We start from the raw sequence: 144179 nt of genomic DNA on the forward strand, positions 1-144179 counted from the left end.
GGAGTATCAGAGGAGGCGGATGATGCTAATTTTGACAGTGCATCCGCCTGGTTGTTTTCTGATCTCGGCACTTGGATCAGATGGAAATCCTCAAGGGAGCCGACTGCTTGTCGGACCGCCTGTAAATACTTGATCATGGCCGGATGGGTTGCTTCGTATTCGCCATTGTACTGACTCACTATCAATTGTGAATCGGAACAGGCGTCTATTTTTCTTGCCCCTGCCGCCTTGCACATGCGGATCCCGGCTAGTAAAGCTTCATATTCTGCCTCATTGTTTGAAGCCTGAAAACTGAAGCGTAGAGCATACTCGTACCTGTCGCCCTCTGGCGACTGACATATGACGCCTGCTCCACAACCATTTGAAGTAGAGCTTCCGTCCACATATACCTTCCATACTTGGTCTGGAACTTGAGAGTCAGGAGGACGAGTCATCTCTACAATAAAGTCAGCAAAGGCTTGCCCCTTCACTGCTTTTCTAGGCTCGAAAGTAACTTCGAGGCTCTGTATTTCTATGGCCCATTTGATCATTCGGCCTGACGACTCCATGATGGTAAGGGGCCGCTTGATAGGTTGGTCTGTATACACGACGACTGCATGTGCCAAAAAGTAGGGCTTCAATTTTTTAACAGCCATGAAGAGTGCAAGACCAAATTTCTCCACTAGGGGATACCTCAACTCGGCATTTTTCAGTACGTGACTGACAAAGTAGACCGGGAGCTGACAACCGTCTCTTTCAGCAAGGAGAACAGCGCTTAACGCATGATCAGAGACGGCCAGGTACATGTAGAGTACTTCTTTGAGCAAAGGGCTGACCAGCCTCGGCAAGGAATGCAAGTGAACTTTCAATTTCTGGAAGGCGGCCTCAGCATCCGGCCCCCATTCAAACCTTGCCTTTTTCTTAATTGCCTGGAAAAAGTATAGGCATTTGTCGCCTGATCGGCTTAGAAATCTTCCCAAGGCCGCCAGACAACCTGTTAACTTCTGAACTTTGACTGTTCGATCAGGACGTGAGTCGTCTAAGATCAGGTCCGCATGCTCACCAGCCGGCTGAGGGCGGAACTCATCCGACCGCTCCTCTGCCACTGATTGCTATTTTCTTTCTTTTCTTGCGGCCCCTGCTTGGGATGCCTTTCTCTTCTTGCCGCCTGCTTCTTGAACAGGGGCACTGTCCTTGACATTGTCAAGGTCTGTTTTTTCACCGCATGACCCAGTGGCCATAACAGTGGGCTTGATATCCGAGAGATAGCACTCTCGGGCCATCCTCTGATCTCCCCTTAGGGAGCCGACTGTTCCATTATCCCTCTCAAACTTGAGCAACATAAGAGATGGGATTATAACAGCCTTGGAATTATTCAGGGTTGGTCGACCCAGAATCATGTTGTAGGCCGAGAGTTCTTCCACTACCAGGAACCGGACTACCATGTGTCGTCCTTCCCCTTTTTCACCCAGGCGGATGGGTAAATCCACTCGTCCCAGTGGGTGGACGACTCCTCCTCCAAACCCTACTAAAGGGTGGGAGGCCGGATGTATGCAATCAGTCTGATATTTTAGTTTTGACAGACATTTGCTACTGATGAGATCTGAGGAGCTTCCGGTATCTATGAGGATTCGGCCAACTCTCTGGTTGGCCACTTTACATTCAATAACGATAGGGTCGTCATGCGGCCCTCTTACCCCTCCTAGATCTTCTTCAGTGATGACAATCTCAGGAAATGAATATTTGGACGGCCGTTCTTGGTGAACGGAATTAACATCTAACTGCCTGATATTGTCTTTGTTGCCCCTAATAGTGGGGCCGCCTCCTGAGAAGCTGCCTGCAATGGTGTAGACGACTGCATCATTTGTATCAGAGCTGTCGGCCTGTTGATTCTTTTTGGCCGACTGCTTTTTTGAGGAAGTGTTCCCCGTAGATTTCTTGACATAAGTGGCAAGATCACCTTGCTCAGCCAGGCGGTCCAGATACCGCATGAGACTGATGCAGTCATTGGTGTGATGACCAACATCATCATGATAAGCACAGAATTTGTCTTGGTTCCGGTTGTTTGCAGAACCCTTCATGGGGACCGGCTTCTCAATTGAGATCCGTCCCTTGATTTCTTTTAGGATAAACTGGTTATCCTTGTTAAACGCATACTTTGGGGAGTATGGTTTAAATTCTTTTTTCTTTTTCTGGGCCGGCTGTTTAGAGGAATCAGCCGCCCAGACCTCTTTTCTCTTCTCATCTTTGTTTGACGACTGTTTCTGTCGTCCTTCTCTTTTGTCGAACCTTTTTCCGTCCGACTGTTTTACCGTACAAAGATCAGTCGCTTGTATATAGGCTTCTGCTTCAATCAAGGCCTCTTGAAGAGTCGCCACCCTCTTTCGAACCAAATCAAATTTGAAGGTAGACCCGTCTTTGAGACCTCTGAAAAAGTCAGTATAGGCTACCTCATCCGGTAACCCTTGAATCTGTATTCTCATCAGGTTAAACCGCCTGATGTAAGAACGAAGTCCCTCCTTCTCGCCCTGCTGAATTGTTCCTAAATCAAGGGTCGTTTTCTTCGCAGGGATGTTCATGGTGAAGTTGGAGGTGAATAAGTAAGCAAGCGTCCTGAAGCTATTTACACAACCAGTCGACAGGTTGCCGAACCATTGTTGTGCGATTCCTTTGAGAGTCGCTGGGAAACACTTGCACCAAGTGGGATCATCCAACCCTTGAAGGTACATCAGGTTGGTGAAGGCCATAAGATGGTCTTCTGGGTTAGTAGTGCCGTCATAGGTGCCTACTAATACATTTTTCACTTTGGTCGGCTGAGCGGCTTCAGTAATTTCCTTGGAGAAGGCCGACGGCTGTTCACCAAGTCTAAGCAACCGTAGCTGCCAGTCCATAGGTTGGACGTTTTTTGCTGCATGTCCACCAAACGGAGGTGGATGTAAAAAATACTGTTGTTGCGGTACAAACGGTAAGTTTGGTACCGCCTGGTCGCTATGAAAGCCGGACTGACGGGAGGTGTCGCCTGACTGACTCTCATGATACGACTGAGTATGCCTCATATAGGTATTTCACAGACTGTCTTGGAAGTTTGAAGTAGAGGTCGACTCTAACAATCGGTCACTCTTCTTCTGCTCTAGCAGTAGCCGAGCGTCTGTGTATGATTTCCTCGACCCGTCCGCCTGAATATGACGAACGGGTTTCCTATTTCCTGTAGGAACACGGAATTTTGTGAAATCAAGGGCAGGCGGCTCCCGCTTCCTAGATTTAGGATGAGGAGTCGCCTCTCGCCCTTGAACTGGCTTCCTCTTCAGTGAAGTGGAGGGTTTCTTAGCCGACTGCTCCTTGACTGGAGCAGGCGGCTTCTTGTTGATCAACTCTTGAATCTCTCCCTTGAAGTCCCTCATGAAGGTCATGAGTTCGTTCCTTGTGATGGGAGCAGACCCATTAGTCGGCTGTTGCCGAACAGGCGGTGCGCCTGCTGGCTCACTTCCAGTTTGAAGATGTTCCCGTTCCCTCCTTTCGGTATGACGGGTACGTCGGGCCCTTAGGGTCCCGTCTGAAGCTGTGTGAGCTTCAACTTCAAATTCACTCTCGGTATCATGGTCCGACTGGACTTGAGGGTCGTCTAGGGGACGCCTCTCTTTAGGAGTCGGTACAGACTTGGATGCCATCTCAGAAGTACTCTCCCCACAGACGGCGCCAAATGTTTCGGGGTTTTCTGATGTCCTGCGGGAGAGTTACAATTCCGAGACTGGAACCGGACGCCTATACCTGCAAAATAACGGAGACTCCTGGGAGCTCCGCCTCCAACGGTCAAGTTAGTACTTGATTAAGGAGTAATTAATGCGGAAATTAAAGTGGTTGGGTCTCTCTAGGTGAGAGTGTTTAATGTAGGTAATCTGCTTTGTTAGCGAGATCAGCCGGTTATTACTGTGTGTAATTAATGTGTTTTTTCGTTATGTTCCCCCTTAATGAGGATTAAGGGAGGTATTTATAACCTTGGGAAACGTGCCCATCCTAGGTTTAGGTTAACCTAGGGCTGATTGGGCTTCCCTCGGAAGTTGGGCCTGGGTGGCCGGTTTCTCCATTAGGCATGGAGTATGCCACATGTCATGACATAATAGGTCCAAGGTGGACGAATAAGCGCGTGCCACGTGGAAAGCCCTGACAGTTCCAACTGGGGGACACTTGGCAGGACCTGATTGGTCCACGTGGCGCATTTCGATTGGTGGGAGAAAAATCCCCTAATCACAACCTAGTTGCAGGTTTCACGCGACGTTTCAATTTAGACCATGAAAGTGCAAATAAGCATAAGTAGAATAGAAAAATATTATAACAATGTTTGACTTTTCATTCATTTGTCAAAATTACATTGCTGTGGCCGTACGGCTCTAATTACATTGCTCGGTCAATAGACCTAGTTGTATATACAACTTTTTGGCTTAGTACTAAGAAAAGACTTAAACATAATATTTTTTCAGATTGTCAGTGTTCCACGTTTGTGGAATATGGCGGCCATCTATGGCTTCAAGACGGTACATGCCATCTTTAACTTCTTCCCTGATTCGGTACGGCCCTTCCCAGTTTGGGGTCAATTTGCCATCCTCATTGGCTCGGCCAAGAGCTTCCATTTTTCTGAGCTCAAGATCCCCTATCTTTAGCGGACGCTTAGACACTCGCCGATTATATGCCCTTGTCATCTTTAAATGATAAATTTCATGTCTAAGCGTCGCATTGCCCTTGGCCTCAAGAAGAAAGTCCAGGGCGGTCTTCATAGCCTCCCAATTGGCTGCTTCATCATATAGCATCACTCTAAGAGTAGGCTCATACATCTCAATTGGGAGAACAGCCTCAGCGCTGTAGACCAAAAAGAATGGAGTCTCTCCCGTGGAGCTTTTTGCTGTTGTCCGTATGGACCATAATACATTAACCAACTCATCAACTTGTTGTAGGCCTCAACTTGGCCGCTAGTTTGGGGTCGGCTGACTGAAGCAAAGCAATGAGTTATGCCTTGGTCTCCTAACCATTCCTTGAGCTGGCGCGTTTCAAACTGAGGTCCATTGTCGAACACCATTGACTGAGGTACTCCGTAACGAGTAATTATACTCTTCCATATGAAGGCTGACACATCCGTCCGGACGACCTCGGCTTTGACCCATTTGGTGAAATAATCCACGGCCACTAGCACATAACGTCTTTAGCTGGACGCTGGAGTATACGGCCCTAGAATGTCCATACCCCATTTTGCAAAGGGGAGGGGACTGCTTATGGCTAGAGTTGTTCATGGGCAGTCCAACCCGATAGGCGGCCCAACCTGTCCGACCCGTTAAAATTCGGGCCTGGACACCTTTTTAAAAAATCAATAAATTAATGGACGGGCCAGGCCCGACCCGTTTGTAAAAATGGCCGGGCATGAACAATGGTATTTAAATTTCGGGCCGGCCCGTTAGCAAATTAAATCAGTGTTGTTTTTTTTTTTACAAAAAAAAAAAAATACAGTCGACACAATTGTACAAGTACTTATCTAGAAGAGTCTTTGTCTCTTTGAATGCCATTTACTCTCTCTCTCTCCACAATATAAACAAAAAAAAAAACCCTAGATCTACAATCTACATTTTCATCTCTCTTTACTTCATAGTTCATAATCTTTATATCATACTAATCATAGTGAAAGGCATCATTTTTCAAAGCACAAGATCTACGACGTGAATAGTGAGGTAATTCTAATTATCTAGTATTAGGTAATTTGGTTGAATAATTGTCTAATTTTCTATTATTAACTTTATTCTTTACTAATGTGAACTAAATTAGATAATAACATGTGAATTTATTTGTTTTTACTCCAATTCGACAACCGATTCAACTTTAAGGTTCATATTATGGCTCCTAATAGTCCCCTAGTATTTAATGGGGTTGTAAGTCTTGTAATCAATTAATTAATATATAACTTTGTTAATTTGGTTCAGTAAAACTATATAATTTAGTTTCAACTTGTTCCTATTGATTTCTTGTGCTAATTATATTGTTGTGCTATTGAGTATAATTGTATGTGTAATATTTAATTCTTTTTTGTCGGCCCAATTTAACAGGTTTTGTGTAATAATCATGGAAGGGAGTGTCAATTCTCCGGTAGATGTGTTGGATGATGAAGATGAACTTCCTTGCAATAATCAAAGCCCTCTAGTTAATTCTAAAGGTAGGAAGTTAACTTTCCCTGTTTGGCAAAATATGACAAGACAAGTCTTAAAAGATGGGAGTGTCAAAGCTACTTGTAATTATTGTAAGATTGTAATGAGTGCTAATAGTAATAGTGGCACATCTCATCTTGCAAGACATATAGGCAAGTGTCCTAAACGAATGAATTATGACATTAGAAATTTTTGCATTTCTGGTACTCCATCAGTGGGTGGTAGTAGCAACTTGTCATTAAAAAATCCTAGTATTAATTTTGAGGAGGTTCGTAGAGCATACTCAAGATGAATTTATGTGCATAACAGCTCATTGGGTTGATATTAATTGGAAATTGCAGAAGAGAATAATTAAGTTTGGGGCCTTAACACCCCCATTTGGTGGAGTGTCTCTTGCTGATGAGATTGCATTATGTTTGAGTGAATGGAAAATTGATCACAAGGTACATACTTTTACCGTGGACAATGCATCGTATAATGATAGCATGATTTCTTCTCTTAAAAATTATCTCCAAAGAAAAAAATGTTTGTTTTTTGGTGGAGAATTTTCTCATTTTCGTTGTGCTTGTCATATTATTAATCTAGTGGTGCAAGCTGGGTTAAAGCTTATAGACGATGTTGTGATTAAAATCAGAAGTATAGTTAAGCATTTTCGACACTCGATCCCAAAGAAGAACAAGTTTTATAATATTGCTGAAACAAGTTTTGGCATAAAATCAACTAAAAAATTGCGTGGAGATAATTGCATAATGTGGAATTCAACTTTTTTGATGCTTGGTCGGTTTATATATTTTAAAGATGTCATTGATCGTGTAGTAAGTTGAGATAAAGATCTGAAAAGCTTTAGTCTCACAAAGGATGAGTGGGATAGAGTTGTTGAGTTGCATGCTTTCTTGAATATTTTCTATGATGTAACTAATACATTTTCATCTTCTAAGAATTCCACTGCAAATCTATTTTTTGGTAGTGTGTGGAGGGTACATAAGAAATTAATTGAGGTTGCAGAAGGACCTTTGGGTAACTTGTGTTCCATGGCTAAGGATATGCAAGTAAAGTTTGATAAGTATTGTTCTGAATATAATATTCTTCTTTCATGTGCTGCTGTTTTAGATCCTCGTTTTAAGTTGGAGAGGGTAGAATATTGCTTTGCGAAGTTGTATGGGGAACATATCCTAGTGAGATGGTTTCACGTATTAGAATTACATTGTTTGATTTATTTGACAAGTATAAAGGAGTTGCACATGGCTCATCTTCTCCTACTTTTGCCACAATTAAGCTCGAGGAAAACCAATATTTCTAACAGTGTAAGTTGTTCTGGTGATCAAATGAATGAAATGATGGAGTATAAAATGTTCTCAAGTAAGAAGAGAAAAGTAGATAGTGAGAAGAGTGAACTGGAGCTCTACTTAGAAGAGAAGAATTCTGATGTCATGGAAAAATGTGATGTATTAGCCTATTGGAATAAGAGCTCAGTTCGTTATCCAAACCTTGCATGCATGGCTCGTGATATTTTAACCATTCCTATCTCTACTGTTCCTTCTGAATCTGCTTTTAGTATGAGTAAACAATTGATAAATCCATGGAGAGCTTCCTTGGGGGAAGAGACAATTGAGGTTCTTGCATGTTACGAAGATTGGTTACGTGCAAAAGGCTTTACATTAGGTAACTTTATTTAAAAAAAATCATTTTTTGTACATGTGTTAATTTCATATTTGTTTATCCTTTAACTATTATCTGTCTTTACCTTCGTAGGACTGTAGGAGGCTCATCGAGCTTTTTTAGTTATGGGAATTCAGCTCTTGGGGAAAAAGAAGAAGATGAAGATGACTATGAATCCAAAGACGAGGATTAAACTACTATTGAATAAAATTATTTAATTAAGTGTGTTTACACATTTAATAATGCTTTTTTTTTTTAACTTATTATTTATTTCTTATTATCTTCTAACTAACTACTAATTTAATTTTAATTTTTGTTTTGATAGTGGGCAGGGGTCTACATTGGATTTTGGATTAAACTAGTAAGCTGGAGGATAATGAGCAAATGGCATACGCTACTGCTTGCAAAGTTGGACTATTAAGCCTGTTTTAATTTTGTGTAATTAATATATACTATTTTGTAAAAATTAAATTTATAACATGCCCTGTTAATATTTTGCTTAATGCATTATCTATTTTAAGATTCATACTCTTATTAGTTAAGGTTTTAAACCATAACAATCATAAGTTACAAATTTTTAAGAAAATAATCCACCAATCAGTTGAAAAATAATGAAGGTTAATATTAGGCCCGTTAACCCGCGGGCAAGCCCGACCCGGTAAATAGACGGGTGTGGGCAGCATATTAAGCCCGTTTAAAAGGGCTTGGACTTCCACATTAAGCCCGTTGGACAAAATTATAGGGTTTGGCCCGGCCCGTGTCCGGCCCAAACTCGCAAATGAGCATCTCTACTTATGGCTGACAAGCTATTAGCCGGCTGATGGATTAAGGTCGCAAACTTCTGGCACTTGTCACATTTTTTCACCATTTTCATGGCGTTCGACTTCAGGCTCAGCCAGTAATACCCCAAATGGGTGGCTTTTTCAGCCAAGGCTCGTCCTCCAATATGGGAACCACAATGCCCCTGATGGAGGTCATCCAACACATCATACCCCCTCTTTGGGGTGATACACTTAAGGTAGGGCCTCACAAAATCCTTCTTGAATAACTCCCCATTCTTCATCTCGAACCAGGCTGCCCTCCTCTTCATCAGCCAACTTTCTTTAGGATCATCCGGAAGAATTTCATTCCTTAAGTAGAAAATAATTCCGTCCATCCAGGTTGAACTTCTATCTATAATCTGAACAGGCTCGGCATCAATACTCCTCCTTTCTTTTACTTCCCAAAATACTGATTTAGGAGTGTCACATGACGCCGAGGAAGCTAACTTGGAGAGCGCGTCTGCTTGATGATTTTCTGAACGAGGAACTTGTCATAAAGAAAAATATTCTAGGCCCTCGGCCTCTTCCTTAACCATCTGCATGTATTTCATCATGGCCGACTCCCTTGCTTCGAAGCCACCATTGACTTGGCTGACTATTAGCAGAGAGTCCGAGCAAACTTCAACTTTGGTTGCCCCGGTCGCCTTACACATTCTAAGGCCGGCCAACAAGGCTTCATACTCAGCTTCATTGTTTGACGCTTGGAACTGAAATCTCATTACATGTTCAAACTTATCTCCTTCAGGAGACTAACATATGATACCAGCGCCACACCCGGTAGTTGTCGCACTACCATCCACGAACACTTTCCAGATCTGGTCTCCGGCCGGCTGAAGATTAGGCCGAGTCATCTCAACCAAAAAGTCTGCAAAGGCTTGCCTCTTGATTGCTTTTCTTGGCTCGAACGTAATGTCAAAGCCTCTCAGCTCCAAGGCCCATTTAAGCATACGGCCACTGGTCTCTAAGGTTGTAAATGGCTTCTTCAGAGGTTGGTCTGTGTAGACCACAATTGAATGTGCCAAGAAGTACGGCCGCAACTTCTTTGATGCCATATACAATGCTAGGCCAAATTTTTCAACAGGGGGATACTTAAGCTCGGCGTTGTGAAGTACATGACTGATAAAATAGACTGGGATCTGGTGGCCGTCCCTTTCAGCAAGCAGGACGACATTTAGATAGTTTTCAGAGATGGCGAGATAGATGAATAATTTCTCATTCTTGAGTGGACTGACGAGCCAAGGTAATGTGTGCAGATGGATTTTTAACTGTACGAGCGTTCCCTCGGCCTCTTCTGTCCACTCAAACATGGCTTTCTTCTTGATAGCTTGAAATAAATAACGACACTTATCTTCTGACCTTGACAGAAATCTACCAAGTGCTGCTAAACAGCCGGTCAACCTTTGCACTTCCTTGATCGTCCTTGGTGACTTCATGTCTGACTTGAATTTTTTCAGGGTTGGCCTCAATTCCGCGTTGATCAATAAAAAATTAGAGAAATTTACCGGACTCAACACCAAAGATGCATTTCTTAGGATTTAACATCATCTTATGCCGCCTGAGTTTGATAAAAGTTTCTCGCAGATCCTTCAAATGGTCGGCCGACTCTTTCGACTTGACAATCATGTCATTGATGTACGCCTCCATATTACGGCCGAGCTTGTCTCTAAAGACTGTATTAACAAGTCATTGAAAAGTGGCACGGGCATTCTTGAGGTCGAATGGCATAACTCTGTAACAGTACAACCCTGCTCAGTTACAAACACTATTTTCTCTTGATCTTCTTCCCATAGGGGAATTTGATGGAATCCTAAGTAAGCGTCCATGAAACTCATTAGGGCATGCCCGGCCGTTGAATCAACCAGGAGGTCGATTTTAGGCAAGGGAAAACTATCCTTAGGGCATTCCTTGTTCAGATCTGTGTAATCCACACACATTCTCCAAGCTCCATTCGGCTTCTTCACTAAAACTACATTAGCTACCCAGTCTAGGTAATAACATTGCCGAATGAAATCGGCGTCCAGCAACTTCTTCACCTCAGTCGCGACCGCCTGATTCCTTTCCTCTCCATGATTTCTTTTCTTCTGTCAGACAGGTTTTATTAATGGATTCACGACCAGCTTATGCACGGCCAGGTCAGGGTTTATTCCTGGCATCTCACCAACTTCAAATGCAAATACATCTTTGAATTCTTTCAGCAGCTGAACTAACTCATCCCCAAGCATACCCGTGCCTACACTAACCGTCTAACCTGGCTGATCGGGGTCAAGCACTATATCTTGGTGACTGCCGACCGGCTGGGGCCTTAACTCTTCTGGCCGGCCGACATCCATTAGCTGCTATGCTTGCTCTATCTTGGCCGCCTTACGCTTGTGGCCGACCTAGTATGCTGGGAGTGAGGTTCCTTCTTCTTTTGGCTAGGACGATTTTGGTCCGCGTGTGGTAGGCTTAACGGCCAACTAATTACATTCCTTAACCATTTTATGACTTCCTTGGATTGTTCCAATTTTACTGTCCGTCCTCTCGAACTTTAGCAGCATTAGATGAGGTACAATGACTGCCTTAGCTGCATTCAGCGTAGGATGGCTGAGTATGACGTTAAACACCTGCGTATGACCGAATCTTTTTCCTTACCAAATCAAACTTAAAACCATTATGCCTTAATCCCCGGAGAAATTCAGAGTATGCCATTTCGTCCGGAATATTATGAATTTGGGCCTTTTCTTGGTAAAACCTTTGGACGTACGAGCGTAGTCCTTCATTTTTTCCTTGCACAATTGTTGCCAAGTTGAGACTTGTTTTTCTTGGTGGAATGTTGTAAGAGAAATTCCCTACAAACAGCAAACTGAGGGTGGTAAAACAATTAATGCACCCGCCCAGAAGGCTATTGAACCAATCCTGTGTCACTCCTTTTAAGGTGGCCTGGAAGCATTTGCACCATGTAGCATCATCTACACTTTGCAAGTACATCAAAATCCTGTACGAAGTGATATGCTCTTCGGGGTTGCCCGGACCATCATAGGCACCCACGAGTACGCTCTTGACTTTTGCTGGTTGAGGTGATGTTAAGATGTCTTGTGAAAACGGAGGCGGCTTATCTCTAAGGGTCAGTAAGCGCATCTGCCAGTCAATTGACTGTGGATGCGCGGACGGTCCAGCCGGGTAGGGAGCTTGACCGTACGTCTGTCCGTATGGCCCATACTGTCTGAAGACTTGGGGACTCTGCTGCATCAAGCCATTGAAACCCTGAGGTGGTTGATATTGGAGTTATTGATATGGGATAGGGGTTGGAGTGCGGACAGCTTGACTTCTGCTGGAGATGGACGTGTTGGTATGCTGGGAGAAAGAATGATTTGAGAAATCATCCGGCATTGTTAGAGTTGAGGCTGTGTCCGAGTAAGCGGCACGTTCCCGCTGCTTATGCCGAAGGTAATCCCTTGCATCCTTCCACCGTCTAGATGGCTGAGGCTCTTCTCTTCGAGGCTGCCTACTCCTCTCCCCAGCCGACTGGGTTTTCGCCAACAAGTCAGAGAAATTTGTCCGCGGTACCCTTGGGGACCTTCCAGTCGGCCTACGAAATGGGGTGTTCCCAGCGTCTGTTGCATTAGTCGCTTAGTTTTGACCTTTCTTTGGAGACCTCTCCCCCTCCTTCCTGGGCAGCTGCCTAGAGGTAGAGGCTCTGTTGCTCTCAAACTCCTTCCGGAGCTTGTTGAGTGCGGCCTTCAGAGAGGCTGCGGTAACAGGAAGGTCGTCGGCCTCTTTAAATGAGGCGGTTAGAGGATCGCTGATAAGGATTGTAGGGATTATATCCTCTACATGCCCGTCCTCGCCTGAACGAGGGCCGGGATTAGGTGTCTGATCGTCTATTGCCATAACGGACGAGTATCCCCACAGACGGCGCCAAATGATTCGGGTATTTTTGTGATCTCCTCAGATACTGGTCACGCTCTTTAGGAAATGAGACACGGACACCTGCAAAACAACGAATATTCCTTTACCGGAATATTCGCCTCCGACGATCAAGTTAGAGATCGGGAAACGGAAAGTTTAGAGAGAGAAAGTAGAGAGAAGTTGGAGCTCTTTAATGCTCTTTTTTAGGTTATGTCAGCATTCACCCCTCCCATCATAAATGATTGGGGTATTTATAAGGGTGAGATTGTGTGCCCCTTTAGGGTATGTACCCTAAAATTCCGTGACATGATTGGCTGCGCAATCAGAGAGTGCCACGTGTCCTATGGGGCGCCGCTTTGAGGCTTTTTTCAATGGTTTTCCTCGGGATTTGGGCCCTGATGTAATAAGGGCCCTTTCTCTTGCTGATTTCAGGTGCTCTTTAGGGCATCTGAAACGCGTCATCTTCATATAGGGACACGTGTCGCCCTTTGACTGGGCCACGTGTCACTACGGGATTGGACCACTTTTTGGGATTATTTTTACCCTAAACAATTACTATTTACGTAAGAACATCAATCAATAACTATATAATTTATTGATTGGTAATTGTTAATTATATATAAAATATAACCAAAATATAATTTAAAATAGTAGACACCCAAATGTGTCTCCCCAAAAACCAAACCCGGTGATGAATACCTTTCGCGCCGAATCATAATCGATTGAAGTGAAAGTGTGAAAAGTTTAGTGTTGCAGTTAGTTTTTTTTTTATTTAAATCTCTTCTTTTTGTTTTCGAAACCTATTGTATTTCATGAAAATAGTTAATCCAGTTTATTTTGCTCCATGACAAAGGTCCAATAATAGTGTAATTGGAATGGGTTTAAAAAGAGCTTTCCAACGATATATTATAAGCCCAATTCCGGTGAATAATGAAGAAGTTATGGCCAAATTACTAAACTGGGCCCGATTTGATTTTTATATGCGGCCCAATGATCTAGAGGAGGGCCTATTGTGAATTATCATTCCTAATGCAATTAGGATTGATTATAGTCTTCTAGAATCTTATAGAAGGTTCTTTTGAATCCTAATGTGATTAGAATTGATATTAAGTTTTATGAGTTTTATTTGGAATAAAAGAAGTGTTTTACATGAAATTACGATTTTTCCCATCGTACGGACTTTTACGATTTAATTTTATCAAAAAATAGAAAACGTGTGGGAAAATTGCCTGCAACGCCGAACGTCAAGCTGTCGCCTAGCGAAAGACTCTGTCGCGCGGCGACAGGGGTTGTTGTGGCGACAGCGACGTGCTTTATTCATTTGCAAACTCCGATTCATTTTTTTTTTATCATATCCGGACTATTTTCATTCTAAATAGCATCCTTAGACCTCGGTTTTTAATCATCAATTCTCCATCTAATTCTCATCAACTCTCATCATGAATTTCTTAATACTTTCTCTCTCTCTCTTTCGAAACCAACCTTTTTACAAACAAAATTCCGCATTCACAAGATCTAGAAACACCTAGCGTAATTTGAAGTTGTCTTCGCTCTAGACGTGAAAGGTTTGATATTTCTGAGGGTTTGGTACCAAATCTCTATTTCAATTATTTAATTTAATTGTTAATTTTATATTTTCCTTGAAGTTACTAACGCGTGTATTTTGTTATTAGAAAGAGGTACGAGGTATCCAAGTAAGTGCTTTAATTGTTTAATTGATATTTTGATATAGAAATCATGTTTAAGTTGTTATTTTGATTCCTAGTATCATGTTAGGATGTTTTATTGCTTCCTAGTATCATGTTTAGGGTAACAACTAAAAATTCCTAATATCAAGTATGATTTCTATGATGCTTCCTATTGTCTTTCCTAATATTCATGTTAGTATTATGTTAGGAGTAAAGCTTTGATTTTTATGGTTTAGTGACATGCTAGGGTTTGTTATTAATCTTGTTATTATCATGCCTAGGATCTTGCTATTATTATGCTTTATTGTTAACATGATTATTTTTATAATTGTTATAATTATTGTTATGATGATTATGATTTATGATGATTATTATGTTGCTTGATTATATTTATTGTTATTGCTTGATCACACCTTTTATGCATGTTTAAAGGGAATTTGTACTTGTAATCACGCTTAATTAGATAATTAATAATCTTGTTTAGGGTTAATTTGATTATAATTCAAGTGATCGCCAATAATAGTTTTATTTGTGCATTAATATTCAACCAACATAGATAAACAGGTTTAGGGTAATCCTAATGATTGCATGTTAGTCAGAAAGCGCACATGAATACGATCAGAATGTAAGGAGGGTGATCCCATCGTAAGGGGTACTCTCCTTTAATGCCCTTGGCCACTTAAAAGCCTAGGACTTTACACTTGTTAGGGTATAGTAGAATTTGAATTCCTGAATGTTTGGGGGACCTTGAATTAGAATTAATTCCACCATCACGCTTTTTTGTACGAAACAAGTAGGAGTCGCCAATGAGTTTTAGAAAAACTCATAAACCTCGTTCATGCCTTTCTTCCATGTGGAGTTCATGGAATAATTAGCACAAATCATAAATTTACCCATGCCCAAATTGGTCTATAAACCAGAAATGAGTTCGGGAGTGAGGGTACTAAGATAACGTTCCTTTTAGAGGGGAATCGTCATCCTAGCCCTAGTACGACCTCTACTAGCTCTTCCTTTTTTACAATCTCATCACCAAACAATATATGCAACGTGATTCCTAAAACTATTTTAGTTGATTTTATTTACAAACATTAATTCACGTAGGAATTACATCGTAATGTCGTTATTCTTATTTAATTAAATTCGTGAAAAGGACAAGAAAATAAACAAGATTCGCCTTGGCTTAAGTGATAAACCAACAATTATTTAATTCAATTCTAATATTTACTTAAAACAAGATACTATGTAGAATTGATTAATTAATTATTTTAAAGGTGACCAAACAACACTAATAAATTAATTAAAGTCCTTTTAAACAAGAAAATAAAGGTGATTTAGCTAAGTGCTCGGGAATTTACCATTTCTCTTTGCTAGATCTCCGTTTAGAACACTTATGGACTCCTTCTTGTTGGGGAACCTCCACCGTAGTAACAAAGTATCGAAAGGGTGAGTTTTTAGGACAAGAGGGCTAGGTTGCACAAGTTCACAAGTTATTTCGCCAGAGTTTTAGGTTAATTTCTGTCTGTTGAAGCCTCGGTTTAAGCTCGTATTTATAGGGAATGATTAGGTTTAGGGTATCTAGCATTCTTCCGCAGCAGGTGTCACGCGCAACAGATAGTGTTGTGCGCGGTATCCCAGCACAAGTTATAGAGTTGCGCTGCTATGTGCAGCGCAACTAATTGTCTTGCGCGCGGCTTTATGGTAAGATTCGATTTTATATTTTCCGTATAATTCCGAATAATTCTGAATCTTCCGCAGTGCAACTCTGAAAGTTGCGCTGGGTGTTGCGCGCAACCGAATTAGTTGCGCGCGGCAGCCCAGCACGACTTTGTGAGATGCGCATGACTTTTTCTGCGGCAGCACTAAGTTTTAACCTAGGCGCTCCTAAATCCGTCATTATTAGGGTTTAAGCACGGGCTTAAGCCTAATTATGATCGAGTTTAGTTAATTGGACCTTTGTTTTGGCTTTTTCTTTAATTTGGGCTAGTCTTTTGTGTTTTGTGGCTTAACTAGTTATCCATAAGTATTCTTCACTTCGATCCAACACGAAAATGGTTTTATTTATCGTCATTGCACTTCCTGTTGGGACAGGAGGCCAAAAGTAGATGTCTATAGTTAGCCTCCACTTTGATCGAGTCTAGAAAAGACGATGATCAAAGTAGTCAAGGAAATAAATCCCGATCCGAGACTCATTCTGCGAAGTTCTAAGGATAGAGAATCTTTCAGTAATGTTTAAGGATGTCGAAACAATCCTTGGTTTGCTAAGTGTTTGAAACAAGTAGCTATTGAGGCTAGAAAAATTCCTTCCTAGTCTTAACGCGCTAAAGAATCTAGATTGATCATTTGCAATTGTTAAACACTTTTACAAGTAAAAATGTTCTGGGTGATGTCAGGTCATGAGAAGAGATCGATTTTAAAAGGATAAAAGGGGAGGATTTCCTCTCATGTCATCATTGGTCTAAAGTCCCTCGATATGTCATTGAAACTTTAGCCTGACTTTAACAAAGTAAAAGATGAAAAAGGGGTTTTCGGTATTCGAGCCGGAAGTCCACAAGATAGAAATACATGTCTCAGGACTGGAGGCATATATCCAAATTCAGTGAGAGGAAAGAAAGTCAGCAACTCTATCATCAGTTTTGTCCACAAGATGAGTACACGTGTCTCAAGACTAGGGGCACGTGACTATATGGGCACGACATCGTCTCGTCGCTTCTTTATACAGGGGTTGGATTCGACACCCTAACTGTCCGGTAAGTTAGTAAGCGCATTAACTACCGTATCGATTCAAGAAGTGCCTGTTCTTGAAGGTTCGGCGCGCCTGTCGACTTGTTGAGCTAACGCCTACAGTAATTCTCTACCTTTTAGTACCGAGAGGTAGATATCGCAAAGCTTGGGCTGAGTGAAATTTTATGCAACACCTACACCGTACAATTTTGCGCCGTACGATTCGCCATTTGCATTTTTACGCTGCATGAAAATGCCTTCCTTTTTGCTTCGGACGTGAAAAAAGAAGAAAACCCGGACATTTGTAATGTCAGTATAGTAAAATGATAAACCTGTCTATGGGTGCTTTTACGTAAAGCACCACAACGGAACGTCTCAAGGCACTCTTACGTAAAACGTTCAAAACGTATGCTTGGGGAAAGCACAAAGCACGGTGTGCATGCAATATGATGCAAAAAACTAACAAAAAAGAAAATAAACTACAATATGCAAAGCAATTAAAAAGATTTTGATAATTTGCGCGCCATTACGTCTAATAACGAGCAAAAACCGTTCAAAAAATGATCAAACGAATCAAAATCAAAATCCCGGTCTTTTAGTGACCAGTATCCGCGCGCAACTCAGAAGGTCGCGCTGGCCAGGCGCGCGCATCTTTCTGAGTTGCGTTGGAATTTCACGCGCAACATCTTAAGTTGCGCGCGACATTTATGTCAGTAAAGTGAAAATCTCAGACGCGATTTTTCACTTCACCATTTCTCCTTCCTTCTCCATTTTCGACTCTTTCTCTCTCTAGGAAGCTTAGTTTTTCATGATTTTTGAAGCTAAAGGAAACACATTTCGTCCTCAATTCATATTTATCGTAATCCAATGTAAGTTTTTTGCTAAAATTTGCTCTTTTTCGGCTGAATTCAAACGATTTTCGAATCGTTAAACCCCAAATTTTGAATTTCGGGGGTTTTTTTTATTCGGTTTATTTTTCTTGAAATTGTTTTCTCCATGTTGTTATGCTATTTTTAAGGAGTGTTTAGCAACAAATTTCATGAAAAATGGTCAAGTATTGAACCTTGTATGAGCATTTCTTTGTTCAAGTTCGTTCTTTGCAATTCTACTCGAATTTGGCTTCATTTTCTGTTATTTTGTTTGCCCATTTTGGTTATACTTGTTAATTATGCAACAATTGTAGTATTGGAACTAGCTTTGCTTCCATAATTAACATTTTGAAAATTTGAATCCAAAAAAAATTGGCGCAAAGTGTATACTTAGCCTATTTTCGCCATATTCGAACTCCAAAATTGTTTGGTAGACGATAATTATGTTTATATTACTGTTATTCGTCTAGAATTAGTTTATTCTTTGAGATTTTGGAATATAATCCCTTGAATGCTTAGTTGAAACTGGTATAGGATGGCTTTTGTGGGTGTTAAAAGCCCCCATTTACTGAGTTTAATTGCATGTATCGTAGCCCCCAAGTATGGGTGGGATTCGATTTTTGTGTTTTGCCCTGTCAGTAGCCGTTATGCTGCCGAAATGGGTCTAGAATACGTATATTAGTTTAGTTTAGGAAATAAAATAAACTAATTAAAGAAATTTTATCCGTCATAGCATGGACTCGCCTCCGTTTGTCGATGCTGAGGAGGTTCTCGTTGGTCCGGACGAGGCGGTTCGCCCTCGGAAGAGGGTGACCTGTCCTCGAGAGGAGGTGCGCGAGCGACGCGTCGCGACCGATCGACGTCGCTAGGAGGAGGTGGTTTGGGAGGCTCCTCCCAACTGGGACCCTAGGGTCCTTAAGTGGGACCCAGAACACCACGTTCGATCAGAGGGTGGCGCGGCATCATGAGTTTTCCGCGCTTTCGTTTCTTTCTCTTTTCTTTTGTTTCTTCTCCTTTTTAAACCATAACCGTTTTTTTTATTTCTATTCTTTTATTTAGAGTGAGCCTAGTATGCGTTTGTACGGCTTTGGTGACCTGCGAGCCCGTTTTAAGAGTTTTCCCAAGGTGGCAAAGGAGATTGTAGCACTTTCTGGGATTGACTCCCAGCTGGCGACTCTTCGGGATTTATTGAGCCAGTCTTCATCGTCAGCTTTTCTCCGTGGTTTGCTGGAGTTTTGGTGGGATTCCACCAAGACTTTCCATTTTCCATGGGGAGAGATGACGGTTACCCCTTTCGATTTCTCTATGATTACGGGTTTTCCTTTCGGAGGTGAGCCTGTAGTTATAGAGCTCGTTAAGGGGTTAAACGAGAGATTGCGCGACCTTGTGGGGGACCGTCTTGCGTCGGCCCTTCACGTGTACGCGCAATCTTGTCCGTAATTGGTTCTTGCCGATGAGTTGTCGGGTGACGAGCTTGACCGACAGTGTACACCTGAGCAGCTGGCTCGGATATACATTGCCCACGTTCTTTTCGTCACCATCTTGAGTGATCGAGGAGAGCGTTTCGCCATTGGGTTACTTATTTGCCTCAGCGATTTGGGGCAAGTAGGTGACCTAAGTTGGGAAGAGGTGTCGTATGTCTGTATGCTTACGACTATGGGCAAGGCGGCCCGGGTCATGGATTCTGCGGCAGCTACTGAGGTTCTCGGATCTCGCTTACATGGCATGGTCGTATCCTTGAGGTACGTGTTTTAAGCTTTTTCGGTTATTACTTTTGTTTTTTCCTTTAGGCTTATCTTTTCTCGATTTCAAGCTTGGGGATACTCGTACCTGACTTTCTTAGCCCCCAGGGTGATTGGGGCTACTCGTTTTCCTATCGGCCATCAATTGGACGCGATTAAGAGGAGACGAGCTACTTCTGCCAGCGACTTTTTCCAGAGGATTCTTTCGGCGACTCGTGCATCGGTGAGTATTCCAAACTACATGTTCTCTTTACGTTTTTTGATTTTTATTCATTTTCTAACGATTTTTCTTGTGGTTGTGTTTTATAGATCGATCTCCGTCCTTGGAGTTTGATCGTCGGAGTTCCTAAGGCTATCCGGTCTAGCATGGTTCGTTGCCGTTTCCGGGCCCTCTATACGGAACTCTCGGTGTTCCAGAGGACCGACGCTTGGTTTTTAGGCGAGCGTGTTCTCTGGCAGCTTTCGTCCGAGGAGCCTTCGGTTCCTGCGGATCCCCCGATCTGGATGCTGCGTCTGGACCTGTTGTCTACCGAGGATCGAGCTCAGGCAATCCTTGGTTATCCCCACTACCACACTCACTAGGTGTGCCCTCTAAGGGTGGTTCGTGACCTCCACCCCACAATTTACTGTCGTCGGGATCATTAAGAGGCATTTCAAAAATACTATTTACATATATACCTCAACCTCAATATTGTCGTGGTTTAAAATACACCTCGCCATAGGAAAGGGGTATATAAAATTATAAAGTGGTGTATTCTAGTCAACTAATAACTTCGTTGTTACCCATTGAACTCCTTTCATGGGATCGCCAATTATTAGGAGTTGGGTACCCATTGTTGTGACTATATTATGGGCTTTAGTCCCATTCCTGGATTCCCCTTGACAACTCAATAACTTGTTGACGCGCCAAACCTTTTGTGAGCAGACCCATAAGATTATTTTCAGACCTGACAAAGTCAAGAGAAATAACACCATGAGAAATTATATTTCTAATAAATTTATGTCTTACTCTCAAGTTCCTTCTTTTCTTATTAAAATTTTTGCTAGTAACTTTAGCTATAGCAACTTGACTATCACAATCCATAGAAATGGCATGACTAGGTTTATTAAGCATAGGCAAATCTCGCAAATGATTTTTTAGAAATTCAGCTTCATTACTAACAGAGTCTAAGGCTATTATTTTAGCCTCCATAGTAGAACGAGAAATAGTAGTTTGTTTAGAAAATTTCCAACAAATTGCACTACCTGCCAATGTAAAATACATGTCCAGTAGTGGATTTCATTTCATTCAAATCAGAATTCCAATTTGCATCATTAAACCCCTCAATTACGGAAGGAAAACCAGTATAATGATACTATAATTAATAGTTCCTTTAAGGTATTTAAATACCCTCTCTAAAGCACTCTAATGAGAAAGATTAGGATTATGAGTGTATTTTCTCAATCTACTTACCGCACATGCAATATCGAGCCTAGAGTAATTTGAAAAATGCAACAAAGAACCAATAATTTGAGAGTATTTAAGTGGAGAAACACCTTCACTCGTATTTTTCTTTAACTTAAAAGATGGGTCATACGGTGTCGAAATAGGTTTCACATCAAAATAATTAAACTTTTTCAGTAACTTCACCACATAATGAGATTGTGTCAACACTATGCCATCTTTATTTTTAATCAACTTTATGCATGCCCAAGATGACATCCACAGGACCAAGGTCTTTCATATCAAAGTTGATAGACAAGAAGCATTTCACACCATTAATAGCATCTAAATTACTACCAAATATAAGAATATCATCTACATAAAGACAAAGAATCACACAAGAGCCATTATCTTCTTGTTTAACATACACACATTTATCACTATTATTTATTTCAAACCCATATGAAAGTACAACTTGATACAATTTATCATGCCATTATTTTGGCGCTTGTTTTAAACCATAGAAAGACTTAACAAGTTTGCACACTTTTTTTTTTGGGCTCTACAAAACCTTCTGGTTAGTCCATGTAAATTTCTTCCTCTAGGTCACCAGTTAAAAAAGCGGTTTTAACATCCATTTGGTGAATTTCCAAATTAAACACACAAGCAAGTGCAATCAATACTCTAATAGTAGTTATTTTAGAAATAGGAGAAAAAGTATCAAATAAATCCATATATACCTTCTACTTGCTTATAGCCAATAACAACAAGTATAGCTTTATACTTTTCTTTAGACCCATTGGTTCTTAGCTTTTTCCTAATTACCCATTTACATCCTATACTTTTGCATCCGGGAGAAAGATTAGTTAGAAACCAAGTTTATTTGTTTTTAAGGAATTCATTTCATCATTAATGACTTCTTTCCAAAAAGGTGCATCTATAGACCTCATTATAGGATTTAGGATCATCTTCAAGTAGAAAAGTACAAAAGTCAAGACCAAAATCTTTAGCCTTCTTTGACCTCTTACTCCTTCTAGGTTTAGAGTCAATTTCTAAATTAGTATGACTACTAGAAGGTAAGTTAGAATTAGAAACATTACCAACATGTTTAGGCACATCATTCTTTAAAGTAATAAAAACATTTTCAAAGAAAATGACATATCTAGATCCCATATTAGTATTATTAGAAATATCGGCTATCTCCGAATTAATAACAAGAAATCTATAAATAGTACTATGCAAAGAATAACCAATAAACACACAATTGTGTGCAGCAAAGGATCCCCAAACCAAATTATACCAATGCTCCGTAATAATTATAATATTGCTTTTAATAAAAGGTGGATTTTGTAATAAGTATTTCGTGAAAATATTTTAAATGTTTTCTTCCGTTTATTCCTTGACTAAAACATCATGTATATATAAAAGAAAATAATAGATAACCGTTTGAAGTATGTTGTGATTGTAATATTTCCACTAATTATTCCACTATTCGGCCATACAAAACAATCCACTAACATTAACTTAATTGTTGCTTCCTTTATTGAAGGAAGAGTACACAACAATCAAATCATAATAAAAATTAATAACGGCTAGAATCCAAAGTTAATGATAAATATATCTTTAAATTTTAATTAAAATAAAAAAATAGAATTTCTTTCCTACATAATATTGTGTGTTTCACACAAATATTAAGTATTTCAATAATTGTTACGTAACTAGCATAGTGCCCGTGCGATGAGCGGTTTACAAAACAACATATTAATTTACTTAATGATTAATAATGTACTATGGACTCACTAATATTAAAAAATTAAACATTCATCATTGTATATACACACAAATAAAGACGTATATACAATAATAATCAATGGACAAATTAGGAAATGACAATGTAAATTCTACGTTCCCGTATATAAAAACATTTATCATTGTAGTAATATTTTACGTTCCCGTATAAAAATAAAATAAAATTTAAGTTATTCTCATTTCTAATTTATTTTTAGTTTTTCCACATTGTGGGCTTCAATCAAGTGGAAGAGTCAAACTAATAATAAACATCGTAATAAATTTTTTTTTTCCTATGAATAAAGGCTTTATGTAGGTTTTACTTACAACAAAAAATTTAAGTTTGAAACTAACTCTATTTTTTTATTAGCTGCAACTAAGAAATTTTTTATATTGTATAAATAATACCCCCTTGTTACAACTTGCGAGTAAAAGAAGCGGGGGTAACATTAAAAAACAAATATGTTGAACATTAGTATGATTTATATAAATTTTAGAATATGTTCAATCAAGTACCTAGCCAACCCTAGTACATGCTACTCATCATGTGTTTTTTTTTCAACAAAATTTCTATTTTTAGACCCCGCATGATACCCGTTACTCCCGCCTTCACACTCCTCTCTGTCTCACTCCTTACCCTCTCTATCTCACTCCTTACCCTCTCTATCTCACTCCTTCCAGACTCCATCCACCACCACCACCATTCCATTCACTTTCTTTTTAGTTTTTATTTTTTTTTTAATTTTAGTTTCCATAGTTGCTCCTGTTTGAGGCTGGTCGTGGATGGGTAGGGCTGCTCGTGCTTTTTTTTTTTTGCGGCTGTTCGTGGGTTGTGGGTTGGTCGTTGCTCCTGCTCGAGACTACTCGTGGGTGGTTGCGGCTGTTCGTGGATGCTGCTCCTAGTTGCTGGTGGTGTTCGTGGGCGTAGGGAATATTTCAAGCATTACCCCAAACTTGAACCCCACTGTGATCATACACTTAAGCATGGTAGCGTCCAAAGGGAAAGACGCTAGAGCAAAAGAGTCACCAACAAGTTTTAGGAACTTGTAAATCGTTCACAGGGTGAAGGTTACACCCCTTAACGATGCAGGAGATCGTTAACTCCAATAGCAGGTCTAGAACCAAGACTAGAAGTTCGGGGATGAAGATACAAATCCAACCTAAAAGAGATTGAACCTGCCCTAATAATAGTCCTCTACTTTATTCTTCTCGTATTCATGTGCGCTTTCTGACTAACATGCAATCAATGGGTTTAACCCTAAACCTGTTTAATCTATGTTGGTTGAATATTAATGCACAAATAAATCTATTATTGGCGATCACTTGAATTATAATCAAATTAACCCTAAACAAGATTATTAATTATCTTATTAAGCGTGATTACAAGTACCAATTCCCTTTAAACATGCATAAAAGGCGTGATCAAGCAATAACAATAAATATAACCAAGCAACATAATAATAATAATCATAATAACAATCATAATTAAAATAATCATGTTAAAGCATAGTAATATCAAGATCCTAGGCATGATACTAACAAGATTAATAACAAATCCTAGCATATCACTAAACATTAAAAATGAAAGCTTTAGCCCTAACATGATATTAACATGCTATTAAGAAAGGAAATAAGAAGCATTCTTTTAATCATACTTGATATTAGGAATTTTTAGTTAACCCTAAACATGATACTAGGAAGCAATAAAACATCCTAACATGATAGTATGATACTAGGAATCAAAATAATAATCTAAACATGATTTCTATATCATAATTTCAATTAAACAATTAAAGCACTTACTTGGATGCCTCGTACCTCTTTCTAATAACAAAATACACACGTTAGTAAATTCAAGGGAAATAATAAAACAAACCAATTAAATTAAATAATTGAAATAGAGATTTAAGGACGTTTAGACTATATTTGGGACCAAACCCCCGGAAATATCAAATCTTTCACGTCTAGGCGAATGCAACTTCGAACTTGGCTAGGTGTGTCTAGTGCTAATGTATGAGGAATTGTGTTTGTAAGAGGCTAGGCTAGAAGAGGGAGAGAGAATCAAGAAATTCTTGATGAGAGTTTATGGATTGAAAAGGGGGAGATATGACCTCTATTTATAGAAAAAAAGAGGGTCGAAGAATAAGAAAAGAATCCTAATTCGAATCGAAATAAAATTCGATGGACAACAGTTTTTGCGGATTTTGTTTTTATCATATCTTTTGATCCATAAGTCCAAGTAATGCATATAATATGTTGTTGGAAAGATCTTGAAGTCTAATTTTCAACCTAATTAGAATAAGATTAAAATCTTTTGTATTTAAAAGATATGGCCGAAATAGTGGAAGGGTGTCAGTTTTGGATAGAGTTTCATATTCCATTCATATCTTTTTTGTTATAGCTCGGAATTAATATTATAATATATCATTGGAAAGATAATTTCAAGATCTATCCAACCATATAAAATTTGGATAAATATTATGAGGCACAAAAATTATATATTACTGTCTTTGAACATCTTTAAATTCAAATAGAATAGGATAAAAAAAAGGAAAGTTTTTTATTTAACTCAAATTCTTTAATTTTATTTTTTCAAAAAGGATAATTAAGATCTTTTAGAAACTAAGAGCAAGTTTATCCCCAAGTCTTAATACTTGGATGTGACATCATTTTTGGTGGTCCCCATTGAAAATGATGTCATCAAATTCTTATTAAGACTCACTAAGATTTACACAAATTTATCACTTTAGCCCTAAGACTTAAATATTTGACATATTATATGTAGAAAAGTGTAAATAAAAAAGGATAATAAAAATAAAAATTAAGTGGGTGAAGTAGGTCCCAATCTCAAGTCTTAAGTTGAGTCTTGAAATTTCAAGACTCAACTTGAGACTTGCTTGGGATTTTTGAAGAAAAAATGGGAAAAGTCTTAAGTATAAACCTTAAGACTCAAAATGATGATGTCAGCCCAAGTCTTAAGACTTGGGGCTAAACTTGCTCTTATAGAAGCTTCTAATTAATCCTAATTAGTTTAGGAATAGGATTAGACCTTTGGACCCTCCACATGATCATTGGGCCGTAGGTAAAATCCGGTTTGAGCCCAGTTTAGTATTTTGGCCATAACTTCCTCATTATCCATCGGAATTGGGCTTATAATATATCGTTGGAAAGATCTTTTCAAACCCCATCCAACTACACCATTATTGGACCCATATAATAGACCAAAATAAATTGGAATGCACGTTTTTCAGAAATTGGGTAAGAAAAGAAATATTTTCAAAAACAGAAAGAAGAGATATTTTAATAAAAACATCCTCATCACTAGACTTTTCACACTTTCACCTTGTTCGATAATAAAATGACATGAAAGGTATTCATCATTGGGTTTGGTTTTGGGGAGACACATTGATGTGTCTATTTTATATAGTGTTTTACCCCCGTCCCTTGGTCGTTATTAGTAGTGTTTTTCGCTCTTTTGGGCCACTTTTATTACTAATTTGTGTTTTCTAGTGTTTTTGTAGTTTTAATTGTATTTTACAGGAAATTTCACTCTTGGAGCATTTTCCCGGGCTTTATGGATCGACTACGGAAGCTAGAAGGAAACGACCACTTTTGAAGCCTAGTATCGGTGAGAGCCGGTGATTAAGGGCTCGGTAATTGGAATCCTGAGGCTTTGGACCGAGTATTCAAGACCCGAAGAGGAAATCCGGTTTGGGCCGAGAAATCAAGCCCAATCGAAGTCCGAGCCTCAAAGTGAAGCAAGCGCCCGATCCTGCGAGCGTCTAGCACGATCGGACGATGCTGCGGAGAAGGAATGCGAAGAAAAGGGTGGGCCCGATCAGGCAACCCTTCGCCCGATCGGGTGCGTGTTTTTATATAGCCTGATTAGTTTAGTTTTAATTTTGTTTTAGGAAACGTTTATATACGAGTTTTGTACGGAATTTGGATTATCTTCTTTCTTAGACTTTCTCTCTCTACTTAGGATTTTTTTTTCTCTCTTAACTTTTCTCTCAACCTTGTTCTTGATTATTTTCCATTAATACAGATTAGTTTGGTAACGATTTCTCTTCTCTTAATCTTGGTTATTTACTTTACTCCTTCCATCATGACTTGTTTTATTGCTTTGATTAGTTTAGTTTTTAATATATGTGAGTAGTTCTATTTCTAGGGTTTATGGGGATCCATAAATAATATGAAGGGGAAATTTATTGTTGTTGATTATCAATGCTAGATTAATTTCCTATTGATTGATTTAATGCTCTGTGATTAGATTAGGCCTATCTTTTATGCATGAGTTTGACAACATTGATTCGAGATTCGAGAGATGAGAGTTGATGTTTAGGTCTAGTTTCAGTAGGCAGATTAATTTATAAATGGTTAAGTCGAGATTCGAGAGATGAGATTTAATACCGGTAAATTAATTGTGTGATTGTAATACGTAGCGAAAGCCCTTTACAATCTGGTTAATTGATGCATTGATGATTGACTATTATTGATTATTGGTATTGCATGATAATTTCTTATTGAATTGTTTTAACGTTTTACAATTGCGGCTTGTAAAAGTATAGCAATATTAAATTGATGAATCGAGCAGATGTTAATTTGATATTGAAGGCTATTTTCATTAAGAACTTAGATCTAGTAAATTGCGAGAGCCTGTTAGATCTATGTTGATTAATAAATTGCGAGAGCCCGTTAATCATGTTATTTATGCAATGTCAATGATTGATTACTATGTTTTACCCTGGAGTATTATTTAATGGTGAACCTATGCCCTATATCATTTCATATATTGTTTTCTCTCTATTCTCAATCTTAGTAGTTTAGTTTCTTATTCGAATATAAATATTGGTTACTTAGATAATTTAGATTATAATAATTAATTAGGAGTAAAAAGACTTGTTTCCCTGTGGAGATCAACCCTACTTCCCTATCTACTTTAGTTGGAGGACTTAGGAATTATTTTTGATTAGGGGATACGACTTTACCCTATTAAAATTTGGCGCCGTTGCCGGGGAGACGGTTTTATTTTTATTTCTGATTGTTTTTGTAGTCTAGATTATTTCCCTTTTGTCTCAGAGAGCGTTAATTCTCTGAGACAAATCTCATATTTGCTTCTAGTTTTTGTTTATGCCCAGGTGTTCCAGATGATAGAGAGGAAGCAATTCAGTGGAGCCAAGGGTGAAGACCCGAATCTTCACATTGTCGACTATTGTCAATATTGTAACACCATCAGGCAAGCCGGGGTCACTCAAGACCAAATTAGGGAGATTCTCTTTCCATTCTCTTTAACTGGAAAAGCTAAATTGTGGTTTAATGGCTTGAACAGAACTACACTTGGTATAACTGACTGGGAAACTCTTGTTTTGAATTTCTATAACAAGTATTACCCTGTAGAGAGAATAGCCGTACTACGGAGTGCGATTCAGAACTTTGCCTAAGAAGCCGATGAATCTTTATATGAGGCTTGGGAGAGGTTCAAGGATTTACAAAGAGATTGCCCTCACCATAATTTAGCGCAATGGCAGTTAATCCAAGCCTTTTATAATGGCCTTGGAAATTCTTCTCGAATAATTTTAGATTCTGCAGCTAGTGGGAGATTTATGAATCTTGATGTTGAAGATGCAGGGCAGGTTATTGAAGACATGGCGATACACAATTCCTAATATGGGAACCCTAGAGGATTTGCGAACAAGGGGAAACATAGTGTTGACTCTGTATCCTTTTTGCAAGCTCAACTGACCTCTATTTGCCAAAAATTAGATAATTTGAGCACTGCTAATGTAGCTAACGTTTCTGCAATTAATAATAATTCTAATGAGGCTTTCTGTGAAAATTGTGGTATTGTAGGACATTGGGAGCAAGATTGCAGGAGTTCCGTGGAGCAATTTAATGCCTTCCAAGCTTATAGGCAGAATAACCCATACCCCAACACCTACAATCCTGGGTATCGGAATCATCCGTACCTTTCCTACCGGAGCACTAATGTTCAAAATCCACCACCACAAGAACCACAGACGCCACAACAGCAGCAGCAGAAATATTATCATCCCAATGCTAGCCAGAAGAACCAACCACAACAACCCTCCTCATCTTCTGACCTTTCTCTGGTGGAAATTAGAGCAATGTTGGCTAATATTCAAAAGCACATGGAGAGTAGAGATGCGACAATTGATCAAATTTTAGCGCATAATAAAATTGTAGATAATCAAATTGCGCAACTCTCTGCTACCCTACAAGCCCGCCAACAGGGAGCCCTGCCGGCACAGCCGACTAGGCCTACGGATCAAGCATTTGCAATTACTCTAAGGAGTGGTTCAAACTATGAAGGTCCCTCTATGCCCAGAGTTGATGAACCTGTTTTATTAAATATTGCTAATCTTGATTCCGTTAAACCAAACAATGTAGTTGATAGCCCTGCAGGGATAAAAGATAATATTAACATATCTAATTCTACATTGCAGGGTACAACTCCAGAGAAGGTGGCTACTCCAGACAAGAGTGATAATGCTCCAAAGCCAATTATCAAACTTCCATTCCCCAATCGTCAATTGAACACAAACTTGGATAAGCAGTTTGGTAAGTTCCTGGAGGTGGTAAAAGATTTGAAGGTAACAGTTCCCTTTACTGAATTAATCACACAAATCCCCTCGTATGCAAAATTTATGAAGGAAATATTGACGAGGAAAAGGTCTATTAGTGAGGTAGAGACAGTAGCTTTCACTGTAGAGTGTAGTGTCGTACTTCAAAATAAGTCTCCACCTAAATTAAAAGATCAGGGTAGTTTTTCTATCCCTTGTCATATTGGCAATCTTTTGATTGATAATGCACTATGTGATTTGGGTGCAAGTGTTAGCGTCATGCCATTATCTGTGTGTTCTAAGTTGAATATGGGTAAATTAAAAGCTACCAATATAACTCTACAAATGGCCGACCGTTCTTTCAAATACCCCTTAGGTGTTTTAGAGGATGTCCCCGTTAAAGTAGGTAAATTTTACATACCTGTAGATTTTGTTGTCCTTGATATGGCTGAGGATATGAAAACCCCAATTATTTTGGGTAGACCATTCCTTAACACTGCAGGAGCAGTCATAGATGTAAGAAGTGTAAGTTAACACTATCAGTAGGGGATGATAAAGTTGTTTTTAATCTGAATAATGCGCCTAAAAGCTCCATGACTGAGGAGAAATGTTTCAGTGTTAATGTGGTTGAAAATTATTCTAACAAGCCTCAAGCTCTTGAAAAAGATCCCTTGGAGGCGGTATCCTGTGTTGCATCCCTTTCAGATGAGATAGACAAGTGGCAGAAGGAATTCGATGCAATAGAAAGAGCGCTTTACACTGTTGGTCTTGGAACCGATCAAGCAAGTTGTGCGAATCGAGCCTGCGGTATGTGTTTCGTCAGATCGAGTTGCAAGTGTTGAACGCAATCACAATTTTGAAGCAACCTTCGATCGAAGAAGGATTTTTAGTGCGTAGCATTGAAGATCCCCCAGTCCAAGTTAAGGAGGATCCGCCAGATAAGGTGATTTAGTGTCCCACAGGGTATGTCAGAAAGCCGCATCGCAGCCTAAACACCGCTAGACCGGGTGAGAAACCACCCGATCAAGCGTTAGGCCAAGGGTCCTAGATATTTTACTTGGTAAGAAGGTCGTGCGGGACCTAGATAAACCAGCGCTTTACGGGAGGCAACCCGTATTTCTTGCTTTCTAGACTAGTTTTCCTTTTTCTATTTTTTTTTTATTTTAGAGAGGCGAGGAGAGTGAAATTTCACCGTTTATAAGTGTTTTTGTACAGGTATAGGTTTAAGAGGTCAAAAGACTTAGAAAAATTTGAAGACAAAGAAAAAGCTAAGGAAATCTGACTGGGCACGGGCCCGATCGGGCGCGCAACCAAGGGAAATCTCAGCTTTAATTTCGCTCGATCGGGCGTGGCTGCCCGATCGGGCGCGAAAGGAGACCTGGAAGTCGAGCAATATTTCGCCCGATCGGGCGAGGTTGCCCGATCGGGCGCGCAAGTGCGGTCAGAAACTCGAGTAAATTTTTCCCGATCGGGCGAGGTTTCCCGATCGGGCGAAAATCGAGTGAAGGAAAAGATATATCGGGCGAGCGAAAGGGAGAAATTTAAGTTCGTGTTCGCGCCTGATCGGGCGGAGCTCGCCCGATCGGGCGCGCAACTAAGGTTCTGGAAATAAACATTATCCGCCCGATCGGGCGCGCCTATTTGGCCGTCCCCTTTATACTTTTCCTCTTCTTTCTTTCCTCACTTTCTTCTTCTTTCATCTTTTTCTCCATTACTTTCTCTCTCTAAAACCTCCATTTTTACACCTTTAAACCCACTTATTTTTCAAGATCTTCTCCAATCCTACCATCAAAACTCAAAATTTTTTGCATATTTTTAATCCTTTCATCTTTCTCTACAATCTACACCCAATTTCTACCAATTTCTCTCCACTTTCTCTAAACCCTAAGAGAGAGAAACTATTCAATTCCTATATTTTCTAATCTCAATGGCTCTCAAGAGATCAAGAACGGTAAGGGGGGAAAGCTCAAGGCAACAAGAGGCCAGAATTGACCTGGATTTGCAAGTTCTGGGATGGGAGAGGGTGGTCATCACCACCCAAGAGAAAAAACAAAGGATGCTCAACCTCACTACGAGGAAGGTAATTCCCACTCATTTCATTCATCACCCCTCCCTTATTAGACTAGGAATTGATAAGCATGTAGAAAAATTGTTCAAGGGAGTTGGCATGAGTGGTTTCTTTAACATGCATTACGATACTTATGATTATTTAACCTTAGAATTCGTTTCTAATTTAATGTCATAAAATCAAATGCTTTAATCTCTCGTGTTCAATTTCGATTATTTAATAATGATGTTAGATTGACATTGAAAGAATTTGGTAAACTTTTTGAGTTGAAATCGGATAGGCCCCTTGAACCGCCCCAAGACAACATTGTCGTTGTCTATCAATCCCTTACGGGGGATCCTAATTTGAACCTCCAACATGCTAAGGGCACTTGGATACAACATCCCGTGCCAAAGATTTGGCAACGGTTTGTTGGCTTTACCATTTTTGGAAGGCATGAACCTGCCAATGTTAGGCGAGATGAGCTTGAATTGCTAGGGTCACACATGATCCCTAGGAGTGAAAAGCTCAATATAGTCCACAAAATGGCCAACCACTTCCAACGGGTGGCCAATGCGGCCGAGGTGGGTAGGTCTAAGTACCCATTTACTTTGGTGGCCTAGTTACACACATAGCGGTCAAGCACCTTAGCTTTGTCCCTAACAATGACGGTAAGGTAGCCGGCCCAACTATTATGGACCTACCCTATTTAGGTGGCCTTAATTGGATTAATGTCATGGGAGGGGAGACTTGGTGGGTGATTCAACGGGAATCGGGTAGGAGGGATAATGCTTTCACTTTACCTAACCCCACCTTGACCAAATTGGAGAAGGGGAAGCCTTCTTACACTTTCGAGCTTAACGGTCAAGGTGAGGTTCAACCACCTCACCCTTCACCTCAACCTCACCAATCTCCCATAGACCACTCACCTCATCACCATTCACCACATTATCAACCACCTCCACCCTTTACATACAATATTCCCACTTCCTCTACCAACTACAACATAGACCCCAACGCCCCTTATGACTTCTCGGTTTTTAGGAGCCAATTAGATAGGATTGAGATGGGGCAAGGGAGAGTTGAGGGTTTGGTTAGGGATTTGGACGCTAGAGTAGGGTCTTTAGATAGAAGGGTAGGGTATGTGGAGAGGAACCTAGGGAGGGGTTTATACCCCATGTATGATGACTACGTCCGTCGGGGGGCTATTCCCCCCGATTCACTTGTCCCCGATTGGTTCCAATATCCACAAGGTAGATATACGAACCTAAGTGCCTTTGGTACCTACGTCGACTACTCATCGGCCCATGGTTATGGGACCGATGTACCTTTTGGTGGGCTTGGGGGGAATGTGGACCCTAACTACTTTGCAGGTGGTTCGGGTTATGGAGGCGGTAGCTCTAGCCATGGAGGAGCCGGTTCTAGCCACGGAGGGGGCTATTCGAGGATAAATGAGGATGAGGAGTAAGCTCCACTCGCAAGTCAATTAGGGCATTGCTTGATTTGTCTTGGGGGGTGTTCTTTCGCTTGGTAATTCTCTTCCTTTTCTCTTTTTATTTTCTTTCTAGTGTAGTTTTTATTGCTTTCTTATATATGAAAAATACAAAAAAATTGAAAAAATAAAAAAATTCAAAAATACGTACCAATGAATTGTAAATTATGCTTCCCTGTGCCCCTTACTTGAGAAAAATTGTTTTGATTCTTGGTATTTGATGATAGGCATTGTGGATTAGTTGATCATGATTTAAAGTTTGATTGGCTTGAAACCTTAACTTGCGTCAATTTTTGTCCATCTACTTGTGAATATAGTGCTTGACTAGTTGATTTGGTAAGGAATGTGTGATAGTTCCATAGTTCCTGGTATGTCAATGAATTTGAGTATTGGTTTGCATCTATTAGTAATATTTATATGATTCATTATTATGCACATTGTGGAGGACGAAGGCATTTGTTCTTTTAGGTAGCCTCCAGACATTGTAGATACATTTGTTCCCTTCTTGATACCCATGTTGTTGCCTTGACTTTTTGTTGTTTACTAGCCATATTACAAGCCTATTTTGCCCCATTGGTTACTAGTCCTAAGCTTGGCTTGGGGGAGCTATTAGTGAGTGAAGTGAGGGAGTTTGTAGTGTGCTTATTATTTGCACAACTTGGGTGGGATTTTGAGAAGTTGTTTTATTGTTATTCATGTTTATTTTTGATGAGTTTAAGAGTTATATTTTCTTGAAAAAAAATAAAGCATAATGTTATGAAAAAAAATAGAAGTTCAAAGAAAAAAAATTGTAAAAAATAAGTGAACTTCAAAAGAAAAGAAAAGTGTTCAATTGTTCTAGTTGGAGGTTGATCAAAGAAAAATTATAGAGCTTCAATGAAAAAAAAATATTCAAGTTTGAAAATAAGGTGATTATTCACTTCACTTCTTCATTATTATATTTTTATGAGTGAAATTGTAAGAGTTGAGATTATTTATTATGATTGGAGTATATTTGGTTGATGTTGGAGTTGGTTATGTAGGAGATGTATGATCATTATTTATTTTGATCATGGGTTTTATTAGGATATGGCTCCTTTAAGCATAGCTTTTCTCTCACTTATTCCCAAATTTATCCTACCCTTTACCCTAGCCTTACATTACAAGCTTTAAAGACCTTCCGACCTTTGTGCATAGAATTGTATGAATGTGAAAGTGTTGTTTATCAATGCAAGTTATGATTTGGCATATTTCGAGTCGACTAGTAGGATTGAGTGTTCATTGTTTTATACACACGAGAGTGTGAATTGGGAGGGCATTGTTCACATAAAGGGGTTGGATGGAGAGCGATCGAGTACATCTTTCACTCGCCGCAAGTGCGTGAGCACTAGTCTTGAATTCTATATGCTCTTGTGGTTTACTTTGTTTGACAATTGTTAGGGAGATTGGTAATTAGAATGGATTTGATTGGTTGACTTTGAAGCATGTTTATTTGATTTACCCTGGATCGTTTGTGCTTGATATTTTTACTTTTGGGGTGAAGCATATTTATTGATTCATTGATGAGATCTTTGCTTAGGGACAAGCAAAGGTTTGGCTTGGGGGAGTTTGATGTGTCTATTTTATATAGTATTTTACCCCCATCCCTTGGTCGTTATTAGTAGTGTTTTTGGCTCTTTTAGGCCACTTTTATTACTAATTTGTGTTTTCTAGTGTTTTCGTAGTTTTAGTTGTATTTTACAGGAAATTGCACTCTTAAAGCATTTTCCCGAGCTTTATGGATCGACTACGGAAGCTAGAAGGACACGACAACTTTTGAAGCCCAGGATCGGTGAGAGCCGGTGATTAAGGGCTCGATAATTGGAATCCCGAGGATTTGGACCGAGTATTCAAGACCCGAAGAGGAAATCCGGATTGGGCCGAGAAATCAAGCCCAATCGAAGTCCGAGCCTCAAAGGGAAGCAAGCGCCCGATCGTGCGAGCGTCTAGCACGATCGGGCGATGCTGCGGAGAAGGAATGCGAAGAAAAGGGCGGGCCCGATCGGGCGCGTGTTTTTATATAGCCTGATTAGTTTAGTTTTAATTTTGTTTTAGTTAACGTTTATATACGAGTTTTGTACGAATTTGGATTACCTTCTTTCTTAGACTTTCTCTCTCTACTTAGGATTTTTTTTCTCTCAACCTTGTTCTTGATTATTTTCCATTAATACAGATTAGTTTGGTAACAATTTCTCTTCTCTTAATCTTAGTTATTTACTTTACTCCTTCCATCATGACTTGTTTTATTGCTTTGATTAGTTCAGTTTTTAATATATGTGAGTAGTTCTATTTCTAGGGTTTATGGGGATCCATAAATTATATGAAGGGGAAATTTGTTGTTGTTGATTATCAATGCTAGATTAATTTCCTATTGATTGATTTAATGCTCTGTGATTAGATTAGGCCTATCTTTTATGCATGAGTTTGACAACATTGATTCGAGATTCGAGAGATGAGAGTTGATGTTTAGGTCTAGTTTCAATAGGCAGATTAATTTATAAATGGTTAAGTCGAGATTCGAGAGATGAAATTTAATACCGGTAAATTAATTGTGTGATTGTAATACGTAGCGAAATCCCTTTACAATCTGGTTAATTGATGCATTGATGATTGACTATTATTGATTATTGGTATTTCATGATAATTTCTTATTGAATTGTTTTAACGTTTTACAATTGCGGCTTGTAAAAGTATAGCAATGTTAAATTGATGAATCGAGCAGATGTTAATTTGATATTAAAGGCTATTTTCATTAAGAACTTAGATCTAGTAAATTGCGAGAGCCTGTTAGATCTATGTTGATTAATAAATTGCGAGAGCATGTTAATCATGTTATTTATGCAATGTCAATGATTGATTACTATGTTTTACCCTGGAGTATTATTTAATGGTGAACCTATGCCCTAGATCCTTTCATATATTATTTTCTCTCTATTCTCAATCTTAGTAGTTTAGTTTCTTATTCGAATATAAATATTGGTTACTTAGATAATTTAGATTATAATAATTAATTAGGAGTAAAAAGACTTGTTTCCCTGTGGAGATCAACCCTACTTCCCTATCTACTTTAGTTAGAGGACTTAGGAATTATTTTTGATTAGGGGATACGACTTTACCCTGTCACACATTTGGGTGTCTACAATGGATTGTGAATTTTTGCCTCACCACAACACCTCCCTCTTTCTCTCTCTCTCTCCCTCCAACTCTCACCCCACAATCCTTCTCTTTCTCACTCTCAAATAAGGGTGAGTTCTTGCTAAATTTTACTTCCATATGTATTAATTGGTATTAATTGTTTGTTTATTCCAAACTTTAAAGTTAGGGTTTCAAATGTAGTTAACACAATTTTATTTTAATTGTTTGTTTATTCCATAATGTTAATTGTTACTTTAATTGATATGATAAAATAGTTATTAGTTAACATTTTAGTTTGTTAAATTTGGTTAGTAAATTATAATGTATGAATGAATTGTTATGAATGAATGAATGGATTGTTAAGTAACCTTGTTTGATTGTAGGTAGTTTAATTAGCACTATATGAATGAATGAACTTGTGTATTGTTGAATGTCAAATAAATGCAAATTATTGAATGCTTGCATCATCATTTGCCTAGATACACGTTCGAGTTTTTCTCAATAGGAAAAAGTCTTGGACAGTCCTCGGTTGGGACTATTCTTGTACGTGTAATCTCACTTAGGTAGTGAATGTATGTCTCTTTTTCGATTTTAAGGAATATCTCGACTCATCATTTTCTCACCATGTAATCTGGGTGCATATGTAGGTAAGTAATTACCTACATTGTGTACTTGAAGAACTGAGGGGAAATGCTGCCGGATTTTTTCTTAAATTGAAAAGTTGACATACATTCACTAGTGAGATTAGACGTTCAAGAATGGGTTAAGTTGGAGTGATAAGGGCATTTTGGGAGCATTCATATTTATGCGATATGGATGATATATATGCTATGTACTTTGATTGACATAATATATGTTACATTTATACATTGTTTGAAATGTGTTGGTATGTTTAAAGACAATTTAAAACGTCAATGGATCGCGGTTGGATGTATAGTAGACGTGATACATTGGAATTCATTAATGGGGTTCAAGAGTTTTGCAAGAGTGCTTCACAGTATCAGTTCAGAACTGGTGTCATGAATTACCTTTATTGTCCTTGTGTCAATTGTAATAATGTCACATGAGTCGATAGTGTTGATACCATCATGGCTCATGTACAATGTCATGGGGTTAGGCCTCAATATCATGTGTGGGTTTGGCATGGTGAAAAGGGATCGTATAGAGAAAATGTTGTTGGGAATGAGACGCATGATAAAAGTGCCGAGATTCATGTTGAATAAGAATATGGGAGTGATGATGGTGGAGATGGGGATGAGACCGAGGATGGTGGTAGTGATCACTTAGATGAGATGATACGTGATGTTGAAGGTGAATTTGGTGACTGATTTGATGTATTTGAGTCATTATCAAAGGCTGCCAAAAAACCTTTGTATCTTGGGCCCAAAAAACCCTAAAACTTAGTAAAATGCTCTTTTGATATGATTTCAAACAATAGACACCTAAGATGAGGTAATACTGACATGTTATGATAAAGAAATAGTTCATTAGATAGCAAATGTAGAAAATGGGCAAAATAGAAGTCATACAGGCCTTATTTGGGCGAATTTAGATAAAAAGCGTCCTAAAACTTAGTAAAAACCCTCTTTTGATGTGATTTCAAACCTTAGACACCTAAGAGTAGGTAATACGGGCATGCTATGAGAAAAAAATAGTTAATTTGATAAAAAAAAATATAGAAAATGGGCAAAGTATAAGTCATATAGGCCTTATTTAGGAAAATTTTGATAAAAAGCGTCCTAAAACTTAGTAAAACCCTCTTTTGATGTGATTTCAAACCTTAGACACCTAAGAGTAAGTAATATGGGCATGCTATGACAAAGAAATTGTTCATTTGATAGACAATGTAGAAATTGGGCAAAGTAGAAGTCATGTAGGCCTTATTTGGGCCATTTTGTGAAAGAAACAAACCTATATATGTGGCCTTTGAAATAGTTGGCATACATTTGGTTTGAATTTTATGTAATAAGCATGATGTATAATGTTTGGTTTTTTATTTCTTTTTTTTCCAAAGGTTTGCAAGATTCAAAGGGAAGGCCCGTTAACAAGCAAAGAAATTGATTAAATTTGCGACATGTGGGCTTTTTTTCGTGACATTTGATGGCATCTAGTATTGTCGGAGTGGGTGCACACACACCGAATTAAGTGAGCTTAATTTTACTTATTATGAACAATATTTAATTTTTTTTATATATATTTACATTAATTATATATAACTAGTACGTAGTATATATTATTTGTGAGTGTTATCTTTATGTATATTGGTGTACTTACATATTATTGTTAATTAAATATATTATTGATGTTACTTTTGATATGTATATTTATTTCATGTTGTTATTGTATTATTATTCTTTAATTTGTAATATTTTAATTATTACTAATTATTAGTATTATTAATAATAATATGGATAATTAATAATAATAATTCATAATATTTACATATTAGTATGTATATTTAAACAGGTCACTAATACTATTATTATTAATTAATACTAATTTTGGGGAAAAAAATCAAATGGAAAGCAGTTTGGTGCCAAAACCGCTTGCCATTACACTTGACATAATATTATGTCAAGTGCAAATGGCAAGCTGTTTCACCCCAGAACCGCTTGCCATTCTCCCCTAATGGCAAGCGGTTTTGAACCGCTTACCATTTAAATGGCTAATGGCAATCCCATAAGCCCATGCGGTTCAAAACCGTTTGCCATTACGTTTTTTCTACTAGTGATAGTTATAATAAAATTAAATATATAGGTTAGATTTGAATCAATCATTACCAAAAAATTGTTTGCATATTAGCATTAATTTATTATATATAAGTTGCCATAAATTAACTTATTTCCAAATAGTTTAATTTCTATCAAATTTTATTAACAATATTCTGAATCAAAATGATTTATACAATAAATTTAAACCAAAATTATTGTTCTAAAATTTATTTAAATTATTATTTTTATCATTATAAGACAAGCAAATCATAGAGCGGCATGTGTGAGAATCACATTGATTTGCTTGTCTTTTAGTATAATATATTGATTGATTGATAATTATTAACAGTATTCTGAATCAAAATGATTTATACAATAAATTTAAACCAAAATTATTATTCTGAGATTTCTTTATATTTTTTTTACCATTATAAGACAAGCAAATCATAGAGCGACATGTGTGAGCATCACATTGATTTGCTTGTATTTTAGTATAATATATTGAATTGATGATTGATTGATTGATTGATGATATATTGATGATGATTGATTGATTGATTTGTAAAATAATCTCATTTTTTGGTGAAATAAACAATTAATCGAGTGTAAGCAATTGTATATTACAATATTAATAATTGTATGTTATATTATATAGTCAATTATTATCTAATTTTAATATTAAGGAGCATAATTTCACCTTTTTTTTTATAAGAGCATAATTTCATTTATTGGCAAAATAATTGATATAGATTTAGTAGTTGTATTATTATTAAAGAGCATAATTTTATTTTTTAAAAAATAACAATTATTGATCGAGAGTTAGTATGTGTATATTACAAGTTTATAATTTTTTTGTCTTTTAATATTCGATTATATAATATTAAGGAATAAGATCACATTAATATTGCAAACGCATAATGAATGAATAGTTTTTTTTTATTTAATATAGTTAGTAATATTCTTATATGATGAGAAAAAAGATAAAAAAAAAACAAAATTAATTAGAGATGTTGTTACAGAAATAACATAGTTAGCATTTAAACTCAAGTCGACGTCATCAAACGTCAACCTACAAGTGTCACACACGTGTCATCGTCAAGCTGTGGAACTGAATAAATAAGAGGATTTAGTTTATTTTATTATAAACTTTATACAGAGATTGTACCCAAAAATAAAATACTAATATAAATTCATTTGTTACTTTATTTCCCAACTTTATTTATTTAGACTCGAAATTTGTGAAAACAAATTTTGGCACGCTCGGTGGGACAATTTTCGCTCTTTATCTCCGCTCTCCAAATTTCAAAACTCGTAGATTTAATGGGGCATGTCAAATTTGCTTTCAAATTCTACAGGAAAGTTTCGAGACCAAGTTGCATTCGATGTCAAATCTCCACAACAGGTCTCAAGGGGGCATTTGTTGCACCAAAATTTTGTTAATTATTAGGTGTCAGATATATGTAAATAAGGAGATAATATCAAAAAAAATATAGTGTATAGTGTGGAATATAGTATGTAAACAAGTCAAAAAGACCCTATCTCCTCCCTACTACCAAACATTGTAGGTATATAGTGTGGAATAAGCCGACAAGGCCCCGTACTATAAACACATATCAAAACCCTAACCCTTTGGAGAGAGGAATCAAGAGATCTACTAGAGGTGTAACCCCACAAATTATCAATGAAATAATTGTTTTTGTATATTTCCTACCTCCTTAATTATATTTTGCAGGTTTAAATTTTTATGGTTTACAAATTGGCATGCTCGGTGGGACAATTTTCGCACTTCATCTCCGCTCTCCAAATTTCAAAGCTTGTAAATTTAATGGGGGCATGCTAAATTTGCTTTCAAATTCTACAGGAAAGTTTCGAGACAAAGTTGCATCCGATGTCAAATCTCCACAACAAATCTCGAGGAGGCATTTGTTCACACCAAAATTTTGTTAATTATTAGGTGTCAAATATACGTAAATAAGGAGATAATATCAAAAAAATATAAGATATCTTCTTCAAGATCTCGTAGAATATTCAGGTTCTCTAGCATTTTTCACCTTATCGGCATACAACTCTGGGTGTTGAAGTCCAAGAGATAAATGTTGACACATCTCTTTAGGCAAATGAAAATTTTGCCTCCATCCCATGCGTGAAGGAAGAGCATCTAAGACATTAGATATTTTTGGGTTTACTACCACCTTATATTGTTGTAAAGCTAATTTTGTTGATGTTTCATTATCAACTTGTTCCTCCTCACTTTCAACAAAGGAAACCGTATTCACCGTAACCATAGCAAAGTAGTCTTCCGGGAAACTCCTCCAAAGCTACGGGACACAACGACTCTTGGTCAAGCAAATCTATTGGGAGGACCTTTTGCTTGCTGGCTTCCTTTTCTTTCTTTATACCCTTCGAAAGCTTAGGTTTTCTCTTCCTTTGCTGCTTTCTTCTACGATGTGAAGGTTGTGATTTTGGAGTATGCACTTGTTTCCTTGGCACTAATGTCCACCCTTCGTCATCATCTTCATTCCAGGAGTTAAGATGTGTAGGTTGTTCAACCTGGGATGATACTTCATGTCGAATAGGTTAACTCTCCACAAGTATGATCACAAGATCCAAACTTCCAAATTGCAAAGTTTGAGCCTGAAATGATGGTGCAAGAGCTACTGTGGCATGATTGGATGTTACTGGCTCGTCGACATCTAATTCGATTGTCACATCCTTTGCCAATTGCATTATTTTCTCCTTAAATGTTATACACTTTTCAATAGGATGATTGATCAACCTATGATACGGACAATAATTGGGATCGGATGTCTTACTCATCTACTCAGGGCTCTTTGACTCAGGCAATTGAATGATTTTGTTTTCAAGCAATTTGTCTAACATGCCAGACAAGTCAGAGTCTGGGAAAGGGTACTTTTTAGCTTAAAGCTCTTTCAAAGTAGGTTTATCTTTCTTGACAAATCTTGAAGATGTACCCTTACTTTCTTCTTTCTTCTTTACCGAAATCTTGATGGGTGCAGAAGAGGTAGTCACAGACAACGTCTCCTTAGTTGAACTTTCGGAGGACTTGTCGCTTTTGTAATATTCCTTCTTTTCTTTCTTGGCTTCCGAAGAAAGGCCCTTCTTCTTCTTGTTGTAGGCGATTGAGAGTTCCATATCATGAGCTCTCGTCGCCAACTCTTGAAACGATCCTGGCTTGATGCCCTTTAGGATGTAATGTAGTTCCCAACTCATCCCATTAATACACATCTCGATGGCAGAGGTTTCAGTCAGGCGATCTTTACATTCCAAACTTAGAGCCCGCCAACGGTTGATGTAATCAATGACTGGCTCTTCCTCCCATTCCGCGGTTTGGGTTAGGTCAATCATGCTAACGACACACTGAGTGTTGAAGAATCGACCTAAAAACTCCAATTCCATTTTATCCCAACTTTCAATGGATTCAGCCTCTAAGTTGGTGTACCAGTTAAAAGCGGTTCTTTTAAGAGAATGAACGAATTGTTTAACCAGCAACTCACCCCTGGTACCACCATTGTTGCATGTCCTTATGAAGTGCACAACATGTTGTTTTGGGTTACCCTTTCCATCAAAGAGTTGAAAATTTGGAGGTTGATATACAAACGGCATTTTCAGCTTATCTATTCTCCTAGTGTAAGGCTTCACATAACGTCGGCTATTGTATGAACCTCCACCTCCAAGTTGGCTCTTTACAGTATTAGATATCATAGCTTGAACTTGTTCAACAGTGATTGAATTTTGTGGCCCATTTGGCTTTAATTCCATCGATTTAATACTACCATCTAAGTTGTAATCGCTTTCAGTCTCAATCGGTTGTTTCTCAAGCTTCTTTGTCAAAACAACAATTTGTTCACTTTGTTGTTTGATTTAAGCATCTTTTTCCTCCCCATCTTTCTTCAACTGTTCAAGGATACTGCTCATTATTTCAGCCAGTTGTTGTTCGACCGTCTTAGTATGCGTCACCATAACAATAGCAAAAGTAGGCTCAAGTGAACTCACACTAAACTCATTGTCATGTTCTTCATTAAAGTGATCGAAGGATGAGTTTGTGTGCATGACAGGCTCGAACGAACCAAACACAAGACTCTCATGTGATTCGTGAGTGGATTGGAGGATGTGAGAGACCTCACAGAAGCAGCAGGACGAGAACGACTTTTTCGTGCTTTGGTTGGGACTGACGCGACACGCAAGCTTCTTGCGGCGGAGTCAACAACATCTTTCTTCATCCCTCTAGTAACGATGCCCTCATCAGTTTGGCTATTAAGCATTTCAGCCAATTCAACAACCCTTTGTTGAGCTGTAGCAGAGAACCTTTTGGCGACAGGGGTCTTTGAGGTCATTTCAAGTTTTATTTCTTTTTTTTTTAACGTACAAAAAAAGAGATGAGAGGCAGATATAGTCCCACCGAGTATGCCAATTTGTTAACCATAAAAATTCAAACCTGCAACATATAATTAAAGAGGTAGAAAAATATACGGAAACAATGATTTTATTAATATTTTGTGGAATACAACTCTCGTAGATCCCTTAATTCCTCTCTCCAAAGGGCTAGGGTTTTGATATTTGTTTATAGTAAGGGGCCTTGTCAGCTTAATCCATACTATGTACCTACATTGTTTGGTGGTAGGGATGAGATGGATCTAGTGACTTATTCCATCTGAGCCTAATTAAACCTTAAAAACAACTCTCTTTATATAGAGTGTCATAGAGTAGTAAACAAGATAACTATCAAATATTCCACGAGATCTTGAAGACAACATCTTATATTTTTGGATTTTTCTAAGCTATGCCCCCAAGGTTATTGAGTTTCTAAGGTGTGCCCATGCTTATTACATATTTTTGATTTGATATTATCTCCTTATTTACATATATCTGACACCTAATAATTAACAAAATTTCGGTGCCAACAAATGCCCCCTTGAGATTTTTTGTGGAGATTTGACATCGGATGCAACTTGGTCTCGAAACTTTCCTGTAGAATTTGAAATCAAATTTGGCATGCCCCCATTAAATCTACAAGTTTTGAAATTTGGAGAGCGGAGATGAAGAGCGAAAATTGTCCCACCGAGCGTGTCAATTTGTAAACCATAAAATTTCAAACCTGCAATATATAATTAAAGAGGTAGAAAAATATACGGAAACAATGATTATATTAATATTTTGTGGATTACAACTCTCGTAGATCCTTTGATTCCTCTCTCCAAAGGGCTAGAGTTTTGATATTTCCTTATAGTACGGGGCCTTGTCAGCTTAATCCATACTATGTACCTACAATGTTTGGTAGTAGGGAGGAGATGGGTCTTGTGACTTATTCCATCCGAGCCTAATTAAACCCTAGAAAGTAGAAACGACTCTATTTATATAGAGTGTAGTATAGTATTAAACAAGATAACCATCAAATATTTTACGAGGTCTTGAAGACAATATCTTATATATATGTTTTTTGATATTATGTCCTTATTTACATACATCTGACACCTAATAATTAACAAAATTTCGGTGTCAACAACGGCCATCCCCCATTACCACCAATCGCAATCACAATTCGCTGAGCAGCCTTAATTTTGACCCACTCTCGTCCCAATCTCGCAAGCAATGTATATGAAGAATGCCACATTTCAGTGGGGGGAAAGGGGGTGGAGACGACGGCTAGCGAAGGAGCAAAATGGTTTGGCCGGCATGGGAAGGGGTTTTTGGCGTCGGCCGGTGGTGGTGGGGTTGCTGCCGGCAAGGGGAGGGGTTTCCTTTTATCGTTTTTAAAAAATTGACTAATGATATTGTGACACGTGTCACAGGTAACCTATTGAATAGGTTACGAACTAAAAGGTTACCAATAAATCACATTTCATTTTTGGCAAATGTATGTCTAATGTCATTCTATTTTAAAATAAACTAAAAGTCGTTCTATATACTACGTATAAAAAATCGGTGAAAGATGGTGTTATTTCTAACAAATTTTCCAAAACAAAATGGAAATAATTAACAAAAACGTAACGACAGCTGATGGTTTATATCGTTGCTATCTTACTCAAACATTAAAGTATTCCCACTTTCTCATTTTCCAACACAATAAGCCAACAACACCCACACAATCCGTTAAATTAAATCTGAAAAAAACCCCACCATTTTTTGTCATCGTCTTCTTAGAATCCACCACCATTTTCTCTCTCAAAACCTTCAAATTCATCCAAAAATGGCGGCAGCACTACGAGCCACATCCTCCGCCATTTCACGAGCAGTCACCTCCAGAACTCCGCCGTTGATTGCCGGAGCTCGGTGGTCGTCGTCGTCGACGTGGTGGGGTCACGTGGATCCGGCACCCAAAGACCCTATTCTTGGTGTCACCGAAGCTTTCTTGGCCGATCCTTCTCCCAACAAAGTCAATGTTGGAGTTGTATGTTTTTTTTTTTACTTAGCTTATGATTCATACATGGTTCGATTTGTTTTTTTAATTTTTGCTATTTCTCAGAATTTAATTTGATTTTTGTGATTTTTTGGTTTTGGGGTTGGTTTTATTCGAATGAATTTTCAGGGTGCTTATCGAGATGATGATGGGAAACCTGTTGTTTTGAATTGTGTACGAGAAGCTGAAGCTAGAATTGCTGGTAATTTAAACATGTAAGTCCCCTGTTTTTGAATTTCTATATTTTGTAATGTATAAATGTTTATTTGCAATGAAATGTGAATTAATGTTATAATCTTTATATGTTGCTTTTGGAGTTATGGATGCATGTGGGGTAGCTTAGACGCAGAAACTCAAACAAATTTTGTCCAATTCTTGTTTTTTATTAGTATAATTGGGAGATGTTTAATAGGATAAAGATGTTTAACTTATATGTGTTGTTGAGCATTATACTGTTTTATGTAATGATAAGTTAGTGAAAGTAATTTGAAGATTTACAAACATGTACTATCTCCATTAGCTTTTAGTTGCAACTTTGGGTATTATTTCGGAGATATAAAATATTTTAAAATTGCAACTAGAAGTCAACGGAGGTAGTAATTTGGTTTAATTGAAGCTGGTATAAATACAGTAAGCTTTCAACAATAGATTTTTCGTAATTTGGTTTATTTAATTTTGTATTTCCATTGTTATTTCAAATTTTTAGTTTATGTAGCCAACCGCACTTATGGGATTTAGGCTTTAATTGATTGATTGTTACTTCAAATACCCATGGATCTTAGTTAAATTAAGGTGATAAACTAGTGGAAATGTGCCCTTTTTTCCGAATGAGATAGAAACATTGAAAACCTACTTTAGAATCTGGTAAAGAACAAAGCAAGGGTCGTAAATAAGAGGGAAGCTTGTGTATAGAAATTCAATACGGGTAACTTGACCCATTGAAGTACTTTGACTACTTTTGTGGTTTGATTTTTGTGTGACTTTGCTTTAAGGTATGTGTAATCCATCATAGGTGCTCCTTGATTTCATTCAGACTTATGCTAGAAATTTGATTTTTTTTTGTTGTTGTCATTTTTTGTTCTGTATTATCTGGTGTTGGCCTGTTGGGTACTAGATACGTATTTAGTTTACACCTCTTTTGGATTTCCATACAGCAAAAGCAATCTAGTAGTTTTTTAGCCTCCATAAAGAATATAAATTAGGAATTGCACCTAGGGCATGCCTGGATTCCCTTGACTAATTAAGGGAGAAACAGTTAGTGGTGAAAGTTTGCTAAGGAATTATTAAAAGGATAATCTTTCCTATCCTTGAAGTTTAGCAATATTCCTTGGGTAAAATCTCCCTATAATTATCTTCAAGCCACTTTCATGCCCGATTGCACAAAGTTACTGCTGCTATCCCGCCACCTCCTTGCAAACCAACTCACGGACCACTGGATGTCTAGAGAGAATGAGAAATAGTTAAGGGGGGAAAAGATTACATGCGTATGGGTTGGGGGAGGGGGATGAGTAATTTTTACCCTCGTTTGGACAAGAAATCATTACTTGTTGAAAGTTTTAGTAATTTTAGTTCCATATCAGGCATTTTTTTTTTTTAAAAAAAAACAGAATTCTTTCTCTGTTGTTTTTCCCACCTCCATTACCTATACTCCAGGCATGCTCCTAGTGTTAATCATATGATCTTCAAATTATCAGTGACTATTTGCTCCATAAAGTACTTCCTTGTGACAACTCTATCAAGGTACACAATCTGAGCATGTTACCTAGGCAATTTAGGCCTTATTAACCTGAATTCAGCTTATTTCACAAAAAAATAAGTTCGTATAAATAGTTCAGGAAGTGAAATTCAGTTTAGAACCAAATGCTCTCTTATCTGAAATATAAATTCAACTTATTTGGTCAAACATAGTGACTATTGTGCCTTGAATGCTTTTTGTTTTGATTTTATTTTAATGAAATTGATACTTTGAAGTAATGTTGAACAATTTGCTTAATTTCTATTTATTTAACCAAACTTTGAAGCTAACCAAATTATAGACATGTACTTTATGTCATGAAGTACTCCCAAATGAACCAACTCAGAACATGAACTAAGCCTACAACTACACTTTGTAACACCCCCAAATTACTCTCTAATATTAACAATAATAATCCAACTTTAGGGAGTAACATGGGAGTATTACTGCCACGTGATTACGTAAGGCTTAACAGTGTTTTGCAGCGAAAAACAATACTTGTCTTTTATTAATAATAATAGTAATAAGAATAGTTAGATACACTTTCAAAGTAGCTACACCACTAATACTACGTTTACTAAATTAAACTAGGTGATCACCGCCCATTATTCCCACTGCAGCATATAGTTTCACGTTGTCCGATCGCCATCACCTATCTACTTATCAAAATGATAAGTAGGGCCAAGCCAAAACAAAACAAATACATATTAGCCAAAATGCTAAATACATACAAATGCTAGACAGGTAAAATCAATTTAATTATTTAAACATGCTTTCGAAGAGATTTAACTTTAATAAATCATAATTTATCCAAACCATTCATGAATAGAAATTCATGTATAAAAACTTGTCAAAAGAACCAATTTCTGAAATAACCAACTTTCCAAAGATGATTGCGAATAGGATGGATCAGTCCATATTTTCATAAATCATTTTCCCACCTAAGTGTGCACACCCCCCAAGCTAGTAACTCCTTTACATAGTGCTATCAAGGGGAAAGACTAGGTCATACAAAGTCCATAGTCTTCAACTTACTCCGCGTAGTGGGAGTTAAAAATCCAAAGATCCAATAAATCCTGATAAATAACTTTCCAATATCTCATACTCGGGATAAATTAAAACAATAAAACTTCCTTGAATATCAATACAAGTTTATAATCAACCATATAAAATATTTTAACATTTAAAAGCACTTAACATGCTTCACCGAAATATATTTCACAATTATTTATACATGGTTTGAAATCACTTAACATGTAAAACACGTTGCATTTAAAAGCCACTTTTTAAAAGATCTAGCCACATGTACGTATCTTGATCCTTGCAGACAAGTACGAAACTCTTAATTTCGAACTCGAAATTCCTCCTATAACAAACCAATAATCCTAATCAAATACTTTTCAACCCATAGACACAAGAACTAAGACTATCGACTTTGACTAGTTGTGCATGAACAATTTATAATCATAACCCTTTTATAAAATTAACACTTGTATTCATGAAATTATCTTTAATAATCCGTAATAATAATATTTATAATTTAAAAGGTAGAAATAGTAGTATCATATGTACGTAATAGTATACTACATATATGTGTAGATAATTGTTGCCAGCTAATAATAATAATAATAATAATAATAATAATAATAATAATAATAATAATAATAATAATGAGTAGTAGTAGTAGTACGTGAAAGTGAGAGTAAGTAGTAGTAGTGTAGTAGTAGTAGTAATATTACTAGTAGTAGTAATAATTATAATAGTAGGAGTTAAAGTGGTGTAATAGTAGTAGTAATCTAGTAGTAGTAGTAGTATATATATATATATATATATATATATATATATATATATATATATATATATATATATATATATATATATATATATATATATATATATATATATATATATAGTAGTATATAGGAGGGACTTACGGTAGAAACAAGAGGGAACAAGAGGGAAAGGAGGTGGCAGCAAGGTGGTGTCGTGGTGGCTCACGACCAAAAGGAAATGGAAGAAAGGAGGATATGAGGAGGTTATAAAGGAGGAGAAGAAATATGGAGTAAGAATGCCTTACTTCCATGGCTATTTATAGCCTCCAAAGTTATTAAAATCGGGATTCTACTTTGAATCGGAAGGGGCTATCAGAATCGAATCGTAGAATCGTAAGATTCTACCAACATGCATAATCAAGACGTCAAATATAAATTTAATTAAATATATTGAAATTATGAGTTTGAAACCTAATTATTGATAGATAATAGTTATTTAACCATTTAGCAATCAATACTTGACAATATTTATTTATAAAAACCTATATAAACATGTTTTTTACTTGTAAGGATTTCGCTAGTTCAGAAAAATATGTAAAATCGGGTAGAATTGTAAATCGAATCGTATGATATAAATGAATCGTAAAATCGTAAGATTCTAAGATTTAAATCGGGATTTTAATAACAATGATAGCCTCCAAAAACTTCCATCATCAATGTTGCCATAAAGGAGATGGATGGTGATTGGGTGGTTTACTTGGACTTTGACTTTGAGTGTTGACTTTGACCATTGACCATTGACGGTTGACTTTGACCATTGACCATTGACTTGGACTTTGACTATGGAGTAAGAAGTAGATGAGTGGTAGTTGGGTAAATTTGACCAGGAAATAAGTGTTTGACTCGGGATTTCGGGCATAATACTAAAGGTTAAAAATTCGATTTTTGGTTATGACAAATTTTAACATGACTTGTATAATTAAAATCATTATAAAATATAGGTATAAAATTATCATATAAATATTTTGTATGATAAAATATTTTGGAAAATCCATTTTTTCTTTGTGACTTGAAAATACTGGGTATTACAATCTACCCCCCTTAAAAGAAGTTTTGACCTTGAAACTTAAGTTGAAAATAAGTAAAATTATTTGAATTGTTCAAATTGACTCATGCACAACCTACAATGACTTGGAACGACTCAAACTACGACTTAGGTATAACACATAACAATTTAAAGTGACTCAAAACTAACCAAAAAGGGCAAAATTGTGAAACTCTATCGCATTCTACCCCCCTTAAAAGGAGTTACGCCCCCGTAACTCGAGTACTGACCTCAGAAAACAAAGATACCTCTTCCAATCAATTATATGCCAAACTCTCAAAGTGCGAGTTTTGGTTGGAAGAGGTAGATTTCCTAGGTCATCTGATTTCTAAAGAAGGAGTATCGGTGGACCCAGCAAAGGTAAAGGTTGTAAGTGAATGGCCGACCCCGAGGAGTGTGTCAGATGTCCGGAGTTTTCTTGGGTTAGCAGGTTACTATAGAAGATTTGTTAAGGATTTCTCAAGAATTGCAAGGCCTATGACGAGCTTAATGAGGAAAGAATGTAAGTATGAGTGGACTCCGGAGTGTGAGAAGGCTTTCCAGACATTAAAAGAGAAGTTGACTACGGTACCTGTGTTAGTCCTGCCTGATGGAAGTGAGCAATATGAGGTGTATAGTGATGCGTCAAAGTTTGGGTTAGGTTGTGTGTTGAAGCAAAATCAAAAGGTGATTGCTTATGCCTCGAGACAATTGAAGCCTTATGAGGTGAATTACCCGACCCATGACTTGGAGTTAGCCGCAATTGTGTTTGCATTAAAGATTTGGAGACACTACTTGTATGGAGTGACATGTAGGATTTTCACCGATCACAAGAGTTTGAAGTACATATTCACTCAAAAGGAGTTGAACATGAGACAACGACGATGGTTGGAGTTGATTAAGGATTACGACTTGGAGATTCAGTATCATGAAGGGAAAGCGAATGTTGTAGTTGATGCATTAAGTAGGAAGTCAAGTCATGCAGTTAACACGATGATCCTACCAGATCGATTATGTGTGGAGTTCCAAAAGATGAATTTGAAGGTATTGGAACAAGGAGAGGTACAAAAAATTTTGGGTGTCTTGTTGAGCAAACCGTCGATTTATGATGAGATTCGAGAAAGTCAGCCTGGGGACGAGAAGTTGAACAAGATTAAAGAAAAGATCCAGGAAGGGCAAATATTGGACTTTGTAACAGCCGATGATGGAAGCATGAGGTTTAAAGGGAGATGGTGTGTTCCACATAATCGAGGTGATTTGAAGCAAAGGTTGATGGAGGAAGCTCACAGTTCTCCTTATTCAATGCATCCCGAAGGGGATAAGTTGTATAAGGACATGAAAAAGAAATTCTGGTGGCCGAATATTAAAAGGGAAGTGGCAGAATTTGTGGCTAGATGTTTGACTTGTCAAAAGGTCAAGATCGAGCACAAGAGACCCCAAGGAAAAGTTCAATCCTTGGAGGTGCCCAGTTGAAAGTGGGATTCGATCTCTATGGATTTCGTAGGAGCTTTGCCGAAGACTCGAGGAGGAAATGATACAATTTGGGTCATAGTGGATCGATTAACGAAGTGTGCAACGTTCATACCCATGAGGAGTACGTGGTCGATGGATCAATTGGGAAGAGCGTATGTGAAATTTGTGGTGAAATACCATGGTGTGCCGAAGGATATCATCTCGGATAGAGACTCAAGGTTCTTATCTAACTTCTGGCAGAGTTTACAAAAGGCTATGGGGACTAAGTTGTTGATGAGCACTGCATTCCACCCCACAACCGATGGTCAAACAGAGAGAACAATACAGACATTAGAAGACATGTTGAGATCATGTGTTATGGAGTATCAGGGTTCGTGGGAAGACCATTTAGACTTGATAGAATTCTCCTACAACAACAGTTATCATGCAAGTATTGGGATGGCGCCATTTGAAGCTTTGTATGGGCGGAAGTGTAGAAGCCCAATATGTTGGAACGACATAAGCAAGACATTTACACTTGGGCCAGAAATGATTGAAGAGACGGTGAAACAAGTAAAGATGATTCAGGAGAAAATAAAAGCCGCACGAGATCGTCAAAAGAGCTATGTTGATTTGAAGAGGAGGGATGAGGAATACAAAGTAGGTGAGAAAGTTTTATTGAAAATATCTCCGATGAAGGGAGTAATGAGGTTCGAGAAAGAGAGGGAAGTTAAGCCCGAAGTACATTGGACCGTACGAGATCATCCAAAAGGTGGGAAAGGTAGCATACAAGTTGGATTTGCCTAATGAGCTAGAAAGAGTTCACAATGTGTTCCATGTGAGCCAAATTCGGAAGTACATACCAGATGTTTCCCATGTTTTACAGTCGGAAACCATCGAGATGCACGAGACCCACCTGACTTATGAGGGAAGACTTGTGAAGATTTTGGATAGTAAAGTAAGAAGCACTAGAAACAAGGATGTTAAGATAGTCAAGGTTTTATGGTCAAACCATAAAACCGAGGAAGCTACTTTGGAAGGCGAAGCAGATTTGAGGAAAAGATATTCAGAGTTGTTTTCTGAAGTCAGTAATCGAGTTACGGGGGCGTAACTCCTTTTAAGGGGGGTAGAATGCGATAGAGTCTCGCGCTTTTGCCCTTTTTGGTTAGTTTTGAGTCATTTTGAGTTGTTATGTGCTATACCTAAGTCGTAGTTTGAGTCGTTCCAAGTCATTGTAGGTTGTGCATGAGTCAATTTGAACATTTCAAATAATTTTACTTATTATCAACTTAAGTTTCGAGGTCGAAACTTCTTTTAAGGGGGGTAGACTGTAATATCCCGAATTATTTTATCATACAAAATATTTATATGATAATTTTATACCGATATTTTATAATGATTTTAATTATACGAGTCATGTTAAAATTTGTCATAACCAAAAATCGGATTTTTAACCTTTAGTATTATGCCCGAAATCCCAAGTCAAACACTTATTTCCGGGTCAAATTTACCCAACTACCACTCATCTACTTCTTACTCCATAGTCAAAGTCCAAGTCAATGGTCAAAGTCAACAGTCAATGGTCAAAGGTCATAGTCAACACTCAAAGTCAAAGTAAACCACCCAATCACCATCCATCTCCTTTATGGCAACATTGATGATGGAAGTTTTTGGAGGCTATAAATAGCCATGGAAGTAAGGCATTCTTACTCCATATTTCTTCTCCTTCTTTATTACCTCCTCATATCCTCCTTTCTTCCATTTCCTTTTGGTCGTGAGCCACCACCTTGCTGCCACCTCCTTTCCCTCTTGTTTCTACCGTAAGTCCCTCCTATATACTACTATATATATATATATATATATATATATATATATATATATATATATATATATATATATATATATACTACTAGATTACTACTACTATTACACCACTTTAACTCCTACTATTATAATTATTAATAAGATTATTACTACTACTAGTAATATTACTACTACTACTACACTACTACTACTTACTCTCACTTTCACGTACTACTACTACTACTACTAATTATTATTATTATTATTATTATTATTATTATTATTATTATTATTATTAGCTAGCATCAGCTATTTACACATATATGTTGTATACTACTACGTACATATGATACTACTATTTCTACTTTTTAAACTATAAATATTATTATTACGGATTATTAAAGATAATTTCATGAATACAAGTGTTAATTTTATAAAGGGGTTATGATTATAAATTGTTCATGCACAACTAGTCAAAGTCGATAGTCTAAGTTCTTGTGTCTATGGGTTAAAAAGTATTTGATTAAGATTATTGGTTTGTTATAGGAGGAATTTCGGGTTCGAAATTAGGAATTCCGTGCTTGTGTGTAAGGATCAAGGTACGTATACGTGGCTAGATCTTTTAAAAAGTGGCTTTTATATACAACGTGTTTTACATGTTAAGTGATTTCGAACCATGTTTAAATAATTGTGAAATATATTTCGGTGAAGCATGTTTTAATCGTTTAATCTCAAATGTTAAAATATTTTATATGGTTGATTATAAACTTGTATTGATATTCAAGGAAGTTTTATTGTTTTAATTTATCCCGGGTATGGGATATTGGAAAGTTATTTATCAGGATTTATTGGATCTTTGGATTTTTAACTCCCACTACGCGGAGTAAGTTGAAGACTATGGAATTTGTATGACCTAGTCTTTCCCCTTGATAGCACTATGTAAAGGAGTTACTAGCTTGGGGGGAGTGCACACTTAGGTGGGAAAATGATTTATGAAAATATGGACTGATCCATCCTATTCGGAATTATCTTTGGAAAGTTGGTTATTTCAAACTTTGGTTCTTTTGACAAGTTTTTATACATGAATTTCTATTCGGGAATGGTTTGGATAAATTATGATTTATCAAAGTTAAATCTCTTCGAAAGCATGTTTAATTATTTAAATTGATTTTACATGTCTAGCATCTGTATGTACTTAGCATTTTGGCTAATACATATTTGTTTTGTTTTGGCTTGACCCTACTTATCATTTTGATAAGTAGATAGGTGATGGCGATCGAACAACGTGAGTTATATGCTGCATTGGGAATAATGGGCGGTGATCACCTAGTTTAATTTAGTATTAGTGGTGTAGCTACTTTGAAAGTGTATCATACTATTTTTATTACTATTATTATTAATAAAAGACAAGTACTGTTTTCCGCTGCAAAACTCTGTTAAGCCTTACGTAATCACGTGGCGGTAATACTCCCATGTTACTCCCTAAAGTTGGATTATTATTGTTAATATTAGAGAGTAATTTGGGGGTGTTACAAATAGGTTTACATGAGAGACCTTGAGCAAGCCTGCGAGTGTATTAAAAAAAAAAAGGCCAGCTTTCTCAACTGTTGAGCAAATCGTTCGTCTCTCCAAAATATGACTGCTATTGTTTGAATGAAAATTTGCAGTAGTTTAATTCATGGCTTAGTATGGTTGCATGCCAACATTTAATTTTCTGTTCTGGCTCATGAATTGAACACATTAAGTCTTTTCACTAAATATCTAAGAAAATATTGCAGATCCATTGACTGCCTCCTCTTATACTTTCAATTGGGCAGTATTATACTATCATGCTTTGTAGTAGGCTTTTGGACTTTCTAAGAGGCATGTATTCATTTGTTTCTTCTGAACTATCTTAAAATGCTAAGTACCATACATCACTGACTCTTAAATGAATTCACCCCATTTTTTGTGGTTGACAGGGAGTATCTTCCAATGGGTGGAAGTAACCACATGGTTGAGGAAACATTGAAGCTTGCTTATGGTGAAGATTCTGAATTTATAAAAGATAAACGGATTGCAGCAGTGCAGGCTCTTTCTGGTACTGGAGCATGTCGACTTTTTGCTGACTTTCAGAAACGTTATCAACCTGAATCTGAAATTTACATTCCTGTTCCAACCTGGGCCAAGTGAGTTCAGCTCCCCTGCTCCACAACCCCTTCCCCCCAAAAAAATAAATAAATAAATGTCACCCCTCTCCCTATGAAAAAAAAAATAAAATAAAAATGATGTGCATATTTGAGTTGTTTCTCAATACACCGTCAGATTATATGTATTTATTATCCTATATTTGAACAGCCATCATAACATCTGGAGGGATGCAAACGTCTCACAGAAAACATACCATTATTATCACCCAAAATCAAAGGGATTAGATTTTTCAGGAATGATGGATGACATTAAGGTATATGAAGCTGGAAACATCATCCTTTCTTCACTAAAAGAATTGATACTTGTTGCTAAAGCTAAACGCTAACACTCCTTCACTATAACTCTGAATTTTCAGAATGCTCCAAAAGGATCTTTCTTTTTGCTTCATGCATGTGCTCACAATCCTACTGGGGTTGATCCTACAGAGGAAGAGTGGAAAGAGATTTCGCAACTGATTAAGGCAAGAAATTTACTGACCTCTTTCTTTGTATATTTTTTACATAATTACTCCCTTTTCCCATTGCATTATCATAAATCTTGTGGACTATTTCCAGGATAAAGGGCACTTTCCCTTCTTTGACATGGCCTATCAGGGGTTTGCTAGTGGTGACCCAGAAAAAGATGCAAAGGCCATTAGGATTTTTCTACAAGATGGTCATTTACTTGGAATTTCTCAATCCTTCGCAAAAAATATGGGTCTTTATGGTCAGAGAGTAGGCTGTCTTAGGTGATTGTTTACATACTCTGATCAATTTCTCCGTCTAGTTATGCTTTTCTCTGTTGTGCTTTATGAATCTGTGCTTATTAGTCATTTATAGTTATAGAATTGATATGTTAAAATGGAAATGAGTGAATCAATACGACCCTTGTCCATATGGCTTATGGCTTATGGCTCTTTTCTCGATGAGAAATTTGCTTTGGCAATTTTATTCTCTAAACAATCTCTTAGTAGACCGGAAGTTTTGAAATTCAAGTGACACCTTAGTCATTTGGAATATTAACAATGCCCAGGACTCTGTACACAACTTAATATCTTCATTGAATTGACTGTTTTACCCTTCTGAATCACCCTATTTTTATTCTTCCTCTTTTTCGACCCAGTCTTTTGCAAAAGCATCACTTGGCAGGAATCAAAGGGATAAAATAAGCTTTCTCTCCTCTCATCCCTATGATAAACATTGATAACATCAAATCTTTGCTTTACCTTACCCGAGCAATTAAAGTTGGGAGAGGCCAACAGCCATGCTTTTTTAAGTTTCTCTGTGACTGATTATAGTAAATTCCTGGACATTTTCATACAAATTTTTACTTATTTGGATCTGATTTAGTGTGGGAACTATGATGGGATCTGGAGAAAGCATTAGAGAGGATGGAATGATTTTGATTTTGATCAAGAAGCTACTTCTCAAGGCAGATGTTCAAGCAAATCTTTTAAATGATGGCTGGATAGTGAACATGGCTATGTCTTACAAAGGAAAGAGAAGTTGAAATGGTTCAGATGATTTTAGCCGATGTTGGCAAATTAGTTTGTGGAGTTAGATACTGAAGTTCAAGGATATAGGAGAAAAGGATTTGTAGGTTAGTCATTTAAATTTTTAAGGCCGGAAGAAGACAATATTAGACCCTCTCTAATGGTGAGACTCATGTGAGTATTTTTAAGAGAGAGAGTATTTTTTTTGGAATGTATACCAATAAGTTGTATCTAACTTAGCAACTCTAAAAGAAAGTTGCTAAGTTTAGATACTCATCTTTGAGTCTCATCTGACAAAAATTGTGGGGCCCTTGTCAATATTCTAATATATTTTGTAATTTACTTTATTTTTACCTTTTTTTTTTTTGTTTTTTAATCTTATAATATTTGATATTAAAAAAAGAAATGGATTTAGTAGGTCATAAATTGGAAGTGACATTTGTATATTTCAAGAGAGTCTCACTATTGGGAAATTAGACTTCACATGAGTTGCTAAATTGAGAAGTGGGTATGGTATCACCATTTGAGGTAAAAAACAACTCATTTTGTATTTCAATACTAAAACTTGAGTCTCACCATTGAAGATGGTTGGAATTTTGGAAAGATGGAAAAAAAAAAGAAGATAAGTTGGATTCACTGCCAAAATTAACCTTTTCTTTTAATATTGTTCTCTGCCAAAATTAAGGAAAAAAATGTTCGAGAAGACTCGACACTGAGGGATATGGGTTATGGGGGTATTAACAAATCAATTAAAACCTTAATCCCATAAGTGGGGTCGGCTACATAAACCAAAAGTGATTATTCCATATAGTCATCCACAAAATCATCCTCCTCCATCCCTGAGGATCAAATACCTCGTTCTCACTTAAATCCATATGCTTCATATCTTTTCTAAGCCCTTCCAACCATGTCATTTTAAAAGCAACTGAAAATATACTAGGTTGCTGTGCTCTTGTCTAAGTTGATAATATCATAGGTTTACCAATCATCTGTATGGGTCTTTATTTTCTGTCTTCCAGATATCATGTTAAAAACTCTAACTGCAAGACAATAAGACATGATGAAAAATCCGACTGCTAGGCAATGCATGTATATATTGAAACAAAATGTTGAAACAGGGAAAGCACCTAACTTGATCTCCATAGTGAGTATCTGATTTGTGATGTACCATGTGAACTTCATGTAGACTTATTCTTTTTCTCTGACTTCTTTTCTGATCCCAATTCTGCAGTGTACTTTGTGAAGACGAGAAACAAGCTGTGGCAGTAAAAACTCGATTGCAACAAATCGCAAGACCTATGTACAGCAATCCCCCTGTTCACGGTGCCCTTCTTGTTTCAATTATCCTTAGTGATCCAGATCTAAAAAATATGTGGCTCAAGGAAGTTAAGGTAAGGAATGCCTAGGCTACTTGATTGGTTGTTTTGTTCACAAATTTTGCATTATATCTTTACTGGTTACTTGAATGTCAATGCATGTAAGTGACATTGTATTTTTAATACTTGGGGTTAGAGCTTTCAATTCGGGTAAACGGGTCGGGTAAGAGTGGGTCGGGTCAATTCGGGTTAATGCCGTAACCTATACGGCTCGGGTTCGGGTTGGGTCATGCTTGAGTCGGGTCACGTCGGGTCATACATTTTATCGGGTTTGGGTTAGGTAAAGGTCGGGTTAATAACAGGTCAGGTTACATTTGGGTCGGGTGAACAATAGGTCGGGTTTAATTTGGGTTAAAACGGGTTAGGGTGATTCTCGGGTTTGAGTCGGGTTCAGTTTAAGTCAGTAATTTGCAGGTTAGAATCAGGTCGGGTCATTCTTAGGTTTGAGTCGGGTTCGGTTCAAGTCAATAATTTGTGGGTTAAAATCAGGTCGGGTCATTCTTGGGTTCAAGTCGGGTTCGGTTCAAGTCAATAATTTGCGAGTTATAATCAGGTTAGGTTATTTCCAAGTCGGGTCATTCTCGAGTTCAAGTCGGGTTATGTTCAAGTCAATAATTTGCGGGTTAGGTCATTTCCAAGTCAGGTCATATTCGGGTTCAACTAACTATAAATAGATAATTATCATTTCTATCAAGCTAATTATTTCCTTTGACTGTAATATGTATGTAACATACGAGGGAATTGTAGTCTATAATTTAGGAAGATAATTATCTCCTTTAACCATACAACAAATATATACTATATTTTACTCTTAAATTTGGGGATGATGCTTCTTTCTTTTCTTTTGCTGGCCTGGATCGACTTGGTCTCCCTAGACAAAATGGTTTGATTAACAATAATTAGGCAGTCTAACTTGCATTTTAAGGTGATTTGAAATCGGGTCAGGAACAATTTGCCTTGAATTTAGGTCGGGTCAATAACAAGCCGTGTTGATTTCGAGTCGGGTTAGTAATAGATCGGGTTGAATTTTTGGGTCGGGTTAGTAATAGGTCGGGTAAAATTCAGGCCGGGTCAATAACAAGTCGGTTGAATTTGGGTCGAGTTAGGAATGAGTCGGGTTGATTTCGGGTCGGGTTTGTAACAGGTCGGGTTAAATTCGGGTCGGGTTGAATTCAGGTCGAGGTTAGCAACAAGTCGGGTTAAATTCGGGTTTTGATGGGTTAAAACAGGTTTAGGTCAATTTCAGTTCAAGTCAGGTTTGGTTCAAGTCAATAATTTACAGGTTACATTCGGGTCGGGTCATCTCCGGGTCGGTTCATGTTCGGGTTTGGGTCTCACATACTCGAGTCAATTCGGGTCTAGGGTTGGTTTTAGGTCAAGTCAGATCAGGTTTGGGTCACCATTTTTTCGGGTTCAGATGGGTCAGTTAATAATCGAGTCCGGGTCGGGTCAGCTTTTGACAGCTCTACTTGGGGTGAATGGCATTTATGGCAGTATCAGTTTAAAGAGATGAGAGACCATGCACTTTAAAAATAAGAGTAACATTGAGGGGATGAAATTTAATTACCTGTTAGAGCATTAGGGCCATGTTGTGTTAAACTTATTTTGACTTATTTCAGGAAAAAGTTGCAGATTGGTTTAGAGATAAAATCGTCTCGTACTATTTCATACGACACTAAGTGTATTTCAACCAAAATACGTTTATTTGCTCGATATATATATGTATGTATATTTTCCAAGACAAAATGAGTTTTTATAAAATAAGTTGGGACAAAATATTTGAATACATTAGAATTTAGGATCTTCCCATCTAGGTTAGGGCCGTTGCACCTTGCTGTAAACCCACCCGTTAGCAGGGGATGGGATGGAAAGGGAAACAATACTTTTAACCAAAATTAAATAAAGTTTGTGTTGAGGAATTAGGTGATGCCTAGTTAATACAAATTTAAACAAATTGAAAGTGCGCATCAAACCTAGTATTTTAGTTGCGTGTACGGCCTTTACACCTTGCTGTAAATCTGATAGCTAGGGATGGAATGGAATTGAAAACGGGACTTTAAAGAAACATAAAAGGTAATTTGTATTGAGGAATTAGGTGACGCCTAAAGAAAAATTTGCACATAATGAAATCGTGCATTAAATTCAAATCTAGTATTTTAGTTGCATGTGGGGCTTTTTTGCCCATACGAACTTGGGGAGAGGGGACTAAACACTTCAGTTAGATCAATGAAGCTAGCTCATTTCTAAGCTGCTGCTGCTTGGATGCATAAAATGTTACATTTCTTATGTCTTGTTCAAATTATGCTTCTTTCTCTACACACCCACTCACGCACATCTTGGTAAGAGAGGATGGATTGATTATATACACATATGATGTTAGAACAGGTAGTACAAAAGGAGAATTCCAACATGAGATATCTTGTACCATATACCACATGTTCTTTTCATGCCATCATCATGAAGAATCTCATTCTGTGAATTTAATTGCAATCAAGTCATTTAATAAAATGAATTCAGGTCATGGCAGATCGTATAATTGGAATGAGAACAGCTTTACGTGAAAATATTGAGAAGTTGGGGTCACCATTATCGTGGGAACACATCACTAAACAGGTAGAAAAAGTTGTGAACTTGAAATCAGCAAAAATGATGCATTTAATTATGTTATTAAACATGTCTCATCGGTCAGAATATTTCATAAACCTATTATTTGGATGAACAGATTGGTATGTTCTGCTATAGTGGGTTGGCACCTGAGCAGGTTGATCGATTGACCAGTGAATTCCATATATACTTGACCCGTAATGGCCGTATCAGGTAATACTGTTTTACAATCAGTTTTTTCCAGCCACCTTTGCTAGTTCTTTGTGGCAAATGTTAGCTCTATCTTATGCCTTTATCTGACGATGCAGTATGGCTGGTGTTACAACAAAGAATGTCGAATATTTGGCAAATGCTATTCATGAGGTCTCAAAATCTTAAGCGCGTGTATTGGCACTCCAAGCGGCAGAGTTAAATGTATAATGAAGAGAATAATGTTGTATTTTTATATGCCAATAAGATAGATGTTTTAAACATCTGATCTGAAGTTTTTGTTACCCTGATAAATGAGATCAGGAAGGGGACCTTTAATGTTGTAGTGAATCGTGGGAGTTCAGTAACTGAAGATTCAACTTCAGCTGTTCTGATGCTTGAAGTTGTGCTTACTAGATTTGTCTTTGGTTTTTACCCTGCAAGCCTGCAATTATGGGGAAAATGCAAAAATATTGTTATGTGTTGAGAAGCTGCAATTCTTACAGAACTTATTTCAATAAGCAGAAGCTGAACCTTTCAATCCTTTTATCCCTTGGGTGTTATTTTTCCACACAATTTATTTAACACCTTTGAGAAGAAAAATTTCAGAGGATGCACTCATACGTATAATCTTCTTACAATCACTAAAATTGACGTTTTATTGGAAGAGACACCATTATCGAAGCTTTACAACTATTAGCTACCTCTAAATTTGTTTTAATAGTAAATTTCATTTATTTATCAAGCCCTTAATTAGTTTGTAAAGGTGTTTTCATCTCAACTTAAAACGTATTGATGTTCTACATACCTTTATTATTAAATTTGCTATGAAAACAAATTTTGGTATAAAATTTACATTAATGATTTTTTTTTTTTTTTTTTTTTTTTGGGTTATAAAAAATAGCACTATGTCTGTATACGTGGGGTACTTTAATTCTCAAATTAATTCTCAAATTTTTAAAATCTAGTTGCTGGACATTCTTAAGAATTGGTTTCAATTTTTTTTAAAGTAGACAAAGGTTTTTAAATATTGCATCTTAATTATTTAATTATTTCTTTGGCAGATTGTTGATAATCATATAATGATGGAAGAAAATGTGCATACATGTTAGTTTTGTTTAGTACACAGTATCAATCGTGAATGAAGAACTCCTTGAAGATGTATCAATCGTATTTGGAGTTGAATTAAAGAGATTTTAATTGGAATATTTAGCTACTAATATTAAGGCAACAAAATATTACAAAGCATTTTATTGAATAAATAAGTTTGACATATTTAGATCCTCAAAAATTACGTGCTGCGGGTAGATAATTTGCCTTGGAAGTGGCTCTTTTGCCTTGGCAATATCAGCGCCCTATTATTAAGCTTACTCAACCTAAACAATCATTATCATTTGACTCTTTTAAAATCTTTTCCATAGCCATAGCCCAGCCAAACTTTAATACTTTCACACACACATACATTGTCATGAAATTTTAATTCAACACCACGCATACTATACGATGTATTTAATTAAATGACAACTTCTTTGTACATATTATTTATACAATTCAAATCAAGATAAAAAAAAAACATTTTGTATTGGTTAAAGTTGTAAATTCAAAACTAGAAAGATTATTTTACTTTTGTTGCATTAGAATACTTAGTTTTATGATAAAAGAGTTTAGTAAAAATTGTTGTAAAATAAACATATACTACATGAAGCTCGTGCGATACGCGTTTTATTTGTATTTTCAAATAAATATTTTTTATTAAAAATAGATAAATATAGTCCTTCACAATCAGAGTTAATAATGCAATATTTGACTCCAAATTAAGCCTATTAAATGCATAGAAGGCTTGATGCATTATTATATTGATTTATGCGCCACCCTAGCTTGAAAGAAGTCTTAGGTCGTCTAAACGACAGGGGCGTCTCTACAAGACTTGTCAAATTACACGTAACGTCTTCCTCTTTGATCGAGTTCTCAACTTCAAATTTTTGTATGTGATGCCACCAACATTTGTCGCAACTTTTCTCACAATTTTCATCTTGAGATTTCTTCGCTAATTTTTGACACATTTCCTAAAAATCAAACATAAAGTAAGCATTGTCGTCTATTATTTGAACTTATCAAGTGAATGAATGATCTATTACCTTGACGAAATCACGTTGATGACCACAAATAGTTGAGGTGGTTGCACGAGTGCTCCAAATCAAGCCATCAACGAATCCAACCGGAATATGAAGATGCCGCAGGTAGATTTCTAAGTGAACATTTTGCTGTCGTAAAGCCTCATTAGCTCCAAATTCCTTGGGAGCAAAATCAACCTGGCAAAATCAAATTAAAAGCCTGCGGTTAACAAAATAAACTACTGATATATTGTAAAATTTTAAGAAACAGAGAAGATTTCAGATAAAAATCACCTTCTGTACAAAACAATCTAGATTGAGACGAACCACACTTCCCAATTGAGCCATCAGTTCACTTAATCCCCTCAACTGGATAAACCACTGGCTGGTGAAATTGCAAATCATACCAAGTCGAAAATAAATGTCCTCCAAACACGCAGGTGATGAGTTAAACACTGGCAACACTGGGATTTTATCCCCGACATAGTGGAACTGCCTTAGGCTGGGACAGTTGATGAAAATCTGTTTCGGATCACCACCATGAAACTCGAAGAACTCCAAATTTGGACAATCAATATCGATCTTCTTCACTTGAATACCTTCGTAAAATTTACGAATAGACAAAAATAATCTCCTCAGATGATGATTAGCTGCTCTAAATGTATTTGCACCATCCAAACAACTCAATTCTATACTAAGCTCGGCTTCCTCAAGGAGTGGAAAGGTATCTAGGTTTACAAAAAGATCAAGCGGACTAACGGAGCTTTGACAGGACAAGATCAGCTCTCTGATACTACCACAACCAGATGGAGTGAACTCACACATCGTAAGAGCATCACTCTTGAAACTCTCAAGACTAGTGTGATCAACAACAATAATATTATAGAGCCAATTATAATTTTCAAGAAAAGCAGCCTTCTTTAGCCTAGGAAATACCGAAAGCTCAAGGGTTTCAATCCAAAATGTGCAATGATCAAACTCTAAAGTTTCAATCGCTGGACAAGAGCGCGTTATATTCATTACATCATCCTCGTCGATCACTGCATATGTTAAGGACAAGTGCTGCAGTGAAGAAAAGGCAATCGACATGCTGCTAGAAAACTTGCATCCATGTACATTAAGAGAACGCAATCCTTTAGAAGCCAGAACAGAGAATGGGATGCTGTAATAAATATAATCCTCTTCGATTTCCTTCCACCCTGCGTCTTTTGTCTGTACAAACAAGCACAATTCTTCAACCATACTTACTTTAGTGACCAACTCAATCAAGTGATCAACGCGGGAGAAACATATGGAATCACTTACTGCCACATACAATGCTAACTTATGTACGCGTAATTTATTTTGTACCAGTTGGAACAAGTCATCATCCACAAAATCTATAAAATTCTTCCTTATTTCATCAATATCAGGCTCTTGCACACTTTCAAGCGATTTCAGTCCAAATAAATTATGATCCAAATTTACGAAGGGTGTCATGGGGTATGAACTGCAAACACTTTTCCAGGTCTTGGACAATACAGAACTTCGAGCTGCATCTTTCAATGGAAGTTTATCTAGTATCACATGGAGAACGTGTTCCGGCAACCATGAGATCCGATCCAAGCTTTCATTCTTGCTCATAATGCACATCCTCTTCTCACATATCTTTAAAGCTACTCGTTCTTCTCTATTCATCTCTTTTTTTTAGGAAAATAAATAATAAAGAATATAGATCAGCAATACATATTTTTAGGTGAAAAAAAAAAGGTCCAATTTCATAGTTTCATCCAAATATCAAAGATAAATTTAATTGAGTTGTACGATTAATCTCGAAAAGGCACATAATTTAGTTCTCTAGCAACAAAATCAATCTTTATACCAATCAATCGTTATGAGCTATCATAACGAGATCATAACCTTAGTAATAATAGCCAATAGTTCAATTATCGAATTTAAATTGAGCATACTACAATAAAATTAACAATAAATCCTAGATTGTAAAATTAATATTTCATTGTTACAAAAAGAAAAATATATTACCTCAGCTTCAATGGAGGATACAATTTTTTTTATTTTTTATTTTTTGGGTGTTCCACCCGATTTATCCTTTAGGGTAATCCGAATTCGGAGATCAATTCTGAGTGGTTAGGTTTCAGTCCATACTAAGTGCTTGATTAAATTATATTGAACCTCACCATCTGTGAGCTTATTGTCATTGGAAGTAGATATTCCTTTACCTTCACGGCTTCATCGTACCTTTTGGTAGACAAACTTGATTGTTAGTGGTATAGGTTTAGTAGGATTAATTTTTCTTACGAAAGGATAAATATGTGTATTATTGTATAATTTTTTAAATAATAATAATAATAATTTAAAAAAAAAAAAAAACAAAACAAAACATGTGAGTATAAAGGATTTTTCAAGACAATAACCCTCTAAATTTCACTTGTATATCTAGGGGTGTCCATTATTCGGATAAAAACCGAAATCTGATCCAATCCAAACCGAATTATTAATTCGGATCGGATCGGATTGAAATTTTTTGAAAATTCGGATCGGATCGGATCGGATTGACCTTGTTCGGATCCAAAAAAATCGAATTAATCGAAATGTGAAACCATGCTTTTACAAATAAGGATACATTATAATCATGTAAAATTTTGTTGATAATTACATTAATATAAATTATGTTTTTAATATTTGTATTAATCATAAGAACTATGAATTTAAGACTAAGGCTTTTTATAATTGCATTTTTATTATCACTTAACTCCTTAAAAAGTTACAATGTATTTTAATTAGGATTTTCGGATCGGATCCAAATAACCGAATTTTAATTCGGATTGGATCGGATTGGATTCATGAGAAATTCGGATCGGATTGGATTTAAAAATCAAAAACCGAATTTTATTTCGGATTGGATTGGATTGGATTTGGCCTAAATCTAAATCGAAAACCGAATAGACACCCCTAGTTATGTCCCTTCAATTAGAACTTTCCACATTGCAAACCCAAAATACCCTTCAGCAGGTTCTGATGCGGTCAGCCGCACGTTGTGGCAGGGACCCAATAACCCCTCCGATCTAGTAACCCCAGACCCAACTAGTAACTCTTGACCGGTTTAGTAACCCTTGATCGAGTAACCCTAACCGGACCTAGTAACCCTTGACCAAACCTAGTAACCCCGACCAAGTAACTCCTGTCCGGACCAAATAACCCCTGTCCTAACCAAGTAACCCCTCCGACCTAGTAACCCCCCTAGTAACCCCTAACCAAGTAAGTAAACTCTAACTACCTCAAAGCTTAAACTCCACCACACCATCACCAACTCCCATACACACTGCCCCACGCCACCAGCCCTAGCCCCTAATAATGCCACCGGCCCTTAACCCAGATCCACCCACATAAAACCATTACCCAAAACCACCGTAACCCTAACCATGACCGAACCCGAACCCACACCCTAAAACCACCCTAACCCTGACCGAACCCATAACCATACCCACATCAGCCCCTAACCCACGACAACGAAACCACCCTAACCCATGACAACGATAGCTGTAGATCGGAGAAGAAAAAAGGAGAGAGAAACGAGGACGACGGTGTGGGTTGGAGCTTCAAGGAAGTCGGTACGGTGCGACAAGGCGCATGTAAAACTTTGTGAATACCCTTAGTTTCTTGCCATAAACAAATTCCTTTGTGGGGCCCACTCTCCACTTATTAATACAATATTTTTTTATCAACTTGTGTGTTAGAAATTGTTCCGGTAAAGATTACTCGAATGAACAAGTGGAGTTTCTTATTTTTAAATTACTTGATTTAACTCGTATGATAATTTTGGGTTATTTTTTAAAACCTTCACGGGAATTTTCCAATGAGCAAATCGATAAAAAATACTACCTCCGCTTCAAGTTACTCGCAACAAAGTACAAGTTTGCGAATACCTAGGCAAAAGATTGAAAGCCTGATTATTGAAAAATAAGGGTATATGCTTAACTATTAATCCAACCAAAATAAAAGAAAAAAAAAACAAATTCAAGCAAAATTTAATAAAATAACCCACCACCACCGACACCACCAAACATCACCGAAACAAACCACCACCACCCAGCATCACCGAAACCACCCACCACCACTACCCAGCATCACCGAAACCACCCACCACCACCACCCAGAACTGAAATCGACGAATCCGACACCAGAAGCACCACCGACGCAACCCAGCACCACCACGAACCGAGCAAACCCAGCCGCCGCAACCCACCGTACCATCTTAAAACCCGGAAAACCCACACAACCACGAAAGCCGTAGAACCCACCACCACCACCAACCAAGCGAAACCACTCAACCTTAAACCCGCCACCACGAAAATCCGAGAAACCACCACCACCAACCTACAAACCACGAAAATCCTAGAACCCACCACCACCACTACCAACCCACAAACCACGAAAATCCTAGAACCCACCACCACGAACCCACGATGCCACCGCACCCACGAATCTAGCAACTACGAACAAACCTACCACGAACCCACAAACCCTTCTCTATCATCGATTACAACATTAATTGGTCAAATTTAACCATCAATGCTCTTCAAAACTCTAGATTTAGAGTTTTGATGGTTAAATTTGATAAAAAAAACCTTCGTTGAGAAATAACCAATGAGGAAACAAAAAGGCAAAGGAAGAGAGAGAAACCAACGTGGTGATTTTCATTGAAGATGGTGGTGGTGGTGGTCGGTGGCAGTTGCGGTGGTGATGGTGGTGGTTTCCATTGAAGGTGGTGGTTGCCATTGGAGGTGGTGGATTATGAAGGAAGAGAGAGAAAACTTATGAAAGAAGATGTTGCAAGTAGATGGAGGGGAATGAATTAGGAAGAATATGGTGGTAAGGTGAAATTAATTAACCTTAGAGATTAATGTAATAAGAACAAGTTTATCATTTAATTAGGATGTTTAAGAAAAAGTGAGGGTAAAAATGTCATTTCATAGTGTAGACACCCATTTGTGTCTCCCTAAAACCAAACCCAGTGATGAATACTTTTTATGTCATTTGATTATCAAACAGATCAAATGTGTGAAAAGTCTAGTGATGAGGATATTTTTATTAAAATATCTCTTCTTTCTGTTTTTAAAAATATTTCTTTTCTTACCCTATTTTTGAAAAACGTGCATTCTAGTTTAGTTTGGTCCATGATAATGGTCCAATAATGGTGTAGTTGGATGGGGCTTGAAAATATCTTTCCAACGATATATTATAAGCCCAATTTCGATGAATAATGAGGAAGTTATGGCCAAAATACTAAACTGGGCTCGAACCGGATCTTACCTACGGCCCAATGATCATGTGGAGGGTCCAAAGGTTTAATCCTATTTCTAAACTAATTAGGATTAATTATATCCTTCCATAAGTTTCTAAAAGATATTAATTATCCTTTTTGAAAAGATAAGATTAAAGAATTTGAGTTAAATAAAAACTTTCCTTTTTTAAAACTTTCCTTTTTCTTAAATCCTAATTATATTAGAATTTAAAGATGTTCAAAGACAGCCAGATTTTATTTTCGTGCCTCATAATATTTATCCAAATTTTATATGGTTGGATAGATCTTGAAATTATCTTTCTAATGATATATTATAATATTAATTCCGAGCTATAACGAAAAAGATATGAATTAGATATGAAACTCTATCCAAAAACTGACACCCTTTGACTATTTCGACCATATCTTTTTATCTACAAAATATTTTAATCTGATTCTAATTGGGTTGGAAATTAGACTTCAAGATCTTTCCAACGACATATCATATGTCTTATTTGGACTTATATATCAAAAGATATGATAAAAAACAAAATCCGCAAAAACTGCTGTCCATCGAGTTTTATTTCGATTCGAATTCGGATTCTTTTCTTATTCTTCGTCCCTCTTTTTTCTCTATAAATAGAGGTCATATCTCCCCTTTTTCAATCATTAATTCTCATCAATAATCATCAACTCTCATCAAGAATTTCTTGATTCTCTCTCTCTTTCTAAACCAACCCTTTTACAAACACAATTCCTCATACATTAGCACTAGAAACACTTAGCCAAATTCGAAGTTGCCTTTGCCCTATGCGTGAAAGGTTTTAATTTATGAGGGATTGGTCCCAAATCTCTATTTCAATTATTTAATTTAATTGTTTGATTTATTATTTTCCTTGAAGTTACTAACGCGTGTATTTTGTTATTAGAAAGAGATACGAGGCGTCCAAGTAAGTGCTTTAATTGATTTATTGATATTATGACATAGAAATCATGTCTAGGTTGTTATTATGTTTCCTAGTATCATTTAGGATGCTTGATGTTTTGAATGACAACAATGAATTCCTAGTATCATATTTAGGGAAAAGATTATAATAACAAATATGCTTATTATGATTCTTGTGATGCATTTTATTGTCTTTCCTAATAGTGTTAAAGCTTTGATTTTTATATGTTTAGTGACATGCTAGGGTTTGTTATTAATCTTGTTAGTATCATTCCTGAAATCTTTCTATTATTATGCTTTAACATAAACATGTTTATTTCTATGATTATTTTGATTATGATTATTATTATTTATGATTATTATTATATTGCTTGATATATTTATTGTTATTGCTTGATCACACCTTTTATGCATGTTTAAATGGAATTGGTACGTGTAATCACGCTTAATAAGATAATTAATAATCTTGTTTAGGGTTAATTTGATTATAATTCAAGTGATCGCCAATAATAGTTTTATTTGTGCATTAATATTCAACCAACATAGATTAAATAGGTTTAGGGTTAACCTATTAACTGCATGTTAGTCAGAAAGCGCACATGAATACGATCAGAATAAAGTAGAAGCCTATTATTAGGGCAGGTCCAATCTTTTTTAGATTGGATTTGTACCTTCATCTCGAACTACCAGTCATGGTTCCAGACCTATTGGAGTTGACGATCTCTTGGATCATTAAGGGGTGTAATCTTCACCTCGTAAACGGTTTACAAGTTCCTAAAACTTGTTGGCGACTCTTTTGCTCTATCTTCTTTCCCTTTGGACACCACCGTACTTAAGTGTATGATCACAGTGGGGTTCAAGTTTGGGATAATGCTTGAAATATATTTGTTGCGAGTATTGTGAAGCGGCCATTTTAGGAAATTGTTGCAAGTAATATGAAGCAGAGGTAGTATATTATTAAGTGGAGAGTGGGCTCCACTAACGGAATTTACACAATGTAAAAAAGTGAAATTAAGAGGGTTATTATATAGAAAAGGAAATTTTTTAAATTACCACCCAAAAATGTAACCATTTTCGAACTAACCACTTGTTTAATTTTTTATTTTAATTTACCACCCCTGAAATTAAATAAATGCTTAGATTACCACCCATTTCAGAAATCCGGTGGATTTTCCGGTTGTGTGCCTCACTTAACGTTTATTTTGACCGATTTTTCCCCGATTTTTCTCTTTAACGCTCTCCTAACTTCAATTCACATTTTTCTCTTTGAAATTTGGTAGAATTTGGTGAAGAAAATGTGAATTAAAGTATAGAGAGCGTTTTTAAAGGGAAAATTAGGGGAAAAAATCAGTCAAAATAAGTGTTAGGTGGGGCCTACAGACAAAAAAGCCACCGGATTTTTGAAATGGCTGGTAATCTGAGCATTTATTTTATTTAAGTGGTGGTAATTTAAAATAAAAAATTAAACGAGTGGTTAGTTCGAAAATTGTTACATTTTTTTGTTGTAATTTATAAATTAACCTATAGAAAAACCCGAAAATTATTTATACTAATATAAATCAATTTGAATATGTAAATTTTCAAAAAAAAAAAATACTTTGTATTAAACTTTTTTTTTTAAACCAAATTAAATATTATTAAACTTGGGACTTTGTGATTCTTTTATACATCCAGGTGTATATAGTGATGATGAATTTGCATTATTGGGATATATTTTAGGAATGATAATATTGTGAAGGATATCTTAGAATATATTGTGATTATCTTAGGTTATTTGGCCTTGCCCTCCAAGTATACCTATATATAAATATTGTATGTGGCCAATGTGGATTAGAGAAATATACAGTGAAATACTTTGAGATCTTGAGATTAATTTAACATGGTATCAAGAGCTTAGGTTTGATCCAAATTTTTTATATTTATGTATAACAAAACTTTCAAGATCTTGCGACAATTTGTTTGAGAGTTCACAAATTTTTTTTTTCACTATTTGCGGGAGAATTGTGAGAGTTCACAATCATATTTGAAACTATTCTTTGAGAAAAGTTTTTGTGTGGTTTTTTAATTGTGAGAAATTCTTGAGTGGAGTTTATTGTGGGAGTGTACTTTTTGGTGACAGATTACAAATTATTTTTTGTGAAATTTTTTACTTTGAGACATTGTGTGATTGGGTGTGATGGCTGATGGTGGAAGAAATACTTGTACCCACTGCCACCATCATGGTCATGTTAAGGCCACTTGTTATCATCTACCTGACTTTCCAGATTGGAGTAGTGAGAGGTCTCGGGGAGGCCGCGGAGGTGGAAGTCCACGAAGGCAGGGTAGTGGACCGATTGGGGTAATTCCCAGTTTCTCTTCTTGAGAAACAAGGAGCGTTTCTCATGAGGGCAATTTGGTCTGTTTTTGCTGAGATATGAGGGTATAACTGACATTTTCGTATGACTGCATATTTTCATTGATAAAAGCCGTTAAGTCTCAATTTTGACGGAATGCTCAGTGTTTTAACTTGTAATTTTTACCCCCTTAAGAGTTACCTCCTCCATCTCTGTTCGTAAAACTTGGACAACCGCAAGCGGTGCTGTTTGCGGCGGTGATCAGACTCCGTACGTGGGAGCTATAATGGAGAAGGGAAAGCTCACAAGCGTCAAAAATTTATCCATAAGGGGTTAAACATACCCTTAATTTCAATATTTTTTTTAGGGTTTTTCGTTTAATTCCGACGGCGAAGCCGCCATTCAATGGAGAAATTCGAGCTTTGGCGGCGAAGCTTCAATGGAGGACGATCACCCTTACCCTTTGGGTTGACCATGCCATAAATTTTACCCTTTGTTATAGGGTTTTTAATTTAATTTTGGCGGCGAAGCCGCCTATGTTCGCCGCCGATGATGGTGGTTGTGGTCGATGGAGACGATTTGACGAAAGAGGAAGAAGATGGTGTTAGTGTTTGTTGTCGGTGGAGGTGAAAGACGAAAGAGGAAGGTGATGGTGTTGTCGGTGGAGGTGAAAGACAATTTTCAGATCTGGAATTGTTGGTTTGCTCCGATTTGAAAATCGGTGAATATGAATGATGATTTTTTTCTTTTGGTAAATTGAATGATGATATTTCTGCGGTGGGATAACTATAACTTTGACAAATTTTGAACAAACGTTGTTAATTTCACCGTCTACAATGGTCCACCTCACCATATTAGTGGAACCCACAGCCAGCAAATATTCAAATTATAATACTATTTGTTTACAATTCCCAAAGTGTTTTTATTACATAATTGCCACTAGAGAAACTCTTCTTGTTTCTCAAGAAAAGCAACTGGGGTGCCCCCGTCCGATTGTTGCTCCTGTGAGAGCCAACAACTTAAGCGGGCGGCCTGCATTACACCACAACAGCAGCACCGCATCATCAGCAAGAGATGGAGCAGCTCTTGTGGGACTTATATCTGATCAAGTCCAGCAGATCTTAGCCTATTTGAATAGTCTAGCATCCAAGACTAATGGTAAGCATTACCTAGGTTGGATCATTGACACCGGAGCATCAAATCATGTCACTTGCGATTTATCTTTGTTGACGAACGTTTATAATGTTCAAAATTGTCCGGTAGGACTGCCGGATGGCACTAGTAGAAAAAATGTTATTTGTAACGCCCTATTAGTAATTGGCGTATGTTATTCTAGTTACGAAAGCATCAATAGTAACCGACTAAGATAATGCCAGTTAAAATATCATGACAATAGTAACCGGCGTAGTAAATGTTAGTTACTAATACGTAGTCTATCATTGTTTGAAGTTTTATTAGTAACTGACTAAATAAATGTCAGTTACAAATATTAAGTCAAAGAACATTTGACTTAAAAGTTTGTAACTAACTTATAAACACCAGTTACAAATATTAAGTCAAAGAAATGTTGACCAAAACATTTGTAACTAGCTCACAAACGCCAGTTACAAAGAAGAAAGGAAACAATTTCTCGTTTGAACCGGTGGCAATTAAAAAAACCACCCCTACCTTTTACTTCTATTTCTCCGTTTATTTTTTCATTATTTTCGACCATTCACACTCTTTCGAAACTCCTCCTCTTTCGAAACCTCTCATCATCATCCTCCAAGCCTCCAGTCCTCTACTACCGCTGTCACCTATAACGTCGACTATGGTTCCCACTTTCACTCCTCCATCACTGTCGTCACTACAGCCGCCACCGTTCTCTCTTCATTATTCTCTTAAATTAGCTTCACATCCACGAGAACTTCCTGCCTAGATTTCCCCCCGTCACTGCCGCGAGAAGCTCAAGCCACCTACACCGGAACCCCCTCCATCACTACCGTCACTTGCCCTAGAATTCTCCACCGTTTTCTCTTAATTTTTCTCTTAAATTAGCAGTGAGCACCGGAGAAGGATCCTGAAAACTCCGTGGTTGGATTTGATGCTTCAGAACTTAGGATTTATAAAAATTGGGTTCATGGAATTCAGTTTTCCATCAAAAGCAACCGCAGGTATGAAATTGTTTTTAGGGGTTTTGTAATTTGGGGTTTTTTTTAGATTTTAAATCTTGGTTGCTTTAAATTTATTGATATGTTTCTATTTAGGGTTTAATTGAGTTTGACACTCGATTGCATGTTGCTGTTGCTACCTTTGATTTGTTTTAATAATGTCGTTGTCTAGTTCAGACCTTCCGATAATGTATCAATTGCTCGCTAATTCTTTTGATGCTATGATGCTGTTAAGCCAAGACGCCTAAGAGTTCTTTAGTGATATTTTGATTGTTTGTTGGGTAGTAAGTCTAGTAACTAAAAATTAATGTAGAGTTGGTGTCTGTGAATGCCTGAGTGGTGGTGAGTAGATCCAGCAACTCTATAATAATATGTTTTTGTTACATTAAATGAATTTACCAGTCAACCTACACCTAGATTCTAGAGTATAAAGATCAGTTGGTATCATATGTTACATATAACTGAACCTATGTGTAATTGACCCTTTATTGTAATCCAGTTTGAGGCTTTAGCTGTTCAATTAGCCAAAAGGGAAGGAGAATTGCTTGATGAAAAGGAGGAGGTGAAAAGGCTAGCACACTTTTTGAAGCAGGTATGCTTTTATTTTATTTTTTTCTGAGCAAACTTGAGTTTCACTTATTCTTACTCATCATGCATTATTAAGTGGAAGAGGCAAAAAGACATTGAGCGGCCAGGTATAATGCTTTCTGTAGGCGTCGCTCGAAGTGCGCCTACGTTAAAGCATGTGTGAATATGCTTGGCACTCATAGGAAGTGAGAACTGACATAGTAAGATTAGGGACAAGGAAAGTAGGGAGCCGCCAACAAGTTTTTAAGGAACTTGTAAACCGTTCACGGATCATAAAAGGCAACCACGATAAAGGGACAACGATAGGCAACAACGATTGACCCATGAAGGTTACACCCCATTCATAATCCATGATATTACTAACTCCATATGGTTCGGAACCACAAAAGGAGGATCGGGGATGATGGCACGAAGTGAGTCATGGAGTCACATTCGCCCGTATTGGCATTTACTCGATTCTTATAGTGAAAAGTGATTCTTGCGATCTCAAAGGCATGCAAACAAAGATTAAATTTGCTCCAAAATATTACTAAGCTAAATTGGTTGAATATTAATGCAACATATAATTCTAAAATATTGTGATCACTTGATTAAACAACAAGATTAAAAAGGAACCTAAACCGGTTGTCCAAATTATCTTATTAGGCATGATTTTCAATTACATATTCCCTTTAAACATGCAAAATGGTGATCATAACAATAATAGAATAAACATTAATATTGGAAGCAATTTAGCAATAATAGCGTCAGTCCAATCAAATATAAAATAACCCTAATCATGATACTAGCAATATTAAAATAAAATAAGAGTAATTAAATTAATTAATTACTCACATTCCGCGCGTTCCTTTAAACTGCTACATCATGAATAAATTGTTAGTAACTTCAATAAAAATATAAATCAAATGAAAATTAAATTAAATTAAGAAGTAGAGTTGATTTGGTCCAAACCCTCAGTTAATTCTATCTTTTCACGCCTTGGTTTTAAGTATAGAACTTCAGGTAAAGTATGGACTCCTTGGAGTGCATAGGGGATGTATTTTGAGAGAATAGGGTGGCTAGTTTTTAGGCTAAAGAGGGAAAAGAGAATTATTTGATGATTAATCTTGTTGATGACTGAAAAAGGGTGATATGACCTCTATTTGTAGAGAAAAAAGAAGGTCGAAGAATCAAGAAAAGATAAGAATTCAAATCGGATAAAACTCTTGCGATAGGCAGCAATTTTTGCGGTTTTTGTTTTTATCATATCTTTTGATCCAGAAATCGGAATAAGATGAATAAAATATCTTTGGGAAGATCTTGAAGTCTACTTTCTAACCCAATTGAATTCAGATTAAAATATTTTGTATAACAAAAGATATAGTCGAAATAGTGAGACGGTGTCAGTTTTGGATATAGTTTGACATTTTATTCATATCTTTTCCGTTATAGCTCGAAATTGATATTATAATATATCATTGGAAAGATAATTTCAAGGGCTATCTAACCATATAAAATTTGGATAAAAAATATGAGGCACGAAAATAATATTTGTCTATCTTTGAACGTCTTTCAATTCTAATAGAAATAGCATTTTCAAAAAGAAAAGTTTTATTCAATTTCAAACTCTTTAATCTTATCTTTTCAAAACGGATAATTAAGATCTTTTAGAAACTTATAGAAGCTTCCAATTATTCCTAATTGGTTTAGGAATGGGATTAAATAATTTGGACCTTCCACATGATCATTGGGTCGTAAGGTGGGCTTAGGTTCGGTTTGGGCTCAGTTTAATATTTTGGCCATAACTTATTCGTTATAACTCGGATTTGGGCTTATAATATATCGTTGGAAAGCTCTTTTCAAGTCCCATCCAAATATTCAGTAATTGGACCCAGATTATGGACCAAAATAAACTGGATCAAATGTTTTTATAAAAAGTACACGAAATGAATGATTTTAAAGGACACGAAATGAATTATTTTGGGTTTAAAGACACGAAAAGAGCAAAATAAGTTATGGTTTGGGGAAATGGGATAGAAGTTGGGTTGGTTTATGAAATGAAAATATGGATTTAAGCACTCTAAGATTAAATACTCAACCCGACCAATAATGGCGGTGAAAGGTTGTTCATCATCGGGTTTGGTTTTGGGGAGACATTTTTAGGTGTCTACACTTTCCTTTGGTATTTTCATCTGCTCATTTTCTACTGTAGGTGCTCTTGTCATTTGCACTCTTTGTTTTTGTGTATGATATTCCTATGAGGGTTTTTCCAGCTCTGTTTTCTCCCCAGCCAAGATATTATCTTGCTTTTGTCTGAGACATTTTTACTAATCTTGACTCTAAATTGCTTGGGATTTAGTGTATACGCCAGCTATGGCTTGACCATATTAGAGTCAGCTAGTGGTGAAGTTATTCATTGAGCTATTATTGTGGGGAAGTTTTCTCTGATAGTCATAGGCATAGGTAGTAGTATTATAGCGATACAACATATGCATGTACATCAGTACCTCTGCAAGTAAACATAACTACCTTGTACAGGTGTATGAGTTTACTATGACCATAAACTAGGTTGTATTAAGTGTTAACCACGAAGTCTAAACTGCAACATCTTAGAAATCAAAGCTGAAATTCATAACTGAAGCTCAAAAATTGAATTTAGAGCTGAAATTCAGAACTAAGATAAGTCTGAAATTCAGAACTAAAGCTCAAAACTGAAATTCAGAACTGAAATCAGTTTGAAATTCAGAACTGAAGCTCAAAACCAAAATTCAGAACTAAGATAAGTCTGAAACTCAGAACTGAATTTCAGAACTGAAATCAGTCTGAAATTCATAATTAAAGCTTAGAACTGAAATTCAGAACTAAAATTAGTCTGAAATTCAGAACTGAAGCTTAGAACTGAAATTCAGAACTAAAATTAGTCTGAACTTCAGAACTGAAGCTTAGAACCGAAATTCAGAAATTTGAATCCCTTTATTAATAAATGTGGTTGTTGTGATTCCTGGAACACGTTCTATTAAGTACTCTATACATCTTATTGTAATGAATTCATGAAAGAGAGAACAAAGGTGAAAGAAAAAAGGACTAAACAATATAAAGGGCAATTTGTTTATCAGCCACAAGTTGATAGCCTTCTGTCTGTTGCTCCCGCTAATAAATATGTATGAAATAAGTAGTGCAGTAGGTCATATAGGGGTGATTGTGTACATATACACACACACACACACACACACACACACACACACACACACACACACACATATATATATATACACACACACACACACACATATATATGTTGTTCATGTAGATCTCAACTCCAAATTTAGATCTAGGGTTAGGAAGTGTAACGTAGAGTCCATATACCCCCTTTCAGGGTTGACCCATATTTTGTGTCTGCACTTTGGTCAGGTTGTATCAACACGGGTATGGCTGGGTCAAATGGTAAGTCCTAGCATCAAAAACTGCTTGATATATACCAGAAAGCTCAGGACATGGGCCTCATATTTATATTGATTAGACAAGGTTGGGCTATTAATCTTGACTCAGGGGGCAGATGACTTCTTACTGTCCATACTTTATATAGTTGTAGCTAGCTATTTGCTATATATGTAGCTTGTTTAACTTATTAGTTTTGTTTGTATTTTAATTGAGGGGTTCTATATAGTACTATACTTTTCATATAAGTATGTTTTTATTTTCAAATTGAAGGGTTCTATATAGTACTAGAGGAACAGTTGGATTTTCCTATTCTCTATGCTTCTGCAAAAGAAGGATGGGCATCATCAGAGTACACCAAGAGCCCCGCTGAAGAAGCTAAGAATATGTCAAATTTGCTTGATACCATATTCAGACATGTTACTCCACCAGCAGCGAATCTTGATGCTCCTTTCTAGATGCTGGTTTGTATTTGAATATGCATTACTAGAAACTTTCTTGGATTGTGATTTGGGGTGGCCTGCAGATTTATTCTTCTTTACTGATGAGGTAATACATTGATTGCACGTAATGATCTAAGATATTTGTAACTTAATTATATTAATATTTATCTTTTCTTGAAGGTTATGACTTTGGCCAAAATTGCGGATAATGAGTTGGTGCAAACCAAAGAGAAAGCTAAAAGCTGCAGACCTAATGTGCTTATTATGTAATGAGATACATATGTATGAGATAGTACCTTTCATAGCAATTGCAAGGGAAATTTAAAAGAGGTTAGTGATTAATTTACCTCTTCTTTGCAAGCTAAAATGCTTTATACGAGTTTTGGTTGATGTTTTATTTTAATAAAGTATTATAGACACGTATTTTTTTTAATATTTGCAAGAGTATTTGGCAAGACTTGCATCCTACAACGATGTAGAATTAGATGAGAGAACAATGGGCTAAGTTTTTTAGTCTTAATTTTTTGTTGAAAGACTAGTTATCTTATTAATCACTGTTATGATTAGTCGCGTTTAGCATAATTAAACAATATAACACTTTTCTATATATCTACTTTTATTTAGCCTATTGGTTGTTATTACATTTTTAAATTATGAATCAATGTTCTTTTTTTTTATTCAAGTATTAATTGTTTTTTTTTGGAAAGTATAGTTAATTTTGTTGCACTGTATTGTTGTGGATGAATAATTCAACATCTGTGGAATTATTTGGAGTGTTTATATTGTATGTTGTTGGTGAATTTAAGTTATATGAAAGTATTCGAAGTATGTGTTTTGTTGGTTGAATTATATTGTAACAGGTTGTAACCCATTTGACGATGGGACATTTGGTAGGATATATTACCATTCTTGTATTCAAATCAAATATTTATTAAAAAAAATTATTTATTTATTAGAAACTGGCATAATCTAATGCTAGTTACTAATAATATTTTTTAAAAAAAATAAAAAAAATATATTCGTAACCGGCGTTAAGATTTGTCAGTTACTAATAATACCCTAATTGTAACTAGCGTAACTTAATGCCAGTTACAAATAGTATGCTTTCTACCTTGGAAAATAGACTTTTTGTAACTGACGTTAGGGTAAGTCAGTTACGAATAGTACATTAACTGAACTAACATTAGTCAGTTACAAATAATTTTTACTAGTTGTAACGGTGGCATTCGCAACCAACAATGCCAGTTACAAAAAGTCAATTTCACCAGTTACAAATATCACTTTTTCTACTAGTGTGGGAAACATGCCAATGAAAACAAAATTGGATCGGTTATATTGGACGGTGGATTAACCATTGAGAATGTCCTCTTTGTATCGCAATTAAATTGCAACTTAATTTCAGTGACTTAATTGAGTGATGAATCAAATTGTGTTCTGCAATTTATTAACAAACTTTGTGTTATACAGGACCTACTAACAAGGAAGGTGATTGGAACGGGTTAACGAGTAGATGGACTTTATTACTTTTGTGGTGTTCCTCGGGTGAAGGCTTTGGTTGTGAACGAGAATCAATCATTTGAGCTTTGGAATCAAAGAATGGGACATCCTTCAGCAAAGGTACGGTTATGCAATTATTTCTTCCGATTGTGAGTAGTTCAAGTAGAAGTTTTAAGAATAAATCATGCAATGTATTCCCTCGAGCAAAACAACATAGAAGTAGTTTTCCTATTAGTATTAATAGAGCTAGTCGTATCTTTGAACTTGTTCATGTGGATTTGTGGGGGCCTTACAAGACACCATCGTCTTGTGGAGCTCATTATTTTTTCACTATTGTAAATGACTTTTCTAGAGGTGTGTGGATCTACTTGATTAAAAATAAAACGAAAGTTGAATATATGTTTCTCAATTTTATTTCTATTGTTAGACGACAATTTGATCAAGAAATTAAAATTGTGAGAAGTGACAATGGAACGGAGTTTAATTCTTTAAGGGATTATTTCTTTGATAATGAAATATTATTGTTTGAGACATCATGTGTGGGCACACCTCAACAAAATGGGAGAGTTGAGCGTAAACACCAACATATTTTAAATGTGGCAAGGGCATTGAGATTTTAAGCTAATTTACCATTAAAATTTTGGGGAGAATGTGTGCAAGCGGTTTGTCATTTGATTAATAGAACTCCTTCTAGATTGCTTGACTATAGAACTCCAATTGATGTGTTATTTAATAAACCTCCTTCGTATGATTATATTCGAGTTTTTGGATGTTTGTGTTATGCTTATAACCAACGAAGTAAGGGTGACAAATTTGCTAGTCGGAGATGTGTTTTCTTGGGGTATCCCTTTGGGAAAATGGATTGGAAAGTATATGATTTAGAGACAAAAGAATTTTTTGTTTCACAAGATGTTCAATTTCATGAACTTGAATTTCCGTTTGTTACTCCGGTGAATGAGGATCCACCTAGGGGGTATCAGGTGCCTAGGATGGAAGATTATTTCAGTGCTAGTGAGTGGGATGTAGCGCAGGAGGTTGGATTAACACAAAAGATGATGTGTGTGGTGATGTGCGTGATGAGGCAGCATGCTCCGCAGCTAGGCCGCGGCAGACAATGGTAGACCGCAGCCTGCTTGCGGAGGGTACTGCCACGCCCTATGAGCAGCTTGTTGGCAACATTCAAGTGATCAAATGACCAACAACCAGCAGGTCGTGACCCCAGAACAAGATGGGCAGCAAAGGGAGAGTAATATGGGGGAGATTGAGCAGCGATAGGGTGATGGTTTAATTGGAAAAAGGCAGGGTGAGGGTGATGGTTTAATTGGAAAAAGGCAGCGTGAGGGTGGTGATTTAATTGGGAATGAGCAGCATGACACTCTTGAGATGGGAAAAGGCATGAGACAAAAATTTCCCTCGGTTAAACTTCGTGATTTTGTGACTCACACCATACAGAAAAAATGTCCATCTACTCCTCAAAGTTCACTCGTGACATCGCCTCATGTAGGTATTGTTTATCCTTTAACACATTTTGTTGATTCTAATTGCTTTTATGTGAAACATAGAAGGTATATTGCTGCAATTATAGGAGGCAATGAGCCCAAAAGTTTCAGAGAAGCTATGAAACATGAAGGTTGGAGGAAAGCAATGGTGGAAGAAACTCGGGCTCTTGAGGAGCAAGGCACTTGGGTGCTTGAAAAATTGCCACATGGTAAAAAGGTTCTCGGAATAAAATGGGTGTACAAAGAAAAATTCGATGAGCATGGTAATTTGCAGCGATTGAAGGCGAGGTTAGTGATTTTCGGCCATCATCAGGTCGAAGGCTTAAACTACAACGAGACTTTTGCTCCGGTGGCAAAGATGGTGACTGTTAGGACTTTTCTAGCAGTTGTAGCAGTGAAAAATTGGGATGTCCATCAAATGGATGTTCATAATGTCTTTCTTCATGGTGATTTAGAAGAAGAGGTGTACATGATAGTACCTCCAGGTTTTAATAAAAATAACACTGACATGGTTTACAGGATGAAAAAGTCATTATATGGTCTCAAACAAGCTCCATGGTGTTGGTTTGCAAAGCTAGCTACAGCTTTGGAATCTTATGGCTTTAAACAATCATACTATAACTATTCTCTAATTACTCTGACAGAGGGAAAGATGCAACTTAATGTATTAGTATATGTCGATGATTTAATTATTACAGGGAACGATAAATCTGCTATGATTAATTTTAAGTCATATCTGAGAAATTGCTTTAAGATGAAAGATCTTGGAGTGTTGAAATATTTTTTTGGGGCTAGAGGTTGCCCGGAATGCACAGGGGATCTTTATTTGTCAGAGGAAATATGTGTTGGATATTATTACTGAAGCAGGATTACTAGATGCCAAACCTGCAGAGTTCCCTATGGAACAAAATCACAGGTTGTCCTTGGCGCATGGAGAGTATTTTCATGATATAGAGAAATATCGTCGTCTCATAGATCGACTGATTTATTTATCTGTTACGAGACCAGATTTAACATACTTTGTGCATATTTTATCACAGTTTATGCAAAATCCCGATCATTGGGAAGCAGCTCTGAGAGTTGTTAGATATTTGAAGAAGAGCCTCGGATAGAAAATTTTATTGAGATTCGACAGTGCTCTACAGTTGGAAGGATGGTGTGACTCATATTGGGCAGGTAGTCCTCTTTCTAGGCGATCTTTGAGTGGTTGGTTTGTCTCCAATATCATGGAAAACCAAAAAGCAACCTACTGTTTCTCTTTCTTCAGCAGAAGCAGAATATCGTTAGATGACTGCAGTGACTTGTGAATTAAAGTGGTTTAAACGAATTCTTGGTGACTTAGGTGTTAAAACATGAGAATGGGATGCATCTTTATAGTGATAGTCAGTCAGCGTTATACATTGCGCGAAATCCAGTGTTCCATGAACGATCGAAACATATTGAAGCAGATTGACATTTTGTTCGGGATGCGATTACAGATGGGACGATTAAACCTTCGTATGTCTCTACGACTGTTCAGTTGGCTGACATTTTTGCTAAGGTTTTGGGAAAAGCTAAGTTTGAGTTTCTTCTTCGCAAGTTGGGTGTTCGAGATCCGTACTCTCCAACTTGTGGGGGGTATTGGGATATATTTTAGGAATGATAATATTGTGAATATTGTGAAAGGATATCTTAGAATATATTGTCATTATCTTAGGTTATTTGGCCTTGCCCTCCAAGTATACCTATATATAAATATTGTATGTGGATTAAGGAGAAATACACCGTGAAATACTTTGGACCTTGAGATTAATTTAACATGCATTATTGAAGAAGAAAAAAAAATTACATTATGGAGTCAGGGTTTTTCCTAGCATGCAAGTTTATGTGCCTCTGCTAGTCTGCTACTATAGTTTTAGGGACTTTCCTAATAATCGTAAGACATGATAGTGTTGCTGCTCTATTCTTGAAATCCCTGATAGTTGCCTTCACTTCTTTTTGTGCTTGCTCTTCATACTTAATACTCTTGATCATGTCATATGAGTCTGTCCACATCTCGACACTTTTATTGCTGAAATAAGTGTTATCAATTGCTAAAAGAATGGCCAGGGCTTCCGCTTGAGCAGGGGCGAAACCAACACCTAGGAGCTGTTATAGTGTATTTTTAATCCGGGTAGACAGATCAACATGCTCGCCACCGTCTACGTTGATTCCCAACCAGCTTCCCTTCCAGACTCTTCGTGACAAGTAACAGCTTCTAAAGAGGTCCTCTGAAGTTCATCCTTAATTCTTGCACAAATTATAATTTTTATTATGTTCCTATTCCTAAGGTTGTTTGTAGTAGCCTCTTCAATCTACTAGGCATGTTTCTTGAGAAGATTACAAAGGACTTGTGGACATTGATCATCTCTCCCGAAAGTTCACAGAACTCCTCCAAAGTTTAGCTTTAAGGAAGAAGAGAGCGTCGTCCATAATTTTCTGGATAGCATTTCCCTGCATAGAATGAAGTCGCCTTGCCTGTTTTAGGGGCGATTTTTCTTGTTGGTTCACCATTTATTAAAATTTTGTAAGAAACTGTGGACACACATTACATCATCCAAAATATAATGGAGTTGGAGTTCTAGACATATAGACATAGAGTTTGATGTAACCAAGTGTTGCACACCATTTATTAAAATTTTGTAAGAATCAGCTTGTACCGAATATCACATAGCTCAATGTCAAGCAATGAAATTTTGGGTATAATAGGTTTAGATTGGCTAACTCAATAATTTAGATAAGGTACAACAGCTCGGTAATCTGTTGTTCATTTCTCCCATAATTTAGATGATTAGTATTTTGGGGTTAAGAGGTATTAGTACATAGAACATCCAACTTTCAATTAAAGGTTGTCTATTGGAATATGCACGTCCTCAATAACTCTAGTACAGTTGAGTTGTACTTAACTGGTACCCCATTTTAGCACCAAGTTAAAGCCTAACTTCTATTTGTTGTGTTGCCAGTATAAATAATGAAATATTCATACTACTAAGATTCATGAACAACTATTTCATACCATTAGTCACTGAGATGGGTGTTAGTGTGTTACCAAAGGCTGAGCAAAGCTCGTGATAAAAACAACCAAGAGAGCAACTTTTAACTATAGTTGTGATTTCATTACAATGAAACAATCAACTATGAACTCAAATAGTAGCAACAGCCTCTTCTATTTGCTTTATGTACAAACCTGTGTGACCCTTTAAGCAATTACCACCATCATTCATCACCGATATATCATTTATACGCAGTGCAACTCCTTTGCACACCAAATTCCTGCTGCGCGCACACAGAATATCAAACAATATGTACATTCCCTTTCATAATTTCCAAGCACAACAAATTCAGACAAATTTTGGCAACGATATAAAGAAATCTACTCTAAAATTGTTGATAGGAATATGAACAAGAATAACATGTCAATGTCTACCTTCAGACCACAGGGCAAGAATACATTTAAGAAAAGAGCAATAATTATGCCATACAAGCCAGCCTGCATGCCTTTCGAGCCCCTTAGTTTTCAGGCTATGTTTCTATTTAGCAACCCTACCTAATGAGATATTGCTTTGCATCTTTGTTATACACCCTACCTGAGACATTTACGGATCAAAATGATGTACAGGAAACAGATAATACATGAGACCAGTTATTGCAGCTCTAGCCAAATGGCTAGTATATGTATACATCTTTGTAGGGTGTGCAAAAAGCCACAGAGGCCACAAGGTTCACCAGTATCAAAACCAGGACAACCTTCCCAAGTTTTTATCATCCTCCATCTGTAAGCAAAAGATTACCCTCACCTACTCCACTGCCCCAAGTTATGCTTATCCAGGAAGAGAAAGACCCATCTGTCGCCTCACATGTTCCGGTATTAACCGGTTTATCAACTCAGGTGGAACTCCAGTTAACTGCAAGGAGTAATAAGGATATTAATTAATTACCTTCACCATACAGAATTAGTGTAGTGGGAAACCTCTTGAATGAATATCAATCTAGTAATTAAGAAATCAAAGTACACCGGCACATAAGACAGATAATATAGACATACTTCTTGCTTGAAATTGAAAAGAGGTGGCAGTGGGCGACCATTTGGAAGGCGAGCATTGGGATCCCGAAGCTCATCAAAGAAAGGATGAACACATGCTTCCAACTGCAAGCCAAAAGGGAAAAAGATAAGTCCAGGTTCAAAAACTAGCAAAAACGTTAGGAACATGTAATACCATATAATAAAATTCAACAAGATTATTTATAGGGAATATAGTTGTAGATATCATTACATGTAAAAAAAAAAAAAAATTCCTTGGACGGGAAGGGAGGCTTTTACATAAAGGCAAGGTCAAATGAGGAAATAAGAATGAGATTACGCCAAAAGAGATTGTGCAAAAAAGTGTGTGCGTGTGTTTGGGGGGGGGGGGGTGGGGGGATGGGTGATGCCAGTTACTTACTGCAGTGCATCGAAGACTAGGTGAATACTGAAGTAGTCGTGAAGCAAGATCAATGGCTTCAGGTGGGCATTCTTTTATGAAAAACCTGCATCAACGAACATCATTATCAGTATACAAATACTTTCAACCATCAAACTGTTCAGTGATTGACAATTACATATATCTATAGATACTTGTATACGACATTTGCAGATTCACAAATAGACCTTGAATTTCCACCAGATTCAAGAATCAGATGCATGCAAGGACTTCCAACAACACATCATCTTCTTCCCAAAAAAATAAAAATTAAATGGTTCTTATTAAAAAAAACCACACAGAGACAGCTCAAGAGATGCCATATAAATTCCACAAGGCTATAAGGTCTTAGGATACTAATGCTTAACACTTAAATGGCAATTCTCTCAAAATACTGGCCACTTAATCGCCTCAATCTTTCTAAATGAACAATGTATGAACATAGCAACAGCACTCCCCCTTTCATAAATTCATCATATGAAATTATGCGCAAGTGATGCACATTATAGTATGATCCACTATAATAAATGGAATGACAAAATAGGAGGGGGGGGGGGGGGGGGGGGGAGTCATAATACCTTGTGCCAAGGGTGAGCTTTGATTTGTGGAAACCGAAAATCAGTATAGTTGGGATTCATGCATCGAATTTCCTCTCTAGTAGGAGTACCAAGAACCTGAAAATATAGTCACAATCAATTAATTTTGTAATTATTGCATTACTTGAGTTTTTGGCGATTTCAAACATGAATGTTATATTCTTACCTTGATAATCTCCACAAGTTGATCCACTGCATTCTCACCAGGGAACAATGGCTATTATGTGACAAGAAAAAAGAAAATAAGGGTCAATGAAAAGAGGATCATGGAAAGCAAGCAGAAGCAAGTACACTTCATATTTCCCAAAAGACCAACCTGGCCAAGAAGAAGTTCTGCAAGAACACAACCAGCTGACCAGATATCAATTGAAGATGTATATTCTGTTGCTCCGAATATCAGTTCTGGTGCTCGGTAATAACGAGAGCATATGTATGATATGTTAGGTTCTCCCTTGATCTGATATTCAGAGAAGGAAATTAATCAGAGAAAAATACACAACACTCATTAATGGAAAGTGCCAAGCACAAAAAGAAATGCAGTGCCAAATAGCTTAAGATTTGCAACTTATGATTCACATTTTATTGTGTGTTTCTTTTTGTGCTCATAAGGGTCTAGACTCCAGCACTAAATATGAATATGAATAAAAGATGCTTAGTAGAAAATGACAAACTTACCAAAGCTTTAGCACTTCCAAAGTCGCAAATTTTAAGTTGATTCGTTAGGGGGTCAACCTAGAAAACACCAAGTGCACGTTAAAGAATGCAAAAACAGGAGCCAGGACAGTTGGAATTTAGAAGTATAGAACAGATGACATAGAATCAACATACAAGGAGATTTTGAGGTTTGATGTCTCTATGGCATACACCATGAGCGGAGTGGATGTACGCCAAACCACGGAAAATCTGCAGTATTGATTTAATTGTTGATCAGGTAAGAAATAGTATTGTGCCATATTAAAAAAGAACATATATAAATGACGCCAAAACAATTCATAGATCAAAGACAGGATACAGCAAAGTTACCAAATCCAACCCCTAATCCCCCCTCCCCAAATCTGACAATCAAAGGGAAAAGAAAATTCAAGTATATTAATTCCACCAGAAGTAAGTTGGGCAATAAGATGTCCCATGCACAACATATGTGATGTATCAATGTCAGCATGTCATTCAAGCATCTGTGCTTGCATATGACCTCTTCACTGGCTGAACCCCCCCCCCCCCCACACACACACACACCTCATCATTCCTACTTTCAAATCATTGGCCAACCAAATACAAGATCATCTTTGTAGCCACCACTGCCACCATATTATTACTCCAAGAGCACAGTGTGAGTCGTGATAAAACCCTAGGAGTCTAGGCATTGGGCAAAGTTACTGGAATCTCTTTTTCATGTGGTCTATTGACAAAGATACCATTCAACATCCAAAAACAACTTAATTCAACTTGCTCATAAAAGAAAAACAGTTGCAATACTAGAAAGGAAACTGGATTCCTGGTGGAGGAGAAAAAAGAGACCACTTTATACCTGATATGTGTATAATTTAACGTAAATAAGAGGCATCCTCTGGTTCATAGTACTGTAGTGCTTGAGAACACGGTACAGTGACTCTGGTACATATTCCATCACTAGATTGAGGAATAGCTCATCTTTACTGGTAGTTGAAAAGAAACAATGCTTGAGAGAAATGACATTAGAGTGATCTAGTAAGCGCATCAACTGTAGTTCACGATTCTTGTATCGCCTATCCTGCAAAACTTTTTTAATCGCAACAGTCTCTCCAGACTCCAAGCATTTTGCCTGTAATAAAAAAAGTCATGAAAAAGTTCAGGCAAAGAACAAGGCAGACAGACAATACAAAGTTGTCATCAAAATTTCAAGTCTATACCTGAAAGACAATCCCAAATGATCCAGTGCCAACTACACGCTCCGCCATATAACTAATAGTCTGCAAATAAAATCAATAAACCATGCGTTGGATTCCTACAAAACCGACTCTGTGAATCCATGAACCGAGTATTTATAGTTGTTATCTAACAGAATCATCCTTACCTGCTTGGGTTCACCGTTTTTACCACCAATAGTTGTAGAAATTATATGGCCAGTAACCTGATCATTCCCCTGAATTACAGCAGGAGTCATTTCCTGTAAACAAGCAACAACCAACCACCAATTAAGCTCAAATTATCGAAACAACATAAATTACAGCAGCAATTGAAAAATGAAAGCAGCAGAGGTGCATTTTGAAGTCACCATTTTTAAATTCAATGAAACCGAGAACCAAATTCGCGAAAAATCTCAAATCCTTAACCAGAATAGAATTCAAGGAATCATAATATTTCTAGAAAACTACAAGCCGAACATGAAAATACCCCCACAAATTTCAGAAAGGACCCGAAGAACAATGACATAATAAAGCAAACAACTCAAGCCATACTAAAGAGCAAATTTAACTAATTATAATAAGTAATTAGAAAATTAAGCTATACTCACAAGTTTAAAAGGGAAAAAAAATTTAGAAGACAAGAATAATTCCAACCCAATTTTGTACACAACCCCTTAAATCTAGAGATCTGAAATTATAATTCTCAACCAAAACAAAGCAAAATAATTGCAAAAAAAAAAAAAAAAAAAAAACAGTGATCCATGAAACCCTAGAAAGCTACTGTATATGATTAAGTAACGCCTGCAACAGCAGAAATGTAGTAAAGTAGTATCAAATTAATCAAATAAAAAGTAAGAAAATACTGAAATTACTTCACCAAATGAAACTTCAAAAACACAAATTTAACCCAAAACAAACAAAACAAAAAAAAAATAGAAAAAATAAACCGAAAAACACCCAGAAAAAAACTTATATTATCAGCTAAAAATACCCCCAAAAAAACCCCACTAAACACTCAAAAACACCCAAAAAAATTCCATAAAAAACCCCCTAAAAATTTTTTAAAAAACCCAGAAACCAAATGAAGAAAACAAGATCGGTAGAATAAAAATTAAATTAAAAAAAAAAAAGTGAAGAGAGAGAAAGGAAATCTTATCGTCAGACATAGAAGAGTGTTGTTGTTGTTGTTGAGAAGGAGGTGGTTTGGAATCAAGAGGAAGAGGAGGATTGTGGGATTGATTTGGAGGAGCAAGTCCAAGAGGCAAAGACGACGCCATGTGAAATGCAGCTCAACTTTGGTTTTTCTCTCTCTCTAAATTATACTACTAGTACAAGTATTTTATCTCTCTTCTTTTTCTTGTTCTTCCTCGTTTACTTGTAAGACTCACTAGGCGTGTTCGACAAAATATAGCTGGGAAGGTAGCTGTAGTTGTGGAGGTAGCTGTTAGCTGTGTAGGTAGTTGTTAGCTGTTAACTGTAAAGATAAATAATTTAAATATGAGTGTTCGGTAAAGTAGTGGTTGACTAACTGTTAAATATATAAATCAATTTTTTATTTTTAAAACTATAGATTAAATTTTCAACAGTTACTTGAGAAGCTACCTCTAATTTCAAAAGCTAATGTTTTTAACTTTTCACAAAAGTTACCTCCACCACTAAAAGCTACCCTAACCACTACTTTGCCAAACACTCACATTTTTTGTTGAGTAGGTCAAACCACTAAAAGCTACTCAAAAGCTAACGCCGAACACGCCCTAAGAGCATCCTCACTAGTGAGCAAAAAAATTGTGAATCGCTAAACATCGCCCGTAAATTACCATATAAAGCCCACAAATATGATTTGGTGTGACCATTATGCCCATTTTCTAAAATTGAAATAATCTCGGTTTAAAAAATGTGGAGCCGTACTGGCTCGCCGGGGGAGACCGGAGGGCAGGCCGGAGATGCGGGGGACGCCGGAGGTACGTCGACGTCGACGGAAAACGAGGTAAGTCACCGTTAAAATTCATGGTTTACCGTCGGAGTGGCTCCGGCGCCTAGGATGGACGCCCAAACCGTAGCCTGGACGTCCAAGGCAGACGCCAGAACCACCAGAGTGGCGTCCAGCCCAGACGCCCAGACCACCAGACTGGCGTCCTGGCCAGGCGCCACTCTACTGGCTGAGGCGGCCCTGCCAGGCGCCAGTCCAGTGGCTGTGGCAGCCCTGGCAGACGCCACCCTTATAAATTAATTTACTTATTTTTTCTTTTTTGATTTTGTTGTTGTTTTTTATTTATTTTTTTTTAAAAAAAAAATCGAAAATGATTTTTTAAAAAAATTCGAAATGGGTTTTTTTTAAATTAATTTTGAAAATTCGAAATAGGTTTTTTTAAAATTAAGTTTGAAAATTCGAAATGGTATATTTTTAAATTTAGTTTGAAAATTCGAATTGGGTTTTTATAAAAATTAAGTTTGATTATATATAATTATGCTTTTTTTTGTGTTAATTCTGTGTAAATATAGAAATTAAATGTATTATCCGTTAAATGTATTTATTGTAATATATAATTGATGTAGGGTTATGGTGGAGACGGAAATGATTACAGTGGGATATTTGGACATGATGGTCCATTCGAAGAAGCTCAACAGGCGATTGATTGGGCAAAACAGGTTGCAATTGCAGCTGGATTTTGCTTGGTATTAGTAACTCATAAATCTCAACGGGATGGTAGAATGGATCGCATTTTGAGATGTGACCGTTATCGCAAAAGAGAAGAAAGAGATTTTCGTACAGCCACTCGGTTTGATACAAAGCGGAAAGGTTGTGGGTGTGAGTTCAGAGTAAAGGTTCGACAATTACGGAGTCGTGACGGTTGGGAAGTGATTGGTTACTCTAAATGGGGGTATCACAACCATGAGATGATAGTATATGAAGAGGGTCATCGACATCTGAGCGGCTTAAGTCCTGCTGCGAAACTAGTTGTGAAAGAAATAACTGTATCGATCGGAGGCGGTCAACGGACTTCTTCTCCGAGCGCGGACTCCACGCACAAGCACGCGGCATCCCCTCATCAATAGGAACTGGGTCACGATGTGGTCGCAATGCAGGAAAGTACTCGTATATCCAGGTCTGCAATAGAGTCAGACACCCAGTGATACCTGCCGCGTCAGCCCGACTCGCAAATCCTAGTTGGCGATACAAATACGCCAACGTAGCCGATCCCCAGGAAAACTGGCCTACACTGTCGGGGTCACACGCCTCTACTATGTCGCGTGGCCTGAGCTTGTTTCCGCCGCTCTTATCCGGAAACAAGGTACATCCGAGGAGTAGAAAAACATAAGCACTCAGCTGTGCGTCGTGCGTCCTACGTGCACTGGGTACAAACACCGCTGCAACACGGATGCGATCTTCACACCTCCGTGTTCCCAAACACCTAGCGCCTCGGTGTACAGTGCAGCCCTGTCCATCGCCAACAACTCCGCCAGCAAATCTGCCTGATCCGCATCAGCCACAGCACAAAGTCGTTTACCCTCAACACGAATCCCCAGAATGGCCTCAACGTCATGTAACATGATCGTCATCTCACCGAACGGAAGGTGGAAAGAGTTTGTATCCGGCTGCCATCGCTCAATGAAAGTCGTGATCAGCGTACTGTCAATCTTATCGTGCATGGTGGCAGGAACGTGATTCACCCCAGTGCCCTCCAGTCGCTCGAACATCTCGCTCTCCGCCGGCCAAGCCTCAGCCCATGTACGCAAAAAGCTACAAGTCTTTTCCCGGGTATGACATTTCAACAACCCCGTAACTGAAGGCCTCTCCTGGTCCTCCCAAATACGGGCAGCTATGTGTCCTAGAAAGCTAGGAATCACACTCCCGTCAACAGGCCCACCGGGCACCTCACTCCTAACAACCCAAGAATCATTACCGGCCCTCGACCGTTTCCTGCTTGCCCCAGATACAGTGGACGCAGATGATGTGCCAGATCTACTAACAAACCTACCACCCCTACCCTTACGCACCTCCACCATATGTGTCTCGTACATGTCATCAACCCTCTGACTGAATGGACCGTAATCATCATACGGTCCACTGCCATCGTCCACATCCTCATCCTCATCTGCGCCCTCCTCCTGCTCCTCCTCCTGGTCACCCTCCTCAGCATCATCATCGTCATCGTCATCCTCATCCCAACGGTGGATCCGTTCTCTACGAGCTGAGGCCGAAATACCACGGGATCTGACATGTCTATGCCCCGACCTCTCCACTGAATAGCTTCTACTAAGAAGCTCTACATTCTTCCCCGCACCATGACGACCCAGTGAATTCTACACAAAATGTACAAAAAAACAAACAAATAATTGTAAACAAAATATAAACATAGAAAAAATACAACAAAATTGAAAAAATTTATAAAAATAAACAACAAAATATAAAAACAATTCAAAAAGATATTACACAAAAAAAATAAAAAAAATAAATAAAAACAATATTTTAAAACAAATATATAAAAAAAAAAGGGGGGGGGGGGGGCGCCTTGGCTGGACGCCCAGCCAGCGGTGGTGGCGCCAGCTGCAGACGCCGCCACCAGTGGGCTGGCGCCTGGGCTGGACGCCACAGCCACGGCTGCGGCGCCTTGAATAAACGCCACAACCGTGGCTATGGCGTCCATCCCAGGCGCCAGCCTACTGGTGGCGGCGTCTGCAGCTGGCGCCACCACCGCTGGCTGGGCGTCCAGCCAGGGCGCCCCACCTCCGTCACGGCGGTTTTTCCTTTTTTTTTTTTTACAAATTGTACCTTGCCTCCTTGGGACCTCCTTCCCTCCGCCGCCGCCGCCAATTCCTTGCCTTGCCGCCTCGACATTGCCGTTGTTTGAAATTTTTTTTTTTTTAGAGAGGTTGAAAGAAGATGAGCAATGAGAGTGTGAGTGATGAGAGTGTGAGTGTTTTTTTTTTAGGTCAAGGGCAATATTGTCAAACCAAGTGAATTTTGTGGGCTTTATGTAGTAATTTGTTGGCGATGTTTAACAAATCCCAAAAAATTCTCCTCATTCTCTCTCTACCCACTTTCTCTCTCTTCCCAACTAAATTTGCTCATGAGCATTTTTAGTGAGAAAATTTTATCCCACTAGTGAGCAAAAAAAAATGATCATCGATCTCTCTCCTACTTTTTCACATACCCCACCAATATCTCTCTCTCTTACGCATCACCCTATTATTATTTATTATGTTTTGGTTAAATGAATATTTATGGGTACTAATTACAATTATACTATTATTTAATTTAATACAATTATTAAATATTCATTCATAATATTGAAATTTAATCGCTAATTAATTATAAATTTAATACAACATAAAATTTAATTGGCCTACGACTACATTTAATACTACAAACCAATAACGAACCTAGATTTTAAACGTACGATTAATACTCTATTAAATTGTAATCTTACGACAAATTTATTTTTTTTACTCATTAATAGAACCATATTTTTGCCAAATGTGTTCCACTAAATCCGCTTTTAATTGAACATGAGTGTCTCTATCACGTAGTGACATTCTTCTATGGACGTACGTGTCGAAATCAACGTTTGGCGGTCGGCTAACATTGAATTCAAAAGGCTCGTTGTTGTTAAGTGTAGCACTTGTAGTGGGTCTTGTAATTTGCGGGCGATCTTGTTCATAGTACCTTCTTAAGACTTTGGCCCGAGCATAGTTGTGTCGTTCATCTTCGACAATCATGTTGTGCATAATGATACAAGCTTTCATTATGTCACACAATATGTCTTCGTTAAACGCAAGGGAGGGTTGTCGTAGAATGGCAAACCTAGCCTGTAAAACCCCAAAGGCCCGTTCAACGTCCTTCTGAGCTGCAGCTTGTTTATCAGCAAATAATTTATCCTTTTGAAGTTGTGGAAGTGTTATACCTTGAAGAAAAGTAGCCCATTTTGGATAAATGCCATCTGCTAAGTAATAGCCCAACTTGTATTCATGGTCGTTCACGGTGAAATGAATTGGAGGTGCCCGACCATGAAGAACATCATCAAAGACCGGAGATCGGTAAAGGACATTAAGATCATTACAAGGTCCCGGGATTCCAAAGAATGCATGCCAAATCCATAAATCTTGATCTGCAACGACCTCCAGAATGAGGGTTGCATTTTTATTACGGCCTGCGTATTGCGCTTTCCAAGCCATAGGACAATTCTTCCACTCCCAATGCATGCAGTCAATGCTACCTATCATACCGGGAAAACATCGCATTTCATTTTGATGCAAGATTCTCCTTAAATCTTCGTCGGTGGGACTTCTGAGATATTCAGCTTCAAAATGTGTAATAACCCCTTGACAAAAATGTTGCAAAGCCAATCTGGAGGTAGTTTCGCCAATGCGCAGATACTCATCCACCGCATCTGGACAGGTACCGTACGCCAACATTCTAATCGCAGCGGTGCATTTCTGCAACGGTGATAACCCAAGCCTTCCAGCTGCATTCCTACGCTACTGGAAGAATTGATCCCCCTCGACCACCTTGTTCATAATCCTACAAAACAAAGGTCGTTGCATTCGAAATCTACGCCGAAATTGTTTGTTTCTATAAACTGGATTACTCGCAAAGTAATCATTAAATAATTGAACATGCCCCTTTTCCCTATCTCTTCTATTCGTATCCCCTCTACGCTCTGGAACACATTCAACATCGGATACGGGTTAGGGTTGTGTTTGGTTGTTATACAACAAAGTTGGTAGATGGGTTGTGACAAATTCGTCAACTAAATGATCAAATTCTACGTATTGATCAGAATCAGAAGAGCTGGAGGTTGAGCTAATGGAAAACATTGTGTTTGCTTGTTACTTGGGTGTTTGGATATTTTTGAGGAGTTGGATTATATTTGCGTAAGATGGTATCACTATCATTTATAAGCATGAAAACTCAATGAGAGGTCCAAAATATGAATGACAATTCCATGACTGATGAAACATGATTGACAATTCAATGAGTGATGAAACATGATTGACAATTCAATGTCACTTAAGATAGTAAGACAGAAAAGAATCTTGACTATTCAAAATACAATTATACAACTGACATGAAAGACATATGACTACTCAATGTCTAATAAGACAAGGGACATGAATACAACTCATAAAAATTAAACTAATTAAATATTAACTAACTAAAGAAATCTAACCTCAAAATAGTACTAATTAAAATTGAACAAAATAAAGATATACTAATTAAAGATAAAATAATTAAACAAATCTAAACTCATAATACAACTAATTAAAAATAAACTAATTAAATTTGAACAAAATAAAGATAATCTAATTAAAGATAAACTAATTAAACAAATCTAACCAAATAATACAACTAATTAAAAATAAACTCATTAAGGAAATACAGTCAATTTCTACCGTAGACTAATTGAAGTAACTCGTCCTTGTGGGCCTCTTCAGCTGGAGTGAGTGGTGTTGTCCTTGCTAAAAGTGATTGAAGCATATCAAAATTCATCTTCTTCTCTACTAAATCAACTTGTTTTTGCTTCCTCTTTTCCTTTTCTCTATCAAGTTCCAACCGTTGTTGTCGTAAATTCGCCTCCCTTTCTCTAACCTCAGTATACGCCTTTATCTGCTCACTAATGCTCAATATTGCACTTTCGAAAGCAACTGCTTTGCCCTTACGCTTAGCCTTCGTTTTTTTGACACCGTCTGGTCGTGGTAATCCTCCGGACATAAATCCATCAGTACGGATTTCATTCTCACTCTCCGCCCTAGACCTTTTCCCACTTCCACTGCTATCTTCCTCATCATCGGCACCGCAACCCTTTCTTTCCTCCTTTGACAGACCCCATCTTAGTTTAGTCCTCCACTTCGGATCTTTATTAACCATTTCCACTCCATGTGGAAATGCAAAATTATGTTGTGGATTAGAGGAGATATAAAACAACTTGGAAGCGTGTTTAATTAATTCGATCGGCTTCGTTGTAACCACTTCCGCTTTCAGGGAGTTTGCTCGCCTCCTCATAGCAATTAGTCCACTGTAGCAAATCAGCTGCCATTCTTCTCCAATGTGTCTCCAAACTCTTCATAGGTCTTGGCGGGAGAATATGCGGTTTCTCAGCTTGTAGTTTACAGTAAGCTGCATGAACTTTTCGCCATAGTTCGGATGCCTTTTTGCTCGTACCACGAAGCGCATCATCACTTAGTTCTAGGTAGAACCCAATTAGAGCTTCGTCCTCAGCAGCCGACCAAATGCGACTCGCTTTGGCAAGTGGTTGATTGGCCGGAATCTTAGGAGGTGGTGGAGGGTACTATGGTGTCTCCGGAACAGCTTCTTCTTGGCTGACATCGTACTCAGAATTGCTCCCTTCGGTAACGGAAGGAGTTTGTTGCTCAAAAAAAGTGTTTTCATTGTTGGGAATTTGTGGAGGTGTTGGTTGATGAACGGAATTTTGAAAAGAAGGGTTGCCCAATCTTTCTAGGAATAATTGAAAATTTGGACTATTGATGAAATCATCACCTAAATCAGAAAAATGTTGAGCAAGTTGATTGTAATTAGGGTTGTTTGGATCCATTATATTGTATAATAAATTAAAAACAACAATATATACTTAAGAGGCACACCTAAATTAAAATAAAATAACGTTAATAACGTTTTAAATAATTTCTGAGTGCTACAAAAAGTAATTAAATATTTTTTTTTGTTAAGAAAAAAAGTAGTTATACTAAAAAATAAGAACCATTTTGAACTTTTATATTAGAAAATGAAAATTTAATCTAACTAAACTTGGGAGTAAAAATAATAAAGAGTTTTTTGGTTTTTTTAAACTAAAACAAAATATTGCTACTTAAAATATCATTAATAACGTTTTGTAAAAATATTAGAGTACTAAAAACAGTAATTAAAAATAATAAACCAAAAAAAAAAATTTAACCTTTCTCAACTTTATATTACAAAATATAACATAAATCTCACTAGAAATGGGATTAAGAGTAATATTGAGTGTTTTTGTGATTTTTGAAATTATACCAAAATATGTCAAAATGGATCTCTATTTGTAGAGAAAAAAAATATATAACCGTTGATGAATATTTTTTTTTTAATAATTATAAAACGGCCAAATTACCGTTGCTAAACGGTAACATTTTCTGATTGGAGGAACAAGCTGACAGGGACGCGTGTCAGCTTCCCATTCGCTGGACTGACGCGCCCCTGTCAGCAGCTGCATTTTTTTTTTGCTTGGCTGCCATCAAAACGCGTCGTTTTGGGGGAAAGGTCTTCACACCCAAACCCAAAACTCGTCGTTTTGAGGGTGTCAAAAGCAAAAAAAAAAAAGGTCAGTTTGTACACTTGCTGGGCCCCACGAATTCACTATTCACTTTCATTTTTGCTCATAGGATGAGCAAATCTAATTATGCTCATGAGCATATTTTGATTTGCTCATTGGTGGGGAAGCTAATATTGCAATTTTGCTCATCAATTTTGCTCATGAGCAAAATTCTCCTCACTGATGGGAATGCTCTAACTAACTAATCCTCTTTTCTTTATTGTACTCGTATCATTCATAAGTTTATGACTATCAAAGAAAGAGTGTATCTGACTATGACCATATTGACCAACACGGTAGGATCAAGAGTATTCACTACTAGTACAATGCTGATTTTATGTTCTCTTTCAATTTTTGTAAAATTATATACTCTATCCATTTTGTAATAATAATAGCAATATAATAGATATTGCACAAAATTTATAGGTAGGGATTATAGGGTGAAATTTACTCCGTATATTAATATAAATTATACTCCCTTCGTTTTAAAATATTTGCTCCACTTTTCTTTTTCGGCCGTTTTTAAATACTTGATTCATTTCCTTATTTGGAAAGCTTTTACAATATTTAATTAATTTCTCTCACTTAGTGGACCCAACATATATTCTATCTCCTCCAATTCTTTCCACTATTTTTTCCTTTTACAATTTTTTATCCTTTCACCAACCCCACTACCTCCATATTTTATTACTTTCTCCAATTTCTCCTAAAACTCCGCACATAGAGAACGCGCATGGAGAAATGGAGCAAGTATTTAAAAACGGAGGGGGTAGTTACTGTAGGGCATGTTCACTTCATCTTAATTTCAGTTCATTTCAATTCAGCTCCAATCAGTTCAATTCTGTTCAGCTCCTTATGTCCTTCTCTCATAAAATATGCAGTTCAACTCTAATTAGTTCAGTTTGGTTCATTCAATATATGTAAACAGACCCTTACTCTTGTTATAGGGAGTAAATTTACTCCACATAATAATAACATTAGAAAAGAATAAACTAACCTCATTTAATGATATTGAATAGGTTAATTTTATTTTCTAACCAAATATAATAATATACAAATATTTGGTTAAGAGAAATATTATGATCATAGGGTGAGGTTTTATGGGCTGAGGGTTGGAGTTTTGGGGTGATCAGGGGTTTTTCCAGCGTGGCTGAGGGGTTTCGGAGTGGTCAAGGGGCTTAAGAATGGTCGGGGGTTTTTAGGGTGGTGGTTATATATGGTGGTAGCTATGGAAGGAGGCAGGGAGGTGGGAGGAGCGAGAATTAAATAAAGTAAAAAATCATGTTAACTTGTTTCACATAATATCATATAACTAATATATAAAACTAAACATTTAACCAGATAACGAGGCAACGAAACTTGGCGTTCTAAATTTTCGCCAAATGTCGCGCCATGTTGTATAGATTTAAAGATATTTCAAAAGATTATATATAAAAAAAAAGTTTAGAATTCTATTTGCATAGAATTTTAGGATAAAATTGTTAGTTTGGAGTTTAATTTTCGATAAAATACCATTATTTCAGATGTACAAATTGAATTATAATTTTATTTAATAATTTAGATTATAATTCTAAAAAATTATCAGATAAATTTATTTTTATATCATAATTTTTTTTTTTTTGAGCGAAGGAAGTAGTTTAAAGCGTAAAACATCTATTTATAATATATACTACTCCCTCCATCCCTAAATTACATTTCTACTTCTCTATATTATGTAAGGAATAAATACTAGAAGTAGGACTATAATTTAGGAACGGAAGGAGTAATCGGTTAAAATAATATACTTCCCAATTTAATACGAAGTAGAATTTTATTACTATAGGTAAATATGATAATTAGGGTCGGGTCATGAGTCATCTCGGAGTGGGTCACTTTAGGTTACGAGTCAAGAAATGTTCAACCTTTGTCCAAAGTTTTAAATTCGGGTCAACCCAACAGGCTTTGAACATTTATTTTATTTAATTTATTTTTTGCTAATTTATTATTTTAATGTATTAAATTAAATTAAACATTTCCATGAACATTATTATTAGTCATTATATGCTTACTAGATAGGAAATTATCACAAAAGTACATCAATTCCTAACTAATTTTGTATCAATGATATATTTTAAAATTTGACATATAGATTAAAAATTTATTTTAAAATTCAATAAACAACCCGAGCTCGCACGGGGCACAAAACTAGTGTTGTAGGTTAATAGAATTGTTAGAAGAAGATAGGGGGCAAAGATGAGATTGTTCTTTTACTATATTTTAACCTGTTTTAAATTTATAAGTCTTGATAAGATAAGATAGGATAAGCTATAATTAGTCTAGATAATACTTATATAACATAAGGCTAATAAATTCGGATAATATGAGATTAGGGTTGATAAATTTAAATAGTATGAAATAAGGGCTAAAACATTCTTTTTTTTTTTTTTGGTGTTTCATCCGGTTCACCCTTTGGGCTAATCCGGATTCGGGGATTAGTTTTGGGTGGTTATGTTCCAGACCCCTCCCAATTGTTGTTGCGCGGGATCGAACACGAGTCCTCCCTACCAAGTGTAGTCCCAAGCACCACTACACCAACAGTCAATTGGTTAAAACATTCTAATAAGGTTTCATCAGATTAAATAGGTTCAAAAAGATCTAAAAAAAGAGTTGATAGATTTAGATGATAGAAGGTGAGAACTAATAAGCTTAATAAGATAATTGTTACTAAGTTTAGGACGAATATATATACATATATATATATATATATATATATATATATATAGGGGAGAGATCCGGTAAGAACCCTTCTTTATATAAGAACCAATCTTATATAAGAACCAATCTCAACCATAGGATTAGATTGACTTGAATGAATCGGATTAAAGGAAAGAAAGTAATGGCACTTTTGTAAATATTAACCGCAACCTCTATTACTTAATCTAAAAATAAGAACATTCTCTGTCCTACCCATTTGCTTCACTTTCTCTCTCCTAAAACCAAAAACACACTCTACAAAACCTTCATTAACAGACCAAATTCAAGCTTCTTTAAAAGATTTCTCTCAAATTTTCTGTCCTAATCAATGATCAATTACTCATAAATTTGCACTAAACATGTATGATTTAGCAATTTCATTTTTTGCTTATGCTCAAAATTTTTTTGCTTATGTTCTAAACTTTTTCTTCTTATAATCTAAACTTTTTTTGCTTATATTCTAAATTTTGTTTCTATGTTCTAAATTTTTTTTCCTTATGTTCTAAATTATTATTTTTTTCTATGTTCTAATTTTTTTTTTGCTTATATTTTAAACTTTTTTGCTTTATGTTCTAAATTATTATTTTTTCTATGTTCTAAACTTTTTTTTCCTTATGTTCTAAACTTTTTTTTGCTTATGTTCTAAACCTTTTCTCCTGATGTTCTAAATTATTATTTTTTCTATATTCTAAAGTTTTTTTTTCTAATGTCCTAAACTTTTTTTTTCCTTATGTTCTAAATTTTTTTTTTGCTTATGTTCTAAACTTTTTTTTTCCCTTATGTTCTAAACTTTTTTTTTTGCTTATGTTCTAAACTTTTTTTTTCCCTTATATTCTAAACTTACTTTTGCTTATGTTCTAAACTTTTTTTTGCTTATATTCTAAACTTTTTTTCCTCATATTCTAAATTTTTTTTTTTTATGTTCTAAATTTTTTTGCATTTTTTTTCTATGTTCTAAACTTTTTTTTTTGCTTATGTTTGAAACTATTTTTTCTATGTTCTAAACTTTATTGCTTATGTTCTAAATTTTTCCTACTTATGTTCAAAAAAAATTTTCTTATGTTTTACTTTTCCTGTTAATATTCAAAGCTACCCTAATCACTATTTTACCAAACATTCACATTTTATTGTTCACTAAAAGCTACTTATAAGCTAGCGTCGAACACATATGTAGCAAAAAAAAAAAAAAAAAACTAAAAAATGTAGCAAAAAAAAACCAAAAATATTGGAAAAAAAACTGATAAAATGACAGCACACAAAAAACCAAACACATACTTGGCAAAATAATTGCAGATAATTGGAAAGTGAAAACTGATTGAAATGATTGCAAACTAAGCATAAATATTCCCAAAAAATCGAATTATTCCAATAAAAAATTCTTGATCTAATTGGTAAGCTTGCAAAATATAGAATTAATAAAATACAAGATAAAGCAAATTCGATAATAGAATTGATAAAGCTACAGTAAAATGTGGAAAAAAATTAATGATATCGTCATCGTGTAATTCGGTTTTGAATCAACGAAGGAAAATTCTAAGAAAATTGATGAAGATAATCAATAATTATCGTGTAAATGTGTAATGTATCATGAATTTGCACAAATTGCACAAATAATTCAATCATAAAATTGATAAACTTGTAATGATTTCTGGAAAAAAATTGACTAAGGTAAATAACGAAAAATCTGGAAAATATTGATCTGATGAAGATAATCAATGATAATCAACGAAAATTTCGGAAAAAATTAATGAAGATAATCAACGATATTCCAGTATATCGTGTACTATATCATGAATTTCACAAATATAATGAAGAATTTGATGAAACTGGTGATTTTGGGTAAAACTAGAGCTGAAAATGATGAGAGAAGAGAGAGAGTGTTTTCAGAAGAGAGAGAGAGAGCGCGCGCAATGCGAGATTAAGGGAAAGACCGAAAGATAAGAACAAGGGAATATAGACTACGTATATTACTAAAATGCCATTACTATCATATTCAATTGTGCGGTCAGATTTACACTAATTCTACGGTTGAGATTGGTTCTTATATAAGTTTGGTTCTTATATAGAGAAGGGTTCTTACATGAGTCTATATATATATATATATATATATATATATATATATATATATATATATATATATATATATATATATATATATATATATATATATATATATATATATATATTTTGAACGGAATAAAATAAGGTTATATAACATAAGTAAAATTAAGGAAAAGAGCGATACCTTAATTAATTAATTAATTAATCGTTTGGGACCTACTCTTTTGCATTTTTTTTAATCCTTTGTGATTTTCCTTTGCTTTTTGTTAGAAATAGTGCTCTCTTCACTGGAATTTCACTAATATTATAATATCTTATGTTGTTGGTCTTAAACTTGCTTTACCTTAACTTATTAACTCTTGTATTATCTTATTTGAATTTACCAACCTTTACTAGACCATATTTGGCCTTATATGAGATGCTATTAGACCTTATCAACCCTTGTTTATCTTATATTAGCTGAGCTTCATCATAACCCTTATATTTTCATTTATTTCAAGTCTAATAAGTTAATAAACAGGCTAATAAGCTGATCAATATAAATTTTGAATAAGATAATACAAGGGTTATTAGATATTATAAGTTAAGATAAGAATTAATAAGTTCTAATGTCTTATATTAGGCTCAATAATAAGATCAAAGAAGTTTTGATAAGTTCTAATAATAGTCTAATACTATCATATCATATATATCATATCATATAACTAATCTATCTATGTATTATACTAAAAGACAAGCGCCTCAATGTGAGGATGACAAATGTCACTCTCTCATTGGCTTATCTTAAGTATTAAATATATCTATATAATTACTGTTTACATATTTAAGCATAGTTATTTTTGTTAAAATTCAAACAATAAAAGCAAGTTTCTATACATGAATAAGATTTTCATGATTTTCTAACTTAAATATTGATTTAATTTTTTTATAATAAATATATGCTTTCCAATACTACAAATTATCCATAAAGTCTTTCCAATCTTTATTTATAGTCAAGTTAAAGAATAATAACTAATTTGAAGCAATATGATTAAAGTGGCATAATTAAGGAAACAAATATTTCGTATTTTGAAAGGCTAATATTGTTTTTTTTTATGAAAATTAAATAAAATCGATAGAATTTAGTTTGACGTCAATTATGAAATCAATGCAAACATTTAAAAAAAAAAAGATGTACAATAAAATATTGTGCACCTATTATAAAAGCTAACCTGCAAAGAATGAAAGTTATTTATGCTTTATTGATAAAAGTTACCCAAAATAGTCTACAAGTTATCCTAAATTCAATTCAAGTAATCGGATGAATATAAAAGTTTTTGATAAAGATACATAATAGTATAAAAATTACTTTTATCGTTTGTTGTAGTCCTTGACAAATACTGAATACTGAGCCGAAATGTTGTCTTGGAAAAAAATACATAATCTTGAACATAAATTTAATTTTAATCGGCCTTTTATTTTCTATACAATGTCTTTTACATTGACCTTTTGTTTTTCTTACATAAAAAAAAAAATATTAACCAATAACCAATCAAAACAAGAAGAATAAAAGTTAAATTGAATTAGACATTTGACAAAAAAAGGGACAGATATAAAATGTATTATAACTATTACTCGTGTTTTAAATTGTAATATTCGTATTAACAATGCTATTACTTATGAATTTTTTTTTGAAAAACTAACATTTTGATTTAAAAATCGTGCATTGCTCATGTACTATACTAGATATACAACAATCATGTGCAATAATTTATGTTGTTTTATACATAATAATACTTTTAACTATAATAGTATGTGTATATAATATAATATTTTTTATAATATAAAAGAGTATATGTATATAATATAATATTTTATAACACGTGTCCTCCATACCAAGTGTTTGGTTGTTGGTGTAGTGGTGATTGAGACTACACTTGGTAGGGAGGACCTGTGTTCGCTCCCCTGCAACAACAATCGGAAGGGGAGTGGAACCTAATAGCCTAGAACAGATCCTCAAATCTGGATTAGCCCAAAGGGTGAACCGGATAGAACACCCAAAACTCAATGCATATATGACGGGAATTAACTTATCCTTTATCTATCTTATACAAAACTCCAAAGTCTAAATTTTTTTTCAAAATATAATAATAACATTTGTAAATTTTTGTTAATATGAAAGATATAAACCTATCAAAATGTATATAAAGTTAAATTGTTTAATAACTTATATCGAATGCGTAGTTTTATTAAAATTATTTGCATGTAATCATAAAATGTGTTGGATGTTGTGTAGCTATGCAATGTCCAAAACTTTAGTTGAGCGACTTTGATTTAGTGATTGTACGGTAAAAAGATATTGACTTCGATCTTGAAACCTAATAGTCTAATAAATTCTAAATAGAAATATTAAAACAAAAGGAAATGAAAATAGTAAATGGCTTTAAATATTGAAATAAACATAATCTTTTAAATCAATTTAGCAAATTCAAGAGACAATTTTAAGGCTTTTTAAATTAAATGAGGGAAAATATATGTAAAAAGAACATTTTTAGATGAATAAATGTCCATGCACTATTATAAGAGTTTTGTTAACCATTTTATAATTAAGGTAGGGATAAATCTTAGTAATATATACTCCGTATATTTTATTTATATAAAATTATCAGTATTCATACCTATATACAAAGTATTTGTGTTGTATACTATATTTAATCAGTTGTTGGTTATATATATGACTATTATATAATATATAGTTTTTGGCACAATGTTTAACTTAGGAAAATATATGTTCTGGTAGGTCCAATATAAGGTTATTATTATGTCTATAGATTTAATGAGTGCGACGGGTAAATAAAACATGTATATATTAGATTGATTGTAGCTACTGATGCGGATGGTATGATAAGAAAATTTTAGTTTTTTGTCAACGGGAGATATAAATAAATTAGTCCACTTCTTATATAGCTATGTGGAGTATTATTCAATTATTTTTCAATTAATAAAATAACATTATAAAAAATTAAAAAAAAAATCAAATAACATAAAATACTATTCAAATAACGTTCCTTTAATTTTTTTTATTGACCACTAGTAACCAAGTCCTTTAATAGTAAATGAATTACCTTTGTTTTTATTTTTATTTTTCCTACGGGTTTAATAGTTTGATTTATAAACAGTGCATCGCACGGGCACTATGCTAGTATATAAAGCTAAACTTTTAGCCAGGTCACGAAGCAGTGACACTTGGCATTCTAACTTTTTGCCAAGTGTCGCGCCACGTTGGATAGGTTCAAATAGACTTCATAAGATAAAAAAAGTTAGTTTATAATTCTATTTTGAATCAAATTTTGATAGAATTTTAGGATAAAATTGTTAGTTTAGAGTTTTATTTTTTATAAAATAAAATTTGAGTGTCGCGCCACGTTAACTAGGTTCAAATAGACTTCATAAGATAAAAAAGTTAGTTTATAATTCTATTTTGAATCAAATTTTGATAGAATTTTAGGATAAAATTGTTAGTTTAGAGTTTTATTTTTTATAAAATAAAATTTGAGTGTCGCGCCACGTTGGATAGATTTAAATAGACTTCATATACCACCCGGGCATCGCACGGGGCACAAAATTAGTAACTAAATAAAGCTAAAATTTTAGCCGGACCACAAAACAACGACATTTGGCATTTTAACTTTTCGTCAAATGTCTCGCTATGTAGGCAACAATTAATTATTAGTAGACATGTAGGATGGAAATGTTGGATAGATTTAAATATATTTTGTAAGATAAAAAAAATTAGTTTTGAGTATTATTTTCAATAAAATTTGGATATATTTTAGGATAAAATTACCGGTTTAGAGCATTATTTTTGATAAAATACCAATATTGTATATGTGTGTAAAAATAAAATTATAATCCTATTAAAAAAATTATAACTATCAATGATTATTATCTTAATATATAATTTATTATTTTTATATCAAAATATTCATGTTAAAGAGTATTGCAAAAAAACCCGTTTATGATATATAATGTATTCTTCTATAATATATATCCTACGTCAAAATATCCCAAATTAAAAGGGATATACACCTTTTAAATAACAATTTTTGTATCAATGATGTGTTTTAAAATTTGGCATATTGATAAAAAAATTATTTTAAATTTCAATTAAAAAACCGTCGGGCATCGCCACCATAATTTAAATTTCAAATAAGCAATCGTCTTTTAAAAATAGAGAAATTTTTAAAGTCTCGGAGCCGAAGACTTACTTTCAAACCGAGAGTTTTGAATACAGTCTAGGCGTACTTAAATTATTAAATGTCAATAGAACCATAAAATTAAATAATCATCCGATTATAAATATTTAAAAGAACTAATATTTCAAACGTGGTCGGGATAGATTTAGACATTAGTGATAATTCTTTATAGAAAATAATTATTTTTTACAATTACTTTATAAGTAGCCAATTAATGTAAGGATTTATGAAACATAAGGCATCGCCCGGGGATATTTACTAGTACAAGATAATTATATAAGATCATACTAGTTTGCGATAAAGGATTATAAGTTCAAATAAGATAGTGAAGGCTAATAAAATTCATTTTAAAATTAGAAAGGTTCAATACTAATTAATACTAGTAAGATAAGATAATATAAGGTGAGTGAAAGTTAGGTGAATAGAACATTATTGTACCTTATATGAACTTATTAACCCCCAAGCAACAAACATTACTCCATATAAAAACACAAGGATAAGGAGGTTTGAACCTCAATCTCTTGTAAGACATATGACTATTTAACAATCTAAGCCAATATCAACTACGTTATTTATATTAAAAAAAAAATCATATAAGTGTAAACCACAAGGTTCAATTAAAAAAATATTCAAAGAATAACTCAATTTTGGTTTGACAATGACAATTGTAGTTTTAAAAAGCTTTAAATTTTTTATTGATTGTACGTCTACAATAGTAGCAACTTGGGGCAACGCCTAGCCTACTCGCTAGTTTGATTTATGAAATAAGAGTATGTAGAATACACTACGCATGTAGTAAATAGTTAATGACACATGCCAATAACTCCATTTCACTAATTCCTTGTTATCTTCTAAAGTACCAAACAATCTACAATCATCATTAAAAAATTTCTTAAGTACCAAACAATCTACAATCATCATTAATATAATATAAAGACTAATAAAATTCATATTGTAATTAGAAAGGTTCAATACTAATTAATAAGATAAAATATTATATTGTATAAGGTTAGTGAAAGTCAGGGAATAGAACACTACTGTACCTTATTTGAACTTATTAACTCTAATTTTATCTTATCAGAACTTATAAGTCCTTAATTAATTAAGAGTATATTATTAATGTTAAATTTCTACAATTTTAACTCCACACAAACATGGTTATGTTGTGCTAAAATATATTTAATAATATTCACTGTAATTCTCATTCACCATAAACGACCACATACAATTATATATAAGCTAGGAAACTTGGAGGGCAAGACCAAATAACCTAAAGATATTCACAAAATATTCCCACAAAATATTCTAAGATATTCACAATATTTATCTTTCCTAATACCCCCCTTCAAGTTGGAGAGTACGGATCACGGACACCCAACTTGCGAAGTAGAAACTCGAATTTAGCTTTTCCCAAAGCCTTTGTAAAAATGTCAGCCAACTGAACTGTCGTAAGAACATACGAGTAGGGGTGAAACAAATTTGGTTTAAAATCAAACCGAACCGAAAACCGAACCGAATTAGGAATATGGTTCGGTTTTTTTCATAAGTGGTTCGATTTCGGTTTGTAAAATCAAGAAACCGAAATTGTATGGTTCGGTTTCGGTTTCGGGAAATGAAAAACCGAAACCGAACCGAATTTCGGCCCATACTATATAAGGCAAAAAAAAAACCTAATCACTCTTCTCAGCCTCTCACTCTCTCCTCTTCTCTTTCCGCCCTTTCTTTCTCCTCTAATCCTCTTCTCTTTTCTCCATTTGTGAGCTTTCTCCCTCTCGGTTCTCTCTTTCTCCTTTCCTCTTCTTATCTTCTCCAATCTCTAGTTCTCTACTCTGTCCTTTCTCTCTCCTCTTCGATCTCTTCTCCACCTTCACTCTCTTCTCCTCTTCGACAGTACGACCAAGGAGGCAAGGACGACCACCTGGGCACCAGTGTTCACATTCTAAAGGTTTTCATGTCAAATTCGACCATGAAAACACTAGATCTAGTGTTTTCATGGTCGAATTTGACCTTTAAAACCCAAATTCGAGGTTTTTCGGTGGAATGTGAGGTATGCCCTCTTTTTCTTTCTTTTAATTTGGTTTGAGTTTTTTATTTTTATGGTGGTGTATGATTGAATTGTGGTGGTGGTAGGTAGTTTTGGGTGGGTTTCGGGTGGTCAGGATGGATGGTGGGTTTCTTCAGTTTTTGGTGGGTGGAGGGGTGGTTTTTGATGGATTCGGGTTGATGCATGATGAGTGGGTTTCGGGTGGTTTTTGATGGGTTAGGGTGGATGGCGGGTGGGTTTCGGGTGGTTTTGGGGGATGGGTGGTGAGTTTCGGTGGTTTTGGTAGGTTAGGGTGGGTGGTGGGTGGGTTTTAGGTGGTCAGGGTGATGGGTGGTGGGTGGGTGTTGGTGGTGATAAGGTGGGATGGTAATAATTAATACCCTGGATTGGTTTAGTTTTGTTTGGTTCGGTTTTAATTGGTTTGGTTCGGTTCGGTTTTTTTGCAAAATTTGATGTTCATGATGCTTGATAGGAAAATTCGGTGCGGTTTGGTTTTTTTAAGAAAACCGAAATTTAGGTGGTTTGGTTCGGTTCGGTTTCAAAGAGAAAGTGGTGCGGTGTGGTTTGCAAAATCAAGAAACCGAAATATGGTGGTTCGGTTTCGGTTTGGGCCAAAAACCAAACCGAAAACCGAACTTTCACCCCTACATACGAGGGTATAATCGTTCCATCTGTAATCGCATACCGAACAAAATGACAATCTGACTCAATATGTTTTATTCGTTCATGAAACACTGGATTCTACGCAATGTATAACGCAGACTGACTATCACAATAAAGGTGCATACCATTATCATGTCTTACACCTAAGTCACCAAGTAGTCGCTTCAACCACTTCAATTCACAAGTCGTTGCATTCATACAACGATGTTCAGCTTCCGATGAAGAAAGAGCAACAGTGGGTTGCTTCTTAGTTTTCCATGACACTGGAGACAAACCAAGAAGCACAAACCACCCACTCAAGGATCGCCTGGAGAGAGGACAACCTGCCCAATTAGAGTCACACCAACCTTCCAACTGTAAAGCACTATCAGATCTCAATAGAATTCCCTATCCTAGACTCTTCTTCAAATATCTAACAACTCACAGAGCTGCTTCCCAATGATCAATTCTGGGATTTTGCATAAATTGGGATAAAATGTGCACAGAGTACGCTAAATCAGGTCTCGTAACAGACAAATAAATTAGGCGACCTATGAGGCAACGATATTTCTCAATATCATGAAAATACTCTCCCTGAGATAGAGCTAATTTGTGATTTTGTTCCATAGGGAACTCTGCAGGTTTAGCATCTAGTAAACCGGCCTCTGTAATAATATCCAATGTATACTTCCTCTGGAAAATAAAAATTCCTGTTTATTCCGGGCTACCTCTAGCCCCAAAAAATATTTCAACGCTCCAAAATCTTTCATCTTGAAACAATTCCCCAGGTATATTTAAAACTGAGCATAGCATTTTTATCATTTCCTGCAACAATTAAATCATCGACATATACTAACACATTGAGCTGCATTTTACCCTTTGTCAAAGTAAATAAAGAATAATCGTAATATAACTGTTTAAAGCCATACTTTTTCAAAGCTGTAGCAAGCTTTGCAAACCAACATCTTGGAGCTTGTTTAAGCCCGTACAACGATTTCTACATCCTGCAAACTTTGTCAGAATTATCTTTCTCAAAACCAGGAGGAATTTTCATATATACCTCTTCTTCCAAATCACCATGGAGAAATGCATTATGAACGTCCATTTGATGGACTTCCCAATTTTTCACTGCCGCTATTGCAAGAAAGGTTAGAATTGTCACCATTTTTGCTAGTGGAGCAAAAGTCTCATTGTAGTCTATTCCTTCAACCTGATGATTGCCAAAGATGACTAATCTCTCTTTCAATCTCTGCAAATTCCCATGCTCATCATACTTCTCTTTGTACACCCACTTTCTCCCGAGTGCCTTTTTACCCGGTGGTAATTTCTCTAACACCCAAGTACCCTGTTCTTCAAGCGCATGTATCTCATCTTCCATTGCCTTTCTCCAACTGTAGAAACCCATTTGTGTCTCCCCAAAACCAAACCCAGTGATGAGTACCTTTCACGTCGAATCATAATCGAATGAAGCGAAAGTGTGAAAAGTTTAGTTTGCGGATAGTTTTAATTTCTTTTCTCTTCTCTCTGTTTTTGAAAACTTATTTTAAGAAAACAGCCAATCCATTTTGGTTGGTCCATAATATGGGTCCAATAGTAGTGTGGTTGGATGGGGCTTGACAAGAGCTTTCCAACGATATATTATAAGCCCAATTCCGATGAATATTGAGGAAGTTATGGCCAATTTACTAAACTGAGCCCGGTTTGAGCCTTTTGTACGGCCCAATGATCTAGGGGAGGGCCTAATATGATTTATCATTCCTAATGCAATTAGGAATGGTTTTAGTCTTCTAGATTCTTCTCGAAGGTTCTTTTCATTCCTAATTCAATTAGCATTGATAAATTGACTTTTGTTGACTTTTCAGAGTTTTAATTAAAATCAAATAACATTTTTGAGGAAAAGATACGATTTTATCCTCCAGTACGGCTAACTTATCTGATTTTCGAAAACACGTCAAAAACATGTCTGGCGCCTGGCGCCTGACTCCAGACATTGGCGCCAGGAGCTAGGCTTGGCGCCTGGCGCCAATGGCCAATGGCTGGCGCCTATCTCGTTTTGCGTGCGCCAGACTCTGTTTTTTTTATTTTATCTTTTTTGGCTGATTTCTCTATAAATAATGTCGTAAAACTCCGTTTTCGATAACCAGATTTCATCAATTCTTATTTTTTTAACCAATTCTCATCAACAATAAGTTTTCAATTATAATCACCTACAATCAGTTTTCAATTCTCATTCTCTTCTAATTAATTCATTCATCTCTTTGTTTCTCTTTCTTTTTTAAAACTTGCTTTTACATACAAAATTCCGCATTCACAAGATCTAGATACACCTAGCCATATTCGAAGTTGCCTTCGCCCTAGACGTGAAAGGTTAATTTCTGAGGGTTTGGTCCCAAATCTCTATTTCAATTATTTAATTTTATTATTTTGTTTATTATTTTCCTTGAAATTACTAACGTGTGTATTTTGTTATTAGAAAGAGGTACGAGGCATCAAAGTAAGCGCTTTAATGGTTTTTATTAATATTATGATGTAGAAATCATGTTTAAATTGTTATGATATTCCTAGTATCATGTCTAGGGTATTTTTAATGCTAAATATGATTGTTACGATGCTTCCTATGTTCTTCCTAACAATTATGATTGTTAGTATCATGTTAGGGTTAAAGCTTTGATTTTTATTGCTTAGTGACATGCTAGGGTTTGTTATTAATCTTGTTAGTATCATGCCTAGGATCTTTCTATTTCTATTATGCTTTAACATGATTTATGATTATTTTATAATTGTTTTGATTATGATTATAATTTTATTATTGCTATAATTATTATGATTATTACTATTATCATGATTATTTCAATTATAATTGATTATTTATTGTGTTGCTTAATATTTATTCTTTGTTGCTTGATCACGTCTTTTATGCATGTTTAAAGGGAATTTGTACTTGTAATCACACTTAATAAGATAATTAATAATCTTGTTAGGGTTAATTCGATTATAATTTCAAGTGATCTCCAATAATAGTTTATTTGTGCATTATATTCAACCAACATAGATTAAACAGGTTTAGGGTTAATCTTAATGATTGCATGTTAGTCAGAAAGCGCACATGAATACGATCACAATAAAGTAGAGGCCTATTATTAGGGCAGGTTCAATCTCTTTTAGGTTGGATTTGTACCTTCATCCCCGAATCCTTATTTGGTTCTAGACCTTATGGAGTTTACGATCTCTTGGATCGTTAAGGGGTGTAACCTTTACCCTGTGAACGGTTTACAAGTTCCTAAAAAAACTTGTTGGCGACTCTTTTGCTCTATCTTCTTCCCTTTTGGACACCACCTTACTTTAGTGTATGATCACAATGGGGTTCAAGCTAAGGGGATTAACGCTTGAAATTATTCCCTACACCAACCTTCATGTTTCATGGCCTCCCTGAAATTTTAGGTTTATTTCCTCCTGTAATAGCAGCAATATATTTTCTATGTTTCACAGAAAACCGGTGAGAATCAACAAAATGTTTTATAGGGTAAACAATACCCGAGGGAGGTGATGTCACGAGTGAACTCTGAGTTGGTGTAGATGGACTATTATTCCGGATAGTATGTGTCACAAAATCACGAAACTTAACAGACGGAATTTTTGTTCTCACGCCTTTACCCAAGGCCTCTTCACCATGCTCTGTGTGCTGCTGTTGGACAGCAGTATTGTGTTCAGTTTGCTGATGTGAAATAGTAGATGCGGGCTACCCATGCCCCCCATGCAAGCTGCTACCAAGATTAGTAGCATCAATGCTTGCAGAGGGAGCAGCAGCCTTATCAAATGGTGGCAGACCCCTCCGCAGCCTGGCTGCGGTCAGCATGCTCATGCCGCGGGGTGGATGCGGACCCTTCTACCATGACTTCTCTCTCGCTGCCATCATCACCACAACGCCCCTCTTCATCTCCTACACACCGTTCCTCATCAAACTCATCCTCGCTTTCCCCCTCATTCCCACACATCACATCAGGCAAAGTAGCAGTAGTAGAAGTGCTAATAAAAGGAAAATTATGCTCCACAAACTTCACATCTCTCGAAACAAAAAATTCCTTAGTCTCCAAATCATAGACTTTCCACCCCTTTTTCCCGAAAGGACACCCAACAAACACGCACCTCCTACTTCTACTAGCAAATTTGTCCCCTTTACTCCGTAGATTATATGCGAAACATAAACACCCAAACACCCGAATATAGGGGTGAAAGTTCGGTTTTCGGTTTGGTTTTTTGCCCAAACCGAAACCGAACCACTCTAATTCGGTTTCTGGATTTTAGAAACCACACCGCACCTCTTTACTTTCAAAACCGAACCAAACCAAACCATTATTATTTCGGTTTCATAAAAAAAAAACCGAACCAAACCAAATTTTCTTATCAAGTACCATAAACATCAAATTTTGCAAAAAAAAAAAAACCAAATCAAACCACACCAATCAAAACCGAACCAAACAAAACCAATCCATACAAACATAATTAAACAAGTTTTCTAACATGATAAGAAAAAATTGAATAAAAAGTGCCGAAATATCAAAAAAATATTTGGACATAAATTAGAAGTTTAGCATAAATTAGTAGAAAAAAAAAACTCAAACCAAATTAAAAGAAAGAAAAAAAGGGCATACCTCACATTCCATCGAAAAAACATCGAATTTGGCTTTTAAAGGTCAAATTCGACCATGAAAACTCTAGATCTAGAGTTTTCATGGTCGAATTTGACATGAAAAACCTTTAGTTGATGGTGTTAAATCAAAACCTCGAATTTAGTAGATGGTTTTCGTAGATGGTGAAGGAGGGCGAATTTGAAAGCAAATTCGTGATGTATTCGTTAATGGTGGCGAGGAGAAAGACAAGAAAAAGGTTGATGGTGTTCGTAGATAGTGAAGGCGAGAAACGAAGAAGAGGAGAGGAGAGAGAATGGACGGAATCCTCAAGAGGAGAAGAGGAAAGGAGAGAGAAAGGGTGGGGGAGAGAGTGTTAGGTTTTTTTTTTTTGCATTAAATACCTAGGGTAATTTAGAGTTGGGCTAGGGTTTAATTGGATTGGGCCTATATTTCGGTGTGGTTCGGTTTTGTTCGGTTTTTCATTTTCGCAAACCGAAATCGAACCACACACCGAATTTTTTTTTTTTAAAAAACCGAAACCGAACCACTCCCGAAAAAAACCGAACCAAATTTCTTATTCGGTTCGGTTTTCGGTTTGGTTCGGTTTTAAACCGAGTTTGTTTCACCCCTACCCGAATATGCTCATATGAAGGTTGTTTGTGGAATAAAAATTTGGAAAGGGGTTTTATAATCAAGTAACCGAGAAGGGGTTCGATTAATTAAATGACAAGCCGCTTGCACACACTCTCCCCAAAATTTAATAGGTATTCACAATATTTATCTTTCCTAATATGTTGTTATATGATCACTCTTGTTACTTAACTATTAACATATTAGTTCATATATAATGCTTTGCACAATATATTATGATCACTCTCCTTACTTGACTATGTTCCAAATCACAAGATACATATTAGTTCATAATGCTTTGCACAATGTATATCAAATCAATATTTTATGATATATTTGATTTATGAAATAGGAGTATGTAGAATATACAACGTAGGTAGTAAATAGTTAATGACAAATGTCAATAACTCCATTTCATTGATTCCTTGTTATCTTCTAAAGTACCAAACAATCTATAATCATCATTAAAAAATTTCTAACACTAATTAAAAGCAAAAAACATTGTGATAATGTCAAAAATGATGAATTATCTTTAGGTAAAGCTAATAATAAACTCTAATTGATGAGCATAGACAAGAACAAGAAGCTTGAAAAAGAAGTAAAAAGGGTAAAAGTAAATCAAATTTTAACCCAATAGGAGTGTTAGTAAAAGAATGATGGCATTGTCTCCTTTAAAGGGGGGATTCGATGAAAAGAGGCAGAATCAAGAAGAAATGAATGGGTCAAAAGAGTCAAAAATGAGAAGCTGAATTGAATGAATAAAGAGACTATAAATAAATAAATAGAAATGATTCTATGAATGAATTTGAGTAGCTAGATAAGATAGATAGATAGCTGTTCCCCGGCATAAAAGACTAGTCAGTGGAGTCATCTCTGCCACATGCAAATCCAGCGCAATTGCATCGACTAAAATACTTTGGTCAAACTTCCTTATTTTCCTCTCTTATTATTGTCTTTATTATCAATTGTATTATTTGCCCACTAGTTTTTTTAATACGAGTAGAGCTTATCTTAGTACTTGTAGTATTATTACTTTTATTCACTATGTACTTCTTGGTCCAAATCGAGAGTATTTTATGCTCTTCATTCCTCAATTCACAAATTATATTCCTTCGGCCCCTTTTTTTTTAATAAAATTATTATTATTTCGTTCCAGACTCAAATTTTAGGCCGAATTTTAAAGATTTTGATAATAAATTTCCACTATATATTCTATAAAAAAATAATAATTATGTGGGATCTTGTTTGATTATTCTCATTTTAAATATTATTAACATCAACTTTTTACAATTTTTACACTTAAACAAAGATATAAACATTTTAACACGTGTCTTGGAGACCTTGAAAAATCATTTGAGCCAAAAAAATATAGGGACACTGAGTATTACCTAGTAGTACTTGGTGTAATTGATAGGAGTTTCACCTCATTATCTCAATGCTAAGTTTGAATCCTACCGGTTGTGGTTTTTGGGGGCGGAAATTCCCTTATTCTCCCACCATCTATAAGTCAAACTTGCATAACTAGGCTTGTTTACTTGTAAGAGGTTGCGATCTTGTAGGATCGTTCTCCTTACCCACCAACACTAAAAAGATAAAATTAATTTACTCGTATATTGTTTGATCTAATTAAATTTCTTTATTTTGAGTTACTTTCTTCATTCTTGAACACCTACAAGTCTACAACACTTGAGCTTGCACATAATTTTAGAAAAACCAATAATAGATTTAGTGCATATAAGTGAATAAACTAAAGCAGGATCAGATGTATTTTCAAATGTTTATGGGAGAGATAATTTGTACAAAAAAAAAATGCAATTGAATGGTCTTGTTTTTAGAAAAAAGAAATATCAAAATAACAGCGGTCCATGTTCAAATAGAAAGTATTGCAATTATATATAAAAACATACTTCCTCCGTTTTCTTTTAGATGCAACACACACTTTTTCACGGTAAAATGTGGGGTTCACATGATATAATACACTTTAAAATGGGATGAGTGGTTGTTAGGAGCGTAATTTAGTGAGCCATGTGCTTTAAATAAGGAAAATAGTATAGTTTTCCCTAAAGTAACTTTCCTTTTATAGTGTGTTGCAAGTATTGTGACATTTTCTTTTTAAAAAAGTGTTGCAAGTAAAAGAAAACGGAGGAAGTATATAAGAGTCGAGTAAATTCTTCCTCCGTTTTTAAAATGCTTTATATAACTACATACATCAAATGTATTTTAAAATAAAATATAGTATCAAGTATTAAGAAAATTATAGTGATAACAGATATTTAATGTGCTTCATCTTAATAGACTTTCAAAGTAGCAACTTTTATCATGTTTATTTATTTGCAAAAAAAAAAATGCCTTGTTTTTGCTCTAATTTATGAGTGAATACCATTTTTTTTTTTGTCATAATCAAGAATTAATTTACTCCATATTTATTCAAACAATTCATTAATGCCCTTTTGTGGGCAAAAATTCACGTTTTTAGTGGTATAACTTCCATTTTTTAAAAAAATAAATAAATTATACGTTGGTCTTATTGGAAAACTATACTCCCTCCATCCCTAAATTACATTCCTCTTTCTCTCTATTATGTGAGGAATAAATACTAGAAAGAGGAATGTAATTTAGGGACGGAGGGAGTATTATTTATTTACGTTGGTCTTATTGGAAAATCTATATTATTTATTTATTAAGTATTAAAAATCGCTCCTAAAAATGTCTATGTACCTCATGTGTGCCCCTTCTTACACCAATGTCACGCCACATCACCATTTTTCAATAATTTGATTTCACTACTACTACTACTACTAACTACTGCTGCTGCTGCTCCTACTGCTGCTGCTGCTACTGCTACTACTACTACTGCTGCTGCTGCTGCTGCTGCTACTGCTACTGCTCCTACTGCTACTGCTACTGCTACTGCTACTGCTACTGCTACTGCTACTACTACTACTACTACTACTACTACTACTACTACTACTACTACTACCACCACTACCACCACCACCACCACTACTACCACCACTACTAACTACTACTACTACTACTACTAACTACTACTACTACTACTACTACTACTACTACTACTACTACTACTACTACTACTACTACTACTACTACTACTACTACTACTACTACTACTACTACTACTACTACTACTACTACTACTACTACATTATTATTATAATCATTAAATTTTATTATTAAATATTAATTATTATTAAAAATTAAAAATTAGTATTATCTTTAATATAAGTTATTATCTTTAAATATTAATTTGTATTCTAAAAAATCAATTATTATTATTATTATAATTAATAAGAGCAGGGTAGAGCAGAGTAGATTGAAGCAGAGCAGAGCAGATTGAAGTATAGCAGAGCAGATTTCAGCAGAGTAGAGCAACTCCAAAGAATGGGGCCTTAGTCGTACTGAATGAAAACCTCACTACTTATGACCACCTTAGCTTGAAATAAATCATGCATGCTCTATCAATCCACACAAAAGTATATGGTAAGGCATGCATTGTAATGTAGAATAAAGGGAAAAAATATAAAATAAGCACTTCCTCCTTTCCAATAATGTTGCAACAAGGATGAAATAATTATGCATCCCAAATCACATTTTATATGTTAAATATCTATAATTATACAAGAGTAAAAATTACAATAATTAAGTTGATATTGTGAAAGTATTTTATGAGACGAATCGAACAAGATCTCATAGGACTATATTTTTCTGAACGTATAATTCATATGATATGGTCAAACAAGAGTGATAAATAGTGCAAAAGTCCAATTATTGCAACAATAATATAATATTGGAACACAAGAAGTATGTTGTAATTGTTGTATTATAATTATTCACAATAATAATATTAATGAATCTTCTAAGCTGGCCTAAAACAAAAAAAAAAGAAATTTAATCAAAGTAGCATCGTAGCAAAGTTTAGGTCACACACTAGCTTATAAAAAGGGAAATCATGCTATGTAACCTTGTGTTTTATTATGTGATTTTCTTAGGTAACCCTTACTTTGTCACTGCTTCCTGAAATAACTTTAAACTTACAAAACATCAAATTGGATGAAAAAGCTAACACTGTTAAGTGTTTTACTTTTTTTTTTTTCCAATTCAATCCCATTGATTAGCTGAACTCACACCCTCTTTCTAAAAAATTGGGGATCTAAGCAATATATATTTGTAGGCATCGCTTGAAGTGCACTTATGTGGAGCATAGGTGAATATGCATGCTTGGCAATCATAGGAAGTTGGATTTGACATATAACGACAAGGACAAAACAATAGGGAGTCGCCGGCAAATTTAAGGAACTTGTAAACCATTTATAGATTATGAAAGACAACCATGAAAAGGAACAATTTGAAGGCAACAACGACTTGATCCATGAAGGTCACACTCCATTCATAATCCACGAGACTACTAAATCTATAGTGGTCCTGAATCATGACTGGATATCCGGGGATTATGGTACAAATTGAGTAATGAAGTCAATTCTACCCGTATTGGCCTCTAATTGATTCTTATAGCGACAAATATTTATTGCAACCCAAAAGACATACATACAAGATTTAAATCGCTCCAAATTACTTGATCTAAATTAGTTGAATATTTAATGCACACAAAAATTTAATTATTGTGATCACTTGAATAATTAAGTAACAAGAATAATAGGAATTTAAATCAATTATTCAAATTATCTCATTAGGCATGATTTTCAATTACATATTCCCAATTAAACATGCAATATAAGTGATTAAAGCAATAATTCAAACAAACATGCATGAATATAGGAACGGAGCAACTCGAGAATAATTAAAGAATTGGAACAAATTAAAAGCATCCTAAACATGACACTAAATAGTTATTAATAATTAAAATTTTAGGCTTGATACTAAAAATATTTATGATTCCTTAAGTGGTTAATGATCAAAGCAATAGTCCAAATAAACATGCTAACAAGAACAAGAATTGTAGAATTAACTAAACGAAAAAATAATTAAATCTACTTAACTTCGATTGTGAAACCTTAAAACTGCATCATGAATAAATGATAAGTAAACTTCAATTAAATAATGACATCAAATAAGCTAAATTAAATAAAGAAAACAAATTAAATTAAGTTTATATTGAAACCCCTAGGATTTATGATCAACCTTGCACGCTATCGACCGTCGATAAAGTTTTGGGTGAAGTATTGATGTGTAGGAGCACTTGAAGGAGGAATTTTGAAAGGTTTTAGAAGTATGGAAGATTAAAAGAATAAGTGTATTAAAGAGAATATGAGCAGAAAATAGCGCCCGTAACCCTTGAAAGGCTACGTTATTTACAAGGAAAAAAGATAGAAACTACATCGCCAAAATCACATACATATCGCGCCATGTTATCTCATGTCGCGTTGTGACAATACTGTCGCTTAGCGATAGAATTGTCGCTACGCGACAAGAATTGGCGCGACAAATCTGCCACCATGCGACAAAATACAAAAACCCGGATGTTTATAAATTATCCTCTTGAGCGTTCTAATTAAGAAATTCATCTTTTTTAAGCCAATTTTCTTACGCGTTAAGGACTTTTAGGAGTTTATTTCAAATTCGGATTGTGTTGTAAACTAAACGATTTTTAAAATTGGGTTTAAGAATGACAATAAGAATAATAAACAGTTTAGCTTGAATTGAAATAAAAATAAATATGGGCTTGAAAACTTAAATGAAATGGGTTTAAAAATAAAATTAAGTACACCTTTATATCAACACTCTACTCGAATCAAATGGCAATAAAAGATTTCCTTCATCATCGCATTTTGGTCGGGGTGACATTTTTAGGTGTCCACAATATCTTTCTCCTTCTCCTCCCCACATGCATCTTCTTCTTCTTGTACTGTATATTCTCAATTTCAAGACTGAATACAATGAAAAAGGCAACGTCAACTAAAGTATAATTTCAATTCAAATAACTTCTAAAATTGAATCCAACCTAAAATTTTAATGCTTATACAATTGTAAAATCCAACTTGAAACATAAAATTTACCATCCCACAACATCCACTCAAAGTAAACATCAAATCAAAAAGCATATATGTAAAATAAAATTTAAAAAGAAAAAGTAATGAACCAAAGTTAAATTAAGAAAACGAATGAAGAGTTAGCTAGGAGCCTAGGAAGATTAAGAGTATGTTTGGCAGAATATGAAGGTAGCCGTTAACTGTCAATAAGCTCTTAGTTGTAAGGATAAATAATTAGGTGTTAGTGTTCAGTCAAGTAGCGATTGATTATTGGGGTGGCAATTCGGGTTAGATTTCTAGTCAATTTCGGGTTATGTTTAGAAACTATCAAAAATAATGTAAAACATAATACTATCACGAAATATGAAATTTGGGTCAAATCGAATCGAATTTGAGTTGTTCAGTTTTGGGACATGTTCGGGTTTCTCTCAGTAACTTTGGGTTGGGTCAGGGATTTCCAACCCTAGTTGACCAGCTGTTACATATAAAAATCAATAATTTATTTTTAAAACTATAGATTAAATTTTCAACAGCTACTTCAAAAGCTAATGTTTCTAACTGAGAAAGGTTGAACAAAGATCAGTTATATACTTAGTATTTAAAACTCAAACTGAGAAAGACGAATGTTCCCATCCTATTACACTTCATCCCCCATATTTTCTTTTCTTACCTAATGTGTCACGTGTATGTCTGCTTACATTTTTTAAATGTTATGATATATTATATAATAACATTTATTTATTTATTTATAGAGGTGAAAATATTAAATCAATTATAGTATATAAATAGTGCAAAATCAAAGTGATGCATTTAAAAAAAACGAAGGCAGTAATACACTACATGAACCAAAGTGTCTTACCTCATTTTTTTCCAATTACACCAAAGTGTCTTACCTCTTTTTTTTCCAATTACAAATAACACTCAATATTCAAAATCACACAAACCAATAATAAAAACACCAATAGTAAGCACAGAAGCAGCATTAGCAAGATGTTTGGTGTTTGTAACAGTTGGCTGCTTCTGTGGATTACTATTGTCAATTGGGCTATTTAACCTTTGTTGTGGGCTAAGAGTTCGCATGGATTGGACTTCAGCAGGAGGCACCAACAAGGCAACAACTTTGTTTTGCTTATTTTACACAGTTTTGTGAGCCTAGACAACCCAAATACTTCAATTTTGTGCGTTGTACTTGGCAACAATTGGACCAGGCTCAGGCCTTTTGAGCAAGCTTTGGGAATGTGCTCTAGCTAGCTGCTATATTTTTTTTGGTTGCCGCATTGATATAGGCGAGATTTGATCCCACTTCTAATACATTAAACAATTAAGGCAGCTGACATCTACACATAATAATGAGTAGAAGTGATCAACAACGGCTTGGTCTGGTAGCTTGATTGGGCCACCTTGAAAAAATTGCGGGTTTAGACAATTTTAAAAACATGTTTTTAGTTCAAAGTTTGAAAAGTCTGTTTTGGCCCGTTAAGTAAGATACAAGTAATTTTTCGGTCCATCCATATGTAATGGACCAAATTATGAGAGGAAGTCATTGGAAAGTAGTCAAAGTGCTCATGGCAACCGAGACTGGCACATTACTTTATGTTCTTCGTCATAACTGGGCAACTAGCGACACTGGTCTTGAAGGCTTTGAGAGGCCAATTATTATGAGGAGAATGGGATTTGTGGGTTTTTGACATTGGATTCGGCTTTGTAGGGTTTGATGAAATTGTGAGAGGTTCGACTTTGGTACTTCGGGATTTGACTTGGACTATTGTGGCTTACTATAATGGTTCAAGGCCGGGGAGCGATGAAAGACCCTAGTGAGCCAACACCTCTCACAGACTTATCCAGCCCAGCTCCACAGATCATATTTGAGAGTAGATGGGGAAGGTAAGGGATCCCCCTACTCCCAAACATTTTGTAATTGGTGGGGTTCGAACTCGTGACCTCAAAGTCACAGGGTGAGTTTCCCACCAACTCCATCAAGCTACACCTGGTGTATATTTTCAAACTTGGAACGGAGTATCTCATATTGCGCACAATACAAGTAACTAAAAATTTAAACGTCAAAGTCACAAGATGAGTTCCCCACCAAATCCACCAAGCTAAATTTGTTGTATATTTTCAAACTTCGTACGGAGTATATCATATTGCGCACAATACAAGTAACTAAAAATTTAAATCTTAGGATATGGTACCTCTTGGACCGATTAGATACAAACAGTTTCTCATACGCTCCAGGATAGAAATTGGTTGATTTTTTTTATGCAAGTTGTACATTGAAAGTCAATGCACTACTTCCATAAGAAGCACTTCCAAAAAAAACAAAGGTAAATTGAATTGCGTACAACAGAGGTAACTCCAAAGTCCACACATTAGACTCTAATCCTTTGTTTTTGAGGGATGTAAAGACTAAGGATAGCTGTATTCCCCCCTTCCCCTTCCGTTACAATTATTTTGTTTGGAAAATATCAAAGACGGTAGTGAATGATTGATTCTTTAGCTAAAAATATACGTTGTAAAAATAAATACAACTTTAACCCTCTACTCCATGTCTCCATTATTATAGTTAAATAATATCCTTCTGTTCCTTCATAGTGCCCATTTTTCATTTCTTATTGGAATGGTTGAAATTGAAATATAAGAGTATATTTAATAATAAACCAATAAAGTGCAGCAATTTTTTTTTAATTTATTTATCTATTATTATTTTTTTTAAATAAGTAATTAACTCTTTTGTATTTATTGATTTAACAAAGGTCTGAAACTATCGATTAAAAATAGCCCTGCAACAACCAAGATTTTGTGAGAAATTATCTAATAAAAAAATATTATAAGAAACTACCTAATAAAAGGTAAAATATTGTAGAATATACCTTTGGCCGGTTTTTTTTTTCATTTGACCTAAGTTTTCGACGTTGACCCACCGCATCTCGTAGCGCAAAACTACCCCACCAACTCAGAGTATTCTCAAACCACTCCTGAAAAAAGCCTTAATACCTTGAAAGCTAGATTTTTGGGGTGTTTCGAGGTGGGTCAACGGCGGAAAGCTAGATTAATGATGGAAATCCGGTCAGAGGTGTATTTTACATCACTTTAGGCTTTACTAGGTAATTTTTTACAACACATTTTTATTGCGTAGATTCTCACAAAATCTTGACTTTTAATAGGTAGTTTTGAAAAAAAATCCTTTACAGAACTTAAAACAGGGTGGACAAAACACATATCCTTGACATCTGCCAACTTATGTCTTAGCATCCTTTAATAATGACTTTTAGTTACCTTTAAACAAATATAAATAAATAAAATCAATAATAAATGGAAATTTTTACATTTGCTACCATTAAAACACCGTGTTTCACATTTGCTACCTGTTATTTTTTATTTATTTATTTATTTTTTTTTACTTTACTACCACCTAAAACAGAGTTTGTTAAAAATCACCACCACTTAACAGAATCCATTAAGGTTTCGTTAAGTAGGGCCAATATTTCATTAAATAATAATTTAATTTATTAAAAAAAAAAAAACTTAAAACACAAAAATCCCCAGTCGCCTTCCCCTCCCCGCCAGCCACTTTCCCCCTCCTTTTGCCAGCGTCCAAACTTCCCCTGAAGCGGGCGAACCCCCAAACCACTACCACCACCACAACCACTGTAACCCCCAAACCCGGTGACGCCCCAGACCACCACTACCGACACCGCAAACCCACCGAAACCCACGAACCTAGACCACCACCACCACCACCTACACCACAAACCCACTAAAACCCACGAACATGGACCACCACCACCAAAACCACAAATCCAGACCACCACCACCACCCACAAACCCACGAACCCAGACGACCACCACTAACAAACCCACCGAAACCACCACCACCCACAAACCCACAAAAATCACCAAAACCACCCACAATCCCACTGAAACCCTTTAATTCAGACTACCCACAATCCCACGAAAATCACATCCATGAAATTAAAGCGACGAAAACAACCACGTGTTGCTTCCCTTCTTGCCGCAAAACCACCATAGCCACGACGACGGCGACGGCGTTGCTGCTAGTAGTGCTTGCCATAGTCGAAATCAAATGGAGGTTCAGATAAATGGAGATTTATAGGAGAGAGAAAGCGACAAGTTGGCTAGGGGAAGGGGGTCGATTTCGATGGAGGGAACGGGGAGGAAGGCCAATTTCGATGGGGGAAACGGGGTGAGGGGTCAATTCTGGTGGCTCGAAGGTGGTAATAGCTGGAGGGGTGGCTGAACGGTGGAGTGGACCACACTAATGGGTCGATTTCGATGGAGGGAACGGGGAGGAAGGCCAATTCCGATGGGGGAAACGGGGTGGGGGTCGATTCTGGTGGCTCGAAGGTGGTAATAGCCGGAGGGGTGGCTGAACGGTGGAGTGGACCACACTAAAGGAAATAGTAACAGAATAAGGCATGTGGTAGTGATTTTTAACAAACTATGTTTTAGGTGGTAGTAAAATCTGTTTTAGGTGGTAGTAAAGTAAAAAAATAAAATAAAATAAATAACAGGTAGCAAATGTGAAACATGTTGTTTTTAGTGGTAGCTAATGTCAAAATTTCCTAAATAATAAATAAATAAATGTTACATTGTAATCACGAACTATTGGATGCAGGGTGGTAGTAAAGTAATTTTTTTTAACAGGTAACAAATGTGAAACATGGTTTTTTCGTGGTAGCAAATGATAAAATTTCCTAAATAATAAATAAATAAATGTTACACTGTAATCACAAACTATTGAGTGCGACAGTCCGCATCCAATAGTTCGTGCAGATGACTGGTGGTTGGTAGCGATTGGTGGTCAATTTTGGGTTGTGGTTGGTAGCGATTGGTGGTCAATTTTGGGTTGTGGTTGGAGATGCGGATGACTGGTGGTTCTGGGCGGATTGCGGCGAGTCAGAGTGTAATTTGACCGCGATTCGCTGGTGCAGGTCATAGGGGAGGTGCAATTGCAGGTCGCGTCTGTTGTGGACGGTGGTTGTGACTGATTGGTGGCGGTTCTTTGCTTTTGGAGTTCGCTAGCTGATGGTAGCTAGTTGGGCGGCAGTTGAGGAGCATTGGCGGTGTTGTTGTTGGTTGGGCAATTGGGAAGCAGCGGTGTTGTTTTTGTTGGTTACTCATGTCTGTTGTTAATGAGAAATCCCTTTCCCATTTGAAATAGAGAGAAAGAAAGAGAGGAAGAGGAAATAAAAATATACTGTATTTTTAAAAAACATTTTAGCTAACAAATGACGCATATAAGCCATTAAAATGAACATATCAGTCAATTGATGTATGATATTATTAGTCAATATTAGGGACATATAAGACATTAATAAAAACGTATCAGTCAACACAAAGAACATATCAACCAACAAATGAAACATATCAGCCAACAAAAGGAACATATATTCCAACAAAAGATACATATCAGCCAATAATAGGAATTTATCAACCAACAAATGAAACATATGTATCAGCCAGCAAAAGGATGAAATCAGCAAACAAAAGCAACATGTAAGCCAATAAAATAGATACACCAGCCAACACAATGAAACATATAAGCTAACAATTAAAATAATATATCAGCCAACAAATAAAAGATATCAGCCAACTAAAGAAACATATCAGCCAATTAAAGAAACATATATATATATATAAAAAAAACATATCTGCAAACAAAAGGAATATAACCAACACAAAAACCATATTAGTCACAATTGAAACATATCAGACAAGTTTGTCGCACATAATTATGCGTGCGGCAGTCCACGCCCAATACTTGTTATTGGATTCGCGATCATGTCTCTTTACTAACTTTAGCCTCTTTCCCCATGAAAAAAAAACCAGCCTCTTTTATTTTCACAACTAAAAATATTTTGTTAAAATTTTATCCCGTAAATATTCCCGTCAAAATAATGCATTTAGAAGAAAACATAGGAATCAGTTCATACATACTACGTACATACATTGCTTATTTGTGAAACTAACTACACTTTTCCCCTAAATTCCTCAAATTACGTGCTCACCCTAGTTTATGATCAACATGAAATTGAGGGTGAAGAATCAATTCTTATAAAATAATAACAAACAAAAAAATATGCATGTTTAGCTAACATACATTTGTTCTTCAATGAGCGAGCCTATCATATACATACATACAATGATACAAATCAACTCGATATGATAATGAATATTATCAATTAACAAACCTACAATGCTTCCTAATCTCACCATTAAATCCAGTAAGTGGACTAATATTCCCCATTTTAATCATAGCAGCAGTAAAATCCTGAGCCAAAGCATAGTTACTCTTAGCATAAAGCCTAACCCAAGCATCTTGTGATCCACCATTGAGCAACTCCTGGTCAGAATGTAGTAGCCCTTGCCTAGCCATGAGGTTCCGAAAATAGCTATTGTCGAAATGGTTCGGGGAGTTCATGTCAAGAGGGGCTAAATTATCATCCCCTCCTACGGATGGACATGTGCTCATCCTGGCTGCGACAAAGCCGGCATTGATGGTGTTGGCCTCGTTGTAGATATGGGACCGGTACGATGAGCATCGTGCCATGCCGATGGTGTGGGCCCCGCTTAGGGCGGTCATGTCACGGGCGGTTAGGTTCTTGGAGGAAAACATGGAGATAAGGGTTGCAAGGTTGGCTGTTGGTGGTGGAAGGTTGGCATTTGCTGCGCTAAAGCTTGCAAAGCTTGCGTCTCTCCTTCCTAGTGGTACCTTCCATCTAGGACCACCCAACTATATTTACAATTTCAAAAATAATTATATTCAATTGCTTATAAAAATATTTATTGTATTAAGTTTATTCAAATAAAAATAAAAATATATATTGAGTAATGATATGCACAATAATAAGTTGCATCTAATCATTAATATACTTCGTAAATTGACATTAATTTTGGAATGTACGTATGAATTCATAAATATTACGTAAAATCAGCATAACGAATGTTATATATCGTATACTAATGCATATAAATATTTTTTCCACTTATCTCTTTGTACGTAGTATGTAAGAACTACAGGAGTCGCAGGACGCTATATACAATAATACAAGTATCATTTTATGTAATGAAAGCACTCCAATATTAATTCTACTACCTAATTCTATTGGCTTATATAGAAATAAATGTGTTTATTTTTTTGAATGGCAGAAATATTAGACTATATCTTTTTGCCTTATATAGAAATAAATGTTTTATAAAACCTCAACTTTGGTCAGTCTTTATAAAGTAATCTTGATATTTCTGCTAACTTATTAAAATTCCAAATTGTCCAAAATGTTGTACACAGAGTATTAATATTAGACTACATTTTCTTTTTTTTAAAAAAAAAAAAAAAAAAGATTAGACTATTTCTTATTACTTAAATTAAAAAAACATTTATGAATTAAAAAAAAAAAAGTTAACCACTTAGCTTATGGAGTCCTTCAAAAATAAATTATGGAGTATCCTTAAATAAGTTAAGGAGGAAATAAAAAATTTGGAAGTATATATTATTACCAATTAACATAATTCTCATTTAAAAAATGTTTATGTAATAAAACCACTTGAATGATGTGATGGGAAACAAAAAGAATGAATAAAATCAATCAATTAGTCATGTCAACACATCTTATCAACAAATTTTGTATCGACAAGTCTTATCATCAAATTATTTATTATGAACAGTTTAGATAATATGACAACTAAATCCGAATGTTAAAAATGATTGACAAATGGAGCTAAGTAGCAATCAAAATTACTTACCAAAACAACTCCATCTCGTGCAGCAAGAGCAAGAATGTCAGAACAAGAAACTGTATTCTTACATTTAGCTTCCACATTCTTTTTGATTATATCAATCAATTTAAAACCCTTCAATGAATTTTGATTTGCATAGGCATTCTTCTCTCCTTTGAAAGCTGGCGTATCTTCTAGTAACACCGACCCGTCACAACCCTAAAATTTATAACCAACAACCAATATTATTGTAAATTGTATAAATACATAAATGGTTCATGATAAAATGTGTGACCATAATCAAAATTTGTTACTCGTATTTATTTTCATGAGATAAACTTGATGTGAAATTGTGAATTAAATATCATCATATATACAACACATGTATTGAAGGGTATAATACTCACATTTACAAAGCAATCATGGAAGAACAAGCGAAGAATAGAGGCACCAATACGCGGTTCTCTAGCAACCGCTAGAGCCATTGTAGTACGTACAATGTTGTGAAGCTTCGGGCAACTTCTTGCGTAGAAATTCGGCGTAAGTTGAGCATTCATAATGTTGGCACATATAGGTAGCCATAGAAAAGATATTCTAGCTATGAAGTACATTGATGATGAACCCATCATATATTAATAAAGCTAGATAGATTACTAATTTTATTAAATTTGGAAAAGTTATTAATTACACTCTTCAACTTACTAGGAACATTGAAGTAGTTTCTATATTATAAATGTAGAGAAAATAGCTTTATATGGAAACTCTATATATAACAAGCACAGCTGGAGAAAAAAACTTTATTTCATGATCATATATAGATGGCAGCTTAAAGCATATCTCAAGCTTTATAATTTCCGTGATTCTTCTCTACAAGTATTATTTTATATACATGTATACAACATTTTTTTTATTACACATTCGGGTGTACTGTATGTCCCCAGTCCCCTAGTCATGTATCATTGGGATTGATGAGTTGAATTGAGCGAATGTATAAGTATCATTAAATGTACCTTCACATAACTAGATATACGCTCATCCGTATTATATTACGGGTTCAACTTTTTTTTTTTTTTTTTTTAAAATATTTTTTTTGGGGTTGAAGATAATAGGTGATGGTAACAAAAGGGACTTCAACCCAATAATAGTTTAAGGGAATTTTGAAGGGAACGGTTTATAATTCATGACAAATAAAATGGAAGAAAAAAACGAAGGGAATTAAATTAGAGAAAGCGAAAGAAATGGTGTATTTTAGTAGAGTATAGTAGTAAAAGACAGAATGCAAAGACGCGTATGTTTCCTGGAAACAATTGTTAGCCCTTTTTGTCTGTTTAATGGATTGTCGGCAATTTATGGTTTTATTACATATTGTTTTTTGCTAAAATTAATTCACGTGAAAGCTGTTATTGGAAGCCCTATTATATCTTGTCAATTTTTCATTGTTTTTCTCTTATTAAATTAATTTGTTATTTTATTTTGTGTGAAGGGGAGTAATTTGTTTGTTAGGAAAATATCATATTTTATAATTATTCATTGAAAGAAAGTGAATTATTTGTGTCATTTTACTCATTTATATTGATGAAAAATTATTTAGTAGTTGTTCTTATATAAAAATTAATTATTTTAATTTTTTGTTGTTGGAAAATTTCGTTTTCCTTAAATAATTGTTCAAATTGTATTCTGACAAGATTATTTTGTCATGGTTTGGAAGCATGTACTACGTGTAATATTTATTAGAACTTTCAGCTCTAAGATTTTACAAAAATCTTTATAGCTCGAAAATTATATGAGGCTATTGAATCTCTTTAATGAAGGATGCATTATAAGTCAACGAGGGAATGCATTGCATGTAAAGATGTCAAAATGAATTTTGAAACTTATTTATTTAATTGAAGTATTGAACCAACTTTAAATTGGTGCCTATTAAAGAATAAACTATTATGATGTATAATACAACCCTTAACCTGCTTGTATATATACAAAGTATATATTTTAGAACTCTACTCCATCTGTGCAAGTAAAAAGAAATTTTAAAGAAGTTTAAGTTTGAGAATTTACGACAAAATTAAATATATCAACATTGCTAATATAAACTCTGTCCGTACCTAAAATATTGTACCTTTGGTGATTTCATGCAGTGAAAAATAGTGAAAAGCAATAATTTGTTAATAAAAATAGTTGCTTTAAAACTTGGAGAAAAGTTACGGGTTACATTAGAAATAGATATGTATGAGGGAAAATTTGTTGAACCAAATTATTTTAATGTGGGAAATAATTTAAACCTAATCAATAAAGAAAAACGTCTAAAATAATACACGTAACCATTATTCAGAAATGAAGTGAGTAATCATATACAGACAATGCAGTCCATCCTTATTAGAGTTGCATTAATAGTATTCCAAGAATAAATTGAGAGTATTAATTTACTATCGAAAGAGTAATGTAAACTTATAATTGTACAAAAAGTATACAAAGTACGAGAATATTTGGGATCAAAAATAGTTGGCCAAAATGACGGCTAATATACTGGATCGGATAGGGAGTGTACATTTTGATCAGATGACATTTCGTTCTTTCCCATATTCTTTTCTTGATTTGTGTGAGAATTTAAGTTGAGCTTCGAATTCGATGCTCTACTACTAGTATATCACTTTTCACTACCATTTCTATGAGAAAAAGTAGAAGATACTTGTATTTAAATCCATTGAAATTATTGCATGGCTATATTTTGCTTGAAACTCGGCAATCTTACTCACTTCCCTATATTGTTAATAATTTTAAAATAAATAAAAAAAACCTTATAATAATGTCTAAATGGCAAAATATACTTGGTCACTAATTATATTATCAAGGGCAAAAGCTCCTTTTTAAAGACTAAAGCTAGAGTTAATTCTAATCGACCCTTTACACTTTTGACATGACATACCGTCTAAATTACTCCCACAGCAGTCTATGACAATTTTTGAGTTTGCCCCACCCGATTAATCAGAGTTTAGTTTTGACTACATTTGGATCCGACCGATGTTATATACTACCTGACTTATGATAGGTGAATATTTCAACTAGAGTATTTTACATCCAGTGAGGCTCGAACTCGAAACCAGCGACATCAAACTGCTACCACTTGAGTCAACTCTTGTTGGTTAATTATATACTTCCTCCGTTTTTTATTAGTTGACATCGTTTCTATTATCACGCTTGCCAATGTATTTTTTTAACGATTAATATCTCTAATATAACCATTGTAAAATTATAAAAAGATGATATTAATAAAATAACATCGAGTCGATTTAAACAACATCCTGCATGACTATATTTTATCGTATCTATAAATCATAAAATCAAGTCAAAGTGTAGTGTGCGAATAGTATAATAGTTAAACGGTGTCAACTAATAAAAAACAGAGAAATTAATTATAATTACAATAGAATTGTTGATTTTTAGTATAAATCATATACTCCATTGGTCTCCTAGTCCTATCAAACCTAAACTGCCAGAAATAAACAACTTAGAAACTGATTGTTTGAAATTGAAAATGAATCCAAAATTGAAACCGAACATATCAATATAATATCGATTTGTACAAACTCGTACTTGATATTGGACTGACCATAGGGAACTTGACTTTTATATCAAATCAATGGAATACATTTTAATCTATTAGTGCACTTGACCTATTTTAAAATCAACATTGTCTTGTCCAATAAAACTCGTCTAAAGTTGGCCCTTTTAAACCATCCATGACCCATTTAACTCAAAACGTTTACAACTTGTTATCATTTTAGCTACTAACCGTGCATTATAAGTTTATAACTAGTTATAAGAATAGTATAGTATTGTGAGACTAATTATTACTATGACTAGTATATTGTAATTGATCTGATTAAGTAATTGATAGTTATACACTCCCTGTCTTTCTCTAGTTATATCCCTCTTGTAAACCTTTATTAAGACTAGACGTCTTCCTCTAGTTACCGCGCATGCGTGTGTATGATCAACACATGCTCGATTTAGGTGAGAGTGATAAAGTATATAACATATTTGTGGATCCACTAACAGAGAGCATATGGTATGATGCATGCTTTTGCGGGTGTAGGTGTGGGTGTGATTGTTTTGTAATCTTCAATTACATCCACATTACTGTGCCCGTTACTGTATGACTATAGGTTGATTCGTTGATTGATAGTTTTTTTTTATAGGTAATGGGAAACTATTGAACTTCAGGATAGTGATAATTCACGATCATATCTTGACTCGGCTAAGAGTAATTCGTTTTAAAAGCTACCATTCCAATATCGATCGAGGAAGATTCATCTTTAGAATTTTATTCAACTAATATATGGTGTGAGAAAATTCAAGATTTCATGCACCTAAACAACAGGGAAAGTCGAAAGTGCTGGGCCAGGACCACTATGCTCTATGCTAAACAATAAACACACGGAAGCCCGGTATAGGTGGCTTTGTGGCCTGGTTGGCCTCATTACACATGTCCATTCCTCCCAATAATATTACAATTAGTCTTGATAAGCCTGTGAATTATTTGGGCAGCTCTAGTTGTAAGATTGTTTCAAATGCTGTTGTTAAAACCGTCCCCATATGTATTTACATAATACGGAGTACTAATTATTGATATGAGGGATTGTTGAAGTGGTTAGAGCATCCTTCCGATTATCGAGATATTAAGATCGATTCTCATCATATGCCCTTGTGGCCAGGGGCGAAGCCAGAAATTTAGGAACCGGGGGGCCGATTTTTATATAGATTTTTTTTAAGGGGAAAAAAAACTATTAAGAGATATTAGGAAAAAAAATGCAATTATTAGAAATTTTAAATACCAATGTCAAAACTTGATCATCATATATTTATATAGGTTTTTTAAGAAAAAAATACTAATAAAAAAAGATATTATAATAAAAAGTTAGTCGGAAAAATAGGAAAGAAATGGCTTTGAGAAGAAGTAGAAGAGATCACATTTTTTTCATTTGTATATATTTAAAAAAAAAAAAAAACCTTAAAATCAAAATATATTCATTTAAAATGATAGAAAGTAAAAAAAGCCAAAATAAACTATAGATGAAGTATTGATCCCTTGATATCATGCCAATTGCCAACAAAACATTATCATATCGTACTCAAACTAACTAATTTAAGCAGCCCAACTTTGCTTTTATTTTGAGCTAACATTTACATTTATCCATAAAACTTGTGGGTGCCAACAATTAAAAAAACTAGGCTACCATGATGGACCGGGGAGGCCGGGCCTCCACCGGCCCCTCACGTACCTCCGCCCCTGCTTGTGGCTCTCTAAAAGAGGCAAACCCAATTAAATATCTTATATTAACCAAAAATGTTTATATCACCAATTTTTCTTTCTCCTCCCCCTCACATGACATTATTTCCTTCTCTCTCCTCCATTCTCATTGCCATAATTTTTTTCTCTCTCCTCCCTTCTATGACCATGCTTAAGATCGACCACCTTCGCGGCTCTAAATTGGTGGCCGGCCGGCGGCCAAACAAAAGACACCCTAGTAGCAAATTATTAAAATTGGGTCATACTAATCCCTTAGGGAAAGGGATACGCTCGTGCCAGTGGTGTTCATCGCGGTGGTGAGACGGTCGAATGGTGGTGCTAATGCTCAGTGGGGGTCGGCTGGTGGTGCTAGTGATTGTGTGGTGGTCAGCTGGCGAAGCTAAGGGTTGTGCGGTGGTGCAGCAGGTGGTACTAGTGGTTGTGTGGTGGTGACAGAGGGGAGAGAAAAGGGGGTTGGCTACTAAAATACAAAATTACTCTTGATATGGCCGATAAATTTACAAAAGTAGCCTTGATATTAACAAGTTTTGTAAATATAGGATACTCCGTATTAACTTGTATTTTCTCTTTCTAAACACTTATAAAAAAAAAAAGTCAATTCAGCCACTCTTCACCTCAACCTGTTATACCTTTATTCCTCAAATTTTGTTGTTTCCCTCCACTTCTTATTTTTACTAGAGTGTACCCGTGCAAAATGCACGGGTTATATATCACATAGTAAGATATTAAAATAAATACAATGTAGGAAGTTTTTTTTAAAGGAAAATTGTGGAACTTATGCTAGTGTGTTTTCTGTGCGCTGCAATACCGTAGGGTTACTGGTATAAAAATGGAGTAACCTGTATTATTATATTGAAATGGTAAATTCTTATTATACTTTTTGAGTAACCTTGAAATAACAAAGTAACCCCTAAAACACTGACAGCATAACCCCTATATTATTAAATAAGTAAGCTCTATATTCGTAATGGGTTAACCATTATAACACTAACCGAGTAATTTTATAAAGTGGCCAGCTAAAACTTAGTGAACTTATGGGGGCCTATATTATTTTTAAAAATAAATAAAAATGCCTATAATTTTAAGATTGAAGTTTTCAAGAGTTGGGTTGATACAAAATTTAAAAATGAAACATGAAGTTATAATATAAATTCCTTCCAATATTGTATTATAAAAAATTAGTGTGTGTATTTAATTTGTAATATTAAGTAAAGTGAGTAGTTCCCTCAAAAATTTTAAAATAAAGTGGATAATTTATATACTAAATTTTTTATAAGATGAAAAAACATAATAAATATGCTTGTAATTGAAATGTTAAAAACTGTGCAATTATATATGGAGATATATATTGTATTGTAAAATAGTAAAAGTGAAAGTGATTAATTTATATTTTTATCTAAAATTTAGAGAAGTGGAAGTTATTGACAACCCAAAAAAAAAAAAAAAAAAAATTGCACCAAATTACAAGATTGGGGTTTTGGAGTGATGTGGTTGAGTGTTGGAAAAAAACTCTTCAATTATATATTAGATTTATTATTTTTTTTTTAAAAAAATTCATAATAACTTCCAATAAGTCCATTATTTTTCATTTAATTTGCATGTTCGATATATCTACTGCATTAGTATTTTTTCTTATTAAACGTTACTCCTTGTTGCTGACAAAAAGCAAAACCTTCTCTTATTAGATGTTTTTATTAGATGTTTTTATAGTGGTCGTTTGAAATTTGACTACCATATTTTTTTAATGATTAAACAAAATTACCGATTTATATTTTTTACATTATAATATAAACAGAAATAGGCTTTTAACATCTACAATGCAAATATAATTAAATTTTTTTTTGTACAAAAGTCCTCCTAGATGACACTATATTCATTAAAAAAAGTCATACGGCATATAATTGACAATTGAAGCTAATAAAACAGATTTAACAAAATCAAACAAGAATTAATCAGGAAAGTGCGAAGAATCCAAATACATAAATATAACAATTCGGCATATTCTTGATTTCTTGTCTCATATAACTTTTTGAGTGAATCTGCGTCGCATCATAATTTTATAGGGAAGAAAAATACTTGTGACGGTTTTGTAACCAGAATCCAAGCAATAATCAATCATAGCCCCGCAAAACTGGAGAACCTATCAAACACAAATAAAATCTAGTCTTTTGAAAACTGTCTTTCGAAGGAAATTGGAATGCCTCGTCTTTTGAAGGAGATAAACCCTTTCTTTTGAGGGAGACATTATTATTATTATTTTTTTGACGGAGACATTATTATTATAAACTAAGAAACAAATAAACTTACAAGAAACAAGAATTTGGGCTTTCCAGCGGTTAAATCCGATGGAAGCCTCTTCAAAATTAACAATGAGAGCTTGGGTTTAGGATAGAGAAAAGAGGGAGGCTAGGCTTTTTTTTTTTTTTTTTTTTTTTTTTTTTTTTTTCTAAAAAAAAGTTTCGATTTGGGATAAATTACATAATTTTTTTTTGAGAAATTATAAAATAAAAATAAAAATTAAATTACACAGAGGAAACTAAAAATTTAGATAAATAAGAAAATTGGTTTTTTTTTTTAAATTTTTTTGATAGGAATTGAAGAAGAATATTATCGTTTATAAATAGTCATACGACATCTATAATAATAATAAAGATCTCTAAACCACAGATTTAGAATAACTTCTACAATCAAAATCACACAAACTCTTCACCCTCGCCACGTGTCTCTCTAAACACCAAAAAAAAAAAAAAATCGTACTAACTACTTTTGCATATAGGGCATAGCTCACACTCCACCGCTTCAAATTTGACATGAGTAGTGATATTCGATGTCTTTGCATCTTTCCAAGTAGAGACCTTCACAATTTACCTGACGTGCGTTTTGATCGTAGAGTTGATGACGAACCCTAAACCCATATGAATCCAACTCACCTTCTCAATTTTTATTTAAAATTCTCATTTATAAATGAGATTTATAATCCTAGAAAATTGGGAAAACTCAAAAAAAATTGGGATAGAGTCTCACAAACAGAGAGAACAAAATAAAGAAAAATAGTCGGAAACATTCTAATAATTTCCGAAGAAATTAGACTATTTTCGGCCTAAACGACCAAGAAAACTAAAACCCTAAAAAAAGGAGGCGAGAGAAGAGAAAAAAGATAAAAGAGGGAGCTGTTTCTCATTGTTTGTTACTTGTATATGTGTGAAAGAAAAATGATTAAACCTTGATAAATAACAAAAATGTTGATGATATCATTTTATACCAGAAAATAATTCAATGTTTTCATCCCACATATGCACCTATTAATATATAGTCCCTTATATATTGCAGTAGTACGCCATGCTATCTTCAAATTCTATTTGTTAAATTGAAATAATTTTTATTAATTAAACTGAAATTAATCTATATTATAATTGTAGAGTAGATTTTCCAACTTGTAACCACAATACTCCAAAACCCAATCTCTCAATTCTCATTCACTCCTTTTTTTTTTTTTTTTTTTGCCATATAAATAACTTCCACCTGCCTTTTTTTTTTTAAAAAAAAAATAAAAACCCTCCAAAAAAATTTCCACTATTATTTTTCCTAATAACACACACTACCCCAAAAAACTACCTACGTTCTCCATTTTTTTTAGAAACACCAATATTACAATAATTGCACATTTTTTTTTCAAAATTACGTGCACTTTTTTTAAATAATATCGCCATCATAAGTTCCATTTTTTTTCCTTTTTAAAAATTTTTCTAATTGTTTATTTATATTTTTTTACATCAGCTAACTACCTTATTATTAATTCAATAATCATCGGAAAAAAATATATACATAATGTTTTTTGTGCGACAACATGTTTTTTTTTTCTCCGACAAGCCAGCAGTGGCACTGGAATAACCCATTATAATATTGACGGAGTAACCCCGTATAACACAAAACGCACAACCCTTATAAAACTGGCGGGATAATAATTATAACATTGAACGAGTAACCCTTAAAATATTGACTGAATAATCCCTATAACATTGACAAAATAACTTCCATAATAGCTAGCTACACGGTGTATTCAGCCACATAAAAGAGCAAGTTAATATATCACAAACAACTTCACGTATTTAAAATATATTTTTGTTATTAGATCTTTGTAATATCTTTCTATAAAATATATATCCCGTGCATTTTACACGGGTATACTCTAGTTTTAAATATAATTTAAGAGTTTTTTTTTTAAATTTTTTTTTTATTATTTTTTTTTGAAAAAAAATAACATAACCACCATTTTCACTCATAACTACCCATATCACCCAATTAAATCTAGCCCTCTATTTAAAAAAAAAAAAAAAAAAAAAACCACCCTTTAATAACTATCACTTCTACCATTTTTTTTCTCTTAAATATATATGCTACATATATTCCGTGCATGAGCACGGGTACACTCTAGTTTTATCGAATTGAAATGATTGTAGTAACTGATCAAAACTATTTTATTGTTTCTCTATTATGTTTGTTTTATTAAAATAACCGATTTTTACTAATTTAAACTTATTTATTAAAATAAAATTATTTTTGTTGAACTAGACAAATATTACAAAACTAAATTCTTTTATTGAATTGAAATTATTTTTTACTAAATATAATTATGTCAAGGTTATTTATAAATGCGTTGGAGACCATAAGAATTTAAGAAATAAGCGAAGCTAACGAAATAACTTCACGATAATAATTCTAATTTATTATGATATTTATATTTCATATGAATATATGATGAACATGTGTAGCTGCATACGACCGTTTACATAATTCAAGGTTACAAATCGTAAGCAAATATCCACCTTTGATGACATACATGATAATAACTTCCTACAGTCTACGTACAGGTCCATTTTGAACCTTATTATTATTAATTATCAATTTGAAAGAATAATTAATTAATTAATTACCCTACAATTTGTTCTAATCTCTCCATTTGATCCAGTAAGAGGACTAATATTCCCCATCTTAACCATTGCATTAGCAAAATCATTAGCAAAAGCCCGAAAATTGTTGCTATATAACCTAACCAATGAATCTTGTGACCCACCATTGAATAACTCCTGGTCCGAGTGCATAAGCCCACGCCTAACCAATAGGTCTTGGAAGTAACCATTGTCGAACCGATTAGGTGATAGGATGTCGAGTGGGGCTAGGTTGTTGTCGCCTGTACCGGAGGCAGGTCCGGGACATGTTCTCTTACGCAAGGTGGCAAAGTTAGGGTTAATGTTGGTTTCGTTGTAGATGTGTGTCCGGAAGCTGGAGCATCGAGCTTGGCCGATAGTGTGGGCCCCAGAGAGGGCGGTCATGTCACGGGCGTTTAGGCCTTGGGCGGCGAATAAGGAGATCAACGAGCTAAGGCTGGCCGTGGGTGGTGGGAGGTTGGAATTGGCGGTACTTTGGCTAGCTGTTCTTGCATCCCTTCTTCCTAATGGTACCGTCCATGAAGGGCCTCCCAACTGCATGATCAATAATCATACATAATTATTATTAATCATACATAATTATTATGGGATGATTTAATAAATAGTGTTACAATTTATTATTAAACATAATGGCAATGTTTTTTTTTTTTTTTTTTTTTTTTTTTTTTTTTTTTTTTTTTAATTCTAGTGCGATCATATATGTAAACTTAAATTATTGTTGGAGTATTATTGTTAGTTTTGAATAATAATTTGTAGAATTTGTTATATATACCCGGGTGTACCGTACACCCAACTAATCTAAGATTAGTCTTTGTTATTCATTTGATGATAAAATGAAAAACAATCATCAAAATGAGAACAAATACTCATTGGTGTACTGTACACCCAGGATACATAACAAGTTCTGAATAATTTGATTTGTAATTTGTAGTTTGTCATATGTGAACAATAATAAGAAACTTTGATGTAATTGATGTAACGAGTATGTGATTGATCGGACACATGCATGTGTATTGGTGGGTCATTATTATATATTAATATGGTGTAATGTGACTAAATTGTTAAGTAAAGAGACTTCGATTTGAAGCTTCAGTGTCGGTTAAATGGGAAAATGGTTTGTATTCTTAAATGTGCCTTCATAATCACTAAAAAAAAAATGTTTATTAAGCAAAAAAATGCAATAATTAAGTGGTTCATAATGGTGATATAATATACTGTACCAAGATGATGCAAATCTTAATCCGAAAAGTAAGAAAACACAAGGATAGTTGTCTAAGCTCGATTTCCTAAGGCTAAGCCAGGCCACCAAGAAATTATATCACAAATAAAGACTAGATTAACCTTGTTTAAAGAGTTTTTTTTGTTTTATTTTTTTTTTAATTGGTGAAATTGGTTAAAGAGTTATGTGTGTGAAAATAAAAAATAAAAAAAATACTTGTTTATAATTGAGTAGTCATAAACTTTAAAATTTTCATGTAAATTAAAGAGGGTACTCGTACTTATCAATGTATGATACTTGAATTATTGTATATACTACGTATGCTTCTTGTATCCTTGCCTTTTTACTAGGTAATTTGAATTTTTCAATAATATGAACACTAATAATTATTGCTTACCAAGAGCACCCCCTCCCGAGCTGCAAGTGCTAAGATATCAGCACATGAAACAATTCCACTACAAGCTGCTTCTACATTTGATTTTACAGTATCGATAACCTCGAAGCCTCTAATTGAGTTTTGATTCGGAAATGCATTCTTTTCTCCGGTGAAGGAAGCCGTATCATCAAGAAGTACAGATGCATCACAACCCTAAATACCAAGAGAAAAAGCAAATTAGAAATATATACATACAACGATAATTTTGAAATTAAAATCTAAATAACTACCATTCTTAGATAATTAGTTAAATACTCACGTTTACAAAACAATCATGGAAGAACAATCGAAGTATAGAAGCTCCCATACGTGGTTCTCTAGATATAGCTTGTCTCATTGCATTACGTACTATACCTTGGAGATTAGGGCATGTACTAGAGTAAAAAGAAGGTGAAAGTTGCGCATTAGTAGCACATGCAAAGAGAAAAATGACAGAGAAAATCGCAAAAAATTGGATCACTATAGAAGCCATGAGTAGCTTAATAATCGAAAATGAGCCAAAGATATCGAAAATGAAATCTTTGTTATATATTGCAAGCTAAGTATTGATGCAAAATAGATTATGGTAAGCGTAGTATATATAGTAGATCGAGCTTGGTGCATAGCCATGAACTAACGTGCATGGGAGAATAGTAGTAGTGTTAAGCTATATATTGACGTAACGTCAAAGATTTCAGCTAAACGCGTTTACTTTGAATTTTTAGAGATTATTTCTACGGTCAGTTGACGTGGATGGAATTTTTGAATAATGATGTAATACAATTGCTAAAAAGACAAATTCAGTTTCCGGCTTAAATTGACTACTATGAAATCGTATAATATATCCTTCTTTTTAGAAAATAATATGCATATTATTACATAATAATTATATAAAGATAAGGGTTTAAAGTGTCGTTTAGTAGTAGTATAGGAGATAAGATTTAGAGAAAGATTGACTTTGTTTCTGTATCATAACAATGAAGTTTTCATTCATGTCCTGCTGTTTTTCAAGTGGCAATAGTAAGTGGTCCATAAAAGGGTGAGACACCATGTGTTGTAGTTCTTGTAAACTATTAACATAATCACAATATTTGTGTATGATCGTCAAGTACAATAATTATTATTTTAAACTCGAATGTACCATCTATACAAACAATAAGTAGTATACTTACACACTTACATTAATATATAGATATCAACCTATTAAAAAACAATGTATAGTGAAATACACTTCTTTTTTTTACATATTATTAATAACCTTAATTATAAAATTTACTTCGATAAACTGTAATTAAATTTATTATTTTCTTATGAAAAGCAAGGTAATAGTACAATGTAATACTTGGTCATTATAGAAATATAGTGATCAATATGAGAGTTTCTCATAAAAGATTGGTAAGAAAGAGAGTATTTAAGCGAGATTTTATAAAATAATTTGGTCTAGTTAAAAAAAATGGACAAACTTAAGAAGTGTAAATTTACGAAATCAAGAGAGGAAGCTTTAATATTAGGTGTAGACAATGAATTATACATTGTTTGATGGCACATAAATAACGTTATGGAATTTGAATGGGATTCGTATTAAATAGTGATATTTAAGCAGATGTTATCAAGAAGTGTACAAAACTTAAAAATTCTAAAATCAAGGAAAATCGATGAAAAAAAAAATTGTTACTGAGTATTAATTATAGAGAGAATTTACGAGGAAAAATATAAGTAAGTAGTTATTGATTTAGTATTAGATATAGATATAAGATGGCCGTAGAACAATAAAGAACTTAGATTATTAAGTTTTTAACTAAAACGAACATTTCACATATTTTTACTCTGTATGACCAGCTAGAGCTAAAAAAAATCATTTGAAGAAAAGCACACTAGATATTATTGAATCATGCAAATTAATTAAGAGTTCAAAACTAACAATAGTTTAATATATGAAGGGATGTAAATAAATTAAGTATTATTTAATAATAATTTTGAAATAATAGTGTCAAACTTTTGAGGGTTTCAAAAAATAATTGTCATAAAATATTTTGGTGGCTTTTTTATACTTTCACAAAATCACCACATAGGCACATAAACCAAATATATAGTACGTATTAAAAATAGCAAGTCTACCACCCAAACCAAATGTGTAAATACACGTCAATACAATTTATCTACAAGAGCTAACTCCTTTGCGCGCGTAGGCCACCCTAGTCATATAAAACATCACTTTTAGACTAGGAAATCATATAAATCATTAAAACCTTTTTCTCTTTTATGGGTAATCAAACCCTAAGTCATTAATTAAAGAGTAGGGGGTATTATTAAATTCTGGCATTATATTGAGGGCTTTAAACTAATCAAAAACATAATTAGACCATGAATTAATGAATAACAACTAACAACCTAGCATCAATCCCTAACCGACCAATTATATATACAAAATCCCCAATTTCTAGGTTTTATAATTTGAGGTTTTTGATAAAATATAAAGCTGAAATTTATATTAATAAATTAACAACATCAAAATCCCAAAATCAATACTAAACATATAATAAAAGTCATGTCTTTACATCAATAATCAATAAAATTAAGGAAAAATTGTCACCATTAATCCCAACTTTTCCTCGTCCGCCAATATTAATCCCAACTTTTGTTTATTCCCTATCACTCCCAACTTTATACCATATTACTTTTTATCACCCCCATATGACTTGAAACCGGTTGAAGAGGTACACATTGCTATCTTGGTATTACTTATACACATGTCGCAACCTGGTTGGTTAAAAAGTAAAAAATAAATTTAAAAAATAAATAAATTTAAAGATTTAAAAAAAAAAGAAAAAAAAAACCAAAACCATCTAACGACGGTCTGCACCCACCCACGGCCAGTCAACACCCTTACCTCGGAGCACCGACCACCGCCCAGACCTCCTTTCATGCCCTGGTGTCGGCTCCACGGCCACCACCCACCCTCCCCTACTCATTCACTCTCCACGGCCACAACCACACCAAATCAGCAGCCCCATCATCTCTCTTCTTTTGCGCACCAAAAACTAGAAAAGAAAAGGGGGCGAAATTCGACGGTGAAAGGGGCAGAATTAAACAGGGAAGAGATGGGTGGGAGAAAACGGCTTGGAAAGGGGCGGAAACGGCGGAGAAGGGGGCAAAAACGACGAGGGAACTGGGGAAGGGAGAAGGTCGGTGGTCAGGATTAGCAGTCGGCTGCCATCTGGCTGAAACGACAGGAGATTTCTCCCTGCCGGCGACAGAAATGGCTTCCGCCTGCTTTAAATGACTGGGGCGCCGCTACCAGAGGTGGCAGGGATGCCACATGCTGTTGGTTAAGGGTTACCTTTTTTTATTTAATTTTTGTTATATTTTAATTTTGTTTTTATTTATTATTTTTAAAAAAAATTGTTTAGACCTATCACGTGTGGACACGTGTCTAGGTAACCTGCTACATCACATTAGATGACCTATTGGGGGTGATAAAAATTAATAGGGTATAAATTTGGGAGTGATAGGGAATAAACGAAAGTTAGGATTAGTATTGGCGGACGAGGAAACGTTGGGATTAATTGTGGTAATTTTTCCTAGAATTAATTGTGGGAATAAAAGAGTTTTTTTATACACAAAGCGCAAAAGAGGAGAGAGAAGGAAAAGATGGACGCTAGCTAGGCTACCGGCGCTGCATGCTACTACCACCAATGGTGGTGGTGGCGACGGTGGTGTTGGCCGGCGTGAGGAGGAAGAAAAGAGAGGAGAGTGCGCGGGAAAAATAGGGGCAAAGAAGAAGAAAAATAAGGAGAAAAACGAGATGGAAAATAAAGAGAAAATCTTTGAACTTTTGTGTAGTCTGACGATTATGAAACTTGTGTGGAAATCCTTGAGGTTTTAAGGTATTTTTACTACCCTTTTAAAAATAAAACTTATCTTTACAACTTTGCTATTACTAATTCCTACCCCCCCCCCCCAAATTTTCACTTAGGCCAACGTATTGGACCTCTAAATTCCCAATAAGTTGGTCTACGCACTCCTTTAAATAAGATTGACCCAATTGAAAATACTTTTGTTGCCTCAATTCATGATCTATTTATTTTATGCACACTTACAGTTTATTTAAATAAATAAGTTATTTTTAAAATTAAATTTATCATTTTAATAAATAAAATAATTAATTTATATATGTAAAAATATAA

The 144179-nt window shown here is 35.5% G+C and overlaps 7 protein-coding genes and 1 pseudogene across 10 annotated transcripts; 2 read left to right on the forward strand and 6 right to left on the reverse strand.

The window, feature by feature from the left end:
- Positions 1 to 5309: 5309 nt before the first annotated feature.
- LOC110719126 (zinc finger BED domain-containing protein RICESLEEPER 2-like) lies at positions 5310 to 8349 on the forward strand. Of its 4 annotated transcripts, none has more exons than XM_021898031.1 (4): positions 5310 to 5693; positions 6066 to 7826; positions 7925 to 8045; positions 8149 to 8349. In XM_021898031.1, the coding sequence occupies exons 2-3, from the start codon at positions 7196 to 7198 to the stop codon at positions 8014 to 8016; spliced, it is 723 nt and encodes a 240-aa protein (XP_021753723.1). In that variant the 5' UTR covers positions 5310 to 5693; positions 6066 to 7195; the 3' UTR covers positions 8017 to 8045; positions 8149 to 8349. The 4 variants fall into 4 exon arrangements, with proteins under 4 accessions (XP_021753723.1, XP_021753724.1, XP_021753722.1 ...); XM_021898032.1 differs by having other exon boundaries at positions 5311 to 5693; positions 6066 to 6172; positions 6506 to 7826; positions 7925 to 8349; XM_021898030.1 differs by having other exon boundaries at positions 5311 to 5693; positions 7925 to 8349.
- A 33317-nt stretch (positions 8350 to 41666) lies between these two features.
- LOC110719148 lies at positions 41667 to 42527 on the reverse strand. Its single transcript, XM_021898052.1, has one exon. The coding sequence runs from the start codon at positions 42525 to 42527 to the stop codon at positions 41667 to 41669; it is 861 nt and encodes a 286-aa protein (XP_021753744.1).
- Positions 42528 to 44793: 2266 nt separating this feature from the next.
- On the forward strand, positions 44794 to 61390 carry LOC110719128 (aspartate aminotransferase, mitochondrial-like). The gene is made up of 10 exons (XM_021898034.1): positions 44794 to 45156; positions 45295 to 45380; positions 54973 to 55179; positions 55349 to 55454; positions 55557 to 55661; positions 55756 to 55928; positions 57904 to 58063; positions 60566 to 60661; positions 60771 to 60865; positions 60961 to 61390. The coding sequence occupies exons 1-10, from the start codon at positions 44956 to 44958 to the stop codon at positions 61028 to 61030; spliced, it is 1299 nt and encodes a 432-aa protein (XP_021753726.1). The 5' UTR covers positions 44794 to 44955; the 3' UTR covers positions 61031 to 61390.
- A 1231-nt stretch (positions 61391 to 62621) lies between these two features.
- LOC110719088 lies at positions 62622 to 64655 on the reverse strand. Its single transcript, XM_021897993.1, has 3 exons — positions 63250 to 64655; positions 62980 to 63153; positions 62622 to 62907 (listed from the first exon to the last, which is right to left on the reverse strand). Exons 1-3 carry the CDS (start codon positions 64630 to 64632, stop codon positions 62665 to 62667), a joined length of 1800 nt encoding a protein of 599 aa, XP_021753685.1. The 5' UTR covers positions 64633 to 64655; the 3' UTR covers positions 62622 to 62664.
- Positions 64656 to 84424: 19769 nt separating this feature from the next.
- LOC110719129 lies at positions 84425 to 89447 on the reverse strand (annotated as a pseudogene).
- Positions 89448 to 93520: 4073 nt separating this feature from the next.
- Positions 93521 to 94489, reverse strand: LOC110719149. The gene has a single exon (XM_021898053.1). It carries the CDS (start codon positions 94487 to 94489, stop codon positions 93521 to 93523), a length of 969 nt encoding a protein of 322 aa, XP_021753745.1.
- A 31779-nt stretch (positions 94490 to 126268) lies between these two features.
- On the reverse strand, positions 126269 to 129385 carry LOC110719130 (peroxidase P7-like). The gene is made up of 3 exons (XM_021898036.1): positions 128509 to 129385; positions 128129 to 128320; positions 126269 to 127118 (listed from the first exon to the last, which is right to left on the reverse strand). The coding sequence occupies exons 1-3, from the start codon at positions 128728 to 128730 to the stop codon at positions 126564 to 126566; spliced, it is 969 nt and encodes a 322-aa protein (XP_021753728.1). The 5' UTR covers positions 128731 to 129385; the 3' UTR covers positions 126269 to 126563.
- An 8738-nt stretch (positions 129386 to 138123) lies between these two features.
- On the reverse strand, positions 138124 to 140643 carry LOC110719131 (peroxidase P7-like). Its single transcript, XM_021898037.1, has 3 exons — positions 140273 to 140643; positions 139975 to 140166; positions 138124 to 138892 (listed from the first exon to the last, which is right to left on the reverse strand). The coding sequence occupies exons 1-3, from the start codon at positions 140483 to 140485 to the stop codon at positions 138332 to 138334; spliced, it is 966 nt and encodes a 321-aa protein (XP_021753729.1). The 5' UTR covers positions 140486 to 140643; the 3' UTR covers positions 138124 to 138331.
- Between the last annotated feature and the right edge of the window lie 3536 nt (positions 140644 to 144179).

Source organism: Chenopodium quinoa, unplaced genomic scaffold (assembly GCF_001683475.1).
Source record: "Chenopodium quinoa cultivar QQ74 unplaced genomic scaffold, ASM168347v1, whole genome shotgun sequence".
NCBI lineage: Eukaryota > Viridiplantae > Streptophyta > Magnoliopsida > Caryophyllales > Amaranthaceae > Chenopodium > Chenopodium quinoa.

Bases quoted from the DNA above. Each gene is read 5' to 3' on its own strand.
- LOC110719131 (XM_021898037.1), bottom strand. From the start codon at position 140,485: ATGGCTTCTATAGTGATCCAATTTTTTGCGATTTTCTCTGTCATTTTT. The intron at 140,167-140,272 runs GTGAGTATTTAA...CTTGGTATTTAG, and splicing joins TCCATGATTGTTTTGTAAAC to GGTTGTGATGCATCTGTACT. The intron at 138,893-139,974 runs GTAAGCAATAAT...TTGATCATGCAG, and splicing joins CTCGGGAGGGGGTGCTCTTG to TTGGGAGGCCCTTCATGGAC.
- LOC110719149 (XM_021898053.1), bottom strand. From the start codon at position 94,489: ATGTTGGCGTACGGTACCTGTCCAGATGCGGTGGATGAGTATCTGCGC.
- LOC110719088 (XM_021897993.1), bottom strand. From the start codon at position 64,632: ATGAATAGAGAAGAACGAGTAGCTTTAAAGATATGTGAGAAGAGGATG. The intron at 63,154-63,249 runs GTGATTTTTATC...TGATTTTGCCAG, and splicing joins TAGATTGTTTTGTACAGAAG to GTTGATTTTGCTCCCAAGGA. The intron at 62,908-62,979 runs GTAATAGATCAT...TTTGATTTTTAG, and splicing joins ATCAACGTGATTTCGTCAAG to GAAATGTGTCAAAAATTAGC.
- LOC110719126 (XM_021898031.1), top strand. From the start codon at position 7,196: ATGGCTAAGGATATGCAAGTAAAGTTTGATAAGTATTGTTCTGAATAT. The intron at 7,827-7,924 runs GTAACTTTATTT...GTAGGACTGTAG, and splicing joins TGCAAAAGGCTTTACATTAG to GAGGCTCATCGAGCTTTTTT.
- LOC110719130 (XM_021898036.1), bottom strand. From the start codon at position 128,730: ATGATGGGTTCATCATCAATGTACTTCATAGCTAGAATATCTTTTCTA. The intron at 128,321-128,508 runs GTGAGTATTATA...TATAAATTTTAG, and splicing joins TCCATGATTGCTTTGTAAAT to GGTTGTGACGGGTCGGTGTT. The intron at 127,119-128,128 runs GTAAGTAATTTT...TTGTAAATATAG, and splicing joins CACGAGATGGAGTTGTTTTG to TTGGGTGGTCCTAGATGGAA.
- LOC110719128 (XM_021898034.1), top strand. From the start codon at position 44,956: ATGGCGGCAGCACTACGAGCCACATCCTCCGCCATTTCACGAGCAGTC. The intron at 45,157-45,294 runs GTATGTTTTTTT...ATGAATTTTCAG, and splicing joins ACAAAGTCAATGTTGGAGTT to GGTGCTTATCGAGATGATGA. The intron at 55,455-55,556 runs GTATATGAAGCT...CTGAATTTTCAG, and splicing joins GAATGATGGATGACATTAAG to AATGCTCCAAAAGGATCTTT.
- LOC110719148 (XM_021898052.1), bottom strand. From the start codon at position 42,527: ATGGAATTAAAGCCAAATGGGCCACAAAATTCAATCACTGTTGAACAA.